The 144,179-nt window shown below is 45.0% G+C and overlaps 1 protein-coding gene across 2 annotated transcripts; it reads right to left on the bottom strand.

The window, feature by feature from the left end:
* Positions 1–30,435: 30,435 nt before the first annotated feature.
* Positions 30,436–109,343, bottom strand: FGFR3 (fibroblast growth factor receptor 3). Of its 2 annotated transcripts, none has more exons than XM_083150931.1 (18): positions 109,196–109,343; positions 108,597–108,849; positions 78,193–78,456; positions 74,766–74,819; positions 62,577–62,746; positions 57,068–57,191; positions 55,669–55,859; positions 52,019–52,163; positions 50,815–51,002; positions 48,691–48,839; positions 48,487–48,608; positions 48,288–48,398; positions 44,607–44,797; positions 42,932–43,054; positions 40,876–40,946; positions 38,570–38,707; positions 38,286–38,391; positions 30,436–34,316 (listed from the first exon to the last, which is right to left on the bottom strand). In XM_083150931.1, the coding sequence occupies exons 2-18, from the start codon at positions 108,766–108,768 to the stop codon at positions 34,152–34,154; spliced, it is 2,484 nt and encodes an 827-aa protein (XP_083007057.1). In that variant the 5' UTR covers positions 108,769–108,849; positions 109,196–109,343; the 3' UTR covers positions 30,436–34,151. The 2 variants fall into 2 exon arrangements, with proteins under 2 accessions (XP_083007057.1, XP_083007142.1); XM_083151016.1 differs by having other exon boundaries at positions 48,691–48,836.
* Positions 109,344–144,179: the final 34,836 nt, after the last annotated feature.

Genomic DNA, 144,179 nt, shown 5'->3' with positions numbered 1-144,179 from the left:
CTGGATCTGCTACTAGCGCTAGGGCTGTTGAGCCTGACTAGATGTTCGACCTGAAAGGGTTAAAGCTATCGTCCAAAGCCAACGATCACTGGCGGCTTTGGCAAACCACCCGACAGTAAATATAGCCCCAGATGATGTGAGCAAATTGGCCGTAAACATTTTAGTATTAAATGAACAATTCTCTCCTTCCCACGTGTCTAGCTCTACAGCGATAGGCCACAAACTCTATTGTGTGCTAACATTAATAAATGCATGCATTGGATTGGTCTCATGGCTGCATGAAATGTATGTATGTATGGGTGTTGTAAGTTACATCTGCCGTAAGACCGTTTGTTATTGTTTCCATATCTGTGCTCTGCTAATATCACACCATGAGAAGTGTAAATGTCCTGGGATTAGCTCTACAGATACAGAAAACGATCTGAGGACTCAGCAGTCGAGATAATTACTTTCTTCCTACAAGCTCGACAGGGCCAGGTATACTGGGATTCAGAACAGGGATATAACAACATAATCCTGTGAACTTATTGGTTTATGGGAGCCACCTGTCCACATGGAGCAATACTCTATTAATGTCTCCTGTCTAATGGAACATATACATCCACATACAGTATGTTATTGTGCAGGATGCAGTTATTCCTGTCGCTGTTACTTCATTGTGTTATTGTTTATGAATTGACTGAGATAGAACCTGTGCTCTGGTTGGGGGGCGGGGGGCTGATTGACAGCAGAAGTGGCCTGGCTACACATCACTAGGCTCCGCCCCCATAATGCAGTGATTCGCAGGTCCATGGGAGGAACAGAGCTGAATGACATGAAATCGCATCATTAACCCCACCGCCTATGTACAGCACTGCAATTGATCTTCCTGGGAATGGCGAACATTGCCATTGCCATCGATGGTTGTCATTGATCTCAATAGTGAAACTGGCCATTGATAGTGTTAAACTATGCAATGGATGACCATCAATGGTTTTTCCTACGGATGGTCAGTTTTTTGAGTGGTTGGCCTGTGGGCCAATCAAAACATGGGGGCGGGGTTTTAAAGGGCGGGGGGGTTGAACTATGCTCTGTGTCCCAGAACTTTGAAAATAGGAATCTGGTTCTCCCCCATTGATGGCAAAAGTATTTGACATTGGCCATAAACCATCGATGATTTTGAATCATCTATGGTCGATGGCCATCCCTAGATCTTCTCTCTAGGAAGTGAGAGTGATGCGAAAGATCTGGCCACCCTTACGTTGGTGAAGGGAACTGCCCAAAAAATCAGGAGTCTCCAGGAACTTGCAGGAGAGTAGACAAGAATGGCACAGACAGGCACTGGTATGCTATGCCCCAAAGGAAGGTGACAATGGAGAACATAGGCACTCTCTGTCCTTGGATATGTGTTCTCCGCTCTGCTGAAGCTTTAACCCCATTGCTTGTCCCTCTCAATCATCCTCTCTGAAACATGTAAATGACAAGTCAATGATGTTAAGCCACCAGAAGCATAGAATGGACATATGTTAGACATGTGCTGGTATATTAGCAGGGAAATACAAAGTAGAATAGCTGCACCAGTTAATGATGAGATGCATTAGGCAGCCCAATAGTGCTTAACCATGTGCCTGTTCTATGTGGTGCGTAGATTGAACAGACCATTTAGAGTACCAGCCGGTCATGTGGGTAGGGTCCAGTGTCCGGATCCCACTGTGGCACAGTAACAATATGCCCAGAAGCACAGAAGGCAGTTATCTTACTTGAATATGGAGACCTGTCATTATCCTTTTCCAACCACTTTTATCAACTGTGTTCATTGTACAGAAGATTGTATCAGTGTTCAACTGCTAATAAAGTTCATTCAAAAAAGATGGTAGCAGGTGTGTTTTCTAGACTATAGAAGGCGCTCTTTCTATGCTTTCCTACATAGTGAAAGCAGTAGGTATGGCCATCGGCTCGTTTGCCTAGCAATGGCACCATCAACGGATTGATGGATAACTTAGATGGTGTAAAACTATTTGTAAGTGAAACATCGATGGTTTCACCCATCGATGGTCACCCTTACTTTAATGTTCAATGAATTGTCGGCTATTCTGGGTCTGGGGGCGTCGTTTCATAGATGTCAGGGGGCGATGCTATGCTCTCAACACAAGAAAAATGTTAAAATATTCAATATCTCTGTATCATCGATGGTGGAAAACCATCTGGTTCTCCCCCAACAATGGAAAAAGTAGTTATCATTGATTATAGACCATCAATGGTTTGAAACCATGGATGGTTGATGCCCCGTCCTAAAAAGCAGCATGTTATGTTTGGCGCATGTGTTTGATCCTGTTTATACAGAAATAAAGAGTTCCTGTTTGATCAGACTATATAGTGCATCTTCTAACAGTGAAAATTACCTCCCCCCCTTAATGTGGACAGTGTGGGGCTTGGCCAAGGGCATAAATAAGGCCCCAACCATGCGGCACAACATCATGATGACATCATTCACTGGCTCAGTGCCCTGCCCCCTATGAAGATAGGGATGTGGGGGTGTGACATCTGTTGGAAGTCCATGAGGCGCCCAAAAAGATGTGTGAGTCTCCCGGATATTCTGTGAGAGTAGGCAAAAAATGGAGTGGAGCACCAAGAAAGTGAGTGGGTCTCCAAATGTAAGTGACAAACTGAGGGCATAAGGTTATTCATAATGTCTTTCCACTCCATGGAATCCACGCTAAGCCAGTTTTTAGTTCCCCTTTATCCTGAGCGCTCAATGATAATAATAAATTACACATGTGAGGTTCAATTTTTGGAAATCTGAACTCTCCCGAATTTAGGGGATCTGAGTCAAACCAGGGGCCTGATTTAACATCCGTCGGCCTGCAGCAAATTTGCTGCCGGGACCGATGTTGCGGCCCTGCGCATGCGTATTGGCGAACATACTCTGTGCTGGGCCACAGTGTGAATGCGTTTGACGAGATGTCTGCACAGACGGGGGTTGGGCATTAGGCAGGCAGGGGATTGGCGCATGGGGACGCAGGCGTGCCGAAGCCTGCGCGGGACAGGAGGCTGACGTCCCATGATGTCAGCACCGAATTTACGCTGCTTAGTGACGAGCTGATTGGCTGGAGCATTATTTAACATTCATAATGAGTGATAATAAAAAATGTCACTTGTTAAATCAGCCCCTTAATATTATACATATGGTCCACAGAATTCTCGTATTTCATAAAGAATAACTTCAAACAGATCAGGCCATTCATATATGTTCTTTTGGTCGCCAATAATTCCTTTGTTCTGTAAAATAACTCCCGTTTCTGTGTGAGGCAAACACCATATATTTATTATGATGGTAAGGCTGGATTGGCTATCTAACCAGTAAGCCATGAGGTTGGAGAGACTGATGCCAGTTGGCTGGGAGTACAGTGAGGTAGTCCCTGTAATATTTGAAACACTTCTGAAGGATCTATCATATACTCTGATTCCTGACACACCTACAAATCAGATGCATTGAACAAAGCAGTCTGTCAGCACCTGAGAATGAGTCACCAGACCCTTCAGAAACATTTCCAACAGATATCCGGGAGCCTGGCCTACTTTATCCATGGCTTTCAGAAATTCTTTGTTAAGCCAAAAATGATTTTATGCGGGTCAACCAATGGTTTATATCTGAAAGGGTCTAACCCAGGTTCACAGTTAAGTGTCCGTGCCACTTCAAGGGACCAGTGTTAATCCAGGGATTTGCCAACTGTAGCTTGGCGGCCATTATTACCGCAATGCAGTCTGGGAGCACCACCTAGTCCTTTTATAGTCAACCCCCAACTTTGCATGGCCTTCCCACCTCGGCAGTCCCTGCTCTGTATGGTTTGGTGCCAGTTTGTCTAACTGCAGAGCTGTAATTGGAGATGTGGGGGGACCAGAACTGGCACCGTTACCATGACCAGAACTGGATGAGAACCGAGACCAGAACCGGGATGGAACCAGGACCCGAACTGAGATCAGAACCAGGATCAGGACCGGGGGTGGGACTGTGGAGAAGTCAAAGACTACAAATAAATCAAAATTTTGGTGTACATAGACTGCTCCTGACAGAAAAAACTGTCTAGTTCAAATTGTTGTAAACTGTCAAAAACCAATCCGACAACTTCACATTTTTCTAAATTCCAACTCTAAAAAAAGTCGAGAAACTCACATTTCGACAGTCAAGAGAAACGAACACCATAAACTGGCTAGATGGATTTGACAGTTGAAAAAAATAGGAGAATAGGTGAAAGCAATACGGCTACTTCTTCTGTCGGAAAAGAAGAGGATCTCAACAAAACCACCACGAATTCGACCAGGATATTTTCCGGGTCTGAGGTGTAGTGTGAAAGAGGGCTTCAGGACAAAGACCCGGGCTGAGTTAATGTATTTGCCAGTCTAAAGAGTTATTACATAAGTAAGCTGCGGAAACGTCAGTCCGGGTTGATGGTGCAGCCCAGTTCAAACCACAAATCTGACTATTTTTTTAAAATGAATCTGACATGTCTATAGCACTGGACCAGCGTAAATTGATAAAACAAGTGCAGAGACCACGGCTATTACATTCTGTATATTTTCCTCTACCATGGAAACAGCCTGCACAGGATTTAATCTTGTCTCACCAAATCCCCTTTTTATGTTGGTCAGAAGAGATTTTCTCAGCTTTCATATATGTCTGCAAAGCCTGCGTGTGTCAGTGCCCAGGATCTTGGCCAAGTGTTGTGCATAGTCCCGGACAAAGCCAAGCAATCAACTGACTTCATCTTGTCTACTTCCAATACCTGGAGCTCATCTGGCAAAACACGCAACCAAGAAATCTGCACAATGATGAAGCCTTATAAATACGCTTACCATGCTATCCCTTTACACCGGGACACTAATGAATTACACAGGTTCTGTGGCTGGCTTAATTCAAACCTTCATTTCACCTGGTTTTAATCAGCTACAGAACCTGTGTCATCCATGGGTGTCCCAGTGTAAAGGGACAGTATGGGGAGCCGACTAATGACACTACAAAGTTCTACAAAGTTGATACCATTTGAACTAATATTCTGCTGGTGATTATACGCTAATAAGCAGGTAAAGCCGCCATATCTGGTGCTGCTGATCACCGAATACCGTACATGAAATGATAGACATGTTAATACAGTATTTATCTAGATCAAGAGGAAGAAGGTAAAGGATCAACCAACCAGCTCCTAACTGTCATTTTTCAAGCCAGGCCTGTAACATGACAGCCAGGAGCTGATTGGCTGGTACTTTATCCCTCTCCAGTCCTGCTGGTACTTTATCCCACTCTGCCCCTGCCCTTTCTCTGCAGCCAGTTGCCATGTTAGAGGTACAGTGGAGTGCTTTTGGGGTGCATTTATTTCTTCTGATACAGTAGCTGCACATTGCTGGACTTATAGGCGCGGGGCGGGGACTGGAATCAGAGATGGATGCAGTAGTGCCGCAGCCGCTACTGCATCTGTATGGCAATGCCATAGACGATAAGCTTCCTATTGGCAGATTCACCAGCCGGGACGTGAATCTACCAATGTCTGCACATAGGCACAACATAGACTGGACATTGGCCACACCATCAGACATCAGAGCAACCCCATGATTGTCAAGAATGTATGATGGTACCTGGTAGCCACCCCCATGAGTTTTTCACGATTTAAAAAAAAGAAAATAAACTGACTCGTTCATAATTTACCATCCCTCTGGGCATAGCGGGAGAATATAAGAGTGTGACGAGGGCACGTGCCATGCCATATGTTGTCCATGTCGACATATGTAGACACAAAAAAGCATGAAAACATGTGTTGACCTATATCGACCTTTTCCTTGTGTCAACCTTTTGACCATGTCAACCTTTTCATGTGTCGACATGCCTGTCGACCAATAGTGGTCAACCTATTGGCTGTCAACCTAGAATCTGTTGACCCAACCCATCAGCAACAATCCAGGTTGCGGAACCAAGAGCCAGGTGTCACTGAATACGCCGCCATCACCCACCTGACAAACGTGCGATCAATACCTCATTGCTATTTGTTAATATGTAATGGCTCTAGGTGCTGTAAGGGCTACTTAAGATTTTTTAGGTAAACAGGGGTCTATTTACCAATACCAAATTTATAGCGATAAGCCGGGTGCGACCAGACTTGTGAACCCTTTTGTACTTGCCTCCCGACCCAGCATCACTGGGGACGGGTCCTGGGCTTGCACTGGGAGATGAGAGCATTGCAGTAAATGGGTCTCGAGTCGCATCACCCTGGGTTACCCATTTACACTGCACAGCGAGCCGGGTTAAACTCGTGTTCAACCCTGCTTGCTACCCATGTAGAAATGCCGGGTCTCAAGTCCCGGGACATTTTAAATGGGTGTCTTTTCACTGCCTGCAATTCCAGGGTTTTGCTCGCTCCCGTGAAAAAACCCGGGTTGGTCAGGCTGGCGTAAAAGGGGTATAAGCCTTGGCTGGAGATAAAGTGGTCTGAGATAAAGGTCCAGCCAACCAGCTAACTGTCATTTTTGAAACACAGCCATGGTAGTTGGGATCTGATTGACTGATACACTTGGGAGCCAATTCAGACATGCTCATAGTGGGTCAAATTCATCCCTTTCCCTGTGGTTTGGGGTTTGGGCAATTTTTTTTCTAAATTTAAACAAATAAACCAAAGAGATTTTGAAATAATAATATAAAAGAAACTCAACATCAAACCGCTCATGTCACCTGTCCAGTAATCTAGGTTACCTACTTGGGTAAGCACATTGCGGTTTCCATGGTTATATTCCAGGTATAGGGAAATGAAGGAACTGCGAAATGATTATATAAGAAAGAATCATGAGGGAAGGAATTCCTTAAACCCCCCCCCCCAGAAATGAAATGAAGCTCGGAAGAACTCAATCACAAATATGAAAGAACTGTAGAATAATTAGTGAGGGAATTCTTCCTAGCAGATCTTGTTACAGGAGCCTGAATAAACCTTGGGGTATTTAAATGTAACCATCAGCCCTGATTACAGAACTGGATCAGATCCCCCGTAATCACGTCAGCGCTCCTGACTCTAGCTGTCAGCTTTCCCCAACATATGCATCAGTTCAGGAGTAGGTGGACGCCGTCCAGCTAAGTATACATTACACCGAAATAAAAACGCACGGATGTTATAATGTAGCCGGGTGCTGGTGATTAATACGGCGGAACTTTCTGAGATATAACAAAATAGTGAAGAATAACATGGAATAAATCCTGGCTTCTAAAAAGTGATTAATATTGTAATCAAGGATTTCAGTCTTATCTATGTAAGTTACAGGAAAATACATCTCATATATATATATATGCTTGGTATGCTTTACTATAAACACCTTTTAAAAATGCTATTTTTCTGCGTCGCTGGAAGATTCCATACGAACCTCTTGGAATGATCTAATTGTATTTGCATTGCAACAACATATACAGTAGTGTGGTTCAAGGAGTGACTTCTTCCACAGTGCTTAAATATACAGGTTGAGTACGCCTTATCCAAAATACTCGGGACCACAAGCATTTTGGATAAGGGATTTTTGTCGGATTTTGGTGGTGCCTCGATGTTCCTCTGACGTCCCCACGGTGTCCCCCAGGATCCAAGGCGGCCTTCAGGATCCTCTTCAGCAGCATCTCTGGTCCCAGGGGTGCATTGCACTAGTACGCGGGCGCACCGGTGACGTCATCGGTGCACCCACGCATTCGCGCAATGCACCCCTGGGACTGGTGATGTCGCTGAAGATGATCCCGGAGGCCGCCGTGGACATCAGGGGATGAGGTAAGTATGGAGAAAAGGGGCTGGGGGGGAGGGGGGGTGGGTAACAACAACAAAAAACCCCGAAATATTCAGAAAAAACGCGGTTTTCTGAATATTTCAGTTTTTGGAACACACGGATAAAGGAGACCTGACCTGTACTGATGAATACTGATCAATGTTTGTTATTGTGAATCTACGGTATACATACCTCCCAACTTCTGTCCGTATGAAATAGGGACACTCGCGCGGCGAAGCCGTGCGAGCGCCCGAAAAGGGGGCGGGGCGTATGCAAATGAGGGCGCGGCTTATGCTAATTAGCCGCGACCTCATTTTCATACGAGAATAGACTCTGTGCGCATGCGCACAGCGCCTATTCTACTAGATTGGGGGTCTCCCAACTGTCACCCCCCGCAGCGGGACAATGCCTGCCGCGGGTGGGACAGCGGGACAGGACCCGAAAATCGGGACTGTCCCTCTAAAATCGTGACAGTTGGGAGGTATGGGTATATGACTACAATATGATACACAGAATCTAGAATCAGTAACACCAGTCTCTTCCTCCAACTGAGGGGCAAATTTGGAAGAACTTTGAGCCCAATTCACGTTGGCTTGGTTAGCAGTGAAAGTTGCTGCTTACCGAGTGCTGAAACGCTGCCCACCGCATGGCCGAATGCCGCCTCCCCCCCCGCCGCTGAATCCCCTCGGTACCATGCGAGGGGATGTGTAATAGAACACATCCCCTCGCATTGCAGCCAAGGGGACAGAAATTATTTGGTGGTCGCCGACCTTCGAATGATTTCTCTCCCCTTCAGAAATAAAAGTCATCTACGAGCGATCCCGAATCGGACCCTGTGTATCTACTACAGGCAGAGATATGGGGTGAAATGTAATATAAAATTCACAGACCAGTGCCCCCGGTGGCCAAATTGGAAACCAACATCATTCCTCATGATTTACCCCAAAATGACTTAGGAACAAAGCATCTCTCAGTTCTAGTTGCAGAACTTCAATGCAGTAAAATGGGAGAAGAAGCAAACGCAGTTTTCCTGGGAGTCATGTTATCATTGCTTCCAGATTCCGTGGTTTGGCTATAACACAGATCCAAACGATGAACTGTGGGCTTCATTTACAACAACGCTTATGACTGAGGCGTACTGTACTGTACTGTATATTGTTTAGTATTGCAGTCACAGTAATAAATATGTTGTTGGTATTTAACAGTAATTACCTCCTTGGCGATGTCCATCGGCATTCTCCATTCTGTTGCCCAAAATGCCCCAAATGTCGCAGCAGGATTGCGTGCTGATAGCATCTGGCATCAGCTAGTTTAGGCCAAAAGGTTGCACCAAGGGAGCTGGATGACTGAGCTAAGTGACAGAAGTGGGCGGCACAAGCACTTGGGCTTATATGGCACACTTATCAGCATGCCTGCACTGATACCACACACTGAGCAGTACCCCTGGACTGATATGGCACACTTATCAGCATAGGTGTGCGCAGCACATTTTATTAGGGGGTGCACCACCTATTGTGCATATCTAACAACACCCATTGGGTGCGTCTAACACCACCAATCAGGCGTGTCTACCATCATCTATTGGCACTCGCTACAATATAAAACGTCTCTCAGCCACACCATAATCTTCTGCCTATTTCAGTCAGTCTTTTATCTTCTTTTTACTCTCTGGAACAGTTCATGCAAATAAAGTCAAAAACATATATGGATGACGCAGGTATGTAGTGATATGACCATGGTCTAGTACAGGCTTTCCCAACCACGGTCCTCAAGGCACACCAACAGTGCAGGTTTTGTAGATATCCAGGCTTGAGCACAGGTGACTTAATTAGTACCTGACAGGGGCGTAACTATAGCACCACAGCCCCCGCCACCGCGGGGGGGCGCTGTGCATGTGGGGGCGCCGGGGGCTGCGGTGCTATAGTTACTTCCCCCCAATCCCCCGCAGATTTACGTATCTTGCTGGTCCCGGCTGCTCCGTTCTTCTGATGAGGACCACAACAAAATGGCCGCCCCCATATAGCAGTTCTCTGAAACTGTCTGCTGTACGGGGGCGGCCATTTTGTGGTGGTCCTCAGCAGAAGAACGGAGCCGCCGGGACCAGCGCGATAGGTAAGACTGCGGGGGAGGGGGTTAGCATAGGCGACGGGGCGGCCGGGGGGGGGGTGCTTGACGGGGCGGCGGCGGGGGGTGGGTATGGGTGCCCCCACCCCCTAACGGCGGGGGGGCGCCCAAAACTTAGCTACGCCACTCGTACCTGAGTGATTCTGATTAAACCATCTGTGCTGAAGCCTGGATATCACTATAACCTGCACTGTTGGTGTGCCTTGAGGACCGTGGTTGGGAAAGCCTGGTCTAGTACAATTAACAATGCAAAACACACATAATTGAATGATGAACGCTTCTTTTAATAGAATACAGTTCTAAAAAGCAAAAGTCTTTGGTAAAAGGTATTGCTGGTTGCTAGCGGCAGGGAGGTGTTTATAAGGGTGGGCACAGCATTTGCGGGTGCCTGTGCACCCCTAACACTCTATGTGCGCACGCCTATGCTTATCAGCATACCACACACTGAGCAGTACCCCTGGACTGATATGGCACACGTAGCAGCACCCCTGCAATAAAAAATACAAAAACCTTTTATTTCCTTTAATTAAAAAAAGGCAGCATGTCGATATGATATGGCACACTGGGCAGCAATCCTGGGCTAATATGGCACACATGGCAGCACCCCTGGAATTATATGGCACACATGGCATCACCCCTGGAATTATACGGCACACATGGCAGCACACCTGGAATTATGTGGCACACACAGCAGCACCCCTGAAATTATACAGCACACAACCCCTGGAATTATCTGGCACACATGGCAGCACCCATGAATTATACAGCAAAAAAAAACCTGGACTGAAAGGGCACACTGGCACTGGGCAGCACCCCTGGACTGATACAGCACACTGCGGGGAGTGAAAAGGGGTGGGATGTTGGCGGAGTCACAGTAGTGGCTATTTGTTTGGGGGCGTGTACAGAGTGATCGTGCAGTTTAAGCCATTATTAATACATTGTACACGGTGGTGGGGCTAAAACTGCACGATTTGCGTCATTTGACCCCCGGATCCCCCCCACCGAGGGGTGTGTGTCGCGGGTGCCAGCGGGGGGGGGGGGGGGGAGGATCATGGGAGCCGGGCGGCTTTGCGGGAAGGTTGCACCTTTTTCAGGGGGGCTGGGAGGGGGACCCGATTTCCGGGACCCTCCCGGCCATTCCAGGAGGGTAGGCAACCCTAACGTGGCAGCATCCCTGTAATTATACGGTACACATGGCACCACCCCTAGAATTGTACAGCATACATGGCAGCACCCATGGCATTATACTGCAAGCACACATGGCAGCACCCCTGAAATTATACAGTAAACTTAGCAGCATCCCTGCAGTAAAAACACATTTTTTTCCCCTTTTAATATCAAAAAAGGGCAGTACCCCTGAATTGATATGGCACACTTATGTGGCACCCCTAGACTGATATGCACACGTATATGGTACCCCTGGACTGATATGACACACTTATTGGGCACCCCTAGACTGATACGGCACTCCTGCAGTAAAGAAAAAACCTGTTGGTACTTGTGTATTATCACGGTGCCCATCGCATCGTATACCATTACACTAAATAAGGTATAAGATGGTATGCGATGCGACGCGATATTGTACAATAAAATGCATCGCATTGTATGGCATTAAATGGCATGCGATGCGATGGTATACGATTTTTAATTGTACAAGAACCATGATGGGTCCTTACAATGTTAAATGCCCCCCCCCCCCCATTGTCAACGCCACCCTCAGTATCAATGCCAACCCGAAGCGTGGCGAGCGCAGCGAGCCTGCGAGGGGCGGCGGTACGCGTCTTCCGACCTTTTCATACCACCACTATCCACGTCGGCGTAGAGTGGATTTTAGATAGTGTGGCTGTGTTCTGGATCCGGAAAATGGTGCCAAGGATCGAACTCGCGTCGACCCAGCCTCGGATCAGATAAGTTTGGGGGGTTCAGTTCTCTAGGAACTGAACCCTCTCATTTTACTGTTGCAAACTGGCCACGATAGACTGTGAAGTATCCTGATGATGATGATGACGGAATCACACATTTACAACAAACAGGAAAAACCGTCTGGAAACGTTGAGACTCTCAGCCCCAGCCGGCCCTTCCCTGAGAGCTTGGAAGTGGAAATGCGGAACTAGTAATTTGGGCTGGAAATCAGTGCTGAAAGTTACCGTCAGGCTGATTGCTCTATAAATTTCAACGTAAACTCTAAGTATGACAGGGAGACATGAAATGACCATAAAAGGTGAATGGGGACTTTCATTCATTTCGTTTTTTTTCAGTTTTCTATGAAAGACACTTTATTGAGCAGGACAAGCAGCGACCTCACTGAGAAAGCAGAAGCCAGTGTAATTTAGTAACGCGGAGCTGGCCAGCGGCCGGATCACAGACTGGGACATTGTGCTAATATCACTGCTCTGACAAATGAGCAGGGTCTGTACTCTTTGGGTCTGTCTTCAGAGCCTTGGGTATGGTACGCACACCCGTGCCAAGGGTTGTGCTGCCACAGCCATCCATCACCACACTGAGACAAACACAAAGCATAAAACTACTGCTCAGGTAACGGTATGAAAATACAGATCCAATGAGCTTCTAACTGTCATTTTACAGGCTGTGGGGGAGATGTTTCAAGCAGCAGTGAAAAGAGAGAAGTGGACTAATGGAGAAGTCAGCACCTGTCATTTTTCGAACGCAGCCGGTAGCGTAGCAGTTAGCAGCTGATTGTCTGGTACTTTATCTCTCGCCCACCTTTTCACTCTACAAACTTAGTACATCTCTGTTAGAGAGTCTATAGTTACAAAGAGATATTACAGCACAGGCAATACAATTCCATCCACTGGTGTCCTGGTCTAAACCTTAAACATGATACTGCTCTCAAAACATCCCAGAGACTCCCAAATTTATTGAGAGTCCCACGGACTGCAGTAAGAGGATCCCCACGTCTTCCAGTTCCTAGTGAAGTGGGCAAGATGCGGGATGCAATGAGGTCATTCTCAGAGAACCACGTCTTATTGGACCCACCCCCTTCTTTGTGGTTCCTTCATTTGTGGCATTGTGCTGGTGGGATGATATGTGTCCTCTTCCATCCGCCACAGTGACCAGCTGACCAGCTACACCTCACTTCAGGAAGGGCAACATTTTAAAGTCGGCAAGTATTGTTTTGGATAATGGTATCTAAACTAGAAGAACCACGGGATGGACGCATCATACACACCCTAGGACGGTGTCAGTGTAACTCTGACGGGTCACATTTTCTCCTTTAGTCATGTTATCTTGTTGTAGAAGTCCGAGGTCTTGCTGTTCGTTCTTTCTATCGCCACCATACTGATTATAAATCTATAAAGCCACTTGTTATACCGGAAGTACTTATGTTATGGTGTTATTGAATTCAGATTATTCATAAGTGTATCTGACATCTGCCCATCCCTGAGTATATGGGATCGGCAGCGGTGCTATATATCATATCACAGCCTCCGGGCAGTAGCTGGGACTCTGCATTATCCTTCACTCTCCTAAACTCACCCCTAGACTCTTGTGAAACTAGCTAATGAGAGTTTAGGAGAGTGAATCCCAATGCTTGCTGACTGAGTCTCAGATTCATCACGGTGGTTGTGATATACAGCGCCGCTACAGATCCAAGATACACCGCCAGTACATATTTCATATACATAACAGTTTCTTATATAGCACAGCAAATTCCTTGCACTTGTGTATGCAGGGCTGTGGGTATTACAGCTGCAGAGGCCCAGGAGACTCTACTGCTCTTATATATATTGAGTCGTGGGCAGCATAGTTGCAGAGTACCAGGAGACTCAGCTGCTTTTGTGTATATAGAGTCGTGGGCAGCACAGTTGCAGAGTACCAGGAGACTCAGCTACTCTTTTTTTGTTACAGGGTTGTGGATAGCACAGCTGGAGAAGATCAGGAGACTCAGCTGCTTTTGTGTATACTACAGTTGCAGAGGACCAGGAGACTCAGATTCTCTTGTGTATGCAGGGCTGTGGGTATCACAGTTACAGAGGACCAGGAGACTCAGCTGCTCTCCTGTATGCTGGTCTTTGGGTAGCAGAACTGCAGATGGCTAGGAGACTCAGCTGTTCTTGTGTATGAAGGGCTGTGGGTAGCACATTTGCAACGGAACAGGATACACAGCCGCTCTTGTGTATGCAGGGCTGTGGGTAGCACAACTGCAGATGGCTAGGAGACTCAATTGTTAAAGCGCATTGGAATTTGCTGCACTGAGAAACTGTTAATAAAAATAAATAAATAATACAGCGGCAAAGGCCAAGGAGCAGATCTTAGGTGGAGTCTTGTGTATTTGGCGGGGCGGTGTCTCAGATGCTCAGTAAGTTGCGATCCTCATAGCTTACCGAACAAACTAGAACGAGGGCCTATGCCCCAAAACAGTCTGTGTAGCTGGGAACCTGCATCAGATGTTACCCCTGCCAGGATATACTAAGGAATAATTAATTTTTAGCCTTAGAATTGTCTGATTGACGGCTCGTTACTCCTCGATGTCAGTGTCACAGGAAGAACTGATAAACAGCAATGTTCCATAAACGTACAACCGGAGCATAAGCCAAATGGAACCAGCCCTTGGGTACACAAATATTTCAACTATAGGGCAAAATAAAATAATTGTAGGCAAAAAAAAACAAAAACAACTTCAGGACCACAGAGTTCTGTGTTGTGTTTGGATGAAAGCTGAAATCAAGTAGTTATTCGCTCCTGGGCCACAGTATACACTGAATTAGTATCCACCGGAGAGATTCTTTTATATGTTTACCTACACTCCGCCAAACAAAACGTGCACTTTCTGGAATTAAGGAATTAAACCAACAAATGGCCAGTTCCCAGCAGCTGATGTCGGCCATGTGTCCCCAAGCTGGTTACATAGGGAGTCACATGGAGGAGGGGGAGTGGGCTGCAGTGTGGGGGGCATAGGTGGCTAGACAAGGACAATATAAAACCTGGCTCCACTTTGAACATTAGTAATTAGGTTTCATGGCTGCGTAGATTTGGCTTCGGAACCTTATTTCTGAATATAATAATTTGCTTTCATGCCTTTGCTTTCTCTAATGGAAAACATTGTTAAACTGGTCTTTTCCTATAGACCCACAGTATGATGAAAGCAGTCTTTTTAGCACCATTGCCAGCTGCTCTAGAACACTAGTTCCACAGTCACTTCTAGTTATTGTAAAGTTACATATTGTGTTGGTTCAAGGTCTTCCCAACATATTCAGACTGGGCGATGCCTGCTAGGGGCGGGCAGCTGACGTCACATGATGCGAGGACCTGCCCCCTTTTTCAGCAATCTGCTGCGGAAATAAAAGTCAGTTTATTACTGGGATGACAAAACTTTCTCCTATGGCTGCATACGCTGGCACCAGAGACACAATGTTGGAAGTGCGACAGGCCATAGGGTGTAGTCCCTATAAATAGTAATACCAGTGCGCATACATTGGCCACACACCTCAAAATATAAGTATTTGTCTTTGAAACATGTCGGAGCAGGTGGATCTTGTCTCTGATGCCAGAGGGTCTTCATGATGTATGTGGTCATAGATGAAGGTTTTCTAATCCTAGGACTTCATCTTGGAAATACTTTTCTTTTTGATTCTTTTTTTTTTTTTTTTCAAAAACGTTTTATTGAGAAAGTCACATAATACAACATGTCATAAATCAAGGCGACACATCACTCCTTGTTAGACAGAAGTACACCGCGCAGGGTGACCACATTTTCATTATTTTCTTCTTCAACAAATTACGAACATACAAAAGTGCAAACATACAGAATTGTGTAGGCTTAGGTGTATAAGAATATAGAGCCATAATAGGTGCATAGTTATCAGTATATAATAATTTTACTTTAAGTGGCATAAAGTATATTGCTCGCCTTCGGTTCCAATTCCATATACTATAAAAACTAATACTCTATCTTGGACAAACTAGACAAGACAAAGGGAAGGTGTGGGGAAGGGTGGGAAGTGAGGCTACTGCGTTTAGATTCTAAAGGATATTTCTAGAAGTGATACTATGTTTTGCCCTAATATTTCAAACCACCTTCTTCCATCTGTAGTGGTTGGATGGGTTGGTCATGTACGACTCAGTTGTCGTACCAAATACCATGATGTGTTTTCATACATGCTCAGAATTTGTGATTGTGTGGAGCTGGGCAAGGTCTCGATATAGGGTCCCCATTTACGATAAAACCTCGTAACGCCTGTTTCTATGTCCGGTAATGTGGCTTGTCTCTCCATGTATAAGGTATTGTGTTCTTTGTTTCAAGTATGGAGGGTGCTGATCTTTTGATCCAGTATTTCATAATTAATTTTTTTGCTATTCCTAAAATCACCGTTATCACTGGCAACAAGGATTTCTTCCGGCCTCCCCAGGCCCAATCCCTCAATACCAGGAGCAAACATGCCATAGGATTTTTTATTACTTTCAAATGAAAGGTATTATTTATAAACATTATCAGTTTATTCCAATATGTGGATATCTTGCCACACTGCCAAAGATTGTGAAAAAAGGTAGCCCGTCTCTGACCACATTTGGTGCAAGAGTCTGGTACATCAGGTATCATATGTGCTCTCTGTATTGGGGCCACATATGCCCTGTTTAGTATTTTCCAGTGCACCTCCTGAAGAGATGTTGAGTGTAAATGTTTCATGGTCTGTTGGCAGTGTTTCAAGACCTCCCCATACTCCGGGATCGAAGGAATCTCTATTTTCCAGGCATTTAAAGTTTTATTCCATTTCTTACCCCCATCTGTGACTTCTGCCACTGCGTAATAATATCTTAGCCTGTAAGTTCCCGTATGAGCCAGTGACATGATGGTGGCAACTGGGTCCGTCTCCGCTCCCTCCGGACCAGCCGGGGGAAGGGACTGAATCATGTGCCTTATTTGTAGGAACATGAAGAAGTGATTTTGGTGTAATTTGTACTTTTCTCTTAGGTCTGCGAACGACATAAGGTGGCCTCCCGGGTCGTACACATCCCTGATCGCCGCCAAACCAGCTTTCCTCCAAGCCAGAAACTGGGGGTTATCCATTCCGGGGGGAAACCCGGGATTACCCCAAAATGTTATAAATCTTGAAACCTGGGGGGATCTTCTCAGTGTTTTGTTTGTGTATAGCCATGCCTTGTAGGTGTCTCTAAATAAAATGTTATCTCTTATGTCCTGACTGATCATTTTCCTAGGTGTATGTATTAGTGCTGTTGGTGAGTATGGGGCAAATAGTGCTTCCTCGAGGGCTCGGTTGGTGAAGGTTGAATGCAACCAGCACCAGTCTGTTATATATCTAAAGAAAACTGCCCTGCTAAATGTTGCCGGATCTGGAATATTGAGTCCTCCCTCGGACCTAGGGAGTTGCAATTTTGCGTAAGCAACTCTCGGTTTTTTGCCAGCCCATAAGAACTTAGAGAACACAGTCCTGACTATGGCGCAGTCCTGTTTGGTAAGGGATAGTGGTATCATTTGTAGCAGGTATGCTAACTTAGGGAATGCTATGCTTTTGATGACCGCCGCCCTTCCCATCGTTGAGAGGGGAAGGGTGGTCCATCTATGGAGCAGTGCGGAAATTTCCGCTATCACGGGGCGAAAGTTAGCCGAATATATTTCGGATACAGAGTGAGGTATGTGTATGCCTAAGTACTTCATTGTGTTCCTTACTATAGAGAATTGGGCTAATGGGGAGTCTATGACTGGCGAAAGTTTGGGGCCAGAGAGAATCATCGCCTCAGATTTATTATAGTTTACCTTAAGACCGGAAAATGATCCAAATTGTTCTATTAAGGGAATTATCACGGGAACAGTCTCCTTTGGGTTTGATAAGAAAACCAACATGTCGTCGGCGAAGAGGGCTAATTTAGCCTCTTCTCCACCGACTTTAATTCCAGTATATGCAGGGGAAGCTCTGAGGGCTATGGCCAGTGGTTCCAGAGCCAGGGCAAATATTAATGGGGACAATGGGCAGCCCTGTCGGGTGCCACGTTTTGTATAAAATGGTTGTGAAAGGAAACCATTGTTGAGGATTTGCGGACCATTGTATAGGACGGTAGGAACTTGGGTCTTCCGCATCTCTACCTGGTTTGGGGAGGAGTCGCACTACTGCCGAGTTAAAATGTAAAGGGAGGGCTTTCCCTGCCATGATCTCATTAAACATTGCTGTCAAGGGGGGGGCCAATTTAGGGGCCAATATTTTAAAATATTCATTAGCGAACCCATCTGGTCCTGGGGATTTTCCGGTCTTAAGTCCCACTATTGTCGATTGGATTTCCTCTATTGTCACGGGGGCAACCAAGGATTCCTTTTGAGCCTGGGAGAGGGTGGGTATTTGAAGATTTGTCCAGAAACTATTTTTGGCCTCTATGTCTATTGTAGGAGCGGCATAAAGGGAGGAGTAAAAATCGAAAAACACCTTAGATATGTCAGCATTTGATTTTTTAAGTGTTCCTATTGAGTCTTTGATAGATTTCACTATCGTGGGTGGGCGCCTACCTGCTAATAAATGTGATAGTAGCTTCCCCGCCTTATTGCCAAAGCGGTGAAATTTACTGTTTCTATGAAAACTGAATTTCCTTTCTATGCCCGCCAGAACATTGTCAAATGTTATTTTGTCTTTATAATAGCATGTTTTATTGGCCCCTGTGGGGTTGTTTTTAAAATTAGAGTAAGATTGAGTTAATTGGGATTGGGCTTCTAGGTAATTTTTGTCTAGGTCTCTGACCCTTTTCTTGCAGTAGGACATAATATTACCCCTTAGCACAGCTTTAGAAGTTTGCCAAAATAACAAAGGATCTGCGGTTTCCAGATCTGCATGATTGTGCTTGAAGTCCATCCACGCCGCCTCCAGCATGGCTCTGAATTGTATGGAATTTGCCAGGTAGGCTGGGAAGCGCCATTGGCGGATCGGGCCTTTGTCAACCTGGGCGGCAAGCTGGACCCAGCACAAAGCATGGTCAGAGATGCTAATTGTTTCTATCTTTGTGTCAGCAACCTTAGGAAACATATGACGAGGGATCAATATGTAGTCTATTCTGGAAAGGGTACCATGAGCTGCAGACAGACATGTGTAGTCCCTTTCCACTGGATAGCATGAACGCCAAGAGTCTATCAGCTGAAATTGGTCACATAGGGAAGCTATAGTGTTATCTGGGTGACGGTTGTGTTTGGAAATGGGCGTATTCCTATCTAATGTTTGTGATGCCACCACGTTGAAGTCCCCCCCCAGGATCAGAGACTGGGTTTGCATAGATTCAAGCTTGGCAACCAGGGATGCGTAGAACCCACGGGGGTTAGTATTGGGGGCATAAATGTTACACAGAGTATATGGTACATCCTGCACTGTTACATTCACAATTACATATCTACCATTTTCATCAATCTCAGTCGACGTTATTGTATGGTTAATAGCATTCCTAATAAGAATCACCACTCCCCGTGATTTAGAGTTAAATGATGCCGATGCCATCACCGACCATCTTAGCATATTAAGTTTTAATATCTCACGTGGGATAAGGTGGGTCTCCTGTAGGAAAGCAATATCTAAAGACATTTTGTTCAGGTATGTTAATATTTTCCTGCGTTTAGCAGGGGTATTGAATCCGCCCACATTTAGTGAGCCTACTTTAAGCATTAGCATCACATAGCTTTACACATACCTCTGCCGCAGTACCTCATACCCTAAAAGCACCAGGAGAAGACACATGGAGGAAAAGAGACATACTGGGGAAAGACAAAACACAAACATCACAAAAAACACACAAACAGCAAGACCTCCCATCATGGAGCAGTTGCTCCCGTGGGGGTCAAAAAATACTCTAATCAGAACTTCCGTACTCAACACCCTCCAATCTAACGATATCTCCTAACGAGATCCCCTTCCCCCCCCGTCCCCCCCAAAATCCCCCCATAAATCTCCCCCATGATAATCTAAATTAACTAACAGTGTTATATACCTTTAGAACCTTATTCTAGCTGTATCAATGGAGCTGAGTTTGTGATAAATACGTAGGCAACCAGCAGTGCTTGTACTAAATAATTTTGAGTTGTGTCTGGTAGCTTCCCTTATCTATATAAACTACAAGTATTAATTTATTTATTTATTTTTTTTTTTTATTTTTTTTTCCCCTTATCCAACATACATTATAACATACCTTATACTTTGACGTAGTATTAATGTAAATTTAGAGGGCAGTGTTTCAATTCTATCAACCAGCAGTATAGTTCAGAAGGTGACCCAAAATATGAAAGTCTGCCGTGTAATTTAGCAGAACTTAACTAACCATACGTGCCTCTCATCAGCCCTCAGTAATAACTATTTTACCGAACTTATTAGTTCCCGGAGGTGGATGCCCCCTGGGAGTCAGGGCCAGTCTCTGATGCATTTTCCTGTTCAGTGAGGTAACGATCTGCGTCAGCAGCTGAGGTGAAGTCTTTGACTTTGTCCCCTTCGAAAAGTCTCAGTCTGGCTGGGTAGAGAAGCGCAAATTTCTTTTTTGCGTTAAATAATTTTGTGCATATTGGAGTGAACTCCTTGCGGGCCCGAGTGACTTCCGCAGAATAGTCCTGGAATATGAATATTTTGGCATCATTCCATGTCAGGTCCCGGTGTCTTCTGGATGCCGACCATATAGCGTCCTTGTGTAGGTAATTTAGACATCGAAATATTACAACCCTCGGTCTATTTCCCCTTGTGGTGCGTGTCGGGCCCAGGCGGTGTGCCCTCTCGATCACCATGTCTCCGCACTGGTCTGATAATTGTAGCATCTCAGGCAGGGAAATTTGTAGAAATTTATATAAGTCAGGGCCCTTTATGCTCTCATCTAGCCCCACGATCCTCAGGTTGTTCCTTCTCGATCTGTTTTCAAGATCGTCGATCTTATTTTGAAGGTCATAACAAGTTTGCTGGAGGCTGAAAGAGGAGTCTTTGAGTGTAGATACATCTTGAAAAAGCTCCCCCACCCTGCATTCAGTGGCATGTTGTGTCTGTGCTACTTGTTTCAACTGTGCTGTAACGTCTTTAATAGCGGTGTTAAATTTGGCAGCCTGTGCCTCCATCAGGGGACCCATAGTTTCTTGTATAGCCTTTACCACTTCAGAATAGGTGACAGGGGGCCCCTCTTGTGTGTCAGAGGTTTGAGAGAACAATACCTGAGAGGCTGAGTCCCCTGTCTTGTCGCGTGCAGCGGCCATCTTGGATCTAGATAATGACTGCGATCTGGAGCTGGATTTGGCCCTCTTTTCTTCTGGTTTTTGTGACCTCCTCGGCATCTGTGGAGAGAGGAATCTCTCCATCCACCGCCTGAGGTGGGTATATGAGTGCTGTATAGGCCGGAATATGTGGCCTGTTATGTCCTGTCCAGCAGGCTCTGTCCTCTGTAGTGGTCTGGTGCTATAGGTAATCTGTCCCCAGTTAGAGAATCGTCAGCGTTTCCTATTAGTACTCGCTGTTACTGTTCCTGCTGCCAGGTAATTCTGCATATCATGGTAAGCCTTTTATGAACAATATGTGGCTCTGACAAGTAGCCAGCGGAGAGTACTGGTGAATGGTTAGTCTGGCTTCTAATAGCCGGCAGGGTGTGGAGCAGTGTGTCCTCTGCACGTGGGGTATCTTTTGCAGCGGTGCGGCTCTGTGCTCAGCGGGGCCGCCACCGCCCGTCTGGGGTTGCTGGCGAGGGGCTCCGTGTGCTAGGTGTACCTGTGTGCTGGGGCCGGGTGCACGCTTTGTGTCCGGTGCTCAGCGGTGCTCAGCGTGGTGTGTCCCAGCACAGGCCGCAGCTCGCCGCGGCGTCTCGTGCTGTAGGTGATGGCCGCGATCGTGCGGCGTTCTGCGTGGCGGGGACCTCTCGGCTGGCTTCGGAGTCGGGTGAGGGTTTTCTCTGATGCTCGGGGGGGAGCAGGGGGACGGTTGGTGCCGGGGATGCAGCGGAGGTCTCGTTAGCCGCAGCCGCCTACATCGAGACCGGAACCGGAAGTCCTTTTTGATTCTTTTTGAATCTCCATCCTTCTGTTAGGGACTTGAGACATGCCAACCTAAGAGTCATTAGTCATTGAGTGGATGACATCTGTATTTTATTCATCTATGGGAGCAGGGGAGTTCTGAGTTGTGGATTTACTTTCGCTCCGGACCATCACAGATATTAGACGATTTAATGAACAATGGAATGACCTCTCAATCTGCCATTTAAGAATAGACATCGGCGCACAAATAACATTGTTTGATTGACCATACAGCTCGGTCAATTAAACCATGTCGTATATTGTCCGCAGGAGTGAGAAATTGTGGGGAAACACTAGATGATGTGGACGATTTGACGTTTCAATACGACAAATTGACCCAATATTGTCCAAGTGTGCCTTATTCTGCCAATTACCTGCTCATCTGCAAACGCACTTAATAAAGTTCTGAGATACATTCTGAGTGACATGGAGGCAGATGTATTAAAACTGCAGCGTCCAAAGCTCTTCTTGCATCAACTACACGGACCCTCATCTCCAGCGCTGATAGATCACATGTCAGCATAGCATGTGAGGGCGGCGCAGTGGAAGGCTTCCTCCCTGCGCCGCATACTCACTGTGACATGGCATTTCCTCCGCGCCGCGTGATGTCACAACCCTTCTCCCCACCTCCTCTCCTGCAGAAATCTGTCTCTTGGTGTAAAGTCCCAGGTCAGGGGCAGGCAAAGGTTCAGGAGCTTCGTAATGGCATCCGCCCCGACTGACTTTTATCAACATGGATTGGCAGCCTAGAGCAGTGTCAGACATAGCGTACATCCAAGGTTCCCTACACTGTGCACATATTGCCCCAGCTTGCACACTCTACCACTACCTGGCCAGCAGCAGCAGGGCAAAGCAGTGCTCTGACTCGTGGGTGGAAAGGGGGCAGGGCCTAAAATATGCACCATCACTAGATTTTAGGTAAAATATGCAATAACCAGTGAGAATGGGCAAAATATGCAAATGCATATAATCCTGTCTCTAGTTATCTACATACATGCTATCTACATGTTCATATCAGTCATCATCAGTGGAGATGTGCCATGGTTCGTCTCTCAGCCCCTATCAAAGCGCGATGAGGTAATCCTGCTACTGTTTCTATTCACACGCTGTTCACAAGGTGGCTGACAGGAAGTAGGCATCTGGGGGTGGAAACCGCCCAGTTTAGAGGGAGTGCTATGAAAAACGCAGGCGTGTCTAGAAAACCCGCTGGGAGTGTCCAGGAAAACACAGGCGTGACTGGGTGTTTTAGGGGAGGGTGTGTGACATACGTCCCTGGCTACTCTGAGCCAGCGATGACTTGTGCCCGGTGTAAAATTAATTTGGTGGTGAGCCTGTTACGTTGGGTTTTGGGCATATTTGCGTAGCTGCGAATGTATGTGTAGCCGTATACATCTGTTCATACACAGCCGCAAGGCGGGATTTCACTCTAGCCGGGCAGCGTCGTAACTGAACGCTGGCCGCCCGAATCCGCGGCCTGTGCGATCAGGTCTGAATGACCCCCGTTGGTACATTTTATAGTTAAGTTCTGCTGAAAACTGTTCAGTTCTGTATCGCATGATGGAAAGTACCACAGAATGAACCTTTCTGTTAGCAGGAGGGAGACAGACCAAATATTTGGCCAGAATAATACATTATACAATAGAGCTTGTCTAAGGTATAACCGGAGCGGGCTTAGCTGTCCCTGTCTGATAGACCTAGCACTTTGTCACCGTCAGTGTGCGAGAAATCCATCTTGCATTCCACACATAGGGAAACGTGCTGCTCATAAACCAGAGAGATTCTGCTGGTTCTGCCAAGGCCTCCTGCTTCTTACATACTTCACAACAGTCCCTGATTTCCCGGAACCTTCCCAGGTTGTAAGATTTCCTCCTGGAGGTTTGCAAGCTTGACAATGACCCCGTTATTCTAAGAATTTGTACCTGAGCAAATTGAATCGCCCCCAAAATGTACAGTGTATTACTGTACATGCATCTAGATATAACATAGAATTGCAATGTGGCTGTGCCTAGCGGTCAAGTCTAATCGAGAGTAGGCATACGTACTGTAGGTCGACATTCATACTGTCGGCATGGGCAAATAGACGACATTTCACTTTTCCATACTTACCATCCATATGATCTCCGATTGGGAATGATACAGTGCCCAGCGCTTGGCGCTCGAAGCCAGGGGAAGCGGTACGCTAACTTGGGGTCCGTATGCTAAAATATACAAATTGAAGGGGAAAAAATGAGTCTACCATCTCCATGTCAACATTTTGTATATGTCAAAATTGGGAATGTTGACTTTTTTTACCACAGTCTCAGGATTTAATTTTTGAGCATGTGATTTGTATGTGGCAATGAAGGTCCAATCTGATAACAAATTTTACAAGCAATGTTGAAACGTGTGTGTATATATATATATATATATATATATATATACACACATACATACACACTAACAGTTTCTTATATAGCACAGCAAATTTTGTTGCACTTTACAATTGGAAACAATGATACAACAAACAGTAGTTACAGACATTCATAGAGGTAGGAGTAGGGTGGCCAATCCCGGGATCGGCGGGATCCCGGGATTTGACTCCCAAAATGCCGGGATTCCAATCCCGGGATTTCAGGATGCGCAGTCTAATGCCGGGCAGTGTCTGAGCACCCGCTCAGACACTGCCCGGCTTCTCCCAGGCAGAGCATCACTGCGCAGGGTAACCTCTCAGCGTGACGAGATCAGAGGTCACGCTGCGCAGGCAGGTCACGGCCGGCAGTATGAAGAAGCCGCGCCGCTCTCCCGCCCAACTAACCAGCCGCCGCCACAGCATGACCCGGCTACTGAAGCTGACCGCCCATCCACCCGACAACCCATCTGTCCACGCACCCGGCAACCCAGCTGCACCTGCATGTAAGTAAATGCGGGGCAGCCAGGGTGTTTTTCTATTAGGAAAGCCAATCCTGGGATCCCGGGAATCCTGGGATTGAGCATTTTTCAATTTTTTTGAAAAAATGCCCCGGGATTGGCTTCCCTAGGTAGGAGGGCCCTGCTCACAAACTTACACTCTATAGGGAAATAGGCATTTATACACAAGGACAGGTGTTATGTGAGTTTTCAGTTAACGCTTGAAGGATTGGAGACTAGAGGAGAGTCTTATTGTGCGTGGGAGGGCACAGCCCAAAGAAAGTCCTGCAATCCTTAATGGGAGTGAATAATGAGTGTGGATAAGAGGCGCAGATCTTGTGAAGAGCGAAGAGGACGGGATGGGAGATATGGTTAGATAAGCATAGAAATGTACGTAGGTGTAGTTTGGTTTATGGCCTTGTGTGTGAGCAAAATAATTTTCAGGTAACCAATGAAGGGTAGTTTAGAGCAGTTTCTCAGACGATGAATGTCTGGTGAGGATGATCAGCCTCGCAGCTGCATTCATGATGGATTGTAGTCGTGAGAGTCTTTATTGGGGGGGACGGGGACAGTTCAGAAACAAGGAAGACACCCAGGCAGCGAGCTGGTGGGGCGGGTATGATTGTTGTGTTCTCAACATTGATAGAGATATCAGGTTGGTAACTTCTATTGGTTGATGGAAATATAATGAATTCTGTTTTGGAAATATTAACTTTGAAGTGGCGAGATGACATCCAAGCTGAAGCTGCAGAAAGGCATTCAGAGACACGGACCAATATAGATGGTGATGGTGGTGGGCAGAATAGGTAGATATGAGTATAATCCACATACAGATGATGCTGAAACCCAAAAGAGCTGATTCGTTTCCCAAGAGATGTGGTATAGATTGAGAAAAGCAGAGGACCTAAGATTGAGCAATAAAGTATTGTAACTGATAGAGAATCAAACACTGAGAGAGAGACTGAACAGGTAGGATGAGAATCAAGAGCGTCTTTAAGACCTAGGGATTGTAGTGTTTGTATGAGAAGAGTGGTCAACAGTGACAAACGCAGCAGAGAGATCTAGAAGAAGTGAGCAATGTTGTTCAGACTTAGCAGTGACCACATCATTCACTACTTTAGTCAGTGCTGTCTCATGGAGTGTTGGGAACGAAAGCCTGACTGGGAGTGGATCCAATAAGTGCAAATTATAAAAGTGTGTGAGGCGTGTAGGCAAGTCTCTCAACTAGCATGGGATCTGAGAGATGGGATGTGTTTTATGCACAGATTTTAATTAGGTTTGGGATGAGCAAAGGAGACAGAGCTTTACTTATTTGTGAGGGTGTAGGGGCAAAAGGAATAGGAGGAAGAGAAAAGTGCAGATATTTATTCTTCGCTTCATTTGTGGGATCAAATGAAGAGAATGTGCCAGAGGGCTCAGGTAGGGAATTGAGTAGATCACTGACTGAGGAGGAGCATAGCATTTCATCTTGGTTGGTGGCTTGGGGTTAGAAATAGGGAGGCCGAGATAGAAAACCTGTCAATCCCGGGATTCCCAGGATTGGCCTCCTGATCACACGCTGTGCCAGGAACTGGTTAGAAGCAGTCATTCAGCGGGCAGAAGAAGCTTGACCAGAGATGTGCAGTACCCTTTGTCTGTATAGAGTAACAGAACTTTAGCATGGTCCCTACCTGTGCCATATGAGTGCATTTTGTTATATCCAAATTAACAGATTTCTCTGCTCCTTGGATTTATTTATTTTAACATCGGCAAGTAGGAAATGACCATAGTTTGGCCTTTAAGTACATGTCATGACCTGAAACATTTTTGCTTTCATGAAATTCTACAGCTATGCAATGTACATTGGCTTCCATAGCCTTTATTTTGGCCTGCATGGGAAAATCTTTTAAAAGCTACAGCAAATAGAACATTTTAGTTTCGTTATACTGCTCGGTGATCCTGGAACATGCTATATTCAGAATGTTATCCTAGGCAGAATTGTGACACCTTTAGATGGCAAAACAAATGAGATCATATTGTTTATCACGCTGGACACCGTACACATTCAAACAAGTGGTCTCTATTATACTTGTGGTAATGTCCTATAGAAAGCTTTATAATTACCGCATACATTACTGATAACTAGCTTCATTTATTGTTTTATACTAATGAAAAAAATGTGTAAAAATTAAAAGCCAAAGAATATATTTCTGATTTAATATGGAAATTATAGAATCTTGCTATGACGATACCAAGTGGGGTTCTTTTAGCTAAATCCCATCTTACATTCTTTTAAATTTAGATTTGGTTCTTATAACCGCCAATGTTTAGGATTTATTTCCCTTTATTGTCTACCCTCATTGCTTTACTAGAAAAGAAAAGGGATTCATTCATCTGCGGAATTCTCATGGTTAGGGAACTTGTCTAAAGGTTTGCCATCACAGATGAGTACAAGTCAACCTTCCATACTATTTTTGATAGCACGCAGTCTACCCATCCGTGCCAGTCTATCCACTCCCTTTAGAATGCAAAATCTTATGGGCAGGGCCCTCTTCACTCATGTGCTACACCCCAAGAGTTGGAAGAGCACATGAGTGAAGAGGGCCCTGCCCAAAAGTTTTTGCACTCTAAAGGGGAGTGGATATACTGCATTGCGTGGGTAGACCCCATGCTATCAAAAATAGTATGAAAAGTTGACTTGTACTCAACTGTAATAGGCATAAACAATCTTGGACTCCATTCTCCTTCTGCCCCTTTGATACTTCCCTACAGCAATAAACACTGACGTTTATATGCCCCACATTGTCTTGAACTGTAACTGACTGGTCTTGCTTTGCCTGTTTATGTACTCTGTAATTGGGTGCTGTAGAACCCTAGTAGGGTCATATAAATGATAGGAATAATACGTCTCTCAACCAGCAACAAAACCATAAAGTGGCCCATGTAGGCAGCAATTCAATTGCTACAATTCCCTGCTCCTAAACCATCACCTATTCTAAACAACCTATGTGTTCTATATTCACACATACACAATACCACAATCTGTAACAGGTTTATAATATTTCTTACTTAGAGGGGTATACAATCCCAGCCGAATTTCCAGCCCAGGTGAAAAATCAGCAACAATTCGCCGACTGATATTTAATCACAAGTGTTTTTATCCATTTTTAAGTCCATTCTCGCTGATGCTGTTTGACTTTTTGTGGCGAGTGGGGATGGGCGAAAATGGCAACAAATTTGACAAAACCACGTGCATTTGCGGCAATTTCGCTGATCCACAACATCTTTACCGATGCTGGATTTTTTTGCCCTAGCAAAAAAATCAGCACTGGGATTGAATAAGACAAGTGAAATTCGCACAATTGCAGTTTTATTGCCTGGCAAAAAATTTGCCCGGGATTAAGTTTTAGAAGGTTATATTGGTTACAAACTAGACTAGCCCTGTCTACTATTGTCTATACATGGTTGTTGCATGTTGGATATGTTTAAGCGGGAATACTGTTGTAAATATTTTGTTGCACAAACTGGCCAATCCAGTGGTTCCCAAACTTTATTGAATCACGGCACCCTAGAGTATCAGAATTTTTTTTTAGTGGCCGCCTAGGCCAGAAGTTTATCATAAATTTAGAAAATGGGATTTTGTATTTACCATTAAATCCTTTTCTATGATTCCACAGGTGGCACTGGAGTTCACAGTTTGGAATAGAAGGGCGACTACCAGGAGCATGGGCACTTTTAAGAAATTAAAGAAGTGTGGCTGGCTCCTCCCCTTCTACTTCCCCTTCCCAGACAGTCTGAGTAATTGTGCCTGAAGGGAGCTGGAAGAAAACATACTTCCAATGAGGAGGATAAACACATCCTAACATACAAAAAAGAACAGGAACAGTGAGACTAGAAATTGCAAACAGAAGAAACCACACACATAAATGACAAGGGCGTTCCAACAGACAACCGCAATCAGCCCTAGCATGAGACTGTGGAATCGGAGAAAAGTATTTAATGGTAAGTACAAAATCCCATTTTCTCCTTCATCCACTAGGTGGCACTGGAGTTCACAGTGGGGAAGTCCCAGAGCTCCCTGACTGGAGTGGAACAAGGCCTCGCTGTAAAGTTGCAGACGTGCCCCCACTATAGGATGCCCTAATTGGGATGGAAGCACATCATGCTGAGGGTTTTGAGGCAGTCTTAGCCTCCTGGTGAGCTGCGGAGGCAACTTCCCTTCCATGACCTCTGGTGCCACGGCCAGATGCAGCACCGGCCCTGAGGCGGTCCCGGAATCTAGCCGTTGGACAAATAAGGGCCCTGAAAAGACCATCTAGGAGGAGGAGGAGGGGTGGCAGAGGGAAGGAATGAAGACTTAACCCCTGTAGCTTATGAAATAATGGTGTCCAATTCAGGACCAAATAGAAAATTGCCTTAAATAGGCACAGATTCCATGCTCTTTTGGACTCAGCATTGGCCTGCCATTGACACAGCCAGAGAGCCCTGCATGCGGAAATGGGCAGAGCCGAAATACGTGAAGCCACCAGACATACATCAGCCGAAGCCTCTAGGAGATAGGCCATGGCCTCCTTAATGTGGTCAGCCAGAACCACCAAATCACCCGCCGCCGGATCTCTTCAAAGTTCCTTGAAGATCTGGGTTGCCCAGGCCTCCATTGCCTTATTTACACAACATTAAACTTGGGTAGGATGGTGTAATACCCCTGCGGCTGTGTAGATGGTCTTTAAAGTAGCCTCCAGCTTCCTATTAAGTGAAGAGACACCCGGAATAGGGAGTACAGTCTTCTTGGAGAGACGCCAGACTGACGAATCCACTGAGGGCGCGGTCTCACATGCTTTTCTGCTACCTGCAGGGAAGGGGTATGAAGTTAAGAGTCTACTTGATACCTGAAAACACTTAGCCAAGCATCCTTTAAATGGCGGTCTAACTCTCTGACACAGGAAAAGCAGCTGCTTGCCTGCATCTTTTACCAAACATTTGGGGACGAGCTGGCAATAAAGCTTCATCGTCTAACTTTCAAGTTGATTTCACCATGGCAATATGGTCCTCTAACCCCTGCGAAACCGGTTCTGGAGATGGTTGTTCTATTAATTCAACTGGGTCGGCAAACTCGTGAAGCCCATTCAGGAATTTCCTGCTAGGGTGGTAACACCTGGGGTTCTGTACAATTATTACATACACACACACACACACATATATATATATATATATATATATACACACACACATACACACACACACATATACATATATATATATATATATATATATATACACACACACACACATATATATATATATAACCCCCTGACTGTGGTGTAAACTTAGTGTTACTGTACATCTCTTATATGTAACCTTGTGAGGTGCCTTTGAGGTACCATCTGCCATAGTACAACCACACAATACACACTATGCATACAACAGAGGAGCAATAGGGTATAGAAAAAAGGGTTAAAAAGGGACAAGTCAGTACTGCGCTATGGCATATAAAACAGGAGCACTATGACTTACAGTTTTTTGTTACACAGCCTATCTCTACCCTGAAAGTTTGGAAACCACTGGGCCAATCCCTTCCACATCCAAGTGTGACTACTTTTGAAGAGCAATGGCAATTGGTGCTGAACGATCCCTAGTTCAAAACACCTAAAAAGTCAAATAAACTAACATATGAGACATTAACGTAAAATGTCCACACAGTAACAAGTCGTGTTTATCTTTATTGTTTTGGTAAAAGTTATGCTTGCCAAGTTAACAAAAAAAAAAAAAAGCAGAATGGAACTTGGTTTGGTGTCTTACAACTCCACACTAGCAGCACAAGCCAGATACAATTTCATCAAATAAAACCAAACCCATTTTTCTAACATAATCCAGCTACTGCATGAAAACCTGCAAATGCAAATTTATTCAGTATAAAATGTAAGAAAAAGTCAGCTTCACTTAGCTTGTAAAGATAGTTCTTTCTATAAAACTATATAAGCGTTCATTAAGAAAAATGTTAATTCAGTCTACAACAGATACATTTTGTAAAAACTCAATAAATTATATTTATATATATATATTTATAAATTTATAATATCTAGTGACATTTCAATCCATGCACAATTTTGTACAATTTTTTTTTTTATGTCATTACGGATATAAGAAAGGATGTGTTCGGTACCCGGAATGTACACATTTAGCAGACATTTGTAAGAAAATACCTCTCTTAAATTAAAACACCCCCCCCCCCAAATAAAATAAAAATAAACCATTTAATATTATTTTCAAAAGGTATTGCGGACAACCTGAACAAACATTATTTTTTTCTCTATATTGTATATTTGTATTAAAAAAAAAAAAAAATTAAAGAAAAGAGAAAACTGAACATTGTACCTGCCTACAATTTCTTTCTGGAACAGCGGCACCAAAATGTAAATTGAGCTTCAAAATATTATAGGTCAAAACAGTGCTTTAGTCGCCCACATGCCATCTATGTGTACCAAATAATTGTTTTGCACATTGGTAAATTCAAAGCATGCCATTTAAGATAAAATTAATTGGACAGGCACTAGAAGCATACATTTTTTATATTTATAAAAAAAAAAAAAAAAAAAAACAGACAAAAAAAAATGTACATCTGTTTTGCGTACCCAGCCTATTAAGTAAGCCTATGGTGCAAAAAGAAATAAAAAAAAAAATAAAAAAAATTTCAAAAGGCTTTTTTGGCTGTCTATAGAAGATAAAAATACATTCACATTAAAAGGCAAAAAAAAAAAAAAAAAAGAGGTGAACTCCATCTGTGCCAAACATATTTTAACAAAATTATTTTATTATTCAATTTAGAAAATGTGTTTATTGCCAGATAGTAGAATTTTTTTTTCATTGCAGTTGGAACTAAATAAATACTGTATTAAAATAAAAGCATTGATGCACGACAATTTACATGACCTTGAGATGTTAATCAAGAAAAAGGAGCACTAATACCAATTATAGTTTAGTGCGGAAATAGAAGACTATTCAGAAATGTTCATAGTAATGTCTTGTGCGGATTTAGATCTTTGATTATTACTTTCGCATACTATCATAACAACTGCACATTAACAAATAAAGATGTGACCGGTTTTCACACAGTAAATGAAGATATAAATGATCAATATAAATTAGGGTGCTCTCTTGAAAGCTGTTGTAGATCATATTCTTTTCAACGCTGCACTGCCCTTCTCTACAAAACAGCAAATATATACATATACATACAATCATATAATGCAGCTAATTAGAAGTACTATACAGTTTTTTACACTTTCAGGTAATTGAATAAAACGCATAAACCCAAAACAATAAAAAAAAAAAAAAAAAAAAACTTAAAGCAGAATATAATTTCTCTGGACTGTTAATAAGTTAAATTTAAACTCTGTGAAGTATGAGGTTTGTATCAAAGCTACAACTATGTAAGCAAAAGATCATATAGGTTAATAACGTCTATAAATAACTTTACAAATATACAAGTTAAACAAAAATAACAATTTTTAAAACAAAACTGTGACCATAACAAATGGTAGAATTCACCGGATCAGTGTTATCCCAGATTGCAATGCTTTCAAAATGTGATGTCAAGCAGGCGCTATGAAGCACTATTCCAGCTATTAAAATAGATGGTACACAAGGCGTCCCTCTGACATGTATACTATACTCTGAGCTGGAAGTAGATCGCTTTCATTTTTACAGTTCTGCATATATTTTTTATATAGATAATATTTTATGTGTGTATGTTCATTTGCATGGTTATCTGTAAGAAATTGTTTTGAAGTAGACTGAACACCTCTGCTTTCAGGTTTCTGAAGATACATACATAATATATATATATTTAAGTGCGATATGAATATTTATTATTCTGAAAAGTGAAACGCGTAACTCAAATACCCAAGATTTTTACTGATGTATGCTTACCTGCATTCAACAGCTAAAGAACCACAAGTTGCTTGCTCTTGCTTTAAAGGTCAGGTCTCTTATGGGCAAAGCATATAGCACCACCTCTGTACTAAAATATAAAGGGCCATATTTAATAATGACCGAATTCGGCAATATTAAAACTGTTGGCAACTAAATACGATGTTTCATAGTTTACCAGCTACGGCAAATGAACGTGAAGATTAAGGTTTGATATTTTTAGCTAACTTGTATTCGTTTGCAAACTAAGGGGTCGAACATATTAGGTGCGGATGATTTGCACTCGCGAATCATCACATCACTGGGCGCACTTTACGGCAGACTGAATTTGCTTAAAAGTGCATGAACCTCCATAGGGGTGTGAGCAATATTAAGCGAATTCGGCCCTGCGAAGGGTGCGAGATAGGCTTAATTCGGGTGACGTTTTCAGCGTTTAAATGGCACCCGAACCGCAACGGGTGTGGTATAGGGTTCCGACAGTCGGGATCCCAACAGTCATTAGCCCGACGTCGGGATCCCGACTGGCCGGACTCAGACAGCATGGCGAGCGCAACAAAGCCCCTTGCGGGCTCTCTGTGGGCAGGGTGGCTCTCTACGCTCGCCACTTATTCGATTCTCCCTCAATGGGGGTCATGGACCCCCACAAGGGAGAATAGCAGGTGGCCGTCGGGAACCCGTCTCTCTGTGTTTTAACAGTCGGGATCCCGACGTCGGTTAAATGACTGTCGGGATTCTGATGTTGGGTAAATGACTGTCGGGATCCCGACTGGCACCCACGGCAACTCGCACCCTTCGGCACTAATAGGATCGACCACTAAATTTTTATTTTTAATAAATAGTAAAATAATGCAAACTAAATTTTTAGCCCAAATCCCATACACAGCAAAGTGTCCTACCAGTATTAGAGGCGCTTACAAAGCCACATTTGGATCCTTCCCCACTACATGTGCTTAGGGCTCTACATGAAGTGCCGAGGTGATGAATAAGGGGACCCCTAGTACACTGTTACTCGTGCCGCATGTAACCAATGGCAACCATGTGTTTATGCCAGCGCCATAACAAGCAGCCTTTCATAGTCTTAAGTTTCAGATAATGTTTTCGCAAAAAAATATAATTTAAGAGTACTAAAAAAAAAAAAAAAAAAATCAGGAGTTTACAATTTTTACAGACATGTTTGCTCACGCATTGGATTTCTCCTAGCATTGCAGGCACAGATTGGTTGCTCATCGGCGGATCACTAGAGGTCACAGTACGATGATCCCTAGCGTTAACATTCTTCTTTTCAAATATATATATATATTTAATATAATTTTTTTTTTAATGTTCTCTGTTACTTGGCACATGATACTGTAAGTTCCTTCAGGCCAAACAGTGCTTCTTGACTTCATATACAGCAAGTAATTTGTACGGCTCAAATAAAAAAGCATCCGGAAGTCCTGTCCTTACACCTCTAGTCTACGTCCTTCCCATTTGTGTATCCAGCTGAAATTCATGTTCTGATGATGCCATTGTAATGCTGGTGTTTGGGAAGACACAGTTCATCTGGAAGAATGTCATGTGCAAAGACTGAATCATCTCCTGAGGAACAAGTGCTGTGACTGTCCTGGCACGCTGGTGAATACTGTTCAAATGGCACAGAGAGGTCAAGGTACTCCTAAAATTGAAAAAAAAAAAAAAGTGGTTAAGGCAGTGTTTGTGAACAGTAGTATTTAAGAGGTTTTAAATGAACAAAAGGAAAAAAAATGGATATTTCACCATTTGGCCACCAGGTGGCAGTGTTCTATTGCTGTCAACTCTAACAAAGCTAACTTTATTACTCATTTAATAGCAAATACAATATTTATGGAGAGAAGCAATGCTCAGAATCATTTTAACAACAAACTTTTAATTGAAATTATACAGAAAAGTACAAATGTATCTAGGTTTACTAGCGAATAGAATGAATATTGGTTCAGACAACAAAATGGCCGCCTGGACCGCACGCAGTATGCCCACATGAAAAGCTGCACCGGTAAGCAGGCATTACTGCTATCAGGTTTGCATAAACAATATTCAAATTTGCTAAGTGACCTCACACATTTAATACCCAGTTGTGAAGCTAACATTTTTTAAAGATGAATTGGGCTCAATTTCTGAGGTAAAAGAAACGTAATTTCTGAGGTAAAAGAAACGTTTTATTCCACTAGAAAACATTCGGACTCCGGTGATCGATAGGGTCTAATCATTTGGGCACAGAAACACAGACTGCAGATTTCAAAGTCACGTCATTCGTTTCACACAAATTACTTCAATTACGTGTAAGAAAACAAGGTGCCCCAGCCTCAGCACAGAGCGCCTTTGTGTACTGGGGCTCGGGGAAATGTAAGGATGCAGAACTGCAGCACTCACAGAGACAAACTCTGCTTCCAGACATTCTACAGAGAGCAGCGACTGAGCGATGCTGTGCAAATGGAGGGGGACTAATTAGATCAGGCCTAGGTACACATACTGTACACCAGTGTCCATTAATTAAAGCAGGGTAGGAGCTCAGACAAGTTGTAATAAGCAACAAGCGTGCATTGTCGCAGAGTATTAACCACTGCATATATACTGTTCTCTGTGTGTAAGAAACCTGATTTTGTAGCCAGCGGAACTCCAAGGTTCCTATAGCGACACGGAACATTCGCTGGGAAGAGCTGTGCGGTAGTAATCTAGCTCCCTCAGCTTTGATGCAATGCCTACACACATATTTATGTATCATAGTTGGGGCCATATGCGCTAAGTTTCAAAGGTGATAAAATGGAGAGTGATAAACAGCCAGCCAATCAGCTCCTAACTTCCATGTCACAGACTGTGTTTGAAAAATGTCAGACAGGAGCTGATTGGTTGGTTGTTTATCACTCTCCATTTTATCACTTTTGAAGCTTAGTGCATCTGGCCCTTGGCTAGATAAAGTGCCAACCAATCAGCTCCAGTCTTTTTTCAAACACAGCCTGTCACATGGCAGTTAAATTGGTACTTTATCGCTCTCAACTGTACCTCTTTCTGAGCTTTGATAGCCAGAGCCATCCCAGGCATAGACAGTATAGGCAAATGTCTAAGGGCATCTGGAAAGAACGGGTCCTGCGACATTGGATGCAGGTCAGCATTAGATAGTCGTTGATTGACAATCTGACGCTGTGTTGGTGATGGGGATAGGGCAGCGGCGGGCTCCGTTTTGAAAAAGGAGGTGTGTTGCTAGTGTTTAGGTGGTGGAAAGAGGACAGGGTTCACTATCGTAGCGTGGAAACTTCCTGGACTCAACAATGGGTGGCTTGAGCAGCACCATGTCTGCCCAATGGTGGGTGCTTTGATCCAATGCTACATCCTAGGATGCCCCTTGGATCACTGCAGAAGCAGGAGTCGTCTACTTGTAATAGACCGTGGCGGGGACTGGCGGGGAGGCGGTGGAGAGCTCTGTTGGAATGGGGTGCGCGAGTGTCTCGTGCGCGCACGTCATAGAACTTGATGGCAGATAACAACCACTTGGCCCATCTAGTCTGCCCCTTTTTTTAAACATGTTACCTCAAACCATATTTGATCCTTATTTCTTTGTAAGGATATAAATATGCCTATCCCAAGCGTGTTTAAATTGGGGAAGCGGTCATCTATTAGAATGAACTTAGGTCTACAGTCATTAGGTCGACCCCACTAGGTCGACTGGCAGGAAGGTCGACCTGACTTAAGGTCGACATGGACCAAGGTCGACATGACTAAAGGTCGAATTTGCATAAAGGTCGACATGAGGAAGGTCGACTGGTCATAAGGTCGACATGGGTTTTTCACTGTTTTTTGAGCCGACATGTGCCGACAGGCGGTATTTCATGCCCTACCATCCACTAGGGCGTGGTGGGAGAATAAAATAGTGTGCCGAGCGCAGCGAGGCACCGTGCCCGAAGCATCGCGAGCGAAGCGAGCGATGCGAGGGTCCGATTCTCATTGCCAACTGTGTCCATGTCGACTGTGTCGACATTCGGATAAAAAAACAGTGAAAAACCCACGTCGACCTTATGACCAGTCGACCTTCCTCATGTCGACCTTTATGCAAATTCGACCTTAAGTCATGTCGACCTTGGCCCATGTCGACCTTCCTGCCAGTCGACCTAGTGGGGTCGACCTTATGACTGTAGACCTAAGTTCATTCTGACAGATGTCCCGATTCCTTAAATTGTACTACTGTATTTGCCTCTACCACCTCTGATGGGAGGCTATTCCACTTATTTACTACTCTTTCTGTGAAGTAATTCTTCCACCACGCTGCGGGCACGGTGGTTCGCTACGCTCGCCACCTATTCTATTCTCCCTCTATGGTGGTTGTGGACCCCCACGAGGGAAAATAGCGGGATGCCGACTGTCGGGAATGCGTCCGCACCCTTTCCTGTTATTAATGAAACCCTGCCTGTAACATGACAGGTAGGAGCTGCTTGGCTGGTTGTTTATCACTTTTTGAAGCTTGATACATCTGGCCCATAGTCTTTCCTGGTATATTTTGTAATGTAGGCCATGCACCATTTTAGTTGCCCTTCTTTGTACAGTCTCTAATGTATTTATATCCTTCTGGAGATATGGCCTCCAGGACTGGACACCGTAATCTAGATGAGGTCGTACCAATGACCTATACAGTGGCATTATCGTGGTTGGCAGCTCTATCACCTGCCGCCGGCTGAATGAGTGGCACTACATCTGTACGCACTCTTGCACAGACAGGGAAAATCATTAGATGGTGAGGGAGTCGCAAATGGATTTGCAGATGGCCGCCGCTCAGCGATCCATTCGCAGGCTGGCGCGGAGCAGGATTGGTCTGGGCAGAGGCGATTTAATTGCAGGTCTCTACAACTTTGCACAGCAGAGATCAGGTCTGAATTAGTCCCATAGTCAATATAAAAAATATATTGCTCCCACTGAACCATAGTTCACACATTCTAGTACAAAGCCTCATAGGATTTATGTAGGATTTATTTTAAGAGGCAACTAAAAGTACAGCTAACATGCACACGGCATCGCCAGCATTGCCGACACTAAGCTCACCTCAGAAACACCATATACATGTACAGTGCATCTGGAAAGTATTCACAGCGCTTCACTTTTTTCACATTCTGTTATGTTACAGCCTTATTCCAATATGGAATAAATCAAATTTTCCCTCAAAATTCTACACTCAGTGGGGCAGATGTATTAAGCCTGGAGAAGAGATAAACGGGAGATAAGGTAAAGGGCCAGATGCACTAAGTTTCAAAAATGATAAAATGTAGAGTGATAAACAGCCAGCCAATCAGCTCGTACCTGCCATGTCACAGACTGTGTTGAAAAGGTAGGAGCTGATTGGCTGGCTGTTTATCACACTCCATTTTATCACTTTTGAAGCTTAGTGCATCTGGCCCAAAATGAGTTGAAGCAACAGCCAATCAACTCCCAGCTGTCATTTTTAAACACAGTTCATTGGCTGGTGCATTATCTCCTTTAACTTGATCTTCAGTTTATCTTTCCTCCAGGCATAATACATCTGCCCCTCTGGGAGCCACGGCACCTTGCACTCCATTACGGTACAGGTCCTCCTGCGAGGATTGCGGAAGGCCTTATGCAATGGATGACACATGGAACTTACATCAGTAGACGTTAGAGTAAGCGCTCGGTCCAAGTCTTCGACGAGCTGCTTAAAGGTCGGCCTCTGTGATGGGACAGCATGCCAGCACTCTCTCATTATCATGTACCTGGCAGAAAGAGGACGCAGATCATTAACAGCCGCAGATGCCTGAACATGCCACTCACAAAAAAAAAAGCAGACCAGCCTGTGACTCTTAAGCTGCTGAGGAACTACAAGTCCCAGCCTAATTCAACACAACACGCAGTCCTACAAGCGGAGAGAGACATCATAGACCGGCGACTTACAGCTCGTGGGTGCAATTGGCTGGCTTGTCCATCCTATGACCTTCTTTTAAGAGTTTAAACAGTTCTTCTACTGGGATCCCAGGGTACGGAGAACCCCCCAGTGTAAAGATCTCCCAGAGCAGCACTCCGAATGACCATCTGGGAAAAGAAATAGAGATTTAATATTCACAAGCTACTCTCCCCCGCTCGCCTTTGTCCGGGAGGAGGGAGCGGTGCATTGGTGTGCAGCCATGCACAGATAACTCTAGTAGAACTAATTGCCTGGGCCATTTTACTAGTTACTTGGAGAACTCTGCTGATCCTGCTCATTTGCAAAGAAAGCCGGGCACCACATCCAAACCTGAAACTGAGCATTTAATCAGACAAGTGACAGCTCATCCATTACCCCCAGCCCCTCTTTGTTGGGACTTCCACTAACGCCGAACTGAATGGAACAAATCAAATTATTCATGCACTAACTGGCCAGGCTGGAACACAGCACCGTGGGGCATGAATGGAGCGAAGCGATACCAAGCCATTGCCTAGAACCGGCGATTCCAGAGTCAATGAAAAATAATTAGAGATAGGACGCCTCCTGAATATTAACAGGTTAATACCAACTGAATGGATGTCAGACATTATGCTATGCAAGGGCACGCTCTGCAGCAAAGTGTTCTTCCTCTAGCCAAGTAGTTTTGGGATAGATTTTCAAATTACAGTATTCTAATGCCTCTCTTAGGGCCAGCTGTATCAAGCTTAAAAAAGTGATAAAGTGGAGAGTGATAAACAGATAGCCAATCAGCTCCCACCTGCCATGTTACAGGCTGGGTTTGACAAATGACATGTAGGAGCTGATTGGCTGGTTGTTTATTACTCTCCACTTTCACTTTTTGAAGCTTGATACATTTGGCCCTTAGGGGCAGATGCACTGAGCCTTGGAAGTGATAAAGCTAAAGTACCAGCCATCCAGCTCCCAACTGCCATTTTTCAAACACAGCCTGTAACATGATATTTAGGAGCTGCTTGGCTGGTACGTTATCACTCTGCAAGGCTGTGCACATCTCCATAAACCCATGTGTGCTTGTTCAACATCCCTTCCAGATGCACGGTCCTGACTCGCAGGTCCCGTGTGCAGAGATCCTATAATGTAAGATTGCGAGCAGGGCCCTCTAACCCCTGGAATTACACAGTCTTGTTTTAGTACTCTTGTGTGCACCTGTAAAGCGCAGAATACGCTGGTACCAGGACCCAGGTGTATAAAGCTTCAAAAATCGATAAAGTAAAGAGTGAAAAAAAAGCCAGCCAACCAGCTCCTAACTGTCATGTTACAGACTTGGTTTGAAAAATTTACAACTGGGAGCTGATTGGCTGTTTATCACTCTCCACTTTATCGCTTTTTGAAGCTTTATATATCTGGCCCAATGTCTAGGTCAGGCATGTCAAAACTGTGTCCCTCAAGCTCTTGTGAAACTACACATCCCAGCATGCCTTGCCATAGTTTTAGCATTCTCTAATAGCAAAACTATGGCAAGGGATGATGGGACTTGTAGTTTCACAACATCTGGAGGGCCATAGTTTGGACATGCCTGGTCTAGGTAGACAGTTTTAAGGCAGACAGGGTGGAGAGCTTTAGGGCGAGATGTATCAAATGGAAAATGCGGTAAAACCCCGGTTTTACCGCATTTTCCTATGTATCAAAAATGATACCGCAGTGAAGTGAAGCCTATGGGCTCCTTTTCGCCACCCGCCGACACCGGCGCAAACCCGCCGCCTCGCCGACCCCCCCTCTGGCTTACCTTCCTGAAGGGTCCTCCTGGATCCCGGAAGGTAAGCCCTGCCTCCCCCTAGTGAAGCAGCCGGACATCCTTCCGGCTGCAGGGGGGAGGATGAAGCACCAGGGACAGCATGCATAGCTGTCCCCGGAGTGAGGGGAGAGTGTGGCGGCAGGGAGGTGATGGAGACCCCCCGCACACCAGTGTACAGGTATCGCAGGGGGCCTCCGTCACCGCACCGCGATGCCAGCCGCATATGTTAGTACATATGCGGCAGCATCGCAGCGGGGGGGGGGGGGGGGGGGCGGCGATGTATTTTAAGACATCCCGCCCTTAATACTAAATGAATATTATGTCCAAATAAATGCTAAAAAATGATGAACAGCGATTCCATTAACAAGATGGCCGCCATCACGGACATGCCGTTAGTCTATGTTTGAGTCAGCATATTCATTTAATAATGACATCAGCTTTGTTCTTTTTCCACTGCAATATGCTTAGTTAGACCCAGACTTCTGCATTTTTGTGTCTGTAAGGAAAGATGATAATCCTTACACATCGCTCTGGTGCGTGTAGACACGGTCAAACAATGCTTCCGGAGCCATCCATTTCACAGGCAGCCGACCCTGTAATTGGGAAGACAAAAAGAGACTGTGCCGTCAGCACAAATTGCGCAGCCACACTGTCACCGTCCTATCAGCCCTCCTAATCCCTGTCTACAACATTCACTGCTGACCGCTGACTTCAGCTGCCTCCCAGGTAAAGAGAACGGCAATGGGTAAACATTCCCACAACAAGGGGAGACCCCCACCCCATCCGATAATACCATAATCCCCGAGGGCTCCCATCATCCCTGCGTGCAGTCCCCCGCCAGCATTTATCCAGCCTGCATTTACCACAACAAAACAAAAAACAACTATTCAATAACAGGCACCACATTGGGAACGGACAAGTGTTATGTTATTTACTGCGCTCGTTCTCATAATAAAACATTTATGTGTTTAGGTTACAATAACGCATATATTTATTTACCCCTATATGGTTTACATGTATAAGTGAAGAAAAAAAAAAAACAATGTTGTATAAGGTGTGCCCTAATGAAAAGGAGACTTTTGCTGTAGCGGCGTTCTATCTAAATCGCAGCGGGTTAATGTGTTTGCCGATAGATGGTGTGGCGGTTTTCCCAGTTGCGCATGTGTAGTGAGCGGCTTCACCGAAGTTTCTTCATTCCGGGAAAGCTGTTTTGCGCGGTCGAATGCATTATGGATTCCGCCAGATCAGCGCAAAGAGCCGTTATCCAGTTTCTCTGCGCAGAAGGCGAGCGTGCTTCAGAAATGTATCGCAGGATGAAGGCGGTGTACGGAGAGCGGTGTCTAGCGCGGTGCGCCATATTCCCGTGGTGTCAGCGTTATGAGGCGGGACGTGAAAGCATCAAGGACTTGTCACAGCCGGGGCAGATGTACGTTGTCACCAGCCTTGCCACGATTTCCGTTGTGGAGGATCTCATTCTCAGATGGTGCACTGTGCAATAAATGTGCTGATCTGGAGGAATCCATCTTGCATCTGACTGCGCAAAACAACTTTCCAGAGATGAAGAAACTGAGGTGAAGTCGTTCACTACAAATGCAGAACTGTGAAAAACACTGCAAATCATATTACCTCTGGGTACTAGAGACCAGGGCTGTGGAGTCGGAGTTGGAGCAAATTTCGAGTACCTGGGGTCGGAGTCAGCAAACAATGCACCGACTCCAACTCCGACAATTATAATTAATGACTTCTCTACGGTAAGAATAAAGACCAATGCATGCAGTGCCTCACGTAACCGCAAAACGAACACGTTAAGTGACCATGAAAAAGCATGCTTTTCATGTGCTTCACTATATGGCACGCAACGCACAATTCGGAGCACCAATACTTATAAATGTATTCTCCCTTGTAGTTTACAACTTATTTCCAACGTTTAATAAGGTTTTCAATACCTCGTTGGTAGAAATCACCTGGTGTAGACTCAAAAAATTCATTCAACCAAGCTCTCCCACCATACGCACAACATCTTTTTACGCGGATGAAGATCTTGTTTCATGCTCGGGGTCGTTTGTTTACCTTGGCTAAGCCATTCCTTACGCTGGTTCATATTGATGTACAGGCACCATTTTTCGTCGCCAGTAACGATTCGGTAAAGAAATCATTCCTTGTGTCCGTGAATTGAACGGTGACGAGCAAGCAAACCAGCGGACAAACATTGTGTTTGTCCTTTGCTTAAACTGTTCAATACAGTAGACTGTTGGCTTCCCAGCCTCTAGTTTCTGTAGTAATAATATGTATGTTGCCTTTCTTTCCTTCAAGGAATGTATCAAATACATTCGCATATTAATACAGAGGAGTCGGATTCGGGGTCGGACCATTTATCTACCGACTCCACAGCCCTGCTAGAGACAAAACTCCGTCACGGGCTGGTGGTCATTCCAAAAGGACAAACTGCTCGGGAATTATGTACAAATGTAAGTATGATATGTCTATCTTGGACATAGCAGTAACCAAATCCATACAACACAAGCTCTCCTGCTGCATTATAAATAGGTAAAAGGCTTTCTTATACCCAGTCACTCACGTTTGTGGTCTTCTTGTAGTAGTCTATGTTGTGAATGTCTCTGGCCAGCCCAAAATCTGCAATTTTCATCACATTATCATCAGTGACCAGCACGTTCCTGGCCGCCAGGTCTCTGTGGATGCACTGCAGGGGGGGTGGAAAACGCAATGCATTAATTAGCCTGGCCGGCAGACACACAAATCACAGGATGGCGATTCACTAGGACATAAATCAGTCTGGTGTTATCTGTACTTCGACTTCGTGTCTGTGCTATATCGCAGGGAGAACATCTCATACTGCTGCCAGCATAAAGATACAGTGAGATCACAAAAAGCGATTATAGCTGCATTGTTCTCATTAAGATATCGAGGGAGATGTACGAAGTCTTAGAGACTGATAAAGTACCAGCCAATCAGCTCCCAACTGCCATTTTATTTGAAATGAATGGCAATTGGGGGTATTCGGATTGGTACTTAGGGCCAAATGCGTCAAGCTTCAAAAAAGTGAGAAAGTGGAGATAAACAACCAGCCAATCGGGCCCTGTTATGTTCAAACCTAGCATGTAACATGACATTTTGGAGCTGATTGGCTGTCTGTTTACCACTCTCCACTTTATCACTTTTTGAGACTCGATACATCTGGCCCAAAAGGTCTCTCTACTTTAACGGTCTCCAATCCTTAGCCCCTATTATGCCCAAGGTTAGTTATATCGGCTTCTACCGGCACCTGGCCTTCGGAAACCCTGGCAGCCGAAGTTCTCCCGGCACCTTAACATGGAAATTTGTGTGACCACTGGTACAGTAAGACAGAAGAGTCTCCGGCGTACAGCAGGGCAGAATGTCTGATGGCTCTAGTTTAGATCAAGGTGTCTCTGTACTAAAATAACAATTTTGCTGACAGTTCCCCAGGAAACAGCAAAAAGTTTGCAACTTGTAGGTTATGGTAAAAGTCACCGTGTTCTGACAACTGGCTCAATTAGCCTTGCCGGCAGCACCGGATGCCACTGAGCTGTGATTTAGAAAACCTCAGGCGATCTGTGTTAGCGATGTCACAGCCCCTCAATCTCTCCCTGCTGTGAGCTCACGCAGAGGACAAAGGGTGGTTAGAACTGTCTGCAGTACCGGCCCCCCTCCCTCAGCCCCCCCCCCCATGACGGATGCTAGGCTTACAAAACAGAACTAATGTAGTGCCGCTTATCACTGGCTCATCGGGGGAGAATTTGATAAAAGAGCAAAGTGCTGACATTCCAGTGCATGGTCTGTATTCAGGAGAACAACGAGGCCACACATGCAAAACATTATCCAGCTACGGTGAGCGGGTTTAATAATAAGCAGAATAAAAATACAGTATTTCATTACTTATAGTTATCGGTACTTATGTAATATCTGGGCTCCCGTTTTTCTTATGAGGCCGCGTCCCCTCGCGGGGCTCGCTGCGCTCGCCACGCTTCGGGCACGGTGGCTCGCTGCGCTCGCCACACTATATAAAATCAACTCCATGCGTAATTGGATAGTAGGGGTATGAAAAAATGGGGTGCATTTAACATGGGAGCCCAGATAATACATAAGTACCTAGTTATCTACTGGGGAGACGCCACTTCTATGGGGCAGCGGTAATAACGGGCGGGAAGCAAGAAGGCTATGTACCGAGAGGACCCCACCGATTGGTGAAGGAACCAAGCTCAATGTAATCGTACCTTTTGCGAGGCCAGATACTCCATCCCGCGGGCGACCTGGTAAGCGCACGAGACCAAATCCTTGAAAGTCAGCTGCTCGGCGGGGATCTTACACGTGTCAAATGAATAGTCCATTCCGGGGGGGCGACGAGCCCTTAGATACTCCCTAAGGTTTCCTTTTGATGCATATTCCACCAAGACATACAGGGGACCTACACAGAAGAGAGAACGGATTACACCCATATGTCAGCACTGATAACCACAAATAAACACACAGGGGGCGAGTTTTAATACTTGGAGAGAGAACAGGCAATAACCAATCAGTTACTAATTGTCAATTTTCAAACACAACCCGACAATACGACACCGTTGGATCGACAGGGTTCTAGGTCGACATGGATGAAGGTCGACTTTGGGACTAGGTCGACATGGTTTTAGGTCAACAAATGCGTTAGGTCGACAGGTCAACATGGGTTTTTTCACTGTTTTTTTGAGCCGACATGTGCCGACAGGCGGTATTTCATGCCCTACCATCCACTAGGGCATAGTGGGAGTAAAATAGTGGGTACTTGTTTCCTAGCACGGCCACACCGATTAAGATCGGGGTGGTCGTGCTGAAAAAAATCGGTCGATCGCATCGCATGCGATTTGGTCGCATGCGATGCGATCGACGCGACCGACCGATTTTTGACCCGATTTTTTTCATTGAATCCAATGTAAATTGGGTCCCTGGGACCCAATTTTACATTGGATTCAATGAAAAAAATTCCCAACCCCCCCAAATTGAAGCGCGTAAACAGCAGCCCACGATAGACGCATACCCGAAGCGTGGCGAGCGCAGCGAGCCCGCGAGGGGCGGCGGTACGCGTCCTCCGACCTTTTCATGCCCTACTATCCACTAGGGCGTGGAGTGAGAATAGAATAGTGTGGCGAGCGCAGCGAGCCACCGAGCCCGAAGCGTGGCGAGCGCAGCGCGCCCCGCGAGGGGACGCGGATACCTTCATAGGTAAACGCGTCCCTTCGCGGGCTTCACAGGTGTCCGCGTCGCCACGGACACCTGTGAAGCCCGCAAGGGGACGCGTATAACTGTGAAGGTATCCGCGTCCCCTCGCGGGGCGCGCTGCGCTCGCCACACTTCGGGCTCGCCACACTATTCTATTCTCACTCCACGCCCTAGTGGATAGTAGGGCATGAAAAGGTCGGAGGACGCGTACCGCCGCCCCTCGCGGGCTCGCTGCGCTCGCCACGCTTCGGGTTGGCGTCTATCGTGGGGCGACGACGGGGACATCTATAATGTGAAATGGGTCATATGGACCCATTTCACATTTTTTGACATTTTTACACCATTTCAATGTTAAAAAATTTTTTAACATTGAATCCTATGCAAAAATCGGGGGCATCGCGTCGCATCGCGTCGGGACCAATGTTAATGGTCCCGACCGACGCGATGCCCCCGATATTTTACGTTTCCCGACAAGATTTCAATGTTAAAATATTTTTTAACATTGAAGTCTATGGAAATATCGGGGGCATCGCGTCGGTCGCGTCGGGACCAATGTTAATGGTCCCGACCGACGCGATGCCCCCGATATTTTATCCTAGCCGGCAAAATGGACCTGATTTCAAAAGAAATCGGGTCCATCGTGGGTAATCGTGTCCCTTAAGTAAGGGACACGATTACTCACGATTGTGGCCGTGCTAGGAAACAAGTACCAAATAGTGTGCCTAGTGCAGCAAGGCACCGTGCCCAAAGCAAAGCGAGTGAAGTGCGCGATGCGAGGGGCTGTGGTTGACTTCCAACGCTGTCCATGTCGACGGTGTCGACATTCGGGTCAAAAAACAGTGAAAAAACCCATGTCGACCTCGCGACCTAATGCATTTGTCAACCTAAACCCATGTTGACCTAGACACCTGTCGACATTCACCCATGTTAACCTAGAACCCTGTCCACCTAGTTGCCTGTCGACCCAACGGTGTCAACCTAATGACTGTCGACCTAAGTGGGGTCAACAATACGATCCACACCCTCACCAACATCTGCCACAAATTATGTTTAAAATCCACTCAGCCTAAAAGTAGCAGCCGCTACTATGGGCGAAGATGTTATTGTTACTACTTGTGGTGACGAAATCAACCGCCTCACAATAGTATGTGCATTACATCATTGTCTAATGTAAACATTTACTATTATTTAGTTTCTAGAAAAAGAGGTTACGCACGTGTTTCGCCAACTACAGACCGGCCACCTTTCTGATAGATTCAGGTGTTTTTAATTGCTACTACTGCTATGGGATGGGGGAAGTGTTTCTTCACAACAGCCATTTTTCCTTTTAATAAAATGTTTCCTACAATGAAGTATACTATTGTTCCAACTGATCCTAAGTTCCAGCCTAGTTACCTGGAGTGCGGTGTCAATGACTGCTTGGCCAGCAGTGTAGACAGCACCTTGTTTACAGGATGTGCTTGATCGTTCGGTTTCCCCGGAGGACGATACTCTATGCACAGCGCCACCTTCTACTCAGATTACACATGACTTTTGCTCTGGCAGCTAAACATCATTTCTGCCACACTTTTCCTGTAGTCTGTACCTCGTCATTAAGCGGCTGCTGTCTTGGACACGGTCATTTATTATCGATGCTAACTTCAAGTCCAGGATTTCCTTTATTACACATCATTTATCAAAAAGGCAAAGCACGGTGCCTCCGGTAAATCCGGACAGCCTCGCCAGTAGTGTGGGAAGAGGCCTCCGCATAGGGAGAAGGTCATACTGTATATTAAGGTTTTCATCAGTTCTAAAAAAACACAGTTTTCAGACTGGTAAATGTACATCAAGGAAGATGCACATGGAGGAGCGGGTAAAAAAATCTGTAAAACTATTTACAGATTGGTCTCCAGTGTCAAAATGGCATTTGCCATGAGCGGTCATGTTAAGGGTCTCCACCGGTTACACATCAGGAGGCGGACATCTTTTTTTAACTACAACAAACATTATGAGAGCCACTTGTCCTCCATTTACTTCCTCAGTGAAGTATTTACTAAAAGGCAATCAAACGGTCTAGGTTTTTAGTGTATCCATGCTTGGCCACAGGTGATCTTCACAAGGACCATACCTATGATAATAATATCTGTTGAGTTCTTGGGGGAATCGAGAAACATTTTTGTGTAATTTTTCAAGGCCAGACAAAGTGAAGGCAAGGGAGATGCATGAAAGTTATCCATGCTGAGAATGGAAAATAAGTTTAGATTTGAAGATATATTTAATATACTCCCATATACCCATAGGGCCCCAATTAATACAGTCTTATTTCTGCATAGTCTCATTTATGATTGCACGGATACTAGCGAATAGGTCATTGGTATTTAATATTACTTAACTCTCCAGTGAGGTCCTGCTACCGGTGCCAGCAACCGGATTCGGAGTCCTGTGCATGTACGAGGACCAGTCTACGCATGTGGATTGCACTTTCACCAGAGAGGACCTGGCAATGCACGACAAGCTTTAAAAAAAGCTGGAATGGCTGTGGTAGGGTCCACATTGCCGGTAATGGGGACCATATTGGACCATCTTTAGATGGCGTAAGTTGTAAAGGGGCTAAGTTTGTGGCTGTTTGTTAAATTCTGAAATGAGCACCTAGCAAATAATACCTTGCGGTTAAATGGGACCAGTACTTCTTTTTATGGCAGCCCTATAAACCAACCTACCATCTTGTGTGCAGGCACCCAGGAGATTAATAATATTTTTATGCTTTCCAATCATCTTCATCATTTCCATTTCTGAGACTAGGTCCGAGAGGTCTTTATCGGTGGCATCATCTGCAAACACGATGTCAAAGGAGATATTAATTACCCAGAAAGCACCAAGACATGGTGCATACACTTTATTGCTCTGTGTTACACTAACCTTTCAACATTTTCACGGCTACGGTGGAGGCTTTGTTTGGCTTTTCCTTATCAATACCGATCGCTTCAGCCATCACCACTTGACCAAAACATCCTTCACCCAAGGGCTTCCCTAAGGTCAACCTACCGGTAAGAGAGCACATGTAAGTATTCAACAAAACAATTTCTTTCAACCCAACGTTCGACTGGAAAGACTCGTACGCACCGAGTTCTTGGCAATTCCCACTTAGGGTCAGCTGGCAGCCCGAGTTCCGAAACATTGGCCAACATTGTCCCATCCGTTGAGGACAAGTGGGTAATTCTCACCAGGGGGGTATTGGAATTCATTGAAGAATTGGACTCCAGAGACACCTGCTTAAATAAAGAAAATAAAGGCGAATTATTGTCGACTGCTGCGCATGTTACAAAATAAAATCAAGAAAAGAAGGAAATAAAGGATATGGAGATGTTAAAAGACATAAACTAAATTATCGAGACCGCTTCCGGGAAGGAAAGAGTTTAAAGTGCTCTGTGTTTTTTTCTTTTTCAAGGATCTTATTGCCATCAATATGTAAATTAAATAAACTCATCACCATTTTTTTTTCTCTGGCTGCGAATACATTTAAATGTCATTACTATCATTATAATGAGCCACACAGCATGTTCGGGGAATTGTGCACCTCCAAGGTTACCGTGATGACAACTAACACATTGCAACATATGTTTCACAGAGCACTCTGATTATAAGCATAACACACTGGCCGATTATATCATTGATCGCATAGATTAAAAGGTCTGGTCAGTGTATCCAGTGAATCTCAGGCATCCGTAAGGTAGACAGGAACAAGTAAAGTAGATACATGTTAGAAAAAAAAAACGCAGGACAGTAAAAGTGGGAAAAGCAGTCACATATAAAAACAGATTATTGTGCAGTTTTAAGGAGAAATCCGTAAAAAAAAAAAAAAGTCACGTGCAGTCACGTGCAGCAATTTGTGTAATGTTCAAAAACCCTAACAAAATCAAATAAAGATTGGTAGATCAATCTAGTCCCTCATCATTTGCATTTATAAAAAAAAACAAAAACAGTCTCAGCAGGTTCCACTGCAAGGTAAAAGCCAGAAGACAGCTCCTCGTGATACCCAGTCTTGATAAATGGTGGCATTCATCCTGGTCTTTTATACAGAGCAACATAAAATTGGGGTAAGCTAAAATAAACGGAAAAAAAACTTTCCCCACTTTAAATAGAACACAGCAAAAGCCTTTTTAAAACAGAAGGTCTCAGTTCAAAAGTGTCTGCATTCAAAAAAAAAAAAAAGGCAAATGTTTAGATATTGTATCCACCAGTTAAATGCACCATCACTACACTGTATATTTTGTTATGGTCCCTTCATATATAGCAGCAAATTCCGCTTCACAGTAAATACAATTGCAGAGTTCATAAATGCTTTTGGATTTCATTGATACTTATTTGATTACAAACATATTATTACCGCCTATTGTACTCTCCAGTGTTGTTGTTTTGCGAGCGGCACAACACAATGGCAAGTATTCAATGCTCTAGATTCACCACTTTTTTTGGTGAACAGGGCTTTTTTTTTCAGCGAAACGGTGAATCTTTTCACCGAAAATGATATTCACGCTTAAAAATTAGTGACTAGCGGCACAGTATGTGCATGATGTCAGGTATGTATGACACCAATGTAATGGGTAATATATGACAGCAGACGGCAGAAAGTGTTGTAGAGAACGGGCAAACAAGGTTCTAAGCACAACCTGCTTAGAACCTCATGTTACACATAACAGGCCTAGAACATCAGTTATCGAACAGAACACTTAGAACAAGTAACAGGCACAACCAACCAACTTCGAGCAATAGGTAACAGGCCCGACCTACATCTGGAACAGCAGACCCAACACTTTGTTAGCTTACAACCTGCACACAGATCACAAAATCACTGTACGTCCAGCATCTACACTCAAGCATCTGCACGATGGGGGGTAGGGGGCGGTGCTGGGTCTTCCAGTTCCACAACATCTTAAGTTGCCTATAACAGTGACTATATAGGTGTATATGGGTTGTACACTGCAGGGGGCATATGACTAAACTTTTCCCTTACAACATATTATTTTTGTAATTTTACTTATGGAAAACAAGTAAATAAATAATATAGAAGGTAACGGTAGTAGATGCATTATTTAAGATGAAGGAAGAACACTGGATTAAGAACATGTAGCCCAACCAACCGGATTCCCAGAAGACCACCCGAGGTAGTAGACCTGAAGCTGAGGGATAGGCAAGGTATAGGATAGGATGGAGAGTCATAGTAATCTTGTATCTACTTTCTGTTACCTGTCTCTTCAGCGGAAACTTCGAGACCTTTTGCACGGTTGGCGTGTTCATAGCCTTCTTGGAAGGGGCTTTCATTCGGTAGGTGACAATAATGATGATGACCACCAAGAAGAAGACGACCGCAGCGGAAACCACAATAAGGATACTGACTGAGCTGGAGGAGGTGGCTTCCACTTTCACAACCGGCTCTATTGAGATGAAGAGAGAGTTCTAAAGCTCAGAAGAACTCATATCAACAAGATGTAATATAGGTGACTGTACTAGAACCACACCTGCACAAATGGTATAATCAAAAAGTCACCACACCTAGACCACTAGGGTTTGGGAGATATTCCCCCAGCTGGCAGCTGCATCTGATGCCATTTCAGGTCTCTAACTATACCATACGCATTTTACATTTGAGCATCTCCAGGCAGTAAACCTTGAAAATGCCCTAGTAGTAACACAGTTTTAGAATACTAAGCCTAAAAAACAAACCAGTTGGATATAAAAAATATTTCTATGGCCTTACAGAGCATGAAGATATTAGAATGATTAAGAAATATACAGTAGAACTACTATTGAAATTACTTGCAGATTAAGGTATACATAATTTACAAATGGTGTGGTGACTAATTGATGTGTATATGTCACATTTCCATATCAGTACCGTATAGAGACCTAATGACTATACATACAAACATACTACAAAACAGTACATTCATCTGAAAGGGAAACAAGTGAAATTAGCCTGGAGCAGAACGCATGCCGGAGGTGAGACACCAAAGCACAGGGCAAGGAACAATAACTACTTGATTTAAATGGAGTAGGGAAAGAGCTGAAAGAGATAATTTAACATACTTACATAATTGTATTATCAAGATAAATCAAGAAAGATATATGTACAGAAATGCCAAACTTCATGACACCAAATCCAGCCCACCCACTCTATTGCTGAAGTTCTCCAGTCTCCCACCTGGAGACCGCCATTGTGGGACATGAACCAATATTCAGTTTGACTTAGTAATACACTCAAAGGGTACACAGCCCATGGAAAAGGGTATTTGCGGCAGCGAAATAAATTGCGAAACGCGTGCAGCAACTAACCAAAATTATATGAGGCCAGTAATTCTAAACGTCCCATATAAACTGACGCATCTAGGTTTCTGTTTGGCACTTCTCAAGTACATGGAAAGCATCACCCAAAAGAAGCGAGAGGGAATACCTGGTAGAACGGTCAGCCAAGCAGTGTGATGTGAATAGCCAATAGAATTCCCAGCCAGGCAGGTATACTGCCCAGCATCCTCAAAAGACACATTGCGCAAAACCAGCACCTCAATATCCTTATCCGAGGAGTATACACCCGTAGGCTAAAAAAAGAATGGAAGAAATGAAAAATAAACCAGGAAGAGGGCAGCAGGGGAAACTAGAAGAAAGTTAACAATACACACAAAAACAAAACATAAAACAAAAAGGAAGCGAGAATCCAAGCAGGACGCTCTACATTGGAACCCAAACAGAAAAAAACTGATCACCTGTAAGAGAAAGATACCCTTCACCAGCGATCTCCAACCAACATTGCATGCAAGCAGATGAGAACTGAAAAATGGACCCACAACGCAGCATTCCGTTTTTTGGGCAATTTTGACTCAATGTTCAGCTTGGCTAAAAGCTATAAGCCAAGAATATTCCCAGATTCCGACCTTTAACTTTCATGAAGGTACACGAAAGTTCATCACAGGGCAGGAGACAGGGGTGGCAGTTGCTGATTTCCCTGTCCTGTACTGACTGAAGCATGGAAGCCATTTTGTTAACTTGACCAATACTCTTGAGAATATAGCCTATGGACACCCTATGCACCAGTCACATGTCCAACCATGTTACTGGTTCAGGATAAATGGTCTGCATTCTCATGAGCATTGCATTTGGCCCTTAAAATGGCTTCCCCCATTCGGTGTAGCCTAATATTGTTTCTAGCACAAATTTGTTTGGACGTTTCACAAGCTAGAGTTACTTATCACTTTATCTAGTGATTTACGTATGCAATTATTTTGTTTCTACAGTTAGGACTTGCGTGTTTATTTGAATGCAACGGCAACTGGTTGTGGGCATTTTTTTGTTTTTCACAGAAACACCAATGGCTGCAGAGTTGTCGAGATCATCCACGAGCAGAAACCAAAGACCCAAAGAGTTTGCAGGATGCTATTTGTCAGCTTGGGAGCTGTTTCAAGACCACGGGCCCAGTGCCTGTGCTTTACCTGCTGTTGGTTCACCTGCCGATGGTTCATAAATGTTGAGCCAAAATGATGCTTCGGCTACGCCTACCGAATTGTTAGCTCTACACAAATATTCTCCTTCATCGTTTGCTGTCACATTGTACAGAAACAGGCTAACATCAGCTTCTGATAAACTGCTTATCCACGTCTGCAGGAACAGACAAACACTCAGAACATTGCTCTAGAATTCTGTTCATCGTCAGTTGCAAGAGAAGAGTGACGGGGCAAGGCCTTTGCACAAGAGTCAGCGTTCTGAGCAAGTGCATTCGGGACACTCTCTCTGCAGTTCTTGTTGGGCTACAATCACCCCTACTGGGAATTGTGGATCAATCAGTAGAGTGAAAACAGCACTTCCAAATACGTTAGATACATTGGAAGTAAGAATTGGAAAAACGAGCAGGGGTCGGATGTAATAGCGTCAGAGTTCAGCGGCTGTAGCGTTGCCAGCCAAACTGGGATGTTTTTATAAAGGGGCAATCATTTACAAGGCAAAACCATGCCCCTGTAAATAATTGTATCTGGCATGGTGGCTAAACTCAGACGCTCTTACATTAGGGCCCAAGTATTATTTCTATATATATGTAACCTTATATAATATTTAGCGCTGCGATGTCTAACTGAAACATAGCATTATTACATAATCACTTGAACAGTTACAGTTAGTATTAATATAAGGCTGTGTGAGAGGGAAGAACGTTCCATATATCCTCCCCTGCCTGACTGACGCAAAGGCCAATCTGTCACAGACAATAGATCTAGAGGAGATGTATAGAACCGCAAAGAGAGTACCAGCCAATTAGCTCCTGCCATTTTTCCAGTGCAGCCTGTAAAAAGACAGCTAGGAGCTGATTGGTTGTTACTTTATCTCGCTCTTCAATGTTTGGTACATATCCCGCCTAATCTTTCAAGATAAGTTAAGGCCCATACACACTGGGTGATTTTCAGCTCAGTTTGCTCGTTTGAGTTGCTTTCAGGTCAAAAGCCGCCCAGTGTGTATGGTGCAGTGATGAGATGTGAGCACTGATGCGCGTCTCCCTCATCATCGCTGGCCCGGCCATTCATCCTGAGTGACGGGATGGACGACTTTCCATAGTGTCCTGAAAGTCGTCGTCCCCCAGGAAAATCGCTCAGAAGGGCAAACGATCGCACAGTTTGTATGCATTGAGCGTTCTTCAGCGCAGCGATTTTCAACATCATCATTGTCCATACACGCTGGGCAAAATCACCCAATGTGTATGGGCCTTTAGTTAGATGAATGTGGCCTGTTCCACTTAAAGTCAATATTTCGAGCTTCCTCTGTGCCCAGCACAGTCATGAAAAATAAAATAAAGCGTCCTATTTTCCATTAAGTGATTCAGCTGACAGCACACCATAAAACAAGCTTTAGTGATGGACTGTGTCCTGCGCCTGAGCCGAACAGATGCTCTTTCAATTATCAGGAGTTAAAAAACAGGATTCACAGACTGAGTATTTGCAAGGCAATAGTCTGCAATCGCCGGAGACTTTAACAGGAGAGGGTTATCGAAATTTCTAATTAAAAAAAGACAGGTGGGGCGTTTCCCATATCCACCAATCAGATTCCAGCTATACATTTTATACAATGTACTAAAAAAAAAAAATGCTAGAATATGGTTGCTATGGGCAACACGCTTGCATTCTTAAGTAGGTGGGATTAATTTCCCACTTAGATGGCGCTACTGCAGAAAAATAGACATTTTTAAATTCATGCAAGTTCTTATCATACATCATATTATCGCCATCATCATCATCGGAGCACACCTGACGGTACAATTTCAATAAATAGATGTAATAAAAAATAGGTTTGATAATGAAATTATGGGTATCGCCCCAAACACAGTGGACATACTGTACATTTATCAGGTTGCACAGAGCTGGCTTAATGCTAATTTGCCAATGTTAACCACCCTTCAGTAAACCAGCTAGCAGGCCTAGCGGTTCCATTGTTTAAATAAATGGCAAAGTTCCACCTTTTGTAGGTCACATGGTGTTATGCAGCTATGGGTTGGTTTTGTACCGGAAGGTGCTGCTGCTCTATATGGCTATAAACTGGTTTCAATCGGCTATAGGGTGAAATTTACTAAGATGTGAAATACACTTCACAGGTCATGTTGCTATGGCCAACCAATCAGAAGTTACTTCTTATTTATTTACCACCCTCTAGAAGATAGTAGACAGGATGTGATTGGTTGCCCATAGCAACATGACCTGAGAAGTGTATTTAACATCTTAGTAAATTTCACCCATAGGCTAATTTGCTATGTAAGCCACTGAAGTACAGTAAAAAAAAAAAAAAAAAAAAAACACGCAAAAAAACTTGTTACGTTACTTAACGATTTTGTGCAACTAATAAAAGGGATCAATAAAGTTTTTCAATCAATTATTCTAACACAACATTATATACATGGAAAACAAACAACACAAACAGAAAAATAATAAAAAAGAAAGAACAAAACAGTGTATATATTACTATTGTAAAGCGCAACGGAATCTGCTGCGCTATATAAGAAACTGCAAATAAATAAATAATAAATATATACACACAACAAAAATAATAAACCATGATTAGCTCGAAACCAACCTTTAGAATCGATACGTATGGGTCTCCGTATTGCCCGTATTTGCTACCATTAATCTCCACATGCTTCAGCCACTGGATGTGAGGCTGTGCATCGCTGTAAACCTTGCAATGAAACTCAACGTCGCTCCCAACCACGACCGTTTTATTGGCAGGGAGCCCTGCCTGAAGTATGGGTCGGTGAGAAGATCTCTCTGAAAGGGTGAAGATTCAGATATTTAGGTGTTATTATGCCTCCTGCCATCGCCAAGTAGCGGGGATTTTGTACTAAAATAAAAACTACTAAAGCTGTAGGATGCTGGAACTTTCTCCATAAATGCTAATTATTGCCCTCAGCAGAAACAGTTGAGTCTTCCATATCGAACATTCTTGGGAGCAGAAGTATTTAGAATTTTTCTGCTCCAAACCACATGTACGCAGATTTATTTTTTTATTGGGAGCCAATCAACCTACCGGTATATTTTTGGAATGTGGGAGGAAACTGGAGTGCCCGGAGGAAACTCAACCAAGCACGGGTATAAAACAACACAAAATGTAGTTACCCTTATTTCCTACTGCTGTACAAAACATCCTAAGGAACTTCCTTGCCAAAACTTTATTGCCCTCAGCATGTTGAGTCTTCCATATCCAACATGCTGGGGAACAGAAGTTTTTAGAATTTTTATGCTCCATACCACATGTACGCGGATTTATTTTTTATTTTTTTGCTGGGAGCCAATCAACCTACTGGTATATTTTTGGAATGTGGGAGGAAACTGGAGTGCCCGGAGGAAACTCATCCAAGCACGGGTATAAAATAACACAAAAAAAGTTAGTTACCCTTATATTCCTCTACTGTACAAAAAATCCTAAGGAACATCCTTGCCAAAACTTTTGGCAGGCCTATCTACCTTTCGTTGGACCTACATAAAAGTTTCTCGTCAATGTTGATTGTACGTGAGATTTGGATTCCTCCGAAGCCCGCTCCTAAGAGAAGACGTTGTGGCTAGTGGAGCCCAGTGTACAAACATCTCTGGAGAAATGTATGTGTGCAGGTCCAACAGAAGACGGAGAGACCTGCCAACGGCTTCGCAATGCCCCGGGTTGATGGAGCTATTGGATATCTATTATACATGTGCCAAGAGCACAATTTCCTTATCCAACCTTTGCAGAAAGCACATAAACAGGACTAACAAACAAGCCAGGTTTTGTATGGGCAGCACACGTACACCGGTCTCCTTCAGCAGGCGGAAGGGACGGAGAGTCACAAACAAGGAGACTTCTCAGAAACACTCAGGCGTATAAATGACATTCTCCCTGAATAAACATCATTATGAATGGACGGAACAGACCGATGTTGGAGATGAATAAGTAAGAGCCACAGCGGAGATTGCAGGAATGATCCATGCCATGGGAAACCTACCTAGCACATCCAACTGGAAGGTCTTTATAATCGTTCCATACTTGTTCTCCACCACACAAGTATAGTTGCCTTTGTCCGATGGGACCACGCTCTCCATGACCAGGCTCCACTGCAGGTGGCGGAGCTACAAAGGGGTGGAAGGTAAAAGTAAATACAATGTTAGTCCATAAGTCAGGCGTCAAACCAGCCATACAATAATAAACAATAAATAAAATATTCTCATATATATTTGCTGCTTTATCTCTTTATCGCATCTCTTTCATATTTTTACATGTGTATGTTTATTGGATTTATCTTTATTTATTAACAGTAAATTATACAAATCGCACACATATTTCACAGCGCTTTACAGAGAATCTTTGAACATCAGTCCCTGCCCCAGAGGAGCTTACAATCTATATTCCCTACCACATGTACACGCACACACAAACATTCTAGAGTTAATTTTGTTGGGAGCCAATTAACCTACCAGTACATTTTGTGGATTGTGGGAGGAAACCGGGGTACCTGGAGGAAACCCACACAAGCACGGGGAGAACATACAAACTACACACAATTAGGGCCATGGTGGGAATCTAACCCATGACCTCCGTGCTGTGATGACTAAACAACACCTGGTAAACACATGTAAACCATATATTACACATACAACATTCATTTATTAGTAATATTTCACTGATTAAGCTGTAAATACAGAAATAAAACAAGTGGATTTAATTGCAACTTGTCTATTGGCATTTTGATTCCATTTTGACCAGTTTGTGCTGCTCTTGGCCAGGACTGTGGCTTAGCCAATTACGTCCCGTTAAGGCTTTGCACTTTGAAGAGCTGTTTGACCAGAGAAGCCGCAGCTAACCAGTATGGACAGCACCAGGAGCAGACATGTTCCCTGACGTGCATTACTGGAAATCTCCGTGAGTGTAATCGTCTCTGTCACCCGTCTCTCCTTGGAGACAAACATTCGCTGACCCGCTCTGGAACCCAGGTCTGGTTAGACTACACAGGAGTCTGGGAAGGGATAATCCGCCACTTTTCCTGGGTCATTCAGTGCACGCAGATTTACGGTAACAGAGATTCCAGCAAGGATTTAAATATTAAAGCTCTTTGTAAAATCGGCGATGGAAAGTCATATGAAATTCTTGCAGACGGTCACCTGAAGGAGAGGATCACATACGTAGCCGCGTTCTACTTTTATTGTGGCGGATGGGGGCTTAGTACGAAGTATAAATGGGAAAAAAACAGTAAAAGGACCAGATGTCTACTCTTATCGCCTAACAAGTACTAGATCACTGAACAGTTTCGCTTTGTTAGTTCATAGTCCCCACTAACCTGTTATTGTACTTAAGGTTCGCACTTGGGGCCAGATGTACTAAGCTTGAAAAGTGATAAAATGGAGTTCCTAATTCAAGGCTTAGTACATCTCGCCCTTAAAGTTGTCATTTAGTTTTGGATTACTCCCTCTCTAGGACATTTACGACAGGGATTTACGGCCATCACGCACAGCTGAATAAGAGTTACTATAATGACATGCTCCTAGCCCGGTTTCCGCAGCGGGGATCGGCCATGACACCTCCAAGCAAAATGGACAACGGAACCATTGTTCGGGTCCCAATTCGGCGTGGGCAGCGTTTACCAGTTCTCTAGGCTGCAAACATACGCAGCCTAACGAACTGGGCTGAATCAGGCCCAATATTCGTCTGTACACACTTTAACCCAAATATGCATTTCGCCAGCTTGTGTAGAACTAAAGGTGTCAGCATGCCTTGCCAAAAAAAGTTTTTATTAAGTAGTTAGCCTGTTTAATGTAGTAATCATTGCAATTAACATTAAACAAAAAGGAGGGAGACGTATCAAACCCTGAAGAGAGATAAAGTCGAGGAAGATGAAGTATCATTCAGATTGCCATGTTACAGCCAATTGGTGGGTACTTTATCTCTCTCCAAGAATTGATACATCTCCCCCACTATGCTGTTAAGAGTCTATATTAGTTTCTCGTCTTACTCCTCTGTACATAATGGTCCCATAGAATATTCGGCATAATGTTTCCCAGGGGTCCGCAAATGGTAAAAGCAAACATCGAGAAAGAACAACTGGTTCTAATCCATTATTTAAAAGCATGTCTCTGTCCATCGACTTCACCGTGTGCAGACATATAAGCCAGAGGTCTGTACAAACTTAGCAGCCAAGCTGCATATATTAAATAGTAGGGACTATTTTACTCTGATGGAGACAAAGTGTTTATGTGTCAGAGGCTCCGGTGCTCGGATTTCACACATTTTCTCCCCAAAATGAGATTTTATCTGGCGCAGAGTTTGTGTCTGGAGCCTGTCACCACTGTGCTGGGGAAGCTGTGTGACTGGCCTCGCTAACATGGGGGTCAAGGGCTGCGCTGAACGGGGTGGCCTACTGATCTAGGCCCATTTGCTTAAGCCTGTCTGGCTTCCAGACACAGTACAGGAGTGTTACTGCCCCACAGACAGGAGGAAACGAGAACACTGTACATCAGTACTGGAGAAGTCCGTGTGGTGGATTATATTATTCTATAACTTGTATTCGGTATTATTCCCTACCCGGCATTCCATGTATACATGAAATCCTTAGCTATCGGCATCATCCCGTATTTATAATGGCGCCATAAGGGATCCGCAGCAACCGATTAAAGTGTAATTTAAAGGCAACACCGTCACTGCAGGTAAATCCACCAATCCGCACAGTTGATGTTTGCAAGCCTGCCAGTCACTCCCTGCCTGTCCAGTGAGGAAGATCCTTCCACCAGCATGGCAGCCTGGAAATTTCTGAGGGGATTAGTTTTTTTAATTTAAAATTTTTTTTTTTTTTTTTTAGCATCAACACTATGTGAGGAATATTATTTAGCACAGAGTTTCACAGCCCTTCGTTATATAGTCAAGTTGCGGCTGTTCCACTTTCTCACACTGGACCAGATGCACCAAGCTTCAAAAAGTGATACAGTGGAGAGTGATAAACAACCAGCCAATCAGCTCCTACCTGTCATTTTTCTAACTCAGCCTTTATTAACACAGCAGTTAAGAGCTGATTTTATCACTTTTTGAATCTTGGTGCATCTGGCCCACTATCCCCGAAAGTAAATCCGATATACAGCTATAGCAGGTGGAATTCCAGTAATCAATAAAGGGTCTATGTCCTAAGCTGTTGAGAGATCAAGTGGAGAGAGAGAAAGTACCAGTCAATCAGCTCCTAACTGTCATGTTCCAGGCTGAGCTTGATCGCTTGCTACAGGCAACGTTTACACTTGGTCACTATCCAATGTTTGATACATCTGCCCCTTGGTCAGGTCTCAAAAACTTTTAAAACCAACTGTACACTGGGTTTTTTTCTCCCTCAGTGGGAATCAGTAAGTCTGCTTTAATGCACGGCCTGGCCTAGTGATTAGAGGACAGGACGCCCAGATAAGGAAAGACACTGCTGCACTGCTTATCCGCTCCCTGGCTGATACGCTTTGTCAGACGGGGCTTTGTAATGACATTCCTTTGGCTTAAAGCTTTGGAGATGCAAGTGCGAGACAGAAAATATTCCTTTAGTGCCAGTCGTTTTAGTCCCATGGCTAGGGCACAGGTCACATGCTCGGGATTAGACGTCTCTGTGGGCACGGGGGCTGCCAACCCTAACTCAGGGATGAATGTGCTCAGTGTGCAGGCCTAAGCTATGCACCCGCGGGCACGAATGTTCTGCGATTCCCATGCATGTCTAATGCAGCTTAACCGCATGCAAATGGATTTAATGTTCTAATGAGCCCGTACATATTTGTGTGTATTAGACCAGCTTGCCTAAAGTAATCAGCTTCAGATGCACTAAGCTTCAAAAGTGATAAAATGGAGAATGATAAACAACCAACCAATCAGCTCCTGCCTGACATTTTTCAAACACAGTCTGTGACATGGCAGGTAGGAGCTGATTGGTTGGTTGTTTATCACTCTCCATTTTATCACTTTTGAAGTTTAGTGCATCTGGCCCTCTGTCTTTTTACAGATTTGGTTTAATAACGCTTCTAATACAGACAAGTGGGCATTACCCATAGCAACCAATCAGATTCTGTCTGACATTATCTAGGCTGCAATACAGAAATGGCAGCACAAATCTGATTGGTTAATGTGCCAAACACGTCTTCATTTCATTTGTAGAGATTTTGGAAAATCTACCCCCCAAGGCTTGATACATCTCCCCCCTGGGAGTTCATAGTAAGTGCAATAGGGGTGATTAAGAAGCAATTATTTTTACATGCGTTTGGCTAAGATGCTGTTCTCTCAGGGAACCCCGATAGGTTGGCAGCAAAATCGGTCAACCCCATATGTTTAACATGCATTATGTCGATATGTAAAACCTAATGTCGACAGATACAAAAGATTGACAGGTTCACTTTTTTTACATGAAAATGGTTGATGTATTTTTAAATTACCGGTATGTATTTTTTGTAACGTCTGTAAGAATAGATGGAATACTGCTTAAAAATAGCATTTTTAGGAGAACGGTCAAATGCAGTTATTTTAGGAAATCATTTCTATGGCTTTCTCCGCTCCTGCTCCAGTAGAATTCCCAGCTCCACGCAGTGTCTACACAAGGGATTACGTGGAGTCTGTTGGCACAAGATACAATGCAACCACTTTCGCCATCACGTGAATCATGTGACCAGGCTGTGACCTGAACGCTGCAGGGTCGTCGGCTCGCTCATCCCCATTTATCAGTGGAAAGCATTGCAACGCCTTTTCAGGGACTTAACATTTTTTTGCAGCTTAACGCGTCAATAACATGAGCGAGAGACCAAAATACATTATACACGGCACAGACCGAGAACATTTCTCAATTGCAAAATTGCAGGCACAGAGCAAAAAGGCTGCAAGAGGCGACACCAAGCGCGCCAAACTAGCCCTACCCGCGCCACTGGGTTCCAATGAAAGCGGGCAAATGATGAGTCCGTGCGGTTGGTCCTAAGGAGCTACGCCCCGCCGATCGCAGATCTCATGTTAAAGTGGACGTACAATACACATGTATGTAAGCAAGACATTTCACACATTGAGAAAGATGTATGTACAGTAAAAAACGTGCACAGAATAATAGAAATGTATATGTACCGCATATATTTACATTGGCTGTGCAGCGAACTTTATACAGCCATTGTTCTCTGTTATCAGTCATTTCAGATACAGTGATTGGACTTCCTGAAGCTTAGGAAAAAATGCTACCGTCATGATTACAGTATCATCTGTGTTCTGTTAGCATGGGATCAGGCTCCTGAATCCTGTCCATTTTACAGAGCCTTGTTGCCTACCCCCTGGTCACTACAAGGCTGGTACAACAAACATGACTGCATGGTGACGTTCTCTTGTAGTGAGTATGACTCAGACGCTGAAGCCAGCGTACGGTGTTTGAATATACCATACATAGATATACTACAGTTTTCCCATAATGCAGGGAGCATACGTATCGGGCCCAGATGTGCACCCATAAAGTGTGCCGTAGACACAGAACCTACCTTGATGCCCCCAATTCGATGCTCCCCTCTGAATTCTTTTCCGTTCTTCAGCCAGTAGATGGTGGGCTGGGGCTTGCCAGCAGCAGGGCAGCGGAACCGGACAGTGCTAGCGGCTGGAACTGCTTGGAGCCTCTTCTCCATTTTCTCTGGCTGCGTCCAGTATGGGGGTTCTAGATGAAGATAAATGGACATACTTACAAATTGCAAGAAAGAGCTGTTCTGGTATGTTGGGATGTGGCATTGGAAGAAACACCCATGGTGGTTACCTTATGGGTTCCATCATTACGAACGGGCTACAATACAATGACATAGATAGTATATCTATAACAGCTACCTGTTACAATGCTTGATCAGCATTATAAACGGTTTAATGCTAAAAATTTTAAGTAGATCTTGCTGTTTCATAAGACTGAGCCTATTAACACCCTATGGAGGATATTTATCAACGCTTGGCAAGAGATAACATGGGTCTACATACAGTAGACAGAAATAAAGCATCCACCTATCAGCTCCTATTTGCCATGTCACATGACAGGAGACGGCTGGTTGGTAGACTTAGGGGGGGGTCTATGTATTAACCATTTTTTTTTTTTTTTTTTACACAACATATTTTTAAGCATTTGAAATAGATAATGTAGATGTATAAAGCATCAGCCAACCACCTTCTGTTATTTTTTTCAAACACAGCCAATGACAAGGCAGCTAGGAGCTGATTGACTGCTACTTTATCTCCGCCCACTTTATTCTGAAAGGTCTAGAGCATAGACCCCCAACCAATCAGAATCTGTCATCTTTCAAACACAGCCAGTAAAATGATGAGGATTGGTAATTTCTCTCTGTCCAAGCTTTGATAAAAACTACCCCTGTATCTGCATTATGATATCATCAACTGCCGACATTTACATAACATTCCAAAGGACAATTTGCTGCTGCGCAAAGGCTGCTAAGTCCATCATGCGCAATAAGGTCGTACTGTGCCACAATTCCCTTAAATATAGCTTTCTAGTGGGGGTCTGAGTGGCAAGTGTTATATGGGAGCAAGTGTGGGACATGGGGGTTTCCAAGTTTTTTTCCAAGGCATCAGAGGCCGGCTGAGTGCGTTACTGAGGCAGGTGGTACCATACAGTCAAAATCGTACACAAATACATTGAAACGGAGGAATAATGAATTTGGTCATAGAATTTCAAATAATGCTATTACTGACCACGGTTTCATACACTGTATAGCTGCCATTGGTAAACTAGGACTCTTCAGCTGTTATGGAAGCAGAGGTGCAAAATCCGCTGCTAGGCTGTGACTGGTGGGGCATGCTGGGACGTGTAGTTTTACAACTGTTTAGCTTTAAGAGCCACTGTATACTCTATGGCACATGACCTCATTTTCGAAAAAAAAAAAAAAAACTACAGGCCCAGGAATACAAGGCAAACGTCACAAAGCGACTGACAGTAGGTGAAATACGAGCGCCTGTATGCAAATTCTATCAACATTTACATTTCGGTGTAATCTGCCCCACTGTATGCATACACACAGATTGCAACACACCTCTAACATTACCCACTGTTCTTATCTCTCTTTATTTACCACGCAGCATGGACACAAGCCAACGCCAAAGGACAATATTGGCATAGGGCAGCGAAATTTTTAGATCGATAGCAAGCAAGATGTTAAATATTAGAGTTTCGCAAGAACAATGTGTATTATTGACTTAAACCTAAAGGTACCATCATCCAATGTACATCCAAGCATACAGTGAGCAGGGTACAGGAGAATCCAGCTTACTGCTCTCCACTACCAGGTCACTCACACACACACACACACACACACACACACACAATGGGAGACTAGTCTAGAACATTGTTCTAGATCCAGTCTAGCCAACCTGTGACCCTCCAGCTGTTGTGTAACCACAAGGCGGTCGGGATACCCTAAATACCCTGCACAACTTTACAGAGAATATTCGTCCATTCCCCTCATGTTATTCCTTGCCCTGTCTATAGTCTACTCCATGTTAGGGCCTTGGCTGGAATCAAAGCCAAGAACCGAGTGATGTGAGGTAGCAATGCTAACCATTACACCAACCGTGCTGCCCAGCCATCACCTATGACAAAACCTTTATCAAAGGCAATCTTTATACAATCAGTGGACACTTGTGTTATGTTCTTCATAACCCCTTGGGAACTGCTGTATGCTGTGATCTTTGAAGAAGACAGGCCTGACCCTCCCTGCTCAGGGCGGGGGGATGATGTCATGTGGCATCTGTGCCCGCCCCCAGTTCACAGAACGGCTAGCATAACATCGAATGATTTTTTTCCTCTGGGCGAGCTCATGCAAGCTGTTGTGTAAGTGTACACATCCGCTGGCAGCGTAGTGCGGGGATTCGGCGGGATGGGCGTGCGTATCTGCAGCCTAGCGTGCAGGACTGAATCGGACCCTAAATTCAGTGAAGAAGAAGAGGACAGATGTACTACGTGGAGCTACTACAGAGCTGTAAAAGACTTCTAAAACGACATTAAAACAGCGCACTGTATTAATAGACTAGATTCACTTCTAGTTAACATACACCAAACTTTGTGGGGGAAAGATGGGGTGGAGGAGGGAGGCAAGGGGTAATGAGGCCGAAGCAGGAAAACCGTCTTTTCGCACGCTGCAATTTCAGCACCTCCACCTCGGACGAGGAAGTCAGGGGATATGAGAATTGATTTCCTGACACACATACCGAGAATGTTCAGTGATACCAGATTCAGACAACAAGAACCTACCAAAGGGCATCCGCCAGCAGCCAAGTCAATCACAGACTCCCCCGCCAGAATACACGAACACACAAAATGATTGTGCCATTGTGACTAACGCTGTAATTATTACCCAGGATGACAACCTTAAGGTCAGGAGAACTAACTGTGGCCGACACTGCCAGGACAACGCAGCACTATGGACATAGACAGCACAGACAGGGGGAGATTTATCAAAGCTTGGGAGAGAAAGAAGTTGATGAAACAAAGCAGCGAAAAGTGCAAAGTGGGCCGGTGGAGCTGTTGTCCATAGCAACCAGCTTTGAGTGAGCAATTATCGAGTGCATTCTATAAAACAATAGCTGGATGCAGATTTGGTTGCTACAGACAACTGCCCCACTGGTCCGCTCACTGCTATATACGTCAACAGTACCAACCAATCAGCTCACGTCTGTCATTTTTCAAACACAGCCTGCAACATGGCAGTTAGGAGCAGATGGGTTGCTATTTTCTCTCTCTCTCTCTCCAAGATTTGATAGATCGAGCTCACAATCATTTCAAATCGATGATGGGTTTTAGGCGATGAGAAAGTAGGGACAAATAGAAGTCCGGATGACCTGGTCCACGACCAACATCAAAGCACATGAAATATTACTGGTGTTACTATATAAAGGCAGGACAATGACATCATGTTTTGGCTCCTAACTGAAATCACACATATTTTATATACAAAACGGAGATGCCTGGGATTCTGTCAGCACAACCCGTTGCCCTTCTCAGGCTAAAATAGACCAGTGTACCACATAACCAGACATTCTATATATAACACTGTCACACCCAACGGTCATGAAATAGCATCCAATCAGTTTCTACTTTATTTCGCACCTTCTAGGACAGGGCTGGGCAACACCGGCCCTCCAGATGTTAGTGAACTACACGTCCCAGGATGCTTTGCATTAGTTTTGCTATGTGGCCATGCTGAAACTGATGCAAGGCATGCTGGGATGTGTAGTTCACTAACATCTGGAGGGCCGGTGTTGCCCAGCCCTGTTCTAGGAGATAATAGATGGAATCTTATTGGTTCCTATGGGCAACATCCAATCTTCAATATAACTCCCATCTTAGTAACTTTACCCCATCGAGTCCATATACATTGAAACATCTCATTGTGCGTCCACAATATCTGCCGGGGTCTTGCTGTCAGATGAATTATCTGTAGCAATGGGCTAAGGGAACAAGGCTAAAGGATGGGAAATTATTAACCCTTTGAGTGCCAAGGTGGCTGTGAGAGATCCTCCAAACATCCGTTAAAAAAAAATCCGTAAAAAAAAAAAAAAATGCCAGCGCCTGCTCTTTTTTGGGGTGCAATATTTAAATAAACTTCAATTCATTGACTCGGCTGTATTTGTTTATACTAAAAGAACAGTCGCTGTGAGCAGCGCTGGCATTTTTTTAGTAAATTCTCTCACCGCAACGTTGGCACTAAAAAGGGTTAAGAAGCGATACAGTCTACTGCACAGATATACGACCCCCCCCCCCCTCCTTTCCAACTGTGCAGAAATCAATGGACACATACAACCTTCTAGCTCTAGAAGGAGTCAAAAAGCATGAAAAACACACAAGGTTGATTAAAACCTTCTATCGATCAAGAAACTCCGTAATAAGAAAGCTAAAAAAATATAAATAAAATAGTAACCCCCCCATATAAATAAAGCTGGTCAATTTACAACAATTAAACAACAGCAACAGTCGAGCTGATCAGCAGTTTCTTGGCCACCTTAAAGGTTGCATCTAGTATAAGAAAAAAAAAAAAAAAAAACGAACAACACAAATAAAAATCCCTTATAATGCCAATGGTAATAAGCAGATGCTTTGGCAGAATGATTTATTTTCCTCCAGAGATCCAGACAGGCAGCGACAGGCCAAAAGCGGGTCCCTGCTGAACCCTTGCTAACTTTTACTATTTCGTTGCTACAATTTAGAAAGTAATTGTCTGTCAATGCCAGGAAACTCTGCCAAATGTGTCCACGTGAAGCAAACGCAGTTCTGCAGAATGACAGTAATGGTTTTCTTTGTGCTTGTGTATCACACAGGACGAGTTCCTCAGCTTCATCGCTAAAGACCAGCAAACAGGAGGACAGCGCTGGGAGCAGATTTGGGATTATCCTCTGCCGCTGGACAAGAGTGCATGATCTACGGCAATACAAACAAAATAAGCAGGCTGCTCCCCTGGATCACCCAGCCCGGGGTGCCGTTCAACAGAGCCCCAGAGACTTAAGGCTTTTGAATGGGCCTCACTCTCATACCCCCAACTCTGCAGCCATCTTTATTTATAGAATATGAGTTCTAAGTTTTTAAAACAAGTTACGGTGCACATTTCATTCCGTTTCCAAACGGGGATCAAAGCTTCAGGGAAATCTCAAGTCCCTGGAGAAATGTGTTTGTTTGCAGTTTTGGAGGTAGTAGCGGCTCCTTGCCAAATACCTTTGGAAAGCACAGTGTAATTGTACATCAAGCCCAAGAGGAATTGGCAGATGAAATCAGAATCCATTATAGCTTCTCAGCTTTGGTTGGCTAGAATCCCCCTGTGAATGCGCTCACCTGTGAACGCTGAGCGCAGGTGCAGTTCCACAGAATTCAGAAGTGCGTGGTTCAGGCAAGGCCTGCGGAGGCGATCAGCCATCCAACTACACAGACATTAAACTAAGCCCGGCGATCAGCCATCAAACTACACAGATAAAAGATGCCTTTTGGGGGAAGGTCTCAAGTATATGGGGGTTTGCATAAAACAAAATATCCTTTTTTTTTTTTTTTTTAATAAAAAACAAAGTTTTACAGAGGGTGCGGTATAAAATGTCATCATTCAGATTATTGACATGGTCATTATGCCGACAAATTATGTCGACCGCATTTTTACAGAATTTAGGCCCCAACCTTAAACACTAACATAATAATGTTCACTTTGTAAACGTCAACAGAACGACTCCACACCGTCCATGTATAACTGATGCTGCTATTCCATTTGTGGGTGTTATGGATAATACTTCATTTTTATTCTTGGCGCCAAACTTGCAAAATCCTTAACATGGTGGCATTCCGAACATGGGCAAAGGAGTATTAATGTTGGGTACATGGGTGGTGGACGGGGCAGCTCTGCACCAATGAGCAGGGCAGGAGTTGGTGCACCACGAAATAGTGGTAGAAAAAAACAAAATGAAAGGAGCCGGTAATAAAATAGAATAGGCTTTATTTTTTATTTAAAGAATTATTTTAATGCAAAATATATATATTTTTAATTCTGCATAATGACCCAGGTGTATTTGCATTATATTTATAATAACCCATGAGCCATCAGCGCTGTGAGGCGTTACATGATCCAACCAATTATCACGAGGTTTCCCTCCAACACAAACAGGAGGAGTCCAGAGTCTGAGGGGGGAGGAGAGACACCGTACCCTTAAAAGTCTAATTATTTATTATTTTAGGGATATATCCCAACAGTAACCTAGACAAAAGACACCTAAAAAGACATTCTCAATAGTGACTCATTTTACTTCCCGAAAACACACAGTGATCCGTTCACAAACCGTGCATCACGGGACCGGCACCGGTGACTCTTATCTGTCCTCGTTTTAAAGGGACTTTTCTTCACTAAGATGTGAAAAGAGCATTAAAATAGGTCTGAACCAATGCTCCAATGCTCTATTAGCTGTAAATCATACAATGATTTTTTTTCAATTTGTACCTCAGCAGTATATCCCTTTAAGGGAAGGTTCCATATTACAGAAGAAAAACATATTATTCACACTTTGCTGGAAGAGATGAGGTTTGATTTTCCTCCACGTCTGACACTAAATACATGTTATCAATCACTGGAACTACTGACCTACAGGCCTTTTTGTAATGGAAAATTGCTTCACAAATTTAGACTTTCATATTTTTTTTTTTTTTACTTTTGTCTGGAAAGAGCTGAGTCTCACAGTAGCAGGCTGCATAACAGACACACCGTGTTCTACCCATCGCTAGGTACAAATACCCGCCGTGCCATCTATTCACCTACACATCTAATACCCCTTTTACACCAGAGGTTGGACCCGGGATATTGCCGCTCCAGTCCGGGGCAGGGCATGGTGTAAATGGGCTGAAAAAAAAATAACACGGGTACTGTTCCCCGGGAATCTGACCTGGCAAATGTTCAGGGTCGGACACAGGGCTTATCCGGGGCTCAGGGTGGTGTAAATGGTCATTATCCGGGTTATTTGGTGGGTAGAGGGGCGCGAAGAGCTGATTGGTGCTTCTGCGGCTCTGGCAGATGATGTCATCTGCTGGAGACCCGCACAGTGCGCATGTAGCAGCGCAGCAGCAGCGTTACCACGCACTGTGTTTACAGCCTCATCTGGTGCAGCACACACTGGCTGTCACGCAGTGTGTTCCACTTTGGCTGACCCCAAACCTGATCTGCACCATTATGTCTGCAACTGCAACACAGCTACTCCGTCTGCCATCTTTGCTGCAATGCTGGGAGCAGAACCCACCCCCTCCCTTTTCCCTTTCTTGTGACCTCATCTCAAACAGCCCAAAGGTCCATTTTTAATGACACCAGCAAGGAAAGACAGGGCTGATCCGTTTTCAGTGTGAAAGGGCCTTACCCGGGAATAACCCGGATTGAATTGCAGTGTAAATGGGGTCTGAGGCAGGGCATGCCCTGGCAATTTCCCGTGTTCGATTTCCCGGGTCCTACCCGGTATTCTGGTGTAAAAGTGGTATAATCCAGGGACTGGCAGATCTATGCATTTTACTCTTTGTATGGTGCATATCCTCCCACATTTGGTGAAAATTTCAACATAACAGCATTTTATCACCGTTTATGGGGGTTATTCTCGAATAATAATAATAATAATATTTATATAGAGCTTTTTCTCAATGTGCTTAACAGATAGAATGAATGTAATACAATAGAGGAACAATAAAGTACAAAAAAGCTTTTCATAAACGATACTTATGGGAATTGCAGAAATGCTTGAATAAACAGGAAAGTCTAGAGTCTGTTTTAGAAAGATTCTAGAGTGGGGGCCTCTCGAACTGTGCAAGGAAGAGAGTTCCAGAGTCGTAGCCGCATGGCTCCCAGATGAATTACGTCAGATTCTAGATACTGCTAAAAGTCCTTAATCTAGAGATCACAGTACTCGGCTTAGACAGTATGGAATTAGAAGCTGCCTCTGGTAATGTTATGCGAGTAGTAACCTATAGCAACTAATCATAAAGAAGTTGTGACAGAACCATAAAAGGGAAAGATTTATTGGTAGAAAGTGGTAAGACAAGTGCAGGACATCTTCCAGTACATATTCCGACTGCACCTTAATTGAATGTTCAGTGCATTTGGCCGAAACCAAATTTGGCAGAGTTTGCAACTGTACAAGCAGAACGTCCCTTTCCCGTCACGCAGAACAAACCAAACTTTAAGATCCTATGAATACACTGACGTCATTCCAAATTGACTGCCCTATAAAGGAATCTATGCAGGATAGGATGTTAACAGGGCCCCCTCTCTCCCACCCAATATAGAGTGTGACCATTATTGCCACATTATACATAAAGTTTTTTATTTTATAAAACTGTCCCACAGATAATGGTGCAGAAAATGTAGCCAATGAGACATTTGCTTTCATTTTCTAAATTGCACTACAACAATGACAGGAGGAATCCGATTGGTAGCCAAGGGCAACACCTTCAATTCAACGCAGCCAAAAGCTAAAGTAAACATTTTTTTTTCTTTGTACTCTTGATTAATACCTACAGTGAAGTATACTTTATGGACTGTTCATCTCATCACCGGCATCAGATTTATGTTTTTTTCCCATCGGCTATTGCAAACAATATGTGTAAAATACTGCGTGTTTGTGTTTAACCTGGCAACGTGTACAAGGCGGTGTGTGCGCTATAAGAAATATACAGTAATATGTAGCAAATGCTGCCAGCTACGCCAGCGTTGACATAAAATATGGGTACGCTCACTAACGATCATTGTCCTAACGCTGCGGGGGAGTAGTATTGACAAAAAAAAAAAAAAAGGAGAGAAACTTATATTTATATTTCGCCTCAAGACACAAAATTCCATTAAGAGACAACTGAAGCTAAGAATCCAGTAAATAAACACATACATAATGTTTTACCTCACAGTATTGCAGCATTACTAGAAATTCATTTACAGCCGGCTCTTAGGGAGATGTATGAAGCAGTTATAAGGGAGGAGCCAGAGGAGACGTGGCCCATGGTAACCAATCAGCACTGAAGTAACATCTATAATTTGCATAATAGAAAATTATACAGAGCAGCTGATTGGTTGCCATGGGCCACTTCTCCTACCTTATCGCTGCTTCATACATCTACGACTTAAAAACCAAACAAAGCATGAAGCTATAGTCTTGATAAAATTAGTTAAAACTTGGGGAGATTTATATAAGCTTTGAGAGAGATAAAGTAGCCACCAGCTCCGGTTATTTTTCAAACACAGGGGCGTGTGTACTAAGCCTTGGGGAGACATAAAGTGGCTGGAGATAAAGTACTAGCAGCCAGTCAGCTTCTAACTGCCATGTTACATGCTATGTTTGGAAAATGAAAGAAGCTGATCAGCCCCCGGCCGATATCGTACAGGACAAAATGTTCCAAAAATACAATTATTTTTAAATCTTTCCAACATCGGGGAGCGAAGGGGGGGGGGGGGGGGTGTTGGTTTGGGGAATATGCTGACCAGTAACAATGTTTCACCTTACTCCGAGAGTGCCTGCTTTATATATCAGGTGAAAATCTGTCAGAAAACCCACCAAGTAAAACAAGGGCAGCCAGTGTGAGAGGCTGCCCACGGAATTCCTTTGGTCGCTGCTGGAGAAAAAGGCGAAATTGTGTCAGATCAGGAGGATCTTAGCAAATGAAGGGTTCTCCAAAAACCACACGCCATCGCTGATGGCAAAGACTGGCACCATCCAAGCCACAATTACTGGCCCCCTCGGCTCTTAAGAGACATTGCTGGAACACAAGCAGCTACTACAAGGCTACGTTGCCTCATGTCGTTTTAATAGGAAAATGATGTAGGCTGAGCAAGAAGCTCTTCGAATCATATAAAAAGGCAACTGTGAGGCTGTTGTGTGTTTAAGTGTAGCAGGCATGCATCAGTGCGTCATGATATTTGAGGCTCAAGTCCTGCATCAAGCCGGTCACTTTTCTGCACAATGGAATTTCAAAACTAGGTCGTCATCCAACAAAAGAACATCAGTCAAAGAGTCGTGTCCCCCCCCCCCCCAAGAAAGATGTCCACACACTGATCACTGTCGTTCAGTTGTAGTCCTCTCCTGGAACAGTGCGTGTCTGAGCTCCTGGCATGAGGGGGACAGGCCAAGAAGCCCCTCAGAGGGATAGGTCCAGGGAAGCTCTCCATCCCCCCCATGGAAACGTGGCCAATGAGGTTTCCATCCCCTCACGGGGACATGATCAGTGAAGTTTCCATCCCCTCAACAGAGACGTGACATAACCAGTGAAGCCACTCATCCCGCCCAGCAGGATGTGACTGGTGGTGACCCCCCATCTCCCCAACAGGATGTGAACAGTTGAGACGCCATTCGTACTGTGGGCAGTACGGATGGTGTAATGGTTAGCATTAGTGCCTCACAGAGCTGAGGTCATGGGTTCTGTTCCCACCGTGGCCCTAACTGTGCGCAGTTTGTATAGTCTCCCCGTACTTATGTGGGTTTCCATCAGGAACTGTACTCCGGTTTCCTCCCACAATCCAAAAATATCCCTAGCAATAACACTAGAATGTCTGCGTGTGCATGTGTACATGTGGCAGGGAATATAGATTGTAAACTCCACTGGGGCAGGGACTGATATGAATGTGTGTGCGCTATATAAGAACCTGCTAATAAATCAATAAACTAAATAAAATTCCCCAAAGGATGGGATTAGATGCGCCTCCCCCACTTCAGAGGGCTACAACCAGATAAGCCCCCCATTCCCCGAAGACATGGGAGCAATAAAACCCCAGCAACCCCCAGACTGATGAGACCAGAACAGTTCCCCTGTCAGTCAATTAAAAACCTTTGCAAATAGGTAATGGAGCCTTTAACAGAATGGACCCATAACTGCTCAGCGGGACACTTCATTGCTGTTTTATTTATTTAAAAATGTTCTTGGTAAAATCCTGGTACAACCATAGTGACTACATGAAATCTGCATCATATCTTTGGCCGAGCAATGTTTGACCAACATTGAAACAAGCAACCTGACCCCAACTCAAAGCAAAAATAACACCAGAAACTTGTGGTTGGCCGGAGAGTCTCCAGGAACTTGTCGATGAAAGGGGAAGAGCAGACAGGAAATCAGGAATATACCAATGTTTGTGAAGATGGCTTCAGTTGGGGAACAGTGCGTTCCCCACCGCATACTTGTAGCCCTTATAATCCAAACTTTTTCAGTGGGTCCGGCTGTGGTTGGCAGGCTTACGTCTCAGGAGGAGGTAAGCCAATGGTGGCAGGTCGTGCTTTGTAATGCAGAATGGCAATTTCAGGACACATCTAGCTCGTGTCAGCAGAAAGTACAAAGGTGTAATTGCATTCTCTAGGAATTAGTGCCCTATCCTGTATGAGGAAAGGCCTGGGATTACCCCGGTAATGATGAAACGAGTAGGAACATGGTGTATAGACAGCTGACAGTAGACTTTCCCCGTGCCTGGATTATGGAGCTAATTCCTAATGAAGTGATCAGTTGAATGCTCAGGAACATTGGTCCACCAATTAAATGGCTGCTTTCAATGGGCCTAGGGGACAGTGCAATGTCATACCTCCCAACTTTTTCAACTGAAGAAGGGGGGGGGGGTGGAGGAGTCTCCCAACTGCCCCCCCTTGCAATGGGACACTGCCAGCCGCGGGAGGGACGGGGGAATGTCCCCAAAAATCGGGACGTTCCTGCGTCTAGTGGAACAGTTGGGAGGTATCCAGTGTTTCTGTTCTGGCAATCATAAGCATTGTATAAATATAGATGAAACTATATACCATCGTCACTTTAAAAAAAAAAAAACACAACTGATTGTATACCTTTCCAACTTTAACAAGGAAACATTTAATAAAAAGCCACAATGTCGTTTTCAGCTACTAACCCACCAGCTATTTCTCGTCAGAAAAACTACACACAGATGATATTGTACATGGACTGGAGCCTGCAGCGCTACACAAGGAATATTAATATCTAAAGCCGCGTACAGTAAGATGCGAGTGTAGGACTGGTTTAACTATATCCAGCGACAGCACTAGAGCCCCTTACTCACAGGTCTTCTTGTGGGACTCCATTAGCCCAGTGCTATGTATGAAAGCATTTTATCTTTATCCATGCTTTGATAAACCTCCCCCTATATCTCAATGGCCACTATAAAAACTCTATGGAGGAATTTTCAATGTAAAACGAAATGTACCTCTCTCCTCGACTTCGTCGTCGTCATCCTCGTCATCACCGGATGAAGGCATTTCTGTAGGAGGAAGGAAAGAGGAAGGAGCATTACTAATCACCTGGAAGACTGCCTGCAAATTAATTGTTCACGTGGAATCTACCAAACTTAGAAAAAGTACATTGCATTTTAAAATCGAGCCCTTTTTTTTACATCCGTCATCCCCACACATTTAATGTAATACAAAACAATCATCTACTATTATCCATAGTGAACAAACACAATAGGTTATAGGAAGACAAAAATATCTGATATAATAAAAGGCTAATGCTGAACCTCACCTTTAACACAGGGAATTCAAGTGTTTTGGGTGCCGGCAGCCACTAGATGGCGCCCAACGGAACAATTCAAGTAGAATCAATTCAATAAAACGTGTTACATAAATCAGTTAAAGGAACCCTTCGTCAAATAATGAATCAAGCTTCAAAAAGTGATGGTGATAAACAACCAGCTCCTACCTGTCATTTTACAAACCCAGCCTGTAACATGGCTGGTAGGAGCTGATTGGCTGGCTGTTATATCACTCTCCATTTCATCACTTTTTGAAGCTTGATACATCTGGCCCTCTGTGTGTAACATACATCCCTAAAAAGCTGCTTGGCTCATCTGTCAGCCTATCTGAGGACAACGGTTGCCTGTCCTAAAGATAAACAATTTTAATCCAAAAATATTACATATTAAGGTAGCCTGAATCATTCATTTTATTAAAGTGGGCCCGTCAGCATAGATCAGCTTTCCTTTTCATCAAAGACACATTACAATACAACAATGTACAACAATATTTCTTCTATGAGCCATTTATTATCGAAAAAGAGGTAGCACCACCCGCCTTTCACTATGTAAGTGTAACATTAGGCAAATGACATGGAACCTTGTGTGCCTCACGTTCCCCCTTTACTTGGATTGAGATCTGGGTGCAATAAGACATGGCAATAACTATGAAAGAATAAGCCCAGACAAAAGCAATGGAGCGCTGAATCAAGCATCATTTGTAGATATTTGAAAATGGGCTCTGGGCCACAAACAGACTAAGATGAAACAGTAATGTTATCATTTTCAGGACACATACACTGTAGTTTGGGGCCAGTAGTGCAATATGCTCAAATTATTATCAGCATCAGTTACAGGCTGACCCAGAGCCTGATTAAGACCTAAAATGGGCCCCTCTGGGAATTAGGCAGGGGCAGGGCTGGACAGGCTATCTGACAAATGTCAGAAGAAGGGACGATGGCCTGATGGGCCGTTCCAGCCACACACAGAACAGGGGTTGCCCCTGCAGCTCCACCTTCCAACACTCTGCTTGGCATAAAGAGATGGGGCATGATGTGAGGCCATGCCCCTGTAATTTAAGCCCCTCCCCCCATCAATCTCTCCAAACTTTCATAAATCTCCCCTGCAATTTTCTCAGTGGCCCTCAAACCTGTTGGGCCAGTTCTCAGCAGTAATCTAATAAAGAGAGACCTAAAGAGAGACCAGTACAGGAATATCAAATATCATCCAATCAGTACCTAAAAGTCACGTTAAAGTTTGTGTTTGAAAACTGACAGTTGGGAGCTGATTGGTACTTTATCTTCGTCCACTTAAACTCACTTCAAGGCCTAGTACATAGTCCCTTCATTTCTTTCCAGTTAATAAGTGCAGAGTTAGACAAAACACGTGCTAAGTAAATAAACTTGTAGTTAAAGGTTTTATTTGGTTTTGTATGGAAATTCCTGGTAACGATTCCTAGACTTAAAAAAAAAATCTAATAAAAAAAGTAAACTTCTAAGATTGAAGATTCAAAAAAACAAACATTTCTAGAGTCAGCCTTTGTGTTTCAGCATGATACCGGGGCATGGGGAAGAGAATGGAGATTTGATCCTTTAAAAACGTCTAGATTATTACTCTTCCCACTATCAAAACATTTGATCACTTTACCACCTCCCTGGACGCACAGCTGTTTTCAATCCAGAGAACCACCAGCTGCCCAATTTCAGACCCCCAACTTGCCCCCTTGATCCTTAAAGCATTTTAATGCCATTTTATAGACACAAACATTTTAGGATCTCAGAAGTTCCTCAAACTCTTCTCCTGTTACTATTTTAATAGCGAAAAGTAGATGGTGGGCTTGGGGAGGGGGACCTCTGGAAGGTCCAAATTTTGCTTTGACGATTTAATTGATGTGACCTCCAAATATCTGCCGGAATTTCAAATAATACGTGATTAAAAGCAGATGTATAACAAGGTGTCAGGAAGAATGACGCTGTTCAAGATCTCTCTTTCATTTCTGTTTAATCCTGACCAGAGAGAGACAGAGGACTCCCTTTGAGGTCTGACACACGGTCCCCACCAGGATGGCTGCTGGTTTACAGGACCAAAGGCCTCCGCTGCCCATCTCCCAGGCTAGATGTTAAAATTCCAGTCAGACTGCTGAACGGCTTCACACAAAGCAAGGATGGCTGCTGATTTACTGCTAACCCAGCTGGCAATAATTAATTGCATGCTGCTAATTATTTTGTAATTACGGGTTGATAACCAGCTCCGTCAAAGCACCCCGGCGTTTGGAATTTTCTTGTGGCTCAGAAATGCAACAACTTAGACTGGCATACTGAACATTAAGCAGTTCCTCACACTCAGCTGTAAGGGGCTTTAAAAAAAGATAGGGATACTAAATAACTAAAACAAAATTATAGACGGTATCACAATCATTAAAAAAAAGGTTTTCCCCATAGGAACCGCCTCTGTTTCACAAGTAACAAAAGCAACCTAAAACAATCGTTAATGAACATGTTGATAAGACGTCAGTACCTATGCATCAGTCCATTGATCGTTTTTGATTTTAAAGTTGTTGAAACAAGTAATTTAATCTTACGCAAAAGGGATTTTGGGGGAATCTTTTACACCTCCGTTTTAACCCAAATTGTTAGGATGAGTTTACAAAAGCAGTGGCTTTTGCAAGCGGACGTTTCTCTGAATGTTTACAACTGAAATTTGAAATGGCGATTATATTGAAAGCAAAAAAGAACAGTTATTGGCTTTTAATAGCACTGCCGCTTTAAATTTTGGGCAGGAATATGACGAGAAGCGGCCCGGTGGTGGAATCATTCATCTGGAACTGTTAGCTTAACAAATGGACTCTGCACTTACTGTGATTGAGAACCAAGACGGCGGGTTCTGTAAAGCACTTAAACATCACAACGCATAGACCGAAACGCTGTTTGGCTTGTCTTAGGAACATGAGGACTTTTAATGTGCTAATTGTCTGATCCTGTGAAGCAGTGGAGAGGCTGGTTAGCGTCTACCTATATTTTATAGAACGTACTTGATAAATTACATCTCTCAGTTTATTGGTTTCCGTAAATTTAAAGTTGTATCTCAATAAAGCTTTATCAGTATCAAAAGGTCAGCAACTTACCTGCTACTCTAATGGTGAAGTTCCGGAGAATCTCAGTAGTATGCCACAACGTACAACTATAAATCCCAGAGTCGTCATATGACACGTTTGTGATCTTCAGCAAGTTCTGTCTCGTGTGCGTCCGGTTATTGGCTGTAACCGCAATCCCATCTTTCAACCATAACATTTGCATAGGAGGGCTATCCACGCTACAAGACAACTCTATGGTGTCTCCAATCCCAAACATAAGCTCATCAAGAGGGGACAGGTCTCCGGTCAGGTAATCTGAAAGATGAAAAAGAAAACAAAATTATGTATTTTTTTTTTTTAAGAAATGGACAACCCACCTCGATCAGAACTGGAAATGTTTGTGGACCCCCCCCCCCCCCCCCTAGCGCTGACCCCACGGGCAAACCAGGTAAGTATACACACTAACCGATCCGCCTCCCTAATGTGTCGGTCAGGACACTCAGCTGGGAAAGCACTTAAAATTGTCTGCCCAGGTGTGATGTCGGCCCCACCTGCAGCCAGTGTGCGGGTGGTCAGCGGCTTGCCTAAACACACAGACAGAAACTCCAATATATCTGAAGATATATTATCACATCAGTTGTGCAGCACAACCGATAGACAGGTCTGAACAACATCATTCACAGACAAGTCGGGGATACAAACAGTCAATGGGCTTGTGATATATCGGCAGTTAAATTGAACGGACAGTATATATCGGCCGCTGTGTACCCCAGCTTAAGTACGGACCATATATAAATTCTCACAGATAAATAAATAAAAGAAGCATATAGAAGAATTATGCAGAGAAGACGTTTTTTCGAACAAGTTTGCAATCCATAAACCAATCAACACCGGTATTATCTGAATAATGAATCATTCAACAGCAACAACCAATTAACTTCATGAGAACAAAATGTTATCTGTTCATCTTTATGTTCCAAATAAATATTAGGAAAGATCCTACTAAAAATTAAATAAGAGAAACATAAATTTAATAGTCATTTCCTTTTCGTTTACTTCCAGGCGGTTTTATATTTGGCCATGGCGGATCGCCCAGTTATGCCTTCAACAGATTGCGTCCATTGCTTAAAAGCTTGTAAAAATACTGATCAGACGATGGTCTGTTTGCTAAAAACATAGAGTTATGTTAAAGAGGGAGATTTATAAAAGCTTGGCGAGAGATATAGGGGGCTATTCAATCCCGGGTCACAACGACGGGCCTGCCCAACAGCCTTGCCCCGGTCACGTTCTCAGCCCGCTTGACTGCATCTCGGTAGGCGGGATTCAATGTCCCGCCTGTCAAGTGCCGAAAAGGGGGTGTGGCCACGAGAAATGGCTGTGGCTCATCGAGATCTGGCCACGAGCTCGACAAGCCACAGCCGTTCTCTGCAAAACAAGCCCAACTGCTTTTAAAGTCGGGGTTGTTTTGACGAGATGCCTGTTTAGTGCTGTCTGGAAAGACAGCATTGAATAGGCGGCCACCGCTATTTTATCCATCGGAAATAGCGGCGGGGATTGAATACCCCCCAAAGTATCAACCAATCAGCTTCTGTTATTTTACAGGCTGCGGTTGAAAAATAACAGTTCTGAGCGGATTGGCTGGTATTCTATCTCGCTCCAAGCTTTGATAACCCTCCCCCATATAGTACATTTATGGCAATCGATTATCGGCCTTCATAATTTGCGGTTCCACTGTGGAGGTGATCCACTGAGCACATTAACGGACACACAGCACCGTCACTTATCAGCCACACTCCTGCATAAAGAAGCCACCCGTAGATTACAGTGATTATCGCGCTACAGCCTTTCCAGATGACCAAACAAGACCAAAACCCTACGCACTTTCCCATACATGCTTCACGAAATGAAAGAACTTTTGACAATACAATAGAGACATAAATAAATAAAATACTCGACAGGACTAGGTGACGGAAAACAAGTAATAATTTGGAAGAAATAATTACGAGCAATTTTTCAGGGTATTTACACAGGCAGGGGTTGCTTATTTTAGTTAAATCACTGACCTTGCCATTAAAATGAGCTCTAAACCAATTTGAAGGCTCAAAATAAACAGCAAGCAGTAAAACGCTGGCCAGATTTATACTCCGCTCCTGCTTCCTGTCACAGGCTTCTGTCAGGACACCATATTTACACATTTCTTACTCTGAAAACCTGCCCGAAAGGCCTGTCAGCGTAACACCCCTCAGGATCAGCCCTGTCAGAATAATTATATGAGTGATAAACAGTTTTTCACTGCTAAATGCCCAATTTTCTCCTCAACCTGGCGGAAAAAAAAAAAAATCAAGAAAGAGACAGGACACCTCTGGTGCTCTAGCAAGAAAATAAAAAAAAAAAAAATAAATCTGAAATGAAGACGTTCACCTAATACTTGAGAGGAATGCAAATATGAATTTTATATATTTGAGTGTGTGTATACATCTCCTATATATTTGGCTACATCTGTCACTCAAAGTGGGTGTCTGTGTCTATAACGCTCTGTTCCTGGACTTTCCTCTTAATGTGTGATTGCCTTCATCTGTGCTGAACACCTTTCTGAGAAATTAACCTGTTTAAAACAGGTGATGGCAATCATACATTAAGGGGAAGTCTAGAAACAGAGCATTGTGTCCCTCCTGGAGAGGGTCATTGCCAGACACCCACTGCCTTCCCATGTTGCCCAGCACTGCTACTCCAAAGCCACCAGATGAGCGCCCCCTCCCGCGATTTGCGGCAAAACCTCCCCTCCCCCCCCCCGCGCGCCCCCCCCCCCTCCCGCGATTCGCGGCAAAAACACCCGCTCCCCCGTGACCCCCCCTACCGCGATTCTCAGCAAAAACACCCCCGCGACCCCCCCTCCCGCGATTCGCTGCAAAAAGAACCCCCCCACGACCCCTCCCGCAATTCGCGGCATAACCACCACCCCGTGACCCCCCCCTCCCGCGAATCGCGGCAAACCCTCCCCCGTGACCCCCCCACCGATTCGCGGAAAAAACACCCCCCCGCGACCTCCCTCCCGCGATTCGCGGCAAAAAGAACCCCCCCGCGACCCCCCCTTGCACGATTGGCGGCACCCCCCCTGCGACCCCCCTCCCGCGATTCGCGGTACCCCCCCCCCCCCGCAATTCGCAGCAGCCCCAGGATTAAATGGCACATGCAAAACACTGACATGGCTATGGTCGACAATGAAAAAGGTTGACATGAGTTTTTGAAGATTTATTTTTAATTTTTTTTAATTTTTTCATATTCATTGTCATGTGTCGACATGGACACCAATGAAGTGGCACACTTATGTCAACATTTACATGTGTTGACCTTTCTGTGTTGATTTTTTCTTGTGGCGATTCGCGTCACACCCCCCCGCAACCCCCCCTCCCGCGATTCGCGGCACCCCCTCCCGTGACCCCCCACCTCCCGCAATTCGCGGCAACCCCCCACCGGAACCCCTGTGAACCCCGCCCTCCCGCGATTCGCGGCACCCACCCCTGCGACCCCCCCTCCCGCAATTCGCGGCACCCCCCCCCGTGATTCGCGGCAGCTCCAGAATTAAATTGCACATGGAAAACAGTGACATGGCTATGGTCGACAATGAAAAAGGTTGACATGAGTTTTTGAAGTTTTTTTGTCATTTTTTTAATATTTTCATATTCATTCTCATGTGTCGACATGGACACCAATGAAGTGCCACACTTATGTCAACATTTACATGTGTTGACCTTTCTGTGTTGATTTTTTTCTTGTGGCAATTCGCGTCACACCCCCCGCAACCCCCCCTCCGGCGATTCGCGGCACCCCGGCACCCCCCTGCGACCCCCCCCTCCCGCAATTCGCGGCAACCCCCCACCAGAACCCCCATGAACCCCGCTCTCCCGCGATTCGCGGCACCCACCCCACGCAACCCCCCCCCTCCCGCAAATCGCGGCACCCCCCGCGATTCGCAGCAGCCCCAGGATTAAATGGCACATGCAAAACACTGGCACGGCTATGGTCGACAATGAAAAAGGTTGACATGAGTTTTTGAAGATTTATTTCATTTTTTGAATGTTTTCATATTCATTGTCATGTGTCAACATGGACACCAATGAAGTGGCACACTTATGTCAACATTTACATGTGTTGACCTTTCTGTGTTGATTTTTTCTTGTGGCGATTTGCGTCACCCCCCCCCCCCCACAACCCCCACTCCCGCGATTCACGGCACACACACACACCTCCCCCGCGATTCTCGGCACCCCACCCCGTGACCCCCCCTCCCGTGATTCACGGCACACCCCCGCGACCCCCCCTCCCATGATTCGCCGCAACCTCCGCCCCGTACCCCCCCTCCCACGATTCGCGGCACCCACCCCCGCGACCCCCCCTCCCACAATTCGCGGCACCCCCCCGCGATTCGCGGCAGCTCCAGAATTAAATTGCACATGGAAAACACTGACATGGCTATGGTCGACAATGAAGAAGGTTGACATGAGTTTTTGAAGTTTTTTTTTTTCATTTTTTGAATGTTTTCATATTCATTCTCATGTGTCGACATGGACACCAATGAAGTGCCACACTTATGTCAACATTTACATGTGTTGACCTTTCTGTGTTGATTTTTTCTTGTGGCGATTCGCGTCACACCCCCCCCACCCCCCCGCAACCCCCACTCCCGCGATTCACGGCACACACACACCCCCCCCCCGCGATTCTCGGCACCCCACCCCGTGACCCCCCCTCCCGTGATTCACGGCACACCCCCGCGACCCCCCCTACCATGATTCGCCGCAACCCCCGCCCCCGTAACCCCCCTCCCGCGATTTGCGGCAACCCACCCCGCGACCCCCCTCCCGTGATTCTCTGCAATCCCTCCCCTCCCGCGATTCGCAGCATCCACCCCCCCACAACCCCCCCTCCTGCAATTCGCGGCACCCCCCGCGACCCCCCCTCCTGCAATTCGCGGCACCCTCCGCGACCCCCCCTCCCGCGATTCGCGGACACCTAAGTTGCAATACAGGGCATCTTTCATACAATTCTAACCATATTTCTCATATACAAACGTTCACAAATTAAGGGGGCGCAGCCCCTTACGACGGTGTGAAGAGCGCCCGTAGGGCGCGATGAATCACCTAGTAATATTATATACACTCACCGGGCAGCAAATATTATTTATCTGTATAACCCACATCGTGACCTTATAAATGGATTAATGAAGGTGTTTAAACCCTTTAAGTGGGTGCCGGACGGCTCCCCGACAGTCAGGATTCCGACAGTCATTCCTATGACGTCGGAATCACGACTGCTCCCTCGTAGGGGTCCACGACCCCCATAGAGGGAGAATAAAATAGGTGGCGAGCGCAGCGAGCCCGCAAGGGGCTTCATTGCGCTCCCCACGCTGTGCAGTCGGGATTCCGATGTCTGACTAATGACTGTCGGAATCCAGTCGGGCTAATATACCACACCCCTTTAAATTGCCAACGCCAGCACCACTCACAGTGACTGTTTTTTTTGGGAGCAATATTTGACTAAACTTGACTTGAATTGGCTGTATTTGTATTTATTTATACCAGGCATGTCCAAACTATGGCCCTCCAGCTGTTGTGAAACTACAAGTCCCATCATGCCTTGCCACAGTTTTGCTATTAGGGAATGCTAAACTATGGCAAGGCATGCTGGGATGTCTAGTTTCACAAAAGCTGGAGGGCCACAGTTTGGACATGCCTGATTCACAGCGACGTTGTCCCTCGAAGGGTTAATGTCACAGTAAAATATGCATTTTTCCTATATTCTGTCAAACCAAATAGGCATGAGCGATGCTTACCATAAACAACGATTTGTGACTTCAAACCTTTTAAAAAGAGATTTTTTCACACGATTTCGACACAACGCTTGAAAAAAATCGTGCGAAAAGTGCCATATCGTAATGTGTTTGATCTCTGGATTCGATCTGTGTGTGCATTGGATCCTATCTGGAGATCGCCATGGCTACCACAAGGATTTGCCAGATCCTGCGGCAGTCAAAAGACATTGCATACGATACATCATATGTGATTGTGGCGCCTGGGAGCAGAGTTGGATGGGTATCACATGTAATACCTTGCAGTAGTGTATGAGGGAGTTTACCCGTAGTAACCAATGAGATTCTAGCTTTCATTTTACAGCATGCACTAGACAGATGATCCCTACAAACTTCCCCACTTCTACACAAACATTTATAGAAAGCAATACAGTACTTTACTACTACAAACATCTACATAAAACTCCACCCAAAACGGGGAGGTTTTTGCAAGATAAGGCCAGGTGGTAGATATAAGTAGGTATTACCATAAAAGTACTCCTAGTTTTGTCCTTGCAATGCTAAGCCTTTTAAGTCTTAAGATGTCCTCTCAGTGATAATAGGTTTTCAAGAGCTGGCCGGTGCGGAGGCCATGACTGGATTAAACATCAACCGTTGCTAAAGTGTATATTCATATTGTATTTAAAGGTTTTTCACTAATGGCCACTGCTGTCTATTACCTCTGGCTATTGAGAGGGTCAAGTAGAGGCAGGTGGCAGGACAGCTGGGCTTGGGCTACAGGCCCTGGGCAGCGGATCAGTCATGTTTTGACAACTTTGGCCGGGGTGTAGTTGAGCGTCTTGGACTGAAACAATCTCCAACGCACTGAAAGGTGGGGCTGGACTCCTTGCCTGTAGCCTTTCAGACAAGTTCAATGGGTTTGGGGCATGCCGTGCAGGATAAAGGCAATGTGAAATGCAGGGTGGAATACAGGAGGATTTATAAAAAAAAAAAAAAAAAATTTTAAATATAAATTTAAATGTTGCAGATCAACTCCCAGCTTAGAATAAAAAGGCAGCCTGTCCCGATGCTTTTATTTACACTGACGTTGGTGTCATACGAACACATACGAAACTGGCCTTAGCAAACAGTTAAATGGGTTCTAGGTGGCTGATCCGTAATGCTTCCTTTTGCCAATTAGCAAATGGGTCTTCTCTGGGTCATCTGTGTTCTGGTATGGAGCCAAGCTCAGCGTGCGTGAAGGCGGGAAGGAGCTCAAGTAGTTTGTTGATAAAACAAGACATGGCTTGGTGAGCAAGGCCTTTTTTTAAACCAAGAAGATAAGGACCACTTGTGGCTCGGGCCTCACAAAGGAGGCGTGACTGGAAGATTGGCTTGTGTCACAAAGGATGCTCAGCGAGAGGCGAACAGGCAGAAAGCTGTCTGCGAGGACACCAGCCGCTCGTTCATTAATGCATCCTCCTGGAAACCAGTGCATCCAGCCGGCACGTTTAATACGGTCAAAAGCCTGATCTATGACAGATAAAGAAAAATTGTGTCTATTAAGTACATTCCAAGAAGAACACGCTCTTCGAGAGCACAGGCTACGATGGTTCAAATAGATGCTTCAGTATTACTGAGGGAAACCTATTTGTCCCCCCCCCCCTCTCCTAGCGCCCCCTCTGCAGCCTATAGCCTCCACTAGCAGTTTTGCAAACTTTCACAAAACAGCAACAGAGTCTGTACCAGGCTCACAGCCTGCAATAATGACAGTTAGGAGCTGATTGGCTAGTACTTTAGCACTCTTAAAGGCTTCGTAAATCTCCTCCAGTCTCTCATGCATCCTTCACAGTGATTTTTTTTCTGCCTCCGAAAACCAGGGGAGGAAATGAAGATAAATGTGGAGGTCTTATTTCAAAGAAATGAAACCCGGATAGAACAACAGCACCTCCTCACATGAGACAATAAAGGCCCCATTTTAAATCCCTGTCAGATAAAGACAGTAAGACGAATGGAATTCAAATTTTTTAAACTGGTCGCTTACAGTCAGATTACTCTGCGCGGCTGATGTCTGCTAGGAGCACCACTAACTGCCGTGCAGGTCACCAGTACTCCAAGCATTTGCCGGTTGATGAGTGTGCCTTGCTTTGTGGCCAGTGATTATATAATTGTGTAAGGTTACAGATCAATAATCCGGATACACATTTGATCATTCAAAAAAAAAAGAAAAAAAAAATTATATATAAACATCAGTCTAGAAAATAGCAGTAGAACAACAACTAAAAGGAGAACATAAATTTCCCCACTTATCAAGTCAGCAAAGACTCAGGTAACTGATGCCGATGACAGGACCTGATATACAATGTGGCTGTGTGGGAGCAGATAGAAAAACAGATGTGACTATGGGTAAATCTATAAATCTGTCTCCATTCACAGCCTCTCTGTATCCTGACTTGCATCTGCAGGAGAGTTTCCAGAGATTACGTGGTGCTCGGAGAGACATCCTGGCACTCCCCTCCTGTTGTCTATTCACAAGATTTAATACTGTCAATTAGTTTTCTGTTACAATAACAACTTTCCTTGCAGAAAAAAAAATAATATATACAGTTGCAGAACTAAAATGGTACTTTACTCTGTATCCAGGTCACAAGACTCTATTCACGCTGTTATGTTAAACAGAGAAAGTTTTTGTTGGGAGCAAAAGTGCCAATGAGTGATTCATTTTGCGTTCGCGTTGCTGCGCAGCGCTTGGGTTTGGCACTAGGGGCCCATTTATCAAGGACTGATAAAATGTGTTGTACATGATAAAACTTGTAGCGTTTGTTAAATGGTGAACTAGCCAATCAGCTCCCAACTGTAATTTTTCAAGCACATAACCATTAAGAGCTGATTGGTTGGAACACCATTGATCATATGCAACAGGTTTTATTACTCACAGCAAGTTTTGTGACTCGTTGATAAATGAGCTCCTAAACATGTTACCGCTGTTTGGCATCTATACGACTATGCAAACTTTATATGTATACACACATACACAATGGGGTATATTCAATGGTTTTTGCGAGCTGTGACAGCGAGCAGTGCTGACTGCTCACTGTCACAGCTCGCACGGTCAGTATTCAACTGACCCCCTGCACACGCTGTTTCTGCGGCGTTAGGTTTTTACAGCGATGGGGAAATGGCGCGTGTGGCCACTAAAACAGTGAGGCTCGCAGCTAAATGCAGCGGGCTCCCTTCATTAGCCGCGAGCCTCGCTGTTTGGGGGAATCCTCGCTGTCCTCTGACAGGGAGGATTCCCCCAGGACGTAGAATAGGGTGAGTGGCTGGCATGGGGGTTAAACGACGAGGGTCGCTTGTTTTTGGCGATCCTCGCCATTTAACCCCCTCGCCGGCCACATTGAATACAGCCCAAAGGAGTAACAGCACAAGAGTAGGTGACAGACATGCCCAAAAATGCTATTTTAGGTTGGCTAAGTTTTAGAAATTGAGGTCTATTGAAGCATTGGTTTTCTTTACATAGAATTCTGATGCGCGATCGGACTCCTGGTCATTAGGCGGTTACTACATAGGAAGGCTCCATCTCACTGGAGGGGTAAGGGATACTAAATTAAATATGCCACAGCATTTTATATTCTTAAACGGGGCCCTATAGTGGTAAGACATGTCAGCTCCTGTGCTATAAGGCAGCTAGCTGGTAACCATTGGGATCTATGTACTAAGGCCTTAGATAGAGATAATGTGGACAGAGATAAAGCAGTAAATTAACTATGGTGAGAGCTTTTAGAGTGTGAGATGTTGCCTCTAGCAACCAGATACTACATATTATTTATCTAGCACCTTCTAGCTAGAGGATAACTGCTAGTATCCGATAGGTTGCTAGGGGCAACACCTTACACTTGTAAAAACGCTCAACTTAGTAAATTTACATGATGCGTTAGAAAAATGGAAGTACGGAGCAGACGGGTTGTTATGTTATCTTTCCCCAAGGCTAAGTACATAGGGCCAGATGCAGCTTCAAAAGTAAAAAAAAATGGAGAGTGAGAAACAGGCAGCCAATCAGCTCCTATCTGCCATGTCACAGACTGTGTTTGAAATAGGTCAGGCAGTAACTGATTGGTTGCTTGTTAATCACTCTCCATTTTATCACTTTTGAAGCTTAGTGCATCTGGCCCATATACCCTATGATTATATACTGCATGCATTATACATCTAATCAGGCAATAGTGACATGCGGGCCATACACATGGAGTGATCTGTGCTTCATTTCTAAGCTATCTAGACAGATCTGTTGCGTCTTAGGGCACATTTCACCCTATAACTAGGACTTGGGAGTTTAAATGCTGCCCCCCTAGTAACTGTAGTGTTCATTCTAGCGCCCGGCGTCTTTCAAAACCTGTGCAGTTCCTCTTCCCTGCCTAGGGTGTCGCTCTCTGCTGTGGTGCTAGCACAGGTCTGGTCTGCATATCAGTACTGAAATACAGACCACACTGTGCTAGTAGTACCACAACAGAGAGAGACACCCCAGGAAGAAGTACATGGGTTGAGACAGATGCAGGGGTGCTAGTATGAACACTAAACTGGCGATTCGTTCAGCCTACAATAAGGCACTAAATATAAAGGGCACGCACAAATCAGTTTTTCGGTTTACTACTGTTTTTCTGCAACTCAAAACCTGGCATTGAGAAAGAAAATGTATAAAGAGAAATGTAAAACAAAAAACGCCGGCCGTGCGCAAGTGATAACAGGAAATCACCTCATACAGTTGTGTGTCCCCCTCCATCCCCTAGATTCAGAGCGCAGCACAATGGGAACCTGGGCTTCATATGAAAGCTTACACTTTTGCTGTGTGCTACCTAATCTTTACTGGATGCAGGCAGCGGGCTGCAAATACCCCACAACAATAGGCCTAATCCCACGTATCCTGGAAAAGCCTTGACATCTAAATAAAGACGAAATTGAAAAAAAAAAAAAAGAACGGCCTTGTCACATAGAGACGGAGAAATCTTAGAAACGGGGTGGGACAAAGCCGTACAAATCACACAATGAGCTAAATGCCGCTGGACGGCTAATTAAAAGCGGAAGCGCAGGCTCTTCACAGTTAATGTTGTGTAAGGAGTTTTTGGTCTATTCAGAGCTGGCCCCCCAACTGGGCCCATATTCAGGGAGAATTAATTGTCATTCCAACTACGAGTGTCCTAGTTTCAAACTTTTTTTCCTGGCAAAATCAGGAGAATATATATATATATATATATATATATATATATATATATATATATATATATATATATATATATATATATATATATATATATATATATATATATATATATAGATACGGGGGGACCCCTTCCTGCGCTATTAGAAATGGAAGCAGCACCTCTGAAGGATCTTCTGTTAGACAAGACCCAAATGATAGAAATGGAAAAAGGGGGGTATCAGAGTGCGCTAAATACAACAGAAGTAGATTTAAACAATCAATGTTTAATATAAAATATAATATAAAAGTATACAAAAGTATAAAAAGAGCCCTTATATTTAAGGGTATCTTCAAATGTACAATTGATGAACAGAGATGATTGTTGTTTAATTCAAGTAGTCTTGATCACAATTAGCCCAACACGTTTCGTCAAAACATGACTTCATCAGGGGCGGATATAGTAATCAGCAATGACTGTAAAATTGTAATACACAACATCAGTGATACATTCATGAACAATTTCATAAGAAAGAGAGATGGAGAACAAATAGAGGAGATGGAGGTGAAAAGAGAAGGAAAAAATGGATGACCCAAGACTTTAGGGGTATAACTACCCGTAAACACCACGTGGTGATAATAGGCGGTACATACCCATATATGTCATAAACACAATAATTAGCCGCTCAGTATTCCAGAGTCAATTCTGATATGACAACAGCAATCTACATGATTTTACAAAAAATCGTATCAAAAATACATCGATAAATTTTGGGCAAAAAACAAGCTTCCAAGTTGAAGATGTTTTACATACCGTGAAATTAATGCAAGATCAAAAACAATTTTCATCGAGGTGTCTCAAAGATATTCCAATATAATTTCAGCAGTCTATATAGATTTTACAAAAAAATATATGTATATATTTCTCAAAATAGAATTTTTACAAAAAGAATCATACTTTGACTCATAAATTTAGAAAAGTTTTACATACCATAAAGGCAGGGTGATTCCAATAGAGATGTCAAGAGAATTGCCAGATATGCAAAAATCTAAATAATAGAATCATCCTAACATTAGTAACAGTCCAAAAACAATATGCATATTCATCTCTTTGGTCATACCTAAAAAAAGTACTTACTAGTGGAGAGCTCAAAATCTAGCAAACAGTCAGCAGGGATTCACCAATGCAAGTGAAAGACCTGTGGGACCGGTGGGTATATATAGTAAAAAGGGTGTGACATCACTTCCGGTTTAGAAAAAACTGGACATTAAGGGGATGAAAAAAAGGGGGACACAGGGTACCTTTAGAGGCATAATTTAGCGGTGGAGTGTACTCTAAGTTCCAAAACGTATACTGTGACTCTGTTTAGGAGTTAGGTGCGGTGTGATATACAGCTTGTTAGCGTGTGGAACGCATAATACGTCGCGTGCGTTCCATTCAGCGGCCATGTTGAGAAAAAGCAGGAAGTAGAGATGGTGCAGTGTAGTGAGCTGCATATTAGCGTGTGGAAAGCCGGTGGAACGCACAACACATCGTGTGCGTTCCATTTAGCGGCCATTAAAAAAATAAACAGGAAATGAAGTTAAATGAATGAAACGTATATATATTCCTATGCGCACAAGTGAAGTCCTGTAATCAAGGACATAAGAAAAAGAGAGAGGCTCCCATCGGTAAATATGGGTAGAAGGGGTCTATACCTTTATAATGAGGAGCAACTTAATGTGCTCTATTATGTGGATATAACAATATGTGTGAAACGCATATGCGTTCCAAAGTCCAGGAAGTGACTAAGCTATAGTGGACTAGAGTGCCTAGTATAAGAATCTAAATACACTGTAAAGTGTATTCTATTAAAGAATATTTAATAATAAAGTGAACATGTGTGTCAAATTAATAATATTGAGAATATTTAAGACTATTATGGGTGCATATAAATGCGTGAATGCAATTCTATGCTTAGGTGTAGAGAAATGTATCCGCAGGGCATCTATTCTTACCATAATCATATAATTGGTGGGAATCAAGGGGTATTGATGCCATTTTACTAAGTGTAGAGATAACGATACCCAATGTGCAGTGCATCCATTACTAGTGTTATTCAGGGAAAAAGAACGGGGGAATAAATGTATTAAATATACATAATAGGTGAACGTGCTATGTATTAATAGCTATTAGATGCATTATATACATAATAGGTGAACGTGCTATGTATAGATGACAGAGAGGGGAGAGTATATTAAGATCAAATGTAATCCACCATGCAAGCGATAAATTCAAATTAGAGTGCGGCCTATTGATATATATAAACCGGTATTTTTAAGAGAAATTAGTCTGTTAGTTAGTCTGCTTCTAGCACAGTGTGGTCTGTATATGTATATACCATACCTGTGCTACAAACACCAGAGCAGACAGTGACACCCCAGGCAGGGAAGAGGAACTGCATGGGTTTTCAAATGTGGCGGCTGCTAGAATGAACACTATATTATATATATATATATATATATATATATATATATATATATATATATATATATATATATATATATATATATATATATATATATATATATATACACATACATACATACATACATATACACACACACACACACACGTAAGTACCAAGAATACAGTAGTGCACTCAGCGCACCAACCGTAAGAAATAATCAATGGACTGACATATCCAAAAAAATATATTTTATAAAATGTTTTTTATCCATTAAAATATAAAATACAGTTGCTCTTTGAGGCTGTAGTAATCTGACAGTTATTGTTTGAAGGTCAAAACAAGAAACATTACCCAACGCGTTTAATCTCGCAGAGACTTCATCAGGGGGCTGTAAACCCACAGAGTAACTTAAACTCACAGGCCTTCAAAGGAGATTTGCTTCAATATAACAATAAGACTATTCGTATGTGTATAGTACCCCAGAAATCACAACATGAACATTATCTCAACGTAACAATAATGGATTGATTAAAACCTGGATTGAATCCTCCAAATACATTTTTAACTCCCTGCCCTTCATAAGAATGGCTTCATGTAGAATACATTGGTTGAACCCAGCTGTGACTATAAGGTAATTGCTTTTCAATTAGTCCCAGGGACAGAAGAATGTTGTAAAACAAACACCAAAGAAAGACTATCCCATGTGTCATCCTCCATTGCCCAGCCACTGGAGGATACAGGTGAAGGAACACAACTTCTCAACCTTGGAATATAGGTTGGAGGAGACAGACCAATGTAGGTGATTTTTCCGAAATTGGATGGGGGAGCAGGGACGATTCCACACAGACTTACTGGAGGTGAGAAATAGGACACCTTACAAGCGTGAGCCAGCATTTCTCACACCTTGTGGTCACAATTTGTCTTCATTACCGTGACTTATAGCCAAGTGATACATTATGAGGAACACTTAGTGACTAAATATGACAGCCTGTGACTTGCAGGAGCTTTTTTTTGTTTGTTTTAATTCCGTAGCAAAAAGAAAAAAAAAATCTATTTAATTTCCCAGTGACATAGGAACACCTTGTCTCCAGGCAGCAGCGAGATGAAGCCAATGCCTTCCCGAATGTTTTGCCATTTACGACCGCTTTTCCGGATATCGCCCGGTGCGCCTCCAATGCTGGCTTTTGGCTACGGGGGCGACGGCTGTAATTTGGACAGTTGGTAGGCCAACGACAGACTGCTAATGAGCAAAACCTCACATAGGAAAGTTTCCACCGATGTGAAAGGGCTGAAAGTGAATATATATATATATACTGTGTGCATACAAGTTCCCCAAATATGTATTTTTCCAGATGCTTAGTAAAGCATAATATTTGTTCGGACTGTTCCTTAACTTACATTGTATTTTGACTGTAGATGAAAAAGAACAAAAAAAACAACAACAGGTGAATGCGGAAATTGTGCCACAAAACTATGTGGGAGATGTACTAAGAGAGTGACAAAGTAGAGAGGGATAAAGTAACGGTTGACAAATATACAAACCTTGGAGAGTGAGAAAATAGAGGGGTAAAGTAACGGGAAATAAGGCCCTAACTCTCATTTTTCAAACAGCCTGTAATACGGCAATTTAGGAGCAGAATGACCGATACGTTCTCTCCAAGGTTTGATAAATATCACTTCTAAAGTTATAAGTGGACAAAAGTGATGTGGTAGTATCCATACCTCGGATACTTATTTTATTCACTTCTGAAAAGATTTAATTTATTCCTTCCTATTTCCAGAACCAGTGATAATGATACGGAGGGCGGCGTAAAGAGCATCTCATTATTAACAGTATCATTCTACGTACAAGGAGGTTTATGTCCACAATACAGAAGAGGTAATCAATTGAGTACGAGGGCCAGACTATAAAACAGGAGCACTTGGAGTACAGGTATCAATGGAAGCACACAGGATTTATTCTATAGCCTAAGATTAAAGGATGCAGAGACGACCAATGTTTCCTGTGATGTAAGGGGCTGCCGGATAAATGGATTCTGGACATTACAGATCTGAAGGACTATATATCAAAGGATTAGAGTGTGTGCAGGGAATAGCACATTACTGGTACCATAGCACATGCTTGTCATCTAAACTGTCACAGCGCAATAATAACAATGCACAGTACTGCAATCGCTGACTGTTGGGGGCTCACCTTGCTTGAAGAGTCAAGGATGGATTCAGTATGCCAACCGCTATGGGTCTGTGTATCTATATAAAGGCTCCTAATGTCATTAAGCAGAAATATCTGCAGGGTTACTCTCCGTGGGCAGCACGATTTGTGCTGCAGTATATGACCGAATGAATCTATATGTGTAACATGCACACTGGGTATACTAGTAGGAAATCACAGGGGAATCGCCTGTCATACACTTCACTTATAGTGGCCCCTGACTTTATAGCTCTTGTTTTTAGGGGGACATTCAGATAGCTGCGATAACCCATTTCCTCTGTAAAAATGGGGCTTTTAATAAGCTGCTATAGGACAGTGCTGAGATCATGGGTTCGATTCCCACCATGGCTCTAACTGTGCGGAGTTTGTATATTCTCCCCGTGCTTGCGTGGGTTTCCTCCAGGTACTCCGGTTTCCTCCCACAATCCAAAACAATACTGGTAGGTTAATTGGCTTCCAACCAAATTAACCCTAGAATGTGCGTGTACATGTGGTAGGGAATATAGATTGTAAGCTCCACTGGGGCAGGGACTGATGTGAATGTTCAAATATTCTCTGTAAAGCGCTGCGGAATATGTGTGCGCTATATAAGAAGCGGTTTATAAATAATAACACATAATTGTCTGCGATAAAATTATGGCGATAATTATCCATAGGTTTACCGCAAATTTCAGTAGGTGAGAAGCTTGGGGAAATAGCACTATTTAATAGGTAAAATTTCAGGATTTGGTTCAAATTCCCCTGGAATACTCCCCTGAAGGACTAATTAGGCACTTATTTTGCTGAAGAATCCTTGTTTTCTATCATTGCTTGATTATTGTGCATAGAACAGCCATTTCACACGCAAATCCTGATAAGACACTTTTTTCGCTGTAATTTTTTGGTGATATCCACAAAAAGTCTGATAATTGAATGTTTATTTTCCTAGACTCCAGACTGATCAGCAACAGCAGATGAATGATATTTTCCATCTAAACAAAAGTGGGTAATATATGTTAAAGGAACACGTCAGTAAATTTATTTTATAAGACAACGCACCTAGCCAGTAACGGTACTGAAGGTGCTACCACAGTGCTCGGAAGTTTTTGGTAATGGTTGGTTGCCTCAATGTTCCAGGTAATCTAGAAGAAACCTTAGGGGGAGATGTATAAAATCTTGGGGAAAAAATGGAGACCGATAAAGTACCAACCAATTAGCTCCAACCTGAAATTTTTCAGACACAGCCTGTAAAATGCCAGTTAGGGGTGCAATTGGCTACTTTCACTCCAAGTTTTGATAAATACTTGAGTCCCGAGTAATGAATGCCTCCTCCAAGCATTTATTGCGCCTGAAACAAACCAATGAGATACGAGCTTCGGCTAACTCAAACATTTGCTCGGCTGATTTGTTTTACACTTATTTACACTAAATTATTAATTAGGAAGACACATACAGTTGTACTAGAAAATTAAAAAAGTCAAACTCGATCTTTTGCGAATCTCCGTGGCTACATTGAGGAAGAATTATTAATCTAGACCAGCATCCCCAGTTTCATGAACTGAAAAGCAATCACGCATGACAAGTTAACTGTTTAATTAAACGGAAAAATGTGTGGGTTGCATTTCTATATCAGGTGTCTCGAAACTAGGTGGCCAGAGGCGAAGGGGAAAAAAGACATTTACAGCACAAAGGACTTTATATTAATAATTTAAAATAATACAAAACTTCTTCTGCAAAATATAGATGTTGCCTGAAATATTTTTCACCTCAGGGTCGCTTTACAAAAATCTCCACTTTTAGGAATGTTATATTCAGAATGTGGAGTTCTTTCAAAAGTCAATTGCATTTCAATTATCTTCATCTGGAATGTAAAGGTGTCAAAGATCAATTAAGATAATGTGTCAGTGTTAAGTGTCAAATTCTGTGGCTGCTTAAGCTTTTTATTTGTGGTGGGGTGGGGAATTCCTACGCATTACAAAAAGCCAGTCACAGTCAGATAACTTGTTTATTACCTACTCATTAGCAACAACAGCAAAACAAAAGGGCATCAGATTTACTAAAGCTTCAAAAAAAAAAAAAAAAGCGGAGGCATTGCCCATATCAACCAATCAGATTGCAGCTCCCATTCTGTACAGGCAACAAAATGCTAGCTAAATTCTGATTGCTTTTTTTGGCCAACACCTTTTTCCTTTGAAGTTAGCTTAGCAAATTTTATCCCTTAAAATGAAAAGGTCTGAGGGCTTATTTATCAAGGCAGATTACATTATCAGCGCTATGTACTAAAATGTATTCAAAATTTAAATATCCGTTACTATACTGACGACCGTTTATAAAATTGACACACTGCAGCGATTATTAATGTCTAGGTCGCCAGACCACATAGTCAGAAAACATGTCAGATAAAGCAGACCAACTGCATACAGGTATTGTAATTATATATCCTAGGGCTTCTCCAAAGGCAAATCTAAAACACATACATTTCACTGAGCTGGTGTCACCTGTAAATGCATTTGAATGCACATACATATTTTTTTATGAAGGACACTAAAAAAAAAAAAAAGTGCAAGACAAATTCTATAAGATAGTTTATCAATCTTTCTTTTGATGACAAACACACACAAAATTCAGTTATTCAGTCGCTGCTGAACTACAAATCCCAGCACTTCCAGACACTTTTGAGAACCAGAGTGTTCTGCCGGCCTGCGGTATGCAGCGATAGCCAGCAACTAATGACTTCTTGCATATTTACATCACCTTATCTACCAGCGTGAACAATATTAAACTTAGCTTCCCTAGCAACGGCAATGGGATTTATCAGAGGCAGAAGTGTCACTTGAGTTCTTATCTGCTGAAGATACCACCATACAAGGTCCCCCACTATCGCTGCCTTTTAGACAGTCCATGAGCCAGCAAACACTTGAATTTATGATCTCTCCACTTTCACCCAATAAGTTGCTGCAACTTAACTTTTCATTGTGACGATCTCAAACAGGGCCCGTCAGATATGGGGACCCATTAATCTTCCAGATAACTAGTAAGGTTTATTTTCTTATCGTTATTTTGTTAATTACAGACCAAGGTGGAAAAATTATTGACTGGACTTGTTAGTGATCAATAAACACATCTCTAGGAGCTAGTTTTTCGTGACGGCCCCAAATACTAAGCAAGAAGGCTTGAAGGAAATAAGATAAAGTAAAAAAAAAAAAATCTGCTCAGTAAAAGCATTTGGGTAGCATAGCGTAAAAATAAAAACACTCATATGTCCATAAAAATGGGCGCACGCAAAAACGCCTACAGATTGTGTGATTCTAGCGCTGTCGTCTGGAGTGGCTGGATGTGGCGGGTGCCGGACGGGGCCCCGACAGTCGAGATCCCAATGGCCACCGGCTATTCTCCCTCGTGGGGGTCCACGACCCCCATAGAGGGAGAATAGAATAGGTGGCGAGCATAGCGAGCCACAGTGCCAGCAGCCTGGTGAGCACAGCGAGCCCGCAAGGGGCTTTGTTGTGCTCGCCATGCTGTCTGAGTCCGGGCAGTCGGGATCCCGACGTTGGGCTAATGACTGTCGGGATCCCAACTGTCAGAACCCTAAACCACACCCGGATGTGGTAAGGAAAGGTGTACAGTAAGGGCATTTGTGCAACTGCGTATAAAACAAGGACTGCCACAAAGACATGAAAAATACACATCATTCGGCAGGTACAAATATGGCTGCCAGCTACTACGTGGATAGATATTGGTTTTCATATACGTGGTGGAAGCTATTCTTGCAGTATAAAAAGTTTTTTTTCTATTTTTAAAGTTAAAATGAATCCTATTAGTAATTATGTATTTTGCAAGCTGGTCAAATGCGTAAAACCTCTGGTGGAAATTTATGTGGCATATGCACCAAGCCCCCAAATGCGATAGATTCCAGTGCTTGGATGAGGTAGAGAACGCCATTCTTTTTATTTTTAAAATGGCATAGGGGGGTAGAGGTTTCAAACCACGAAAAGACAACCAATTATAACCCCAAAATAATTTTAAAAATCAGCTTTAAAATACCAGCCTATCAGCTTTCATCTTAGTTAAAAAAAAAAAAAATCATAAATAATTGAGGCGCCATTACTTATTAATAAGCCGCAAAGCCATGCATTCTGCGTTCATGTCCTAAGGAACATTTTAGACTGGTTACAATTGTTCCAATAATTGTAAAACAAACTGACAAAACAATAACAAGTGATACCATTTATAGTAGACACCAAAACATGTTTTTGCACATCCCTATTGTGAAAACTGGTGTTGAGGAACCACAGAAATAACACTTTCCCACAGGGTGTACTGTTCCCAGAGAAGCAGGAACAAGCATTTATACATTGGAATTAAAATCTACCATCCCACATCAAACCACAGTGGTGAGTTTAATGAATCAAATAATGGTTAGTCTACTTGTAAGAATGTCTGTAACTGCATCCATCATTTCCCTCCCAGCAGCTAGAACCTGTTCTTAATCTACCAGAACGCCTGCAGAGTCTGTCCCCACATTTACATAAAGTGCCACAAGCAAATCCAGAAAAAAGGGTGTTCCAAATCACATAGAAATACAGGAATAGAGCAAATCTCTAGCAAAGCAGTATCCTCTATATAAATGTCTAGTGGCCGTTTGTGTGTCTCCGAAACACTGCGAACTGTGTGACTGTTGTAACAAGCTGGGCTACTCTTAAGTGGTACAAACAGGATCAGTGACACCTACAGCGCTGTCCCAAAATGCACTCTAGAACCTTGTTAAAACATGCATCATACATCCTACGACCTCTGATGCGAGACTGGTATCTGTGGCTGGCAGAAGGGGGGACGGACTGATATCATCACCCCCTCCTACATATCACTGGGGTCACAGATAAGTACAGGAGCTTTTTCCATGCATTTCACCAGAGTAAAAAAAAAAAGGTCTTTAAAAGACAATTATCGGCTTAGAAGCAATTACAGGCTGAAACAGAAGATAGTGCTCAAGGACATATCGCAACAAAACGGATGGAAAGTATGAAAAAAAGTGCAATGCCCGTGGGAAAGATTTGCGTGGTATTTCACAAGACATTGATTGGAGCGCTCACACCTCGGGCAAAATAGCTCACTCTCGCCCTTAGAACAATTCATGTTAAAAATGTAAGAAATGATAACTTCCAATAAAACACTATTTCTTCAGGGGATACGGTCATGGGTCTAGGTCGAAAGGCAATTCGGTCGACACAAGCAATAGGTCGACATGTTTTTTTTTTGCTGTTTCTTGTGCCGACAGGCGGTATTTCATGCCCTATCATCCAGGGCATGGGGCGTGGTGGGAGAATAAAATAGTGCCCGAAGCATCGCGAGCGAAGCGAGGGGATGCGGTGCACTTCAAACTGTGTCCATGTCGACAATGTTGACATTCGGGGCAAAAAAACAGTGAAAAAACCAATGTAGACCCTGCCCATGTCTACCTAATATCCTGTCGACCTAGACCCATGTCGACCAAAGGATCCCAACCCTTCTTCAGGGGATTCTATGAGGTCAATTTACTAAAGCATCTACAAATGAAAAGAGGTGGTGTTGACTTTAGCAACCAATCAGATGCTGTCATTTATAGAGATAAGACAGAATTATTGGTTGCTATGGGCAACACCACCTCTTAATTTTTAGAAGCTTTAGTTCATTTATCCCTATGAAGGCCAGGGTAAAAACCCAGCATGAACAATCCCTATGGACAAAGTAATCAGTATCTGGGTGCTAGGCCAACAGTGACGCTGACAAAGGGTAGACACAAGCAGAACATCGACATGGGTTTTTTACTTTTTTCTTTTGCTGGACTTTACGATCCACGTATACTACAATTGTGACTTGGGATCATGCCAAACAAGCGCATTATACTAATAGCAAGTGTCGACATTGATCCAAAATTTTCCAGGTTGATCTTGTGCCTGTTGACCTTTGATGTTGGCCAATTGACTGTCAAACCTGCCGATCTCAGCTATCTCATATCGCTCCACTTGCCTGAGGTTTCCCGCGCTGCTGTGCCACCCACTTCCTGCATTTCTATGCATGCACCGGCCCATGTGTGTGCTTAAAAAAAGATGACATCAGCAGAGTGGCCCCTGTAGCCACAGCACCCCCTGCAGGTGAGGAGGTACCACCACAGGAAAAAATAAAATGTAAATGTTGGCTTGCCAAGTAATCATGACACCTAATTGGCTGATTCTGTTGCTATCAAAGGCTGCACTTTTTTTGGGGCTAGTTTAAGATTACATATATTAAATCGATTGACTGCTGCATAAGTTATATTCGGATAAAGAAAAAAAAGTTTAAATAATCATCGTCATCATCTCCTACCCATGAGGTTTCTGGTCACTGGGGCATAGTCACCAGACCTTACAAGCCACTGCCATAAAACCAGGCATCTCCCCACAGGGTGCCCTTGAAATGACAACACAACATTCACATCGGTATAATAGGGAAAGCTGAGCAGAGGACATCTTACTCTGAATTCAATGTATTGACCTCAGTAGCCCTTTACTGAGCAATAGACACAGTGACATACACACACTGTCACTGATACATCACATCAGGCGGACTAATCCTCATAAGAAAGACTCTGAACGGAGCTGTAGCATTACTCTCTGCTGGATTCCGTCACATAAAAAGCAATGTGCAGCCTATAATAATGAGATTACCTGTATATTGTGCCCTGTTAGGGGTGGTACAGTGGAAGACACTATAGTCAATGTGCAAAACAGAACTTGCATTCAGCACCGACGATGCTAGAGAAAGGAACAAGGTGCCGCACAGAACAAGGAACCAACAAATCAGAGAAGCTAAGGAAAAACACTTTATTATCTGTATGTATTAACCAAATGGCATTACAGCCCCATTTAAATAAAATTGACAGAGGTACTAATTAAGTGACCTATGTTTAAACATGGATATCCTTAACCCCTGCACTGCAAAAGGCAGAGTATGGGAAATACTGCACTGCGCGGAGGATGACACCAGCACCGGCAATAGATAAGCTTTTTAACTGGTTTCTAGTGTTCGTTCTAGCACCCGCCATCTTTGGAAAACCATGCCGTTCCTGTTCCCTGCCTGCGGTGTCGCTGTCTGCTGTAGTGCAGGGTGGTCTGTATATGAGCACTGATATGCAAAACAGACCTGTGCTAGAAACACCACAGCAGACAGCGACACCCCAGGCAGGGAACAGGAACTGCATGGGTTTTCAAAGATGGCGGGTGCTAGAATGAACACTAGGTTTCTCAGAAGATGGTACCAAGACTAATGAGGCCCCCCATCTCCATGCAGTTTAACGCATTTATGCCACCGGGGTCCTACACCCGGAAACTGAGGCTCCAATCCGCCTGTCCGGGAGTTACGTCCATAAACTCTTTACAAGGCGGACATGGCAGATGCATTTTTACCGACCACAGCCACAGAATTCCACCATTATAAGAGTCCAAAGAGGGTAATGGAGTCCAGCGGTTTAGAATATAACGGCTGATTTTTTAAATTTCTCTTGTGCGTGTGAATATAGGAATATGGTGTACAACAGTTTAGTAAATCAAGCAGCAACCAGTTCTCCATAGGGATCGAGAAAGACAGGAGAGCGTTTGATGCAGAGCGAACAAAATGTTCTCTAGGTATTTGCTTCCCAATTACACAAGATTATAGTGTTATTGTACAAGTATAAAACAGAGGAAAATAACCGCGGAATAGCACATACTGTAACACGCTTGTTTGTCATATGAAGCTTTGGCGTATGAGGAGCACTTATAAAAAAACACCCTGTAATTAGGCCATGATTAGAATTCAGCGTTATTTGCAATAAACCTTTCCCTCGGAAAGCACATGCCGACAAAACACCCAGGCCCGAAATATTAACCTGTACTAATGCCCTGCTGAGGCGGGCCGCAGGTTACGCGTATTTCCCCTCGCACACCGCGCGCCACGGGGGCACACCGGTAAATGCTGATGTACTTATAAGGAGGGGGTTTTATGACATCACGGAGATTAGAGTGATAAAGCACTAGCCAATCCGCTTCAAACTCTCATTTCGCAATTGGTTTAAAAAAAAAATGACAGAAGCGGATTGGCTGGTTGTTTATCCCTCAGTTTTAGCACTTTTTGAAGCTGGACACATTTGGCGCCGTGTAGGATGATTGGTTCGCCAATCCGCCCACAACTGCCATTTTTTTCAAGCACATGCCAGTTAGGAGCAGATTGGTTGGAGCAGAATTCATCATAAACAACAAGTTTCAAAACTCGATGCGTATAATAAATAAGCCCCTTAGAGCGCAACAGAGGTATTTTCACCCTATGAACGCACACTAGGATCCTTTATTCCCAATGAACCACCAACTTTGTTTTTGTTTAAACATGGTAACGCAAGAACATACAAACCCTACACAGAATACTGTTTATCCAAGACCTTCATCTTACAGACTTGAACGCAAAGTGGCTCCCAATTCAACATAGCTGCTGGGACCAGTATGTGCAAGACTAACAGCCCTAGTATTAACAAACTGGCCAGCATTAAAATATTGACATGAATAGCAATGCAAATTAAAATGGGGGGGCATCACCCCCCTTCCGTGCGCACACTTTCTATTCCCCGAACACCAATTCCCATTCTGGCCGCTCTGAATGGACCGTCATTCGCCAGCAGTATAACAGTTTGCTGACCTTGCTAATCACAGCGAATGAGAGCGGCATACACATTCAAATATCCCTCTGCTTCTTCAATTTCATTCATAAAAAGAGAAAAGCGGAGGATTTTTTTTACATTGTTCTGTGTTCAGCAGCTTCTGAGGGGGAATAAAAACAAAAAAAAAAATTTTCTTTAAAAAAAAAAAAAAAAAAAGCTTGGATGAGGCCCCCAGTGTTTTAGGCTTGGATTCTATTCAACAACAGCACCACCATCTGCCTCCTTCTTACCAGCACTACAGCACTTCCCTGCGGGGATGTGAAAATGTACACCGGCCCTGCGTTGCCTAATGGGCCTCATTCATACGAGCGCACACGCACATACCTCCAGAATGCCTCCCCTCAATGTGTGTTTTATGTAGCCCAGCGCCAGCACAAAGCAGTAGCTGTTACCACATTCACAGCCCCGTGTGGAGAATTAGCTCACTAGGGGAAAAAAAAAAAAAACCTTTTCCAAGCCCCTTTTATGGAAAATAAGAGCTTAGACTGTAAACGCAAAATCTACCGAACAACAAGCACCACTAATGAGCTAATAACACACGCACCATTTGACGGAAAGAGCTTTCCTTTCATGGCGAGCAACATGAGCAACATGAGCGCTTAGGAGATAAAAAAGGCTCTGTTGCAGCCAGTCTCCCCTCCACCTATAAGAGTAGGCTGCTAGGTCTGATCTGCCTGCAGAGGTCACGGGCGCAGGGGAACTGGGGACACCGGGGACAGTGCGCTCCATGAGTATCTATCTTATTACATGAGTATCTATGAGAAATTCTCATAGACACGAGTGTTTATGGGGAGCAGAGGCTTATAACTCCAGGTATGTACCAAAAAAACCGAACGTGAATCTCTGTGTCCTGGTATATTTGGGACTTTTTAACACTGGAGGAGCAACCGTCGAATATACGGCCTTAAAGCTTGCACCCACATTTTAACAAACACTATTGTAAAACATTTTGGGGAGAGACAAAGTTGAGAGCGATGGATCAAGGAGTCCATTTGATAAATTTTGGAGCGCGATAAGGAGGGTGGAGATAAAGTATCAGCTCCTAAGTGCTGCGCGCGGAAGGCGGTGTCTGGAAAATGGCAGTTAGGAGCCAGTAAGTCAGTACTTTATCTCTCGCTCCAAGGCTTATGGGGACCTACACACGGGGTAATTGCAGACCAATTTCTAAGCTATCTGACCAGATCTCTTTGAAAATTATCCTACATCGCTCCGTGTGTAGGGGCCAAAGCAATAGTGATGCGTGGGCCCGGGTTTCTATATTGCCGGGCGATTCCTGCATGCTGGATAAATCTAGTCAGATCGCCAGTCATGGCCAGTGTTCTCGCCGGAGAACACTGAACCGGAAGATCGCTCGGCACACAGCGCTCACAACGCTGTCCAATCTTGCTGAGTGCTCAGAACGCTACATTAGTGAATAGAACCCAAAGTAGTACCAACCAATCAACTTCTAACTGGAGTAACAGAAGCTGATCTTGCTCAGAGCTTTGATACATCTCTTCAATGCTCAGCTTTAACAAATAAATCAAATATGCACCCTCAGCAAAACACATGTACAAAGCATAATCCTCCTGCCTCGGTGATGTCACTACTTTCTAATGAAATGATAGGCTGCTCTCTCAGGATTATAAGTGTCGCCCACAGTATAGCTGCCTCCGCTCTGTGCAGGCGGACAAGTAAATCGCGTCACAGCAGGTGAGAAGGGGGGGGGGGGGTGTAAACGTCACAACATCTCACCCATTCCCCACTTTGGGCCTTATTCAGATCTGAGCCCAGTACAAATTTGTTCGGAAAATGGGCAAAACCACGTGCACTGCAAGTGGGGCAGATGTAACATGTGCAGAGAGAGTTAGATTTGTGCGAGTTATTTTGTTTCTGTGCAGGATAAACACTGGCTGCATTATTTTTACACTGCAATTTAGATTTCAGTTTCAGCACACCCCGCCCAAATTTAACTCTCTTTGCACAGGTTACATCTGCCCCACCTGCAGTGCACATGGTTTTGCCCATTTTCCAAACAAATTTGTACTAAACTCAGATCTGAATAAGGCCCTGTGTTCAGACTCGCTGGGGAATAAGGGAGTCCATGGGACTGTGGGCTTACGAACCATTTCAAAAGGGGGGAAAGATGGAGGAGTTTGCCACAGCGACCAATTAAATTCCAGCAATTTATATTTTTTTTTTATTCCCCCCCCCCTCCCCCCCCCCCGCTTGTACAAATGCATAACCATATACACTCAAAACAAAGATACAATTGGATTTTGAAATGAAAACCGGGGAACAAAACAATGTGGTGAGTTGTACCAAGTCTTGGAGAGACAGAAAATGTGTACAAGTTGCCCAGCTTCAGTCATTTACCTATCAAGGTTTTCAAAATGACAGACAAAACCAGATTGGTCATTTTGGGCTTCACTTTACCACGCTCCAAAGTTTGATATATCTCCCCCATATCCAAATATTTCACCTCATCTACCTCAAATTTTACATTCATATTAACCCTTAATGACAGTGGCTCAGCACCATACATATCCCTGCATCCACAACAACTGCATGCGTGTGAGAACGTAATCTGTTCCGCGATCAGATAACGGACAGCCAGTCCCACCAATAACACAACACATAGTGAATGTATTGTCGATGAACAGATTTATGGTCCAAAGACAAACAAACCGTCACAGGGGCAATCGGCATACAATAAACTGGGCACAATATTTCCATAACTCACACCTGACGGCCAGCACTGGTTGCGCTCTTGCACTACAACTCCCAGCATGCAGTACACTACACCTGAGAAAAGTTAATATCTCCATTAATAAGCATAAGCAACAAAATAAAATAAACCCCCTTTGTAATGAAAGGTTGATGAGTGAGCATGTTCACAGTTGCAGTTCAACATCTGCTACATAGCTGCAGGCTTCGAATACGACTGAGACGCCAGATAAGCAGCGGAGGGTATCTGCAGGTGTTTACACGGACAGCCATGAACCGATAGGGGGAGACGTAGCAAGTCTTGGAAAGAGAAACTACCAAACAATCAGCTCCTGTCATTTTTCAAACACAGCCTGCAACATGACAGTTAGAAGCGGAACGGCTTTCTCTTCATCTCCCTCCAACCTTTGGTACATCTCCCCCATAGCCTCAGAATTATTTGAAGAACAACTAATCGCAGTGCTTCATGCACAATGGAGGTGTCTTTATTCATCGCAGTGAATAAAAAAACGAATATTATAAATAATGGGGAGAGTATTATGTTCTAAGTGATCATCCTCTCCATCGCCATATGACAGTAATTACACTTTTCTCACATTTATCCCGGCAGGATTACTTTCCCTCCAGACAGATGACGAGGATATTACTTTAGGATACAGCTGCCTGTCATTCTCACCACACAAAAGGTGTACACTTATGGACCCTAGCAGGGGCGAATTTAGGGATGAGGGCGCCCCTAGGCACAACAATAATGTTCGCCCCCCCCCCCCCCCCCCGCCTAATTGTATTATGTTTATTGATTACTTATAAGCCCTCATTTGATAATAGTCAATATAATGGATTTATAAAAAAAGCCACTAACTGTGACATGTTCTTTTATTATGAATACATATTTACTACGTAGGACAGTTACAGGGGCAGTATCTGCATGTCCCATCCATTTACACTCTATTTAAGATGGAATATAATACAGTACAGTGGATATTTTGCAGTTATTGGTACATTTTTGGCTGACAGTACCATCAGAGGCATCCAAGTGCCGCCCCCAAACATGTGCCGCCCCTAGGCACGTGCCTCACGTGCCTAATGGGAAATTCGGCTCTGGACCCTAGTCCATTTCTTTAGCCATGATACATGGTTTTGTGACTATCTGAGCAGATATATTTACTTGAATTTGAAGTAACAACATGTGCTTCTGGGAAATTTGGTTCCCCCTCATGTAAAATCACTTTATGGACTTAGGGTGCTGCAATAATATAATTTTCACTCAAACTGGAGCCCTCACTGCTTTTCTTTGCTGGCAAATGCAAAGTGACTGGAAACTGGATTTTGCTTTTTACAACTAATGAACCAAAATAAATACCCTGGAACCTGATTTATGATATTTCATTGACTAGATCATCGCCACGCCGTTTTGACTCTCAAGCACATGAGCCATGACCAATTTGCAAAAGAAGGTTGCGTTATACAGCAAATAATAATTATTTTATTTATATAGCGCTCTTTGTTCTTTACAAGCATCGGTACTTATGTAGTAACTGGGCTGCCGATTTCTAAATCGGGTCGGATCGGGAGATCGCATCGCATCGCATGCGACCATGCGATTCGATGCGATGCGATGCGATGACCCGATTTTTCCATAGGAATCAATGTTAAAATGGACTGAGTCCATTTTAACATGGAATTCAATGGGAAAAATGGGTCCTTTTCATACCCCTACTATCCAAGTGGGCATGGAGTTGGATATAAACCTGTGGCGAGCGTAGCGAGCCACCGAGCCCGAAGCGTGGCGAGCGAAGCGAGCCCCGCGAGGGGACGAATACCGTCCCCTCGCGGGGCTCGCTTCGCTCGCCACGCTTCGGGCTCGGTGGCTCGCTACGCTCGCCACAGGTTTATATCCAACTCCATGCCCACTTGGATAGTAGGGGTATGAAAAGGACCCATTTTTCCATAGGAATCATTTTAACATTGATTCCTATGGAAAAATCGGGTCATCGCATCCGATATCGGATGCGATATCGGATGCGATGCGATGCGATATCGCATCGCATCGCATCTGATTGTATGCCTTAACTTAAGGCATACAATCAAAAAATCGGCAGCCCAGTTACTACATAAGTACCCAAGCATCAAAAACAGCATGAAGAAAACAAACATTGAACATTACAGGTACAGTGCACGTTTGGTGCAGCCATGATGGTCAATAAATTACACAGGGTACATAACCCACTGAGGAAAGGTACCAGATGAGGCAACCAAGGAAAGGACCACAGCTTGCTCCATAAGTGACATTCAATTGGTGATAGCTGCATCTTGCAATTTAAGCATACACAATGAATGAATGACACAAACCACGGAAATCTCACACCACCGGTAAGCGAATGTACAGTTTGCAGAGGTGCAATGACCCATATACCCCCCTGCTCAGCAATGTATCAACCAGCAGGCATAAGATACCGCAGAAAAAGTCTCTGGTCAGTCACTTCAGTATAGAACGGACCTCCTGCTTCAGTGTAGCACAATATTACAAGAAAGTTATCAAACAGCAACCGGCAAAGGTTTTACACCATAAACTGTTGGGACAGGAAAAAAAAACCCATAGGGATCAAATAAATTAATTTTCAGTTTAGACACAATAGCGAATTCGGTATTTCCTCATCTTTGCGGCCACCGATACGCCAGTTACGTTAGCAGCTACATAAGGATTTTAAGCGAGTGAACCGTTACAAATCACGCCACCACCCTGGGTCCACGGCACCATCTATTACCTTTAGTAAAGTTGTGGCGAGCGAAGCGGAGGGAGCCACTAAGCTCGAATCGTGGCGAGTGAAGTGCGCCCGCAAGGGGACGACTATGCTTAGCAGCACTGCGTAAGTTTCGTAGCGGTGGCCGCAAAGATGAGGAAGTACCGCCAATCCTATAACCCCATCTATGTTGTTAATCTGGACTCAATAAATCATTTAAACCTACACTTTAAGTAAACTCAATGCAAGGATTACACCTCTACAAAACACCCCATTTTTACACCATTGTGTAATTGTCTCTACCGCACAGCATTGTACAGTACCGTACACACATTAGACACTAACCCTACATAAACAACCTAAAAAAAAAGGGCGTCCAAAGAGTTAATCTGCAAGTCAAGTAGCCCAGTGATTAATTAGCCTCCTCAAACAGTGTCCCTCCTGCTGCTCTCCTAATGTAAGTCAGGGACAACATGCAAAATTTACATTTCTCATGGGCCAGCTCAATCCATAGGCAGCAGCGGGGATGGGAAACACACCAGTGTCCCCCCCTTACTCTATATGCTGTTCCCAGCTGCAAAAGAAAAGACTGGTTCTCCTTCCTGGCCAGGCAAACACTGTGCATGTTTGCGAAACCAAGGGTAAGCTGTCACAGGGTGGATCCGGGGGACTTACCTGATGCTTTTTTCTCCGCCGCGTCCTCCTCTGGCTCTGCAATGGGGAGCCTGGCTGCTGGCACTCCGCTCACTGTCACCAGGAAAAAGCAGAGTGTGCCCCACACAGTGATCATTCCCACAGAAATCCCTCGGCAAGGGGCTAAGCTGCTGCCCCCTCCAGCCTTAGGCATCCTCTGGTCGCATGCTTTGCTCAGGTGGCCCCAGCGCTGTAATCCTCCTGCGGCTCTCCTTGGCAATACTTCCAAAAACACCTATGGAACGCAAAAGTAAGGGGGTCAGCAACACCATATGCATTAGGTACACACACATATTTTATATATATATATATATATATATATATATATATATATATATATATATAGAGCAGGAATTCTGCATCTCCCACCCAAATGCAATGTTAGAACAGCACAGGCTTCATATGAAGTTCTGTGCACCATGATAACTCTATGCATTTATGTCATGAGTTGTCCATGCAAAAGTATCTGATGTGAGGGTCGGTCCGGGAGACTCTCAGCAGTGCAAAGGGTCAACAGCTAGGACAGAAGTTTACCATTAATGGGATCAGAACAGCAAGAGGGTCTTGAGTATATCACCTACCTGCGGCTTATATAGATGCTCTCCCGGGACGCAGTCCAGCAGCACAGGGGGCAGCGCTGCTCTGGGTGCCCGGCGTTTAGTCCCTTCCCTCCTACTATGGCACCAGCGGCGGCAGTAGCAGCGCTGCTGGAGGATAGGAGCGTGTCCGAGAGTGAGCGGCTCCTCCCACTGACAGCATCTCCAGCGAATGGGGGCGTGCCCGCTACCTGCAGCCACGCCCCTGATCGGTGAAGGGGGCACGCCTCTATGTGGTGGCGTCACGGACCTCCTGAATCTCTGAAAACGTGCGGCTACCCCGGGGAGTAATTTATCATATATCATGTATATACTCCTTCCCTGCCGCCCTGCTCCAGCTATACTGCGTGTGCCGGGTGTAATATATGATATATACATCTGTAACCCCTTCCCTGCCGCCCTGCTCGGGCTATACTGCGTGTGCGGGGTGTAATATGCAATACATACATCTGTATCCCCTTCCCTGCCGCCCTGCTCGGGCTATACTGCGTGTGCCGGGTGTAATATGTAATATATACATCTGTAACCCCTTCCCTGCCGCCCTGCTCCGGCTATACTGCGTGTGCCGGGTGTAATATGCAATACATACATCTGTATCCCCTTCCCTGCCGCCCTGCTCGGGCTATACTGCGTGTGCCGGGTGTAATATGTAACATATACATCTGTAACCCCTTCCCTGCCGCCCTGCTCCGGCTATACTGCGTGTGCCGGGTGTAATATGTAACATATACATCTGTAACCCCTTCCCTGCCGCCCTGCTCCGGCTATACTGCGTGTGCGGGTGTAATATGTAATATATACATCTGTAACCCCTTCCCTGCCGCCCTGCTCCGGCTATACTGCGTGTGCGGGTGTAATATGTAATATATACATCTGTAACCCCTTCCCTGCCGCCCTGCTCCGGCTATACTGCGTGTGCCGGGTGTAATATGTAATATATATATCATGTATATACCCCTTCCCTGCCCCCCTGCTCCTGCTATACTGCGTGTGCCGGGTGTAATATGTAATTTATACATCTGTAACCCTTTCCTTGCCGCCCTGCTCCGGCTATACTGCGTGTGCCGGGTGTAATCTCCTATATATTTGGCTACATCTGTCACTCAAAGTGGGTGTCTGTGTCTATAACGCTCTGTTCCTGGACTTTCCTCTTAATGTGTGATTGCCTTCATCTGTGCTGAACACCTTTCTGAGAAATTAACCTGTTTAAAACAGGTGATGGCAATCATACATTAAGGGGAAGTCTAGAAACAGAGCATTGTGTCCCTCCTGGAGAGGGTCATTGCCAGACACCCACTGCCTTCCCATGTTGCCCAGCACTGCTACTCCAAAGCCACCAGATGAGCGCCCCCCTCCCGCGATTTGCGGCAAAACCTCCCCTCCCCCCCCCCGCGCGCCCCCCCCCCCTCCCGCGATTCGCGGCAAAAACACCCGCTCCCCCGTGACCCCCCCTACCGCGATTCTCAGCAAAAACACCCCCGCGACCCCCCCTCCCGCGATTCGCTGCAAAAAGAACCCCCCCACGACCCCTCCCGCAATTCGCGGCATAACCACCACCCCGTGACCCCCCCCTCCCGCGAATCGCGGCAAACCCTCCCCCGTGACCCCCCCACCGATTCGCGGAAAAAACACCCCCCCGCGACCTCCCTCCCGCGATTCGCGGCAAAAAGAACCCCCCCGCGACCCCCCCTTGCACGATTGGCGGCACCCCCCCTGCGACCCCCCTCCCGCGATTCGCGGTACCCCCCCCCCCCCCGCAATTCGCAGCAGCCCCAGGATTAAATGGCACATGCAAAACACTGACATGGCTATGGTCGACAATGAAAAAGGTTGACATGAGTTTTTGAAGATTTATTTTTAATTTTTTTTAATTTTTTCATATTCATTGTCATGTGTCGACATGGACACCAATGAAGTGGCACACTTATGTCAACATTTACATGTGTTGACCTTTCTGTGTTGATTTTTTCTTGTGGCGATTCGCGTCACACCCCCCCGCAACCCCCCCTCCCGCGATTCGCGGCACCCCCTCCCGTGACCCCCCACCTCCCGCAATTCGCGGCAACCCCCCACCGGAACCCCTGTGAACCCCGCCCTCCCGCGATTCGCGGCACCCACCCCTGCGACCCCCCCTCCCGCAATTCGCGGCACCCCCCCCCGTGATTCGCGGCAGCTCCAGAATTAAATTGCACATGGAAAACAGTGACATGGCTATGGTCGACAATGAAAAAGGTTGACATGAGTTTTTGAAGTTTTTTTGTCATTTTTTTAATATTTTCATATTCATTCTCATGTGTCGACATGGACACCAATGAAGTGCCACACTTATGTCAACATTTACATGTGTTGACCTTTCTGTGTTGATTTTTTTCTTGTGGCAATTCGCGTCACACCCCCCGCAACCCCCCCTCCGGCGATTCGCGGCACCCCGGCACCCCCCTGCGACCCCCCCCTCCCGCAATTCGCGGCAACCCCCCACCAGAACCCCCATGAACCCCGCTCTCCCGCGATTCGCGGCACCCACCCCACGCAACCCCCCCCTCCCGCAAATCGCGGCACCCCCCGCGATTCGCAGCAGCCCCAGGATTAAATGGCACATGCAAAACACTGGCACGGCTATGGTCGACAATGAAAAAGGTTGACATGAGTTTTTGAAGATTTATTTCATTTTTTGAATGTTTTCATATTCATTGTCATGTGTCAACATGGACACCAATGAAGTGGCACACTTATGTCAACATTTACATGTGTTGACCTTTCTGTGTTGATTTTTTCTTGTGGCGATTTGCGTCACCCCCCCCCCCCCACAACCCCCACTCCCGCGATTCACGGCACACACACACACCTCCCCCGCGATTCTCGGCACCCCACCCCGTGACCCCCCCTCCCGTGATTCACGGCACACCCCCGCGACCCCCCCTCCCATGATTCGCCGCAACCTCCGCCCCGTACCCCCCCTCCCACGATTCGCGGCACCCACCCCCGCGACCCCCCCTCCCACAATTCGCGGCACCCCCCCGCGATTCGCGGCAGCTCCAGAATTAAATTGCACATGGAAAACACTGACATGGCTATGGTCGACAATGAAGAAGGTTGACATGAGTTTTTGAAGTTTTTTTTTTTCATTTTTTGAATGTTTTCATATTCATTCTCATGTGTCGACATGGACACCAATGAAGTGCCACACTTATGTCAACATTTACATGTGTTGACCTTTCTGTGTTGATTTTTTCTTGTGGCGATTCGCGTCACACCCCCCCCACCCCCCCGCAACCCCCACTCCCGCGATTCACGGCACACACACACCCCCCCCCCGCGATTCTCGGCACCCCACCCCGTGACCCCCCCTCCCGTGATTCACGGCACACCCCCGCGACCCCCCCTACCATGATTCGCCGCAACCCCCGCCCCCGTAACCCCCCTCCCGCGATTTGCGGCAACCCACCCCGCGACCCCCCTCCCGTGATTCTCTGCAATCCCTCCCCTCCCGCGATTCGCAGCATCCACCCCCCCACAACCCCCCCTCCTGCAATTCGCGGCACCCCCCGCGACCCCCCCTCCTGCAATTCGCGGCACCCTCCGCGACCCCCCCTCCCGCGATTCGCGGACACCTAAGTTGCAATACAGGGCATCTTTCATACAATTCTAACCATATTTCTCATATACAAACGTTCACAAATTAAGGGGGCGCAGCCCCTTACGACGGTGTGAAGAGCGCCCGTAGGGCGCGATGAATCACCTAGTATGTAATATATATATCTGTAACCCTTTCCTTGCCGTCCTGCTCCGGCTATACTGCGTGTGCCGGGTGTAATATGTAATATATACATCTGTAACCCCTTCCCTGCCGCCCTGCTCCGACTATACTGAGTGTGCGGGGTGTAATATGTAATATATACATCTGTAACCCCTTCCCTGCCCCGTCTATACTGCGTGTGCCGGGTGTAATATGTAATATATACCTGTGTAACCCCTTCCCTGCCGCCCTGCTCCAGCTACACTGCGTGTGCCCAGAGTAATATGTAATATATACATCTGTAACCCCTTCCCTGCCGCCCTGCTCCGGCTACACTGCGTGTGCCGGGTGTAATATGTAATATATACATCTGTAACCCCTTCCCTGCCGCCTTGCTCCGGCTATACTGAGTGTGCCGGGTGTAATATGCAATACATACATCTGTATCCCCTTCCCTGCCGCCCTGCTCGGGCTATACTGCGTGTGCCGGGTGTAATATGTAACATATACATCTGTAACCCCTTCCCTGCCGCCCTGCTCCGGCTATACTGCGTGTGCCGGGTGTAATATGTAACATATACATCTGTAACCCCTTCCCTGCCGCCCTGCTCCGGCTATACTGCGTGTGCGGGTGTAATATGTAATATATACATCTGTAACCCCTTCCCTGCCGCCCTGCTCCGGCTATACTGCGTGTGCGGGTGTAATATGTAATATATACATCTGTAACCCCTTCCCTGCCGCCCTGCTCCGGCTATACTGCGTGTGCCGGGTGTAATATGTAATATATATATCATGTATATACCCCTTCCCTGCCCCCCTGCTCCGGCTATACTGCGTGCGCCGGGTGTAATATGTAATTTATACATCTGTAACCCTTTCCTTGCCGCCCTGCTCCGGCTATACTGCGTGTGCCGGGTGTAATATGTAATATATATATCTGTAACCCTTTCCTTGCCGTCCTGCTCCGGCTATACTGCGTGTGCCGGGTGTAATATGTAATATATACATCTGTAACCCCTTCCCTGCCGCCCTGCTCCGACTATACTGAGTGTGCGGGGTGTAATATGTAATATATACATCTGTAACCCCTTCCCTGCCCCGTCTATACTGCGTGTGCCGGGTGTAATATGTAATATATACCTGTGTAACCACTTCCCTACCGCCCTGCTCCAGCTACACTGCGTGTGCCCAGAGTAATATGTAATATATACATCTGTAACCCCTTCCCTGCCGCCCTGCTCCGGCTACACTGCGTGTGCCGGGTGTAATATGTAATATATACATCTGTAACCCCTTCCCTGCTCCGGCTATACTGCGTGTGCCGGGGGTAATATATACATCTGTAACCCCTTCCCTGCCGCCCTGCTCCGGCTATACTGCGTGTGCGGGGTGTAATATGTAATATATACATCTGTAACCCCTTCCCTGCCGCCCTGCTCCGTCTATACTGCGTGTGCCGGGTGTAATATGTAATTTATACATCTGTAACCCCTTCCCTGCCCCCCTGCTCCGGCTATACTGCGTGTGCCGGGTGTAATATGTAATATATACATCTGTAACCCCTTCCCTGCCGCCCTGCTCCGGCTACACTGCGTGTGCCGGGTGTAATATGTAATATATACATCTGTAACCCCTTCCCTGCCGCCCTGCTCCAGCTACACTGCGTGTGCCGGGTGTAATATGTAATTTATACATCTGTAACCCTTTCCTTGCCGCCCTGCTCCGGCTATACTGCGTGTGCCGGGTGTAATATGTAATATATACATCTGTAACCCCTTCCCTGCCGCCCTGCTCCGGTTATACTGCGTGTGCCGGGTGTAATATGCAATATATACATCTATAACCCCTTCCCTGCCGCCCTGCTCCGGTTATACTGCGTGTGCCGGGTGTAATATGCAATATATACATCTATAACCCCTTCCCTGCCGCCCTGCTCCGGCTATACTGCGTGTGCCGGGTGTAATATATAATATATACATCTGTAACCCCTTCCCTGCCGCCCTGCTCCGGCTATACTGCGTGTGCCCGGAGTAATATGTAATATATACATCTGTAACCCCTTCCCTGCTCCGGCTATACTGCGTGTGCCGGGTGTAATATGTAATACATACATCTGTAACCCTTTCCTTGCCGCCCTGCTCTGGCTATACTGCGTGTGCCCAGAGTAATATGTAATATATACATCTGTAACCCCTTCCCTGCCGCCCTGCTCCGGCTATACTGCGTGTGCGGGGTGTAATATGCAATACATACATCTGTAACCCCTTCCCTGCCGCCCTGCTCCGGCTACACTGCATGTGCCGGGTGTAATATGTAATATATATATCTGTAACCCCTTCCCTGCCGCCCTGCTCCAGTTATACTGCGTGTGCCGGGTGTAATATGCAATATATACATCTGTATCCCCTTTCCTGCCGCCCTGCTCCGGCTATACTGCGTGTGCGGGGTGTAATATGCAATACATACATCTGTAACCCCTTCCCTGCCGCCCTGCTCCGGCTACACTGCGTGTGCCGGGTGTAATATGTAATATATACATCTGTAACCCCTTCCCTGCCGCCCTGCTCCGGTTATACTGCGTGTGCCGGGTGTAATATGCAATATATACATCTGTATCCCCTTCCCTGCCGCCCTGCTCCGGCTATACTGCGTGTGCGGGGTGTAATATGCAATACATACATCTGTAACCCCTTCCCTGCCGCCCTGCTCCGGCTACACTGCGTGTGCCGGGTGTAATATGTAATATATACATCTGTAACCCCTTCCCTGCCGCCCTGCTCCGGCTACACTGCGTGTGCCGGGTGTAATATGTAATATATACATCTGTAACCCCTTCCCTGCCGCCCTGCTCCGGTTATACTGCGTGTTCCGGGTGTAATATGCAATATATACATCTGTAACCCCTTCCCTGCCGCCCTGCTCCGGCTATACTGCGTGTGCCCAGAGTAATATGTAATATATACATCTGTATCCCCTTCACTGCCGCCCTGCTCCGGCTATACGGCGTGTGCGGGGTGTAATATGCAATACATACATTTGTAACCCCTTCCCTGCCGCCCTGCTCCGGTTATACTGCGTGTGCCGGGGGAAATATGCAATATATACATCTGTAACCCCTTCCCTGCCGCCCTGCTCCGGCTATACTGTGTGTGCCGGGTGTAATATGCAATATATACATCTGTAACCCCTTCCCTGCCGCCCTGCTCCGGCTATACTGCGTGTGCCGGGTGTAATATGTAATATATACATCTGTAACCCCTTCCCTGCCGCCCTGCTCCGGCTATACTGCGTGTGCCCGGAGTAATATGTAATATATACATCTGTAACCCCTTCCCTGCTCCGGCTATACTGCGTGTGCCGGGTGTAATATGTAATACATACATCTGTAACCCTTTCCTTGCCGCCCTGCTCTGGCTATACTGCGTGTGCCCAGAGTAATATGTAATATATACATCTGTAACCCCTTCCCTGCCGCCCTGCTCCGGCTATACTGCGTGTGCGGGGTGTAATATGCAATACATACATCTGTAACCCCTTCCCTGCCGCCCTGCTCCGGCTACACTGCATGTGCCGGGTGTAATATGTAATATATACATCTGTAACCCCTTCCCTGCCGCCCTGCTCCAGTTATACTGCGTGTGCCGGGTGTAATATGCAATATATACATCTGTATCCCCTTTCCTGCCGCCCTGCTCCGGCTATACTGCGTGTGCGGGGTGTAATATGCAATACATACATCTGTAACCCCTTCCCTGCCGCCCTGCTCCGGCTACACTGCGTGTGCCGGGTGTAATATGTAATATATACATCTGTAACCCCTTCCCTGCCGCCCTGCTCCGGTTATACTGCGTGTGCCGGGTGTAATATGCAATATATACATCTGTATCCCCTTCCCTGCCGCCCTGCTCCGGCTATACTGCGTGTGCGGGGTGTAATATGCAATACATACATCTGTAACCCCTTCCCTGCCGCCCTGCTCCGGCTACACTGCGTGTGCCGGGTGTAATATGTAATATATACATCTGTAACCCCTTCCCTGCCGCCCTGCTCCGGCTACACTGCGTGTGCCGGGTGTAATATGTAATATATACATCTGTAACCCCTTCCCTGCCGCCCTGCTCCGGTTATACTGCGTGTTCCGGGTGTAATATGCAATATATACATCTGTAACCCCTTCCCTGCCGCCCTGCTCCGGCTATACTGCGTGTGCCCAGAGTAATATGTAATATATACATCTGTATCCCCTTCACTGCCGCCCTGCTCCGGCTATACGGCGTGTGCGGGGTGTAATATGCAATACATACATCTGTAACCCCTTCCCTGCCGCCCTGCTCCGGTTATACTGCGTGTGCCGGGGGAAATATGCAATATATACATCTGTAACCCCTTCCCTGCCGCCCTGCTCCGGCTATACTGTGTGTGCCGGGTGTAATATGCAATATATACATCTGTAACCCCTTCCCTGCCGCCCTGCTCCGGCTACACTGCGTGTGCCGGGTGTAATATGTAATATATACAACTGTAACCCCTTCCCTGCCGCCCTGCTCCGGTTATACTGCGTGTGCCGGGGGAAATATGCAATATATACATCTGTAACCCCTTCCCTGCCGCCCTGCTCCGGCTATACTGCGTGTGCGGGGTGTAATATGTAATACATACATCTGTAACCCCTTCCCTGCCGCCCTGCTCCGGCTATACTGCGTGTGCCGGGTGTAATATGTAATATATACATCTGTAACCCCTTCCCTGCCGCCCTGCTCCGGCTATACTCCGTGTGCCGGGTGTAATATGTAATATATACATCTGTAACCCTTTCCCTGCCGCCCTGCTCTGGCTATACTGCGTGTGTCAGGTATAATATGTAATACATATATCTGTAACCCTTTCCCTGCCGCCCTGCTCCGGCTATACTGCGTGTGCGGGGTGTAATATGCAATACATACATCTGTAACCCCTTCCCTGCCGCCCTGCTCCGGCTACACTGTGTGTGCCGGGTGTATTATGTAATATATATATCTGTAACCCCTTCCCTGCCGCACTGCTCCGGCTATACTGCGTGTGCCGGGTGTAATATGCAATAAATACATCTGTAACCCCTTCCCTACCGCCCTGCTCCGGCTATACTGCGTGTGTCAGGTATAATATGTAATACATATATCTGTAACCCTTTCCCTGCCGCCCTGCTCCGGCTATACTGCGTGTGCGGGGTGTAATATGCAATACATACATCTGTAACCCCTTCCCTGCCGCACTGCTCCGGCTATACTGCGTGTGCCGGGTGTAATATGTAATATATACATCTGTAACCCCTTCCCTGCCGCCCTGCTCTGGCTATACTGTGTGTGCGGGTGTCATATGTAATATATACATCTGTAACCCCTTCCCTGCCGCCCTGCTCCGGCTACACTGCGTGTGCCGGGTGTAATATGTAATATATATATCTGTAACCCCTTCCCTGCCGCACTGCTCCGGCTATACTGCGTGTGCCGGGTGTAATATGTAATATATACATCTGTAACCCCTTCCCTGCCGCCCTGCTCTGGCTATACTGTGTGTGCGGGTGTCATATGTAATATATACATCTGTAACCCCTTCCTTGCCGCCTTGCTCCGGCTATACTGCGTGTGCCGGGAGTAATATGTAATATATACATCTGTAACCCCTTCCCTGCCGCCCTGCTCCGGCTATACTGCGTGTGCCGGGTGTAATATGCAATACATACATCTGTAACCCCTTCCCTGCCGCCCTGCTCTGGCTATACTGCGTGTGCCGGGTGTAATATGTAATATATATATCTGTAACCCCTTCCCTGCCGCCCTGCTCCGGCTACACTGCGTGTGCTGGGTGTAATATGTAATATATATATCTGTAACCCCTTCCCTGCCGCACTGCTCCGGCTATACTGTGTGTGCCGGGAGTAATATGTAATATATACATCTGTAACCCCTTCCTTGCCGCCTTGCTCCGGCTATACTGCGTGTGCTGGGAGTAATATGTAATATATACATCTGTAACCCCTTCCCTGCCGCCCTTCTCCGGCTATACTGCGTGTGCCGGGAGTAATATGTAATATATACATCCGTAACCCCTTCCCTGACGCCCTGCTCCGGCTATACTGCGTGTGCCGGGTGTAATATGTAATATATACATCTGTAACCCCTTCCCTGCCGCCCTGCTCTGGCTATACTGCGTGTGCCGGGTGTAATATGTAATATATACATCTGTAACCCCTTCCCTGCCGCCCTGCTCCGGCTATACTGCGTGTGCCGGGAGTAATATGTAATATATACATCTGTAACCCCTTCCCTGCCGCCCTGCTCCGGCTATACTGCGTGTGCCGGGAGTAATATGTAATATATACATCTGTAACCCCTTCCCTGCCACCCTGCTCCGTCTATACTGCGTGTGCCGGGTGTAATATATAATACATACATCTGTAACCCCTTCCCTGCCGCCCTGCTCCGGCTATACTGCGTGTGCCGGGTGTAACATGTAATATATACATCTGTAACCCCTTCCGTGCCGCCCTGCTCCGGCTATACTGCGTGTGCCGGGTGTAATATGTAATATATACATCTGTAACCCCTTCCCTGCCGCCCTGCTCCGGCTATACTGCGTGTGCCGGGTGTAATATGTAATATATACATCTGTAACCCCTTCCCTGCCGCCCTGCTCCGGCTATACTGCGTGTGCCGGGTGTAATATGTAATATATACATCTGTAACCCCTTCCCTGCCGCCCTGCTCCGGCTATACTGCGTGTGCCGGGTGTAATATGTAATATATACATCTGTAACCCCTTCCCTGCCGCCCTTCTCCGGCTATACTGCATGTGCCGGGAGTAATATGTAATATATACATCTGTAACCCCTTCCCTGCCGCCCTGCTCCGGCTATACTGCGTGTGCCGGGTGTAATATGTAATATATACATCTGTAACCCCTTCCCTGCCGCCCTGCTCCGGCTATACTGCGTGTGCCGGGTGTAATATGTAATATATACATCTGTAACCCCTTCCCTGCCGCCCTGCTCCGGCTATACTGCGTGTGCCAGGTGTAATATGTAATATATACATCTGTAACCCCTTCCCTGCCGCCCTTCTCCGGCTATACTGCATGTGCCGGGAGTAATATGTAATATATACATCTGTAACCCCTTCCCTGCCGCCCTGCTCCGGCTATACTGCGTGTGCCGGGTGTAATATGTAATATATACATCTGTAACCCCTTCCCTGCCGCCCTTCTCCGGCTATACTGCATGTGCCGGGAGTAATATGTAATATATACATCTGTAACCCCTTCCCTGCCTCCCTGCTCCGGCTATACTGAGTGTGCGGGGTGTAATATGTAATATATACATCTGTAACCCCTTCCCTGCCGCCCTGCTCCGGCTATACTGCGTGTGCCGGGTGTAATATGTAATATATACATCTGTAACCCCTTCCCTGCCGCCCTGCTCCGGCTATACTGCGTGTGCCTGGTGTAATATGTAATATATACATCTGTAACCCCTTCCCTGCCGCCCTGCTCCGGCTATACTGCTTGTGCCGGGTGTAATATGCAATACATACATCTGTAACCCCTTCCCTGCCGCCCTGCTCCGGCTATACTGCGTGTGCCGGGTGTAATATGTAATACATATATCTGTAACCCCTTCCCTGCCGCCCTGCTCCGGCTATACTGCGTGTGCCGGGTGTACTATGTAATATATACATCTGTAACCCTTTCCCTGCCGCCCTGCTCCGGCTATACTGCGTGTGCGGGTGTAATATGTAATACATACATCTGTAACCTCTCCCCTGCCGCCCTGCTCCGGCTACACTGCGTGTGCCGGGTGTAATATGTAATATATACATCTGTAACCCCTTCCCTGCCGCCCTGCTCCGGCTATACTGTGTGTGCGGGTGTCATATGTAATATATACATCTGTAACCCCTTCCCTGCCGCCTTGCTCCGGCTATACTGCGTGTGCCGGGAGTAATATGTAATATATACATCTGTAACCCCTTCCCTGCCGCCCTGCTCCGGCTATACTGCGTGTGCGGGGTGTAATATGTAATATATACATCCGTGTGCCCAGGAAGTAATAATCCCCTCACTGCCACCCTGACACTATAGTATGTGTGTGCCCAGGGAGTAATAATCCCCTCACTGCCACCCTGACACTATAGTATGTGTGTGCCCAGGGAGTAATAATCCCCTCACTGCCACCCTGGCACTATACTCTGTGTGTGCCCAGGTAATAATAAGCCCCTCACTGCCACCCTGACACTATACTATGTGTGCCCAGGGAGTAATAATCCCCTCACTGCCACCCTGACACTATACTATGTGTGCCCAGGGAGTAATAATCCCCTCACTGCCACCCTGACACTATACTATGTGTGCCCAGGGAGTAATAATCCCCTCACTGCCACCCTGACACTATACTATGTGTGCCCAGGGAGTAATAATCCCCTCACTGCCACCCTGACACTATACTATGTGTGCCCAGGGAGTAATAATCCCCTCACTGCCACCCTGACACTATACTATGTGTGTGCCCAGGGAGTAATAATCTACTCACTGCCACCCTGACACTATACTATGTGTGCCCAGGGAGTAATAATCCCCTCACTGCCACCCTGACACTATACTATGTGTGTGCCCAGAGAGTAATAATCCCCTCACTGCCACCCTGACACTATACTATGTGTGTGCCCAGGGAGTAATAATCTACTCACTGCCACCCTGACACTATAGTATGTGTGTGCCCAGGGAGTAATAATCCCCTCACTGCCACCCTGACACTATAGTATGTGTGTGCCCAGGGAGTAATAATCCCCTCACTGCCACCCTGACACTATACTCTGTGTGTGCCCAGGGAGTAATAATCCCCTCAATGCCACCCTGACACTATACTCTGTGTGTGCCCAGGGAGTAATAATCCCCTCACTGCCATCTTGACACTATACTCTGTGTGTGCCCAGGGAGTAATAACCCCCTCACTGCCACCCTGACACTATACTATGTGTGCCTAGGGAGTAATAACCCCCTCACTGCCACCCTGACACTATACTATGTGTGCCTAGGGAGTAATAATCCCCTCACTGCCACCCTGACACTATACTCTGTGTGTGCCCAGGGAGTAATAATCCCCTCAATGTCACACTGTCACTATACTATGTGTGTGCCCAGGGAGTAATAACCCCCTCACTGCCACCCTGACACTGTACTATGTGTGCCTAGGGAGTAATAATACCCTCAATGCCACCCTGACACTATACTATGTATCTCTCTCTCCCTCGTTATTTATACCTGTGTGTTTTGGATTGTATAATATATAATGCTGGACCAGTGGTATGCAGCATTGCACTCTTGTTTTGGAGCCCAGCCTCATAAATAATTACATTTTCCTCCCCCCATTTATAAGTAAATGCTTTGTTTGTCATCAATGTCTACAAAATTGTCCGTAAACAGTGTTGCAGGAACTTCTATGTATAGGTGTGTGACCACGGTTGTTAATCACTCATTGTAGACAGGTAGTAGAACGGTCTTACACCTGGTTTTCCGGTATTCCCCCACTGCCCCGGAAGAGCAGGCACCCATCCCACATTCTGCCCACGTCTTAATGAAAAAGGAATCACGGTCCCGACGATCGTATGCTAATCTTCATTTTAGCCCCACCCCTATGCAAATACATGGCAATTTCCCAGTGAGGGGGATGGGACATAATGACGCAGGTACCAGTAAGGGGGAGGTGAGCTGTCATGTCAGGTCACTATCCTATAGCAGTGGCGAGGGTAGGCACAGAGCAGGGGGGCACTGGGGAAGCGGGCAGGCAGGAGCATGAGACCTAGCATATGCATATGTCAGCCTAGGGCCCTTATTCTGGTTCACTCGCAAAGGCAAATTCCATCTGGAATGGACAAAACCATGTGCACCGCAGGGGGGGGGGGGGGGGGCAGATCTAACATGTGCAGAGAGAGTTAGATTTGGGTGGGGATTTGGGAGTGAGATCTATATTGCAGTGTAAAAATAAAGCAGTCAGTATATTCCCTGCACAGAAACAAAATAACTCACCCTTCTTCCACAGACGGATCCTTATATCCTGTCGCATATTGCGCCACATCTGCATTGCATCCTGTGCACCAAGACCAACAGATTTTCCGGCAGGCGCATGTGTGGGCGAATATAACCACTTTTTAAGGCCACTCCCTCAAAAACACCTGAGCACATCTGCGTTTTTTAAATAATACCCATAAAATGGCATGTTTCCACCCCAAAATATACTGTATATCGTAACAGTTATGTTGATATTACTATTACACGTAACGTAACATGTACATTGTTGTGGAGGGAAGAGGACTATTATTAATATCTCAATGGTGACCTCATAATCCCTTTACAAAGAACAGAGTGACACTTCACACAAGAGCAATGATTTTGTCACAAAATGCATTGTGTAAATTTGTTTTTTTTGTGTGACACTTTCCAGAGTCCCATCTACAAAACAGAGGCATTAATAGTTAAAGTAAAGCGTCTGTTCACTTTTAAGGATTAGGAAATGTCTAAATACATAGAAAAGGACTTAAAACACACAGTGGAGTTTTGGTATTATTTGCGTGTTTTTAACACAGTGCTCAAAATACACTCTAAAAAACCCTCGGCAACAATGGCTGTCACACATGCATGGGCAAGATGCGCTAAGCTTCAAAAGTGATCAAATGGAGAGTGATAAACAACCAACCAATCAGCTCCTGCTTGATATTTTCCAAACAGTCTGTGAAATGGAAGTTATCAGCTGATTGGTTGGCACAGAGGGCAAAAAAACAGGGGCCTCATTTGCATAGGACACACATCATTTGCATAGACCACGCCTCCTTTTTGGCGCGAGTTAGGAGGTATGCTAATGTAGTGTCTTCATTTCAGTCATATCGCAAGGAAGGGGCAGTCCCTGCGGCTGTATGTGATATATTCGGGCAGTAATATCACATGCGACAATGCGATTAGGGGCACTACTGTCGCTCTGCAAATATTATTGTTGATAACTGGGCCACATAATACTGTTAAATAATGGTAAATGTAGGAGCGTCCCTGGGCAGACCAGACTAATATAGCTCTCAGCGCTGCGGACTGGGAAGTAGTTGCCTCTTACAGTACTAGAGCCATGTGTGTAATCCAGACTGGATCCATCTTTATCTATAGGCACCGGACTTCCTGTTTGTATGGAGCTTCTTACAGCATACAATGTAATATGTGCACCAAACAATAGCCTAGCTAATGGCATTCCGTGCCATGTCTTGTTGTGGTATGAGAATGTCTTCATAATATATATTTAGGGATACAACAAATAGCCTCTTATCGTGTCAGATTATCATGCATTTTAGGTTTTGTGGTCCTTTGATTTATTTATTGTTTGTTATTTTTAGGTATAAGAAACAGTTGGATTTATGCTTAGCATGATCCCCAGTCACCAAAATCATAGTTTTCAATATCGGATAATGCGCTTGTATTTTATAAACACTATTTATTCAGGGTATCTGAGTGTTTGGACCGATCTTACTCAGCAGATTATATATTTAGTAAGTAATATCCAGTCCAATAACAGCGGTACGACCACAGGCTGTGGCTGTTCCAACCCGGCTGCTTCCCTGCGTCTATCCAAAGACTTTTAGGAGTATTGTAAAACTTCCCGAGAGATGTTATTTTCAGCTTACGGGCAGATGCACTAAGCTTCAAAAGTGATAAAATGGAGAATGATAAACAGCCAGCCAATCAGCTCCTACCTGACATTTTTCAAACACAGTCTGTGACATGGCAGGTTGGAGCTGATTGGTTGATTGTTTATCAACCTCCATTTGATAATTTTTGAAGCTTAGTGCATCTGGTTCTATGAGGTACTGTTTTTTTTTTTACATTTTTTTTTTACAAATCCTCATTCTTCCATGCAAATTAAGTGAATTAATGAGATTTTAATCATCAACGCTTGAAAGATCATCTTTGTTCAGTGTATGTCATCACTTTAAGGAGATGAAACTTATATAGGGGGAGATTCTCTAAGAATCTCCGCCCCCCTTCGCCGCCCATCGCATATTTAATTATCGCATATGCTGTAACATATGCGATAATTAAGGCAAAGGACAGCTCTTGCGTTAAGAGCTGTCCTTTGCGGTGAGAGTCGCCGGGTCCCAGCAGGTCCCGGCGGCTCTCCCCTCCCTCACACACCCGGCGCTGCTGCTGCTGCGCTGGGCCCTCCTCCTCCCTGCACCCGGAAGAGGATCAGTGCAGGGAGGAGGTCACAGGTCCGGGCAGCACTGCGCTGTGCTGCCCGGACACAGGTGAGGGGGGAGGGGGCGATGCGGGGCGGCGGGGGGTCGGCGCGGGGCGGCGGAGGGTTGCGATAGAAGCCCATTGGCTTCTATGGGGCATCGCCAGATTTTTTTTAACCCGGCGGGGGATGCTTACAGCATCCCAAAATGCGGTAAAAACCCCGATAACGGGGTTTTTACCGCATTTTTAGCTTAGAGAATCCCGCCCATAGTCTGTAACACGAGACAGAACAAAAGGAAATGTCAGGTAAAACATAGCCAAAAATTATAGAAACACTTAAGATGTGTGTAATAGCAGAAGACAGTCATTCTGCTGCAGGAAACCTCAACTGACTCACTGAGATTAATGTGCTAACAAAATGCAAGTGTTCAGTAACCTATAGCAACAGATCTGATATAAGTTCTGACTGGAAACACAGACTGGGTCTGTCAGTGCTAAAAGGTTATTGGTCGCTAGGCCAGAGCACCGAGGTGAGAGGTCACTGACTTATTTGGTCATGCACAAGTACAGTGAGCTCGGGATGTTGACAGATAATTGGCCAGTTGCCCGTTATGGCAATGTATGCGACTATCATGGTTTCAGCATTGTTACCATGTCACACAGGACATGGGACAAGATCTACTAAGCCTTGAAAACTAAGTGATAAAATGGAGAGTGATGAACCACCAACCAATCAGCTCCTACCTGTCATTTTTCAAACACAGCCTGTGACATGGCAGTAAGGAGCTGATTGGCTGGCAGTTTATCACTCTCCATTTTATCACTGTTAACGCTTAGCCCATGATGAGTAAACGGACATACTTCAAAAGCTGCATGGACGGTCCTTTGCACAAGTTGCCGCCTGAATCTGCAAGTCGCTTGCAACTGTGCTGCCCATACACCAGACCAACTTTTCTAAAACTCTCCAACCATTAAACTTGTCTTTTCAACTAATACCCCTTTCACACAGAAAATGAAATACCCGGGTGAAGCAGTTCCACCCGGGAATTTCATTAAATACACGGGTCCTTTTTCTGTGTGAAAGGGCACACCCGTGTCGTAAATCCTGTGTCTCCGACCCGGGAATTGACCAGGGTCGAGGACACGGGATTTATGACCCGTGTTGACCCTTTCACACAGAAGAAATACCCGTGTTATTCAGCAAATTACCAGGTAGAAATTTTCAACCCGGTAATTTTGTTCTTCTGTGTGAAGGGGGGTCAGGCTGCTCCCGGCAAATTGACACGGCATTTGAAATGCCGTGTATTTGCCGGGATTTTCAGACTTTTCTGTCTGAAAGGGGTATAAATCAGTTCTCCACACATCGAACCAACTTTTCTTCTAACCAGCAAACTTTTTTTTTTTTGGTTCAGCCAACTTCTGATGTCACAGAAGTGGGCAGGCAGTGTCTGCCTGTTTGGAATTTTTTTTTTTTTATTAAATGTCTGTTTATTTCAGTGAACTGGAGCCTTTCTTCCCAACAATTGTCTTTTTGGGGTTAACTACAGTTCCAAACATGAGCCCTTATTCTGATTGAGTCGGACGGCTGCGTGTTCAGTCGGACGGCCGATGTATTGTGTTTGCGCATGTGCAGAGGCGTTTCTGCGCATGTGCGTACGCCGCGCACGTCCGAATACGGCATGAATTCCGTACAGAAAACGATCGGTTGGAACAATCCGAGCAGGGGGTGGAGAGGGGCGTGAAGGGCTGTTTGGGCTCATTACCCTATGCGTACGCCCCACGTTTCATGGGTGTTCCCATGAAAATGCTGGGCGTACGTATGGTAATGCGGCCGTGACGCACGTGTGGGGGGCGGACAGCTGACATAGCCGGATGCCAGCTGCCCGCCGATATCACTGCTTTTGCACGAAGAAATGTCCGAGTGGTCTGGAGCACTCGGAGCTGTCTGACCGATCGGTCCATCATTCGACGGTCGGCAACCATCGGAGGATGGGGGAGGTTCCCACAGATGGGGGAGTTGATCACATGAAACATCCACCCGCGGTCTGTTCGCTCTGCGTCTTACCGCATTTGGACGGTGCGAGCAATCCGTACGGTAGGTGGGGCTAAGAACACTTGTGGCTGTACGAAAATACGCATCCGTCCGAGTCAACTAGAATAAGGGCCATGGCTGGCCTGTCTAGGTAAATATCTTTAACGGTGCAGGGGGGGGGGGGGGGCGCATCTTTAACGAGATTTGGCATACAGAAGCCTCTTTTTGAACGATATTGATGCCAATATCTTCTACCCACCATGGCTCTAACTGTGCGGAGTTTGTATATTCTCCCCGTGCTTGCGTGGGTTTCCTCCAGGTACTCCGGTTTCCTCCCACAATCCAAAAATATACTGGTAGGCTAATTGGCTCCCAACAAATTAACCCTAGAATGTCTGTGTGTGTGTGTACATGTGGTAGGGTTTATAGATTGTAAGCTCCACTGGGGCAGGGACTGATGTGAATGTTCAAATATTCTCTGTAAAGAGCTGCGGAATATGTGTGCGCTATATAAGAAACTGTTAATAAATAATAATAGTCTATATGGACCTTAATGCTGAATCAGGGCAGCCTTCAACACCACTATTATACCCCTTTCACACCGCACTTGTTTTCTTCCCATTTAAAAACGTTTAAGGCTGCAGTGGGAAAGCGCCAGAGTTGATTTACCGGTTAAAGATAACCGGTATTTCAAAACGTTTAAAAAGCAGAGTCCTACACGTTTCAGAGCCGTTTTTTATGCAGTGAGAATGGCTCTGAAACTGTATTTAGTAAAAACAACAGACTACAGACCTGTGATAGGCTGTCCCCTGCATTCTGCTTTGAAACGTGTTCAGGGGATTAAACGGGTTGACTGATGTGAATGGTACTTAAACGGTATTTAAAACGATAATCTACTGCAATGTGAAGGCTCAGACACGTTTTAAATACTTTTTAAAAATACCGGTTTTTGAAACGTTTTGGCAGTGTGAAAGCGGTATCAGAGAACATTGTATTTGTCTGTTGATACATTGAAAATTCAGCACTTACTATGTATCATTTGTGGAAACATTGTTGCAGTGATGTGAACGTTAGGTAATACTATTCTCACTGCCGCTAAAAGCCATAAATTATTTGTATATATATATTTTTTTTAATTAATGATTGATTTCTGTGTTCGGAGGGCGCACAGTGAACTGCTCCATAACTGAGTTTGTAGTTCCATTTCACAGAACACAGAGCCTGTAATTCAAGGACTATGGGTGACATTTAATAGAATGAGAGTTTTTCGCACTTTCAAAATCGCCCATTATCGCACTTTTTTAAAATTGCATTTTTGCAGTGGATTCGCATATTTAATGAGGTGCGTGTTCCGGAAAGAAAAGTGCGATTTAGTGCGATAATGTGTGAATTTTCAGGCATGAAAATGTGCGAATTTGAGGTAATGTGCAATTTTGTGTTTGTAAAAAAAAAAAGAAAAAAACTTTGTGAGGTCCCCCCTCTTGAGCATAACCAGCTCATTGAGCCAGACCTGGTTCCAAAAATACGGGGGACAAAAAGCGTAGGGTCCCCCGTATTTCTGAAACCAGCCCCGGACTCTTGGACCGGTCCTGGTTCCAAAAATACTGGGGACAAAAAATCTGGGGGTCCCCCTTATTTTGAAACCAGCACCGGGCTCCAACAGCCCGCCGTGTCATGCCACAGCCGGGGGGACACTTTTTACATAAGGTCCCCCGGCCGAAACATGAGCGTGATTGGCCGATGCGCCTCCATGGAGACGCATAGCTCAGCCCTGAATGGCTGAGCTATGCGTCTCCATGGAGACGAAAAAGCCCAAGACGCTCTCAGCCTGTGTAGCGCAGGGAGTCAGCGCTACACAGGCTGTTATGTGTACCAGAGAAAGATGGTTCAGCCCGCTGCAATTCGCATATCAGAACCTGGTCTTATTTTTTGGTGAATTTAAGACACATTTCCCAAATTCGCATCTCATTAAATATGCGAATTGTATACTTTTCAATGGGAAAACATCTGGATGCGAGTTCCGTCGTGAGTAAAAATCGAACTTTCTAACAGAGCGATTTTGCGGCAAAATCTGTGATTTTTGCAGTTTTTCGCATCTCATTAAATATGCGAAAACGGGATTTCGGCCGTTTTTCGTGAAAATATCACAAAATTGACATTTTCGCATCTCATTAAATGTCACCCTACATGTGTCTTTATTTTTAACTATTGAGCGACAGTGACTAGGTCAACACTTACGAATGGTCGACAGACCGAATGTCAACATTGACAGAAAGTCGACAGAAGCTTTAGTTCGACATGGTCACTCAAAAGGTCAACACAAGTTTATCATGCTTTTTGGGTGTAGGACTTAGTTCATACTTAACTATCCATGTGGGCATAGAGGGGTGCGCCATGCAAAGAGACGCAGTACACTTATACGACTTGTGTCAACCTTTGGACTGTAGATCTTGACCTAAAGCTTTGTCAACCTTCTGTCAATGTTGACCTTTGGTCTGTCGACCATTGTTGGGTGTCGAACCAGGATGTGAATGGGGAATGCATGCGCGAGTGTTATAATACAAATAGAATAATTTATTCAGGGTGGATGTCTCTTTAATTACATTTTACATCTGCACATGTTCAGTCATTAAAGATGGGCATGATACTTGGGGGTATATGTAGTGTAGGGGTTCCTTTACAGTGGTGTAACGATGTGCCTGCAGACCTCCCTCCCGAGTGCGCCCACAGGCAGCGTTGGCCACTCCCACCCATCCTAGCAGAGCCTGCATGCGGGAAACCACTGGCACAGATATGCAGGCAGTGAAACATCCAGAAGGGGTGTTATAAAGGAGCGGGTCAGGCACCGGAGGGCAGCTCTGTCAGGGAGATTGCCAGCTCGGAGCCGGGCACAGAGACAAAAGGAAAGGTGGAGGAGTTCCAAGTCTAAGCTTAGTGAGTGTCTGTGTCAAGGATCTTATATAATAATTGTCCCCCCCTGCTAGCTGGTTGGGCCTGGTGCGGGCTCACTAAATATGGGGGATCCCTACTCATTTTGTCCCCCATATTTTGTGAACCAGGACTGGACCTTGGGCCTGGTGCTGGTTTTTAAAAAATACAGGGAACCCCAACAACTTTTGTTCCCTGATTTTTTGAAACCAGGACCAGGTCTTTGAGCCCGGGGCTCGTTATGACCAATTTTTGGTACTTATGTAATATCTGGGCTCCCGTTTTTCTTATGAGACCGCGTCCCCTCGCGGGGCTCGCTGCGCTCGCCACGCTTCGAACACGGTGGCTCGCTGCGCTCGCCACACTATATAAAATTAGCTCCATGCGTAGTTGGATAGTAGGGGTATGAAAAAATGGGGTGCATTTAACATGGGAGCCCAGATAAGATAAGTACCCACATTTTTTTAAATTATTTATTTAACTTTTTTTTACACTGGAGCCTGCACGAATCTGACTGATCCGTGCAGGCTTCTGCCAAACACGCCTGGAAAATTAAGTCTATTCTCAAGGTGTATTTGGCCAGCAATTAGCGCCCGTATCCCGCTATATTATACATGGCCGCTTAGTAATTTAGGAATCACCATTCTAATGAATGGTGATTTCTACTCGTATTATATCGATGGCGTGTACATTCTTGTTTGTAAATACGAATACGAACGTGCCATGACTATGAATGTGCCATGAATACATATACGAATGTAATGTAATATTACTCATATTTTTGGCATATTTAGCGTAGTAAAATTTCCCCATAGCAATATCCCATCTTACTAAATTTACCATAAAAGAGGGAAAAGTACACGAGGAGAGGACCCTGCTCCTTACATTGTAGATAGGAGGCACAGACAGACAGAAGTGACACAGAAGGGGTAGAAGCAGGGTTTAAAGTGAGGGTGAACGGGTGGAACTGAGTTCCAACACCTCTAATGTGAGGGGGAACTAAGTTCCACCTCTACCAAAGCCCTGAACAGTATCTCCAACAGAAAAGCCTGTCCCAGCAGCTTCTTCTTGCACGGCCTATGTGATGTCATGCCATCACCACCACTGAAGTGAAGAAGAGCCACTAAGAGGAAAAGGCTCTGTGCTTGCTGAAGACAAGGTGACAGGGGGCTGGATGAACTTATAGGTGGGGACACTGCTGGAGGTGCACAGGGTATGGAGCTGCTGAGGGACATGGACAGTGAGCTGCTGGAGTGATAGAGACAGATGTGGACATATGTGTATAAGGGGCACTACTGTGTGATTTAATATGAATCATATTGTCATTTTAATTGGAGTTACTATTGTGGGACACCCCTTCCTTGTGGGACCATTATATCTTTATGGGAGGTAGGACACAAATTCCCCAGCACTGGTCTAGGCTCTGCCTAAATAGGTGGTGGTGGTGGGAGGGGGGTCGGTGTTAGGGAAATGGAGTTCCACCACCTCTCCAGGACCACTTTAAGCCCTGGGTAGAAGTGAGCATAAACAGAAGGTTAGGATGAGAGGTGGGCTGGTTTCATGAAGAAGTGGGTCTTGAGAGGCCGTTTAAAGTTTTGTAGAGAAGTGGAGAGTCTGATAGGAAGGGGTAGAGAGCTACAGAGATAAGGAGCACAACGGCCACAATATTGGATGTAGGAATGGGAGGAAGTAACCAGTTGGCAGGAGAGGTGGTATGGATTTCCCACTGTGCTAAATATTGTGTAAATAAAGATGGCGTTTCCCACTGACTCCTAGGCGTTGCTAGTGTACCTTGGTAATAATGCGGTTTTCTGGTTGGGAATAAATATATGGACAGATGTAGCAGTCGCAATGGAACTTGTAGTTCCACCGCAGATGAGACACATAACTTACCGTATCTGTTTTTTTCTGTAGAAGCAGTTCCTCGCCCAATAGCAGATGTTTATTATTGATTCCCTTATAAGTAAAAAAAATGATAATGGGTATTTAACAAATCTGAGCAGGATTGAAATCTCTGCGAGCTCGCTGACTTCTTGGAAAGGTCGAGAAAGGCATCGGCATGTAAAACAAATAGATAAAGCCCCTGTATCTAGAGGTAGTTCCATGACTCATTGTATTTTGAGAGCCCTTCCTAACATCCCCTTATTTATGTGCTCTCTCGCTCTGTCCAGGCCCACGGCTTCGCAGAGTATTCATTTTAGCAACTGTCAAAACATACCTGCGTTGTGTTCCCTGTGTTTAAACTTTTCACTAGAAAATGTAACCGCATTATAGAAACTCACCGCTGGATGAAGAATCGCTCGATTCCTGATCTGTTTTATTTATCACCGCTGCAAAATAAATTACACACAGAACCATATACAATCCCTGTAGTCATGATGAGTCTCTTTTCATTTCGGTCGCAGTTGTGTATTTATCTACAAGCCGAACAGGCCTCATGCTCTTTTCAAAGGGTAACTATAGGTTGAACGGTATGCTGTTATTATGCCTCTGCTCTGTATGTCGACACTATGTTGACAGCTTAAGATCGACATCATCAAAATGTATATATCATCAGTGGCGCCGAGGGGGGGAATGGGGAGGCAGGTACTCTTTACCCAGGTCTGATGACGGCTACGATTAGAGTTGCCTTTAGTTTTAGGGAGGCCATTTTTTCAATGTCAGGAGGCCAATCCCAGGAATTTTGGGATAGACAGTTTTTCAATTCCGCATCCTGGGATTGGCCTCCTGACAATGGGAACTGCGTAGAAGCAGTCCTTTTGTGGTTTACCAGTTGCATGGAGCAAGAGGAGGCTGTGGACAGGGTGGGTGAGTGGAGGCAGCGGAATGGCGGAGGCAGTAGGTGTGGGCGGGCAGACGTGGAGAAGGGGATGCGCGGCTCGGAGAGAGCGCAGGTGGGGGCCGGCAGACGCGGTGATGGGGGCGGGCGGTACGTGTCTGCATAGAGAGCAGCGGTTCCCAACCTGGGATATGTGTTCCCTCTGTGGGTACTCTGCAGACCGGTTGAGGGTACTTGAAAATCATATTGGCAATGGCTGAAGAAGAAGTCTCCTGATGGCGGAAGAAGTCTCCCATTGCCATGGAGATGAACAACGTTGTGTCACTTCCGGTTCTGTTTTGCAGCATCATCAGCGTCTCCTCATGCTTTTGCCTGACCAGCAATCTACCAGGAGCTACCCACATTGCCCTCAGACATCGGCGACCATCTGCCCCAATCTGACACGGGTGGAGGAAGCAGCAGCATTAATCCTACAGGCGTTACAGGGAACCCCCGGAGACAGTACACAGCTAGCGGCCAGACACAGAGGGACCCGATTCCTGACCGCACACTACTAATCTGCTACTTAATATAAGGACACGCATAAGGCCCGCATACCACTCACTTCCACTCCACTCATAAGTACTGTGCATATTTCAAATTGAGAGGAGGGGTTCTCATAAATGACAAGCCTAATCAAGGGGTACAGGACAGAAAAAAATGGTTGGGAACTCTGATCTAGAATAACAATAGTGAGTCCACCTTCAGGAAAGCCAGAAAGTACAACACCTTTTGATCATTATAGGATCTCATGTGTTTGTATAATGACAGTTAGGGGCTGGTTGGCTGCTAAATTATCTCCGTCCACTTTAGCTCTGTCCAAGACTTTGTACATAGACCCAGAGCTGCCATCAGGAATTTTGGGGCCCGGGACTCATTTCTAGTTCTGGCCCCGGGCCCCCCCTGCTTACTCAACTAACCGTAACCCGGCTCCTGCTCTCCCCATCACCTCTTCCGCTGAGCTACAGCCCGGCTACAGCCCGGAGGTCCCAGAACACACGCTTCAGCTCAGGATGCCGGTGGCCAATTAAAATGCAGCACCGGCTGGTGAGCCAATCAGAGCTCACATAACGGCAGCTGCTCTGATTGGCTGCCGGTATGCGAGCTCTGATTGGCTCCAAAGCATCCTGGGTTGAATAATCCTGTGCTCCGGGACCTGCTTTGTTCAGCACACTGAGCGCAGCGGAGGCAGTCTGGGGGGTTGTGGTAGGCAAAATGAGCTGGCTGGGACCTTCCAGAGGCCGGGTCCCAAGACAGCTGTACCCACAGCACCCCCCTATTGGCAACCCTGCATAGACCCTTCATGTTCCATATTTACCTACTTTTTATTTCCACTTTAGGAGAAGCCCAGAGAGGAGATGTAGAAGGCTGCTTCAGTGGCAGGCTGGACTTTCACTTCATTAGGCTCTGCCCCCAAGATGGAAAATTTCCCACAATTCACGTCTGCAAGAAAGGGGCATGGCTAAATGACATGATCGTCACATTGTTGCCCCGCCCCCTTCCCTCCATCAGCACCGTTGCTGTGATTTTATCCCCCACCCTACCCACTAGGACAGATCGCTTTGAAAATAGCCCCAAATCGCCCCATGTGTACGGGCCTTTAGTGTCAACCTATTGACACCCTTGCAGCATGAAGTACCAGCAAGGGCATAACTGTCATAGGTGCAAGGGGTGCAGCTGCTATGGGGCCCAGAGCTTTCGGGGGGCCCATCTTCCCTATGAAAGTTAGATGTGCTACATACAGTACATTTATCAGTACTGGCTGGTAAATAGGGGCCCTTACAAACTTTTGCTATGGGTCCTATGAACATCTAGTTATGCCCCTGAGTACCAGTCAGGCCTGATGTCTTCCAGTGTGATCAGTTTTGTCCAAAACCCATTCAGCTGCCTCCGTTCTTCATACTTACCGTACAATCAATACCCAGCGCTGAATTTGTTTATCAATATTACCAGTGTGTTATGCAGAAGCACTGTGGGCCTTATTCTAGTTCACTCTTTCTGACAAAATCCTTCTTAGATGGACAAAACCATGTGCACTGCAGGGGGCAGATGTAAAATGTGCAGAGAGAATTAGATTTGGGTGAGTTATTTTGTTTCTGTGCAGGGTAAATACTGGCTGCTTTATCTTTACACTGCAATATAGATCTCACTTTGAAGTAAAACCCCACCCAAATCTAATTCTCTCTGCACAAGTAACATCTGCCCCCCTGCAGTGCACATGGTTTTGTCCATCTAAGAAGGATTTTGTCAGAAAGAGTGAACTAGAATAAGGCCCTGTGTCCCGGGCAAAAGGGGTCAAGTTAAAAAATGACAATGCATACTTGTATAATGACTGTATGAAAATGTAATTGTATGAGAAGAATCGGTCAGGAAGGAGAAACTCAAGAAGATTATTGTGTCCTGGGAGAAATAGTTCATAACTTAAAATATGATTTGGCTGCGAGTATGGGATTTATGATCTCACTTTTGCTTGCCCATAATCAGTAGCTATGTGATTACATATTCCACATTTCTGTGTCTGCAGTTAGTGCTTACTTGTATGTTGTCCCATCACCCGCTGTGTCGCAGCCCCCTTTTGAGCACTGCTATTGCTATTGCATATGAATTGCTTCAAACCATGGGCCTGATTCTTATAACATTGGTCCCCGGCATAACAACAGAAGCGCTTGTCCAGGTAACCCCGTACAGGGGGAGCCCACTTACAGCTATATTACCAGCACCAGACTGGTTCATGGTTAGCAGAACACAGGGGTGATGCAAACGATACCCAACCAGAGACATTATTGGTGCAGACCGGAGAAGGTACGTTAGAAGGGGGAGAAACAAAAAGTTCCACGCAGCACCACTAATACGGTCTTGTAGCAGATGCCCCTTTATATGTTCCTGCTGCAGCCTGCACATTCTAGAGTTTGAGAGCACAGGCAGGCGAGTAGCAGTTAGGGATGCATAATGTTATTTGGGAGTACTGTGTGGCATAATGTGAACGGAGGTTACTGTGTCATATTGTGGACTGGGACATGACTGTGGTATAATGTAAACTGCTACATTGTGGTTTAATATGAACTGGGACACTGGTGTAATATGAACTGGGACACTGGAGGTTATTCTGATCGGAGCGGCCAAACGTGCGTACGTTCGCTATTAACGTACGCTAGCCGTACGCGGCCGTTAGGGTTAGGTCCACCCACAAATCAGCCGCTTACGTACGGGCAGAAATAACGTAGAAGGGGAGTGGCGTACAAATGAGCGTACGGCACCGTACGCGGACGGGCCAGCCCTTGCTCTCCGACAACAGGCGTACATCTGAGCGTACGCCGCCGTTTACGGACGTCTTTCGTCCGTCTTCCCACCGTCTTCCTGCGGAGATCTGAGCGTACGCCAGCTTGCACGGACGGGTCCCTATTGTTTTCAATGGAAAACACAGGTTATGTCACCGCTCGTGAGAGTGAGCGTACGTCCGTGTACGCTGCCATACCCTTCACATATATGGACCTACAAATCTTGCCTCTCAACTACTAATCTGACAATTGATTAATTAATCTATTTGTTATTCAATTATTGTTTTCTATTAACTCAATTGTCTACCTTAATAAAGACCTAATAAAACTACATTTTAACCCTCATTACATGTATATTTGTTATGTTCTAATGTGGCATTTTAATCACTATCTATGTGTCCCCATATTGCTGTTACTTTTAAATCAAGTTATGTTGGTGTTTCTGTATATGTACTAAATTATGTCCATAATTACTTTGTCCACAATGTGTAACATGTATACCTACCCTGATGTTATGTGTGATGTTTTAATCTAACAACATTAAACATGCATGCATTTTCACTATGTGTTATTTTACTCAAAAACACACACATTCACACATCAATCATTACCCCTCACCTCAAATTACAAGTATAACGTACAGTACACATCTGTATGTACCTACCCTTACAAGCCCTCTAACATATTTATTAGTAAAAACACAGGCAATTAATAAGACAATATAAACTTTTATTTTGAACAAAAATAATAAGGGGGGGGGGGGGGATAAAAAAAAATTAAATGCGGGCCTCCAGAAGGCCAAAAAGGATTTGGAGATAGAGGAGTGTCAAGAATATCTCCTGAATAAGGGCTGCCACCTCCTCCTGCTGCTGTTCAGTGTCTGTAGTGAAGGGATAAAAAAAAAAAAATTAATATATAACATACACAAAAGTTTGTTGTATTTGTACATAATAAAAAGTTCAGAGTTATGTGTGAAGGCCACATACATTTGTAAACTACATTGAAGATGGGTCTGCTGTAAACACAGTACTAAAAAATAATATGTTAACACACACATACTGTACATAGTAAATAACATTAATTCAATTACTCCTTCATCAATGAATGTATGCTGTATCCCAATTGGTACTTTGGTTTTGGGGGACTGTCCTCTAACCTCACAATTAGCCTGTGCTATTTAAGGGTTATGACATTGTTGTGGCTTAAGCACTCCTTACTATTTTAAATTTAGGACATTGCTGTACAAATTATAGGCCTACAGCTATGTTTGTAAAGCATGCATCCGCATGGCCTCACACACTATTACCAAAACAATCTCTACATTAAAGTTGCACCAGTGGCAGATTAAGCCTTTGGGGGGCCCGGGGTACTTTAGAGCGGGGGGCCCCCTTGCACTTGTCATTACTGGCCGCACACTGCATGGGCGAATATTATACTGTAAAAACACAGAGTAAAGGCAGAATAAACTTGGTCAATGGTTACCTGCAGGGGATATATATATATATATATATATATACACACACCACATGAAAAGCCTGTGTTTGTCCCTCTGCCCCTTACTCTGGAGGAGACCTCACAGTCCTAGTGCTGCCTCTGATTAAAAACCCTCCTATGACTAAGCTGCTGCTGCTGTTCTCCATGGACCTGAGAAGCATGTAATGAGCTCCACCAATCAGAGCTCAGCACAAACTTCTCAGCCTCTGTCCTCTGGTGCAAAGTGTCATGGGACTTAGTCAACTCCCAGAAATGCACTGCACACTTGTGCAATCAGTGTGCCTTGGCTCCCGATGCTCAGCACCATAAATCATTGTCACATTGGCAGATAGGTGAAGCTGCAGCACTACCCCACCCATGCACAAAACATTTAGCTAAAAAAAAAAAAACATAACTTAAACATTTTATTTTTAAAAAATACATGACAACCACAGGGGGCCCCTAGCTAGAGGGGGGCCCAGGGGCACTGACCCCTTGCGCCTCCATTATAATCCGGCCCTGTGTTGCACATCATGCTGGGAACTGGAGTTACCCAACACCTGGAGCCACATAACTACCACACCACTAATGTCGGATATCTCATTGGATGTACTGTTATGTCAATTATTCAAGGGGTGAGGCATGGCCACACTCAAAAAAACCACCAAGGGGACCCTTGTTCCTGGAGAAGGACAGGACACACCTCATGGTCGGCCTGCAGTGATATGTTGCAACTAATGTTGATGTTGGATACACATATGTGGTTGTTGTGATTGTTTATGTGTAGAAATGTGTAGGTCAACATTAGACACATTATTTACTTACGGCTACTTGAGCCATCCTGGTCCCCGCTGGTTGGCTGTGCAGTGGTTGGGGGGGTCAGGAGCAAGGGGGATGGTCCTGGAGTTTGGACCGAGGTAGTGGGTGTGAGTGGGGAGTGGAGAGGTTTGGGGGTGGGTGGTGGAGAGGTGTAGGGGGGTTGGAAATGGGGTGGGGAGGGGGGGGTGGTGGGGGTTGGGGAGGGGGTGGGGGTTGTGGAGGGGGTGGGGGTTGTGGAGGTGGTGGGGGTTGTGGAGGGGGAAGGGGATGGGGAAATTGTGTGGGTCCAAGCTACACCCAGTGTCTCCAGTGTTGGGGAGGGGGAGAGGGTGGGGGTTGTGGAGGGGGTGGGGGTTGGGGAGGGGGTGGGGGTGGGGGTTGTGGAGGGGGAAGGGGATGGGGAAATTGTGTGGGTCCAAGCTGCACCCAGTGTCTCCTCTTCTTCCTCCTCCTCTTCTTCCTCCTCCTCTTCTTCCTCCTCCTCCTCTTCCTCCTCCTCTTTCTTCTCCTCCTCCTCTTCCTCCTCCTCTTTCTTCTCCTCCTCCTCTTCCTCCTCCTCCTCTTCCTCCTCCTCCTCTTCCTCTTCCTCCTCCTCCTCTTCCGGCTGCTCCTGGGCTGCCTGGTCCCGGCGTGCCTGCTCCCGGGCTTCTCTGGCGGCTCTTGCCCGTGCTGAAATGTTCATGTTGATGGCATAGAAATCGAAGATTGGGTTTCATAAAAAAGGGGGAAAGAAAAATTCACATTAGTCATGCTCATAACCTTCAAAATTATCATTGCTGTGATATTTCAGACATTTATCATGCAATTGCAAACTAATTGATATCCTACACCCAAAAACTGAGCAACTACTTAAACCCCCCCTATACACCCCCTATACCCCCATATACCCCCATATACCCCCATATACACCCCATATACCCCCCATATACACCCATATACACCCCCATATACACCCCATATACACCCATATACACCCCATATACACCCATATACACCCCCATATACCCCCATATACACCCCATATACCCATATACACCCCCATATACCCCCATATACACCCCATATACCCCCCATATACACCCATATACACCCCCATATACCCCCATATACACCCATATACACCCCCATATACACCCCATATACACCCCCATATACCCCCATATACACCCATATACACCCCATATACACCCCATATACACCCATATACACCCCATATACACCCCCTATACCCCCATATACACCCCATATACACCCCATATACACCCCCATACTCAGGAACATATTTATAAAAAGTACACAAAACATTGCTAAAAAACGCTGACATACTAGTAATCAAAACTTACATCGGGCAATATGGCGGCGAAGGCTGCTGAGTAACACTGGCTGCCGCCTGCGCAGGTCTGACCAGCGCCGCTCAACCTGCCCCAGGCTTCTGCGGACGCCGGTCGTCGAGAAGATCAGGCGGCGGGCAGCAGTATACGCCCGCCGCTTGTCCGCATTACTGACATATAGGCCCCTGGGCCCCAGGTGACGGTCCATAACTTCGACCAGGGCCAAAAGCTCTGAGGTGGAAAAGGGCCTAGCTCGAGGACAAGTCATAGTGGCAATGGCGCAGTTATTAATTGCAGGTACATATATCACTTTTGGTGCTTGCTGATTGGTCGAAAAAATTGTTTGTTTGGTATTAACTTTATTAATCCCTCTTACATTAACAAACTGGATGCGAATAGAAACTTACGCGGACCGTTCCGATATACACACACCACAACCAACAGCATGCATTCAATGAAGAGAGAAGTACTGTATTTACAGTGTGCGGAAAATAATACACGCAACCCTCTACTTATAACTACGCTGCTTAAAGGGGGCACGATACACCGATATGCATGGAGAGGAGTACTGTATTTACAGTGTGCGGAAAATAATACACGCAACCCTCTACTTATAACTACGCTGCTTAAAGGGGGCACGATACACCGATATGCATGGAGAGGAGTACTGTATTTACAGTGTGCGGAAAATAATACACGCAACCCTCTACTTATAACTACGCTGCTTAAAGGGGGCACGATACACCGATATGCATGGAGAGGAGTACTGTATTTACAGTGTGCGGAAAATAATACACGCAACCCTCTAGTCATAACTACGCTGCTTAAAGGGCCACAATGCGACATGTTGCTGTATGACAATTTCATACACATTACATATGTAAGGAAAGCATTGTAACGTGATGTTTTCAAATGTGACTCACAAGGCATACACGAACTCCAACAGATACCAGCTGACAACACTCATCATTGGAATGACAGGTGCACACATTTCACGATGTAGCCCACAATGCTCCACAACCTGTGTATGTGCATATACAGGTGATTGATCAGGTGCGTTGAGACCTGCGTAGTTTAAGCGGGAATTATCGGCGGGAAATATCGGGGTAAATTTGCATCTACATTGCGGGAAAAAATATACGCCCCCTTGTTCATGGTGGGAGATTAACATATAAATATTCAGTCAGATGCAGCCCACAATTGCTGCAAACATGTCTGACTCAGACGATTCCGCAGCTGAGGACGCTCTGCAGAGAGCTACAGCACAATCCCTGCTTGATGCACTGAACAAGAGGGAACAGGAGCGGAGAAGGAGGGCCCAAGAGAGGAGTAGCCTGCAAGATCAAGCGGGCCCCTCAGTAACAGGCCCTGGTGAACCTCCACCAGCTCCACAAGGGCCAAGCAACCAGCCAGAACAAGAGGTTGCATCTCTCCAAACAGGTGTGACCCAGCAGGTGCATGGTGAGAGAACTGGGGCCACCAGAAAACGAGCTGCAACATCTAGGGTGAGGACTGAGCAGGATACCACCACCAGAAAGAGAAACCCTGCATTTGTAGAGGCCGAAATGCGAATTCTAGTGCCCAGGGCACGCGAATGGATTGAATTGACAACCAGGAAGCCGGGTGCCAGTGCAAGGAGAAACCTTTGGGACAAGATCACAGAGGAAGTGAACCAGGTGTCACCAGTGGTCAGAAATTGGGACGCGGTGAAGAAAAGGTTAGTGTGTTTGTCAGGGCAATTTTTCAGCAGTCTCCAGCAGGAACTGAGGCCCTTATTCTAGTTCACTCTTTCTGGACAAATATTTATTAGATGGACAAAACCATGTGCACTGCAGGTGAGGCAGGTGTTACTTGTGCAGAGATAATCAGATTTGGGTGGGGTTTTACACCTGCCTCACCTGCAGTGCACATGGTTTTGTCCATCAAAGAAATATTTGGCCAGAAAGAGTGAACTAGAATAAGGGCCTCAGTTCCTGCTGGAGACTGCTGAAAAATTGCCCTGGTCTTTGTCCCCCTGATGTCATATGTGTGTACATATGTTACATGTATGTTTTGAGACTAATAGAAAGGTGTGTTTGTAGATAGTGCTACACTTCAATGTCACATGTGAACACAACCATGTCTAATAACCCACATTGATATATGAAACATGCACCATTGGTGTGATGTGAGGTTATGGGCACAGTTCTGCTCATGTGAAGTATGTGATGGGACAAGAGAAAGTGTGTTTTTGAAAGAGTTGTTGTAACATGTTCCATATGATGCTACTGAAACAAGAATGAGCAAACTGTGCACATGTAGCTGGTGAGAAACTACACATCCCAGTATGCCATTCCATAGTTAAATTACTCCATAATAACCACATTGTCAAGCTATGGTGGAATGTGTAGTTTCACACCAGGTGGAGGTGCCTAATTTGGCCATGGATGATGTCATTTCTGCATAGTGATGTATGTATGTGCATTTAGTGGCCTAATGAATGAGATGAGACACTGAAATGCCTCCTAATTTAGACATGAATGTGTGTGTGGGACACATATGGCAAAAAAACATAAGAGCACCCACACTAGGAAATGTCACGTAGCTAGGGGTACCACATAGTCCCTTTAATTCCGGACACATATTAATTACACAGGTTCTGTGGCTGGCTGACTTCAAGACTCCACTTCACCTAATTTTAAACTGCCACAGAACCTGTGTAATTAACATGTGTCCGGAATTGAAGGGACTAGGTGGTAACCCTACACGTAGCACAGTGGTGCACATATCTCATGGTGATATTTGTATTTTTAAACTTGTAGGTGGACTGACTTCAAAAGTACACTGAAGAGGAAGATGACTGACCGGTACAACCACAGCATGTCCACCGGGAGCGGTCCTATGCCTGACCATTTGGAGTATACCCCCCTGGAGCAGGACTCCGTGGACGTGATTGATGTGGGGGAGATCAGGGGGATCTCCAATATGGACAGTGAGCTCCCGGCGGAGGTCTTTGATGCTCCTTTTGATGGTAAGTCACAGTAATGCATTGTATTTAGAAAGATATTTTTTATTGCGTATGTGATGGTGACATTGTTTTCAATTCTTATCCTAGCAGAAGCAGAAAGCCAGGATGTACCGGCAGCATCTTCCTCTGCAGAGCCACAGGTGGAGCAAGTGGTCCAGCCTCCACCAAGACGTCGCCCCCAGCCCCAGCCACAGGAGACATGGGATGAGAGCCTGTTGGTGACGCTGGACAGGATCGAGCAGCAAGGGGTGGATGCTGCGATCCGTCAGCAGCAGGTGGCGGATTTTCTGGCAGAGTGGAAGGCCACAAACAATCTGCAGGTTGAGGCCTTGAACCGCATTAATGAAACTCTGGCGGCTGGCATAGTAAGCATTGGCCAACACCTCAGCCGCCAGAATGAACTTCTTGCGGAGCAGCTGTCCACCGCCAGGTCCCTAAGGGACAATCCCCCATCTGCTGCCCCACCCCAAGCTGCTCCCCAACCTTCCACCTCGGCTGACCCTCCTGTGTCGACTAGGGGAAGACGCCGAAAGCCAGCTGAGCCAAAGGCCCCTGTCCCCAAGGCCCCATCTAAAAGGGGCAAAAAAGGGCCCAAATGAGACCTGGTTCACTTCCTCTGTGGTTGGAGCCCAAAGGTTTAAATTGCACTGGACATCCGCTTCCTGAGTTTGCCATCGATCCATTTGCGTGCCATGGGCATGAAAGTTCGTATTTTGACCTCTACAAATGCAGGATATTTTTTTTTGGTGGTGTGTATCTTGCTTAGTATTCACCCTGGTTGTTGCAGTACGTATTCTGGTGTCCCCATTTCTTTCACCATTGCATTTGCAGGGTAACACATGTTTGGAGATATGCAACCTCTTGTTCTGTCTGTTTTATTATTTGTGTGTCTATTTTATTTGTTTATTTGATTTCTCACATTAAAGTGTCAAGCTGTGATGCTGAACAGCAAATAAATTTATTTTACAAATTAAATCTAAATTGTGGTATGTGTCATTTCTTGTGTGAAACAAATACTAGATTTATGTGTACTTACTGACCAGGGTATTTTTGAACATTTGTTGAAGTGTGGTCGAAGTTTCCCATGTGTAACCCTCTCCATGGCCATTCCCATGTTCCTATCCAACTTTTCCCTGCTAATTAGTTTGTGTCAGCACATGTGCAGAGCAACTTAATAGGTGAGAAAGCAGTTTGTGTGCAGGTGAGGTAGCTCCTACAGTAGTAGGTAAAAGCAGGTCCAGAACAATGCTTTCCTCATGGAGTGGGTGAGGCAGACAAACAAGGGTGAAAAGGTA

The sequence above is a fragment of the Crinia signifera genome, chromosome 1 (assembly GCF_055691185.1).
Source record: "Crinia signifera chromosome 1, ASM5569118v1, whole genome shotgun sequence".
Classification (NCBI taxonomy): domain Eukaryota; kingdom Metazoa; phylum Chordata; class Amphibia; order Anura; family Myobatrachidae; genus Crinia; species Crinia signifera.
Note: the sequence above shows the minus strand (reverse complement) of the source record. Positions and strands in the feature narration are given on the sequence as shown.

What these genes read in the sequence shown, in the direction of transcription:
- FGFR3 (XM_083150931.1), bottom strand. Translation starts at nt 108,768, where the DNA reads ATGCCTAAGGCTGGAGGGGGCAGCAGCTTAGCCCCTTGCCGAGGGATT. An exon ending in CGACGAAGTCGAGGAGAGAG is followed by an intron (nt 62,747 to 74,765) that starts GTACATTTCGTT and finishes ATCTTCATCTAG; the next exon opens with AACCCCCATACTGGACGCAG. An exon ending in AGTATCTGGCCTCGCAAAAG is followed by an intron (nt 43,055 to 44,606) that starts GTACGATTACAT and finishes CCCCCCCTGCAG; the next exon opens with TGCATCCACAGAGACCTGGC.